The sequence below is a fragment of the Miniopterus natalensis genome, chromosome 17 (assembly GCF_054644295.1).
Source record: "Miniopterus natalensis isolate mMinNat1 chromosome 17, mMinNat1.hap1, whole genome shotgun sequence".
Classification (NCBI taxonomy): Eukaryota; Metazoa; Chordata; class Mammalia; order Chiroptera; family Miniopteridae; genus Miniopterus; species Miniopterus natalensis.
In genome coordinates, this window is record NC_142097.1 from 26840125 (window position 1) to 26980347 (window position 140223).

General features: G+C 46.3%; 6 protein-coding genes, 1 non-coding gene and 1 pseudogene across 10 annotated transcripts; 5 read left to right on the forward strand and 3 right to left on the reverse strand.

Annotated features, from left to right (window-relative positions):
• Positions 1-110: 110 nt before the first annotated feature.
• ATP5MC1 (ATP synthase membrane subunit c locus 1) lies at positions 111-2873 on the forward strand. 2 transcript variants are annotated; one of them, XM_016222056.2, is made up of 5 exons: positions 111-167; positions 745-793; positions 1677-1754; positions 2148-2326; positions 2662-2873. In XM_016222056.2, the coding sequence occupies exons 2-5, from the start codon at positions 755-757 to the stop codon at positions 2774-2776; spliced, it is 411 nt and encodes a 136-aa protein (XP_016077542.1). In that variant the 5' UTR covers positions 111-167; positions 745-754; the 3' UTR covers positions 2777-2873. The 2 variants fall into 2 exon arrangements, with proteins under 2 accessions (XP_016077542.1, XP_016077543.1); XM_016222057.2 differs by lacking the exon at positions 111-167 and adding an exon at positions 184-237.
• A 6635-nt stretch (positions 2874-9508) lies between these two features.
• UBE2Z (ubiquitin conjugating enzyme E2 Z) lies at positions 9509-24254 on the forward strand. Its single transcript, XM_016222061.2, has 7 exons — positions 9509-9840; positions 11718-11790; positions 13674-13861; positions 16171-16282; positions 19019-19131; positions 19759-19849; positions 22228-24254. Exons 1-7 carry the CDS (start codon positions 9524-9526, stop codon positions 22396-22398), a joined length of 1065 nt encoding a protein of 354 aa, XP_016077547.2. The 5' UTR covers positions 9509-9523; the 3' UTR covers positions 22399-24254.
• A 938-nt stretch (positions 24255-25192) lies between these two features.
• On the reverse strand, positions 25193-32290 carry SNF8 (SNF8 subunit of ESCRT-II). Its single transcript, XM_016222059.2, has 8 exons — positions 32228-32290; positions 31818-31868; positions 30355-30493; positions 29581-29685; positions 28779-28851; positions 27737-27878; positions 26763-26837; positions 25193-25742 (listed from the first exon to the last, which is right to left on the reverse strand). The coding sequence occupies exons 1-8, from the start codon at positions 32279-32281 to the stop codon at positions 25605-25607; spliced, it is 777 nt and encodes a 258-aa protein (XP_016077545.1). The 5' UTR covers positions 32282-32290; the 3' UTR covers positions 25193-25604.
• A 4821-nt stretch (positions 32291-37111) lies between these two features.
• On the reverse strand, positions 37112-42081 carry GIP (gastric inhibitory polypeptide). 2 transcript variants are annotated; one of them, XM_016222058.2, is made up of 6 exons: positions 42050-42081; positions 41169-41273; positions 39840-39986; positions 39225-39314; positions 38382-38491; positions 37112-37226 (listed from the first exon to the last, which is right to left on the reverse strand). In XM_016222058.2, the coding sequence occupies exons 2-6, from the start codon at positions 41249-41251 to the stop codon at positions 37207-37209; spliced, it is 450 nt and encodes a 149-aa protein (XP_016077544.1). In that variant the 5' UTR covers positions 41252-41273; positions 42050-42081; the 3' UTR covers positions 37112-37206. The 2 variants fall into 2 exon arrangements, with proteins under 2 accessions (XP_016077544.1, XP_087681753.1); XM_087825627.1 differs by lacking the exon at positions 42050-42081 and having other exon boundaries at positions 41169-41439.
• Positions 42082-47650: 5569 nt separating this feature from the next.
• Positions 47651-47980, reverse strand: LOC107539167 (10 kDa heat shock protein, mitochondrial pseudogene; annotated as a pseudogene).
• A 14851-nt stretch (positions 47981-62831) lies between these two features.
• IGF2BP1 (insulin like growth factor 2 mRNA binding protein 1) lies at positions 62832-105819 on the forward strand. 2 transcript variants are annotated; one of them, XM_087826174.1, is made up of 16 exons: positions 62832-62862; positions 63065-63585; positions 64728-64788; positions 86897-86945; positions 87469-87520; positions 90377-90440; positions 91707-91988; positions 92823-92957; positions 93824-93946; positions 94569-94704; positions 95363-95485; positions 95895-96014; positions 97050-97124; positions 97892-98023; positions 98280-98393; positions 99328-105819. In XM_087826174.1, the coding sequence occupies exons 2-16, from the start codon at positions 63411-63413 to the stop codon at positions 99418-99420; spliced, it is 1734 nt and encodes a 577-aa protein (XP_087682300.1). In that variant the 5' UTR covers positions 62832-62862; positions 63065-63410; the 3' UTR covers positions 99421-105819. The 2 variants fall into 2 exon arrangements, with proteins under 2 accessions (XP_087682300.1, XP_016071089.1); XM_016215603.2 differs by lacking the exon at positions 62832-62862 and having other exon boundaries at positions 63015-63585; positions 95898-96014.
• An 11303-nt stretch (positions 105820-117122) lies between these two features.
• Positions 117123-132562, forward strand: B4GALNT2 (beta-1,4-N-acetyl-galactosaminyltransferase 2 (SID blood group)). Its single transcript, XM_016215590.2, has 10 exons — positions 117123-117328; positions 117884-118015; positions 119788-119894; positions 120994-121031; positions 122455-122635; positions 123691-123777; positions 128453-128640; positions 129422-129562; positions 131556-131775; positions 132357-132562. The coding sequence occupies exons 1-10, from the start codon at positions 117183-117185 to the stop codon at positions 132560-132562; spliced, it is 1446 nt and encodes a 481-aa protein (XP_016071076.2). The 5' UTR covers positions 117123-117182.
• Positions 132563-138980: 6418 nt separating this feature from the next.
• Positions 138981-139052, forward strand: TRNAQ-UUG (transfer RNA glutamine (anticodon UUG)). The gene has a single exon. It is a non-coding gene; the product is annotated as a tRNA-Gln (tRNA).
• Positions 139053-140223: the final 1171 nt, after the last annotated feature.

The following is a 140223-nucleotide window of genomic DNA, read 5'->3' on the forward strand; positions in this document are numbered from 1 at the left end:
GCTCCTGTGGAGAGAGAGGAGGAAGCTGCGGAAAGCCAATAAGAAAGGAGGAATTGAGAACGCTAACCAATGGGGACGCGGGGGAATTGCGGCCAATGAGAGTGGGGGGACCCCGAGACACGTGGGTAGGGGAGCTGAGCTCTGAAACCTAGAGCTAAAGCTGGGAGGTGAGTCAGTCACCTTGAGCCGGGCGAGCGCCGTGGTCTGAGCAAGGGCAGCAGGGCTGTGGGAGTGCAGGTGACTTGGGGCCTGGAGCCAGCGACTGGCAGGGGTGTGGGCTGGACTGTGTGGAGGGGCATTTGCCCCCGGAGCCGGGAGAGACGATGGGCATCTATATAGCCTTAACAATTAATGTTAATTACCAACGGTAATGAGCGATTAACTGTCCAGACTGAGGCGGGCAGAGCATAGCTGTGTAAAATGAACGTGGAGGACCCTGCACGACACTTGTCCTGAGTCGGCCTCCAGTCTTCCCGGGAGACCATCCTCTTTCGCAACATCTCCCTTCTGGGGCTCGGGCTTCCTTCCTCTACTTCCGATCTCCGTGACCTTCCTTTGCAGACCCGCCACGCTGAAAGTAGTGGACCCGGGAGTTCGCGCTGTCCCTCTGACCTCTAATGCTGGGCACGGTGCTAGGAAGAGTGTGGTCCAGGGAGGACGGGCGAGAGCCAAGGGGACGACGGAAGGTCGCCACTATAAAGAAATAACCAGACTGTCAATGGAATTTTTTGTTTTCCTCTGCAGACTGAAAAAAATGCAGACCACCGGGGCACTACTCATTCCTCCAGCTCTGGTAAGCTGCGGCTCCGGGGTGCTCTCTAGTGCCAGGTGTGGGAGCCATGATGTTTAATGAATGAACTGAGAGGAGGTTGGCATCCTGATGATGTTGGCTCTTTGAGGAGGTTGTAGGATGCAATGCAGTTAACCTGTTTATTTGGACCTGTAAACCAAACTGTCTTGGCTTGGGAATGTGGTCAGAGATTCTGGATCTGACCTTTACCCCCAGCCTGGCCCACTGATAGGGTGATTCTCTACCTTGGCTGCACATTAGAATCAACTGGGGAAACTTAAAAAGTACTGATGCCCAGGCTGCACAGATTCTGGGAATGAGGATGGAACCCATGCATCTGTATTTGTCAGAACTCCCCAGGTGATTCCAATGTTCAGCCAAGTTTGAGAACCACTGCACAAAAAAATATTTCAAGAAAGCCATGTTACAAAGGGCTTAGCTTAGGTGGCTGTTTCAGGAGCCTCTCCAGGCTTACTGGTCCCTTCCATTCAGGGTATGTAACAGTGAATACCATTTTTGCAAAATAAGATTTCCCCTTTCTGATTCCTTTGGTGATCCGGGTACAGACTCTTCCTGTACCTGGTTTGATGATAGTGTGGGGTTTTGTTCATTCTGGGATACTGATTAGGGCTGTGCCCATAGAAGTGAACTTTGGTACCCAGTTTTAAATGGGAAGGTTGCCACTGCTGACAACACCAGGGTCTCAGGACAGTTGTGTCTGGTGCAGGCCTAGTTGGAAGAAATAGGAATACATTAATTGACCTTGAAATACATTGGACTTTTTCCGTTTCTAACATGTATAGCCCTTCTTGACAGAAGCTCGGCACTTAGGTGGTTGTTTTTTTCCTTGCCTGATTTGGGCAGATGTGTCTTTCTGATTTTACAGATCCGCTGTTGTACCAGGGGTCTAATCAGGCCTGTGTCTGCCTCCTTCCTGAGTAGGCCGGAGATCCCATCTGAACAGGTAAAGGAGTATGGGCCCGCTTATTTCTCCACACTGGTGTCCTTCAAGTTAGTTGAGTTGCCTTTAAGCCAAAGTGGGAGGAGAGTTAGAGAGTCTGTGGTGCTTTAATAGTTCTAAGTACCCCCAAGGTGAGCATTGGAGGTGAGAAGCTTGCAAAAGTGAGGTTTCCCTAACCCATGACATTTCCCTAGCCAGCTCTGAGAACACCCTAAGAGTAATTCCCAGCATGCTCTGCAGTCTGAGCATGTTGTACTTGCCAGGCAGTTTGCCAGCTATTTCAGCTCAGGTGGGTGGGGTGAAGGGGGTGGAGTCAGCCACCTGTCCTTGTGCCTCACTATCTCCTTTATCTCTTCCTTTCTCTTCTTCCCTACCTCTCTCTCTCCTTCCTTCTAGCCTTCCTACATCAGCTCCCCACTCCAGGTGGCCAGACGGGAGTTCCAAACCAGTGTTGTCTCCCGGGACATTGACACAGCCGCCAAGTTTATTGGTGCTGGGGCTGCCACAGTGGGTGTGGCTGGTTCAGGGGCCGGAATTGGAACAGTGTTTGGCAGTTTGATCATTGGCTATGCCAGGTGAGTTTGGAGGTGGTCTAGAGCATCCCATAAATTCTACCCTGTTTGAGGGAAGCCTCGGCAGGAGGATATCCCTCTAGGTTCCAGTTTATTCCGTCTACCTCCTGTTTTCTCCAGGAGGAAAGGAGAAACCTCTCTGATTTCTCTGAATCAGAATTTAAACGTGCTTCCAACTTGGCTCACTTAAACTTACCATGTTGGCACTCTGCTTATCTGATAAATCCCCAGGATATATGCAGGTTAGGCCCTCTCCCAGCTTCAGCACTCCCCATTCACCTACCTACCTACCTGAGTCCACCACCACCCATGCCCTCACCCTTTCCTTTCCCTGGCAGGAACCCATCCCTCAAGCAGCAACTCTTCTCTTATGCCATCCTGGGCTTTGCCCTGTCTGAAGCCATGGGGCTCTTCTGTTTGATGGTCGCCTTCCTGATCCTCTTCGCCATGTGAGGCTCCGTGGGGGTCACCTACCCATCCCTGCTGCTTCGACTCCAGGCCATGCCCAGTGCTGGAACGTGCTAAGCTTTACCATTAAACACAACATTTCTCTAAACCCATATGCCTGTGCCTCTGTCCTTTGCCCTTGGGGAGGATCTTGGTGGAAAGGTGGGATAAGGGAACTGGGATTTGGTCAGCTATTGGTGATTAAGAACTCCTCAGGGCTGAGAAAGACCACTGCCATGATTATAAGAACACATTCTCTTTAGAGCATGAACTCATCTAAGTAATAATTGGTGCTTTTTCCCTTCAAATTTAGTATAATATGATGTAACATTTTTGAGGGGGTAATTTGCACCAAACTCTGTACTAAGTGTTTTATGTTTTTATCTCAACAGCCCTATGAGTTATTATAAGTACAGTGATTAGAACTGTTTTGCAAATGGGGGAATGGAGGCTTAGGGAAGCAAAGTAACTTGTGTACCATCACAGAGCTGGCAAGTGGCAGAATTGGGGATTCTTCCTCAGGCCAACCTAAACCTTTAACTTTGTTGTCCCATGTATTTAACTCTTGGCCACACAACTGAAGTGTGGCAGATACGGAAATTTAGTCCCAAAGAAGTTGTATGGCACATTAGAGGTGGAGGTAGGCCTCCAACCACCTGCATTCAGCCCCACTTGTAAATTTCATTATCAGTTTGCCTTTTTGAGTGCCTGAGTGTTCTTGAATAAAGCAGATGAGGCACACAGTCTCTGTTCTTGGAGAACTTACAGTCTTAGTTTTGCTAGGGGTAAAAAGGGTGTTTTGGGTGAAGGGGGAGGAACAAACTGATGAATTGCTTGAGAGCTTCACGAAGCATCTTCTCAAAGTCTGTTCAGTAGGTTCTCCCACTTGGCTAAAGTGGGACTGATAACCCAGGTAAGAGAAAGCTAAGCTGATATATTCACACCTGCTGCTTCTCTACGCAAAGCATGGGCAGCATGACTGCAGAGGGGCTAGTAGGCATGGCTGTCTCAAATTGGATGATTTCAAAAGGAGTAAAAACTTGTAAGTGGAACCCACTTTGTGAAAACCTTATACCTCAACCTATTGCAAAATTTCTGTGAAATAGTAAAACCAAGAATATCCCTAATTAGTGTTAAGAACACCAAAAATGTGAGTCAATAAGAATGGATGCAATTTAAAGACAATCATGCAGGTAGTTAGTTACGTACTAAGCATCCTCCTGGGAGTCTTGGGGAAGGCAAAGAAGGCTAAGGTCCTTGCTCCGGAGTATGGGCCATCAGCAGAGTAGAAGTAATAGTGAACAATGCCATAGGTTATGGAGTGTGGGTGCAGAAGAAGAAAAGCAAAAAGGCCAGCAGTTGTAAGACTATCAGCTAACATTTGAAAGCGTGTGTGTCTGGCACATTGCTAAGCACTTTCCGTGAATAACTTCCAACTTCCCTACGAAGTCATTTTCTAGGTGAGGAAAGAGGGAGACCCAGAATGTTGCATCCTGTGAAGGCCACACGGCTGTTAGCAAAGCTGGGATTCAAACTCCAGAACCTGTGTTCTTAACCACTGCTGACTCATCTAAGGTTTGTACAAGTTTGGTGACATGCTCAAGATCATACAGCAGACCGATGTTTCTAATCCAAGTCCACCTAGCATTCATTCAACAATCATGGTCTTCTAGCACAAGATTTCTCAGCCTTGGCACATTTGGGGCCAGATAATTCATTGTTGTGGGGTTGTCCTATACATTGTATGATGTTTAACAGCATCCTTGGCCTCTTACCCGCTAGATGCCAGTAACAACCTCCTCTTCCCCAGTAGTGACAACCAATTGCCAAATAGATATCGGGGAGGCAGGCAAAAATCACTTCCAGTTGAGAGCTACTGGTCTACCCTAATCTGCTGCTTGTCCTCAGCTTCTTCACCTTAAGTTACTCGGTTCACAGCAAGCCAGCTACAGAACCTGAAGCAGAGCCCAGGAATCTCAGGGCTAAAGAGAAGGAATGGGACTGAGGTTGAACTGGCAGCTGAGGTATCACCAAGGGAGCAGTGGATTAACTGTTAATGCTGTTATGCAAACGGAATATAGTAACCCTTTGGGATGTCAGGCTGGTATCCTTGCCAGGTCTCTACCCTCTGGTAGTAATCAAGGAGCAGCCCCAAGGGAGGTGGTTGCCTTTTTATTCCTGTGAACTCCAGGAATGTTTTTACCAAGAGGCTAGTAAGAATTTCCCTTCAAGTGTGCAACAAACAGCCTTAAAATTGCTTGGAAATCCAAATTGGCAAGGTTAGAAACATGGTTGGTAGCCCATGGAGCCCTACAGGGTCAGGAGAATGCTCCCCTTCACCTAACCAGGCTAGTCAGTTCATTACCACTGAGGTTTTTATCTAGGGTTTATGGTCCATGGGTGGAATAATTTTGCTCAGTGGAAATTATTTGAGTGGATACAGATGTACATTGTTCTTGGGAGAGGGTCTGTTGTTTTCATTCTGTTCTCAGAGGGGTAATGACCAAAAAACAATTAGTAATCACTGCCTTAGGAGTTTGGCATGCTAGCAAAGACTGTGGACTTGGGAGTCAAAGGGGTGTGCAAATCCCAGCCCTGCCACTTCCTCACTGGGAATTATCTCCCCTGAGCCTTGATTTCCTCATCTCTAAAATGGGATGAGAACAAGTCATGGTGGTTGTGACAACAAAATGAGATAATACATGTAAATATATGCAAACAATGCATGTAATATATACATACAGTATTGAGATATATGTAATATACATTAAGATGTATTACTGAGATATGTAATGTGATAATATAGGTATTATTAAATTTTTTAATATAGTTATTACTTATAACCAGAAGCCTCAAAACACCCAAGTTCTAATTTTTCCTTTTAGTCCAGAATTTATGACCTGGATGGGAACTCTTCATCTATCCCTGGCATTGAGCCCAAGACAAAAGGCTAGGCCCTGGAGGGGAAGGACTGCTCCAGAGAGCAGTGGGACACAGGATTTGGGGGAAGAGAAGAAGGATCTTAACGATGTATCTTTTAAGAGAGTTGAGACAGCAGTGACCGGGACTCTAGGACACTTGCTGGCCCCTATCCTTAGGGGAGGGCACTTGCCTAGTTGCCAGGAGCAAGGCACTACCAAACTTTGTTGCATAAAAAGATAGCTCAGTGCAGGGCAGTTCACTGCTGGGGAGGGGAGAGGCTTGGCTCCAAGTTCCTGTAGGAAGACCTTTGGGTTGTGTCATGCATCCCCAGAGGGCATGAGAGTGGTTCCAGAAGGCATACTCTTGCCCTCTGGCCAAGCTGTCAGTGAAAAGCAGCCAGGTGTTGCCTTGAAAAAATCAGCGAGCACTAGATAAAGTAAGCAATGCCAATTTAAAATGTTCTTGGTGCCTCTCCCTGGTCCTTCCTCTTCCCCAGCTTAGAGGCCTCCTGGAGTTTCCTCAGGAGTTCTCTTTAAGCAGCTGCATCTCCTGCAGCCCCTGAGGCCTTGATTTGCAGATTCTTTGTGCCAAGCTCAGCTCCGCCCTTTGTAAAGAAAATAGGCATATCAGAGCGGGAAGAGGTGAAATCCTAAAGATCCCTGGCCAGGAGAAGGGCAACTAGCTACCATGTCCTTATTTCCAAGCTGTTCACCACTTCTGCAGTACTCACTGAATGTCAGGTCCTAGAGGTACAAGAAGGGTGCTCCATGCATTTTGTCCTAGACGCATGTCATTTGTAGTAGCTAGACAGATGAGTAACCAAACCACTAAAATAAAAAGTAGTATGTGCTATAATAAAGGTATGAATTACTCCAGAGGATGGGGTAATTAAAAATGACTAATAATATTAACAATATGCCTGGAGGTGTTAGGCTTGGCCAAGAAAGTAATATTCCAGCCAGCCTTGAAGGGGAATACTGTAAAAATAATAAGAGTTAATTATTGGACATTTACTCTGGCCAGGTATTATGCACATTCATTATCACATTATCACTTTTTAATAGCTACTATTATTTTCCCAATATTACTGATGAGGAAAAGAGGCTCAGGAAGTTTAAATAACTAGGATTTCCCCTGGTAGAGGAATATTCCAGGTAGAGAAAATAGGAGCAAAGGCCTGGAGGAAAGGTACATGGGCAAGTGAGGTGCCAATTATCTGGACAGTGCTTGCCACTTTACAAAACACTTCTGGAAATGTCACACTTAATCCTCAAGGAAACCCTAGAAGTAGGATATATCACCATTCTATGGAAGCAGAAATTGGCTGAAATTGGATATTTGCTGAATGTTGCAATTCAAAAGCTGGAACCTTTCTTCTGGATGTAAGGTAAGTGTTCTCTGTTCATTGTCCCACCACTAGCAGATCTTGTGCTTGAAAACAATGGTCCAGTAGTAAGGAGGAGACAAACTGAGGAATCCTCTCACCCCACAGGCCATCTTTGGGCCTCTGTAGTCTATAGCCTCTGAGTTTATGGAGTAGTGTTTCTCATTGTGTGAGGTTACCCAGTGAATTGACTTGACTATCTTACTAAATACCCAAGCAAAATTCAGAAATCCATTCAAAATAAAATACATAGTTTCAATAGTCAATAATGCATAGGTACAACATTTAAAAGATATAAAAAGACATACCCAACCCTTTGGCACACCTTGTCAGCAACAAAATTATCGAGGCAACCGCTGTTGCATTTCCTGCGTACCCTTTCAGAGATATTTCGACATCTTTATTATAGAATGGTAAAACACTATACCAACAAAACATGAAATCTGTATAAAATATAAATTTTGCTTTGTGTTAAGTACCTAAGCTATGCCAGGCCCTGTGTTGGATTCACAAATATATGGTCTGGAGCCGCAAGAGTGGGGGTGTGTGTGTGTGTGTGTGTGTGTGTGTGTGTGTGTGTGTGTGTTAGGGGATAGGGAGTGTGAGCAACAGTTACCAAAGGACAATTGGTACAAGGTAAAATGAAGTAAGTCTGGAGCCGCAAGAGTGGGTGGGTGGGTGGGTGTGTGTGTGTGTTAGGGGATAGGGAGCGTGAGCAACAGTTACCAAAGGACAATTGGTACAAGGTAAAATGAAGTAAGTGTGGAAGAGTTCATAGCTGTGACAGTATGACATAATAGTCAGGACTTTTTCTCTAGAGTCAGGTTTGGCTTAGAGCCCTAATTCTGCAGCTTGCTGTCAGTAAGTGACTGAACTTCTGTAAGCCTCTTTTTCCATCTGTCAGAACAGACTAATAATAGTACTTACTTCACAGGGTCATTGAAAGGAATAAATAAGACAAAGTATACAAGGAGCTTGGAACATATTAAGCACTCAGTAAATGTCAGCTAAAAAAACAAATTTTCAGCTATCAATAAATGTTGGCCATTTTCATTCAATTCCATAGTCCCTTCCTGAAAATCACAAAGCTGTGAAAACTGGACTTTTTTTTTTTTTTGTAATTTTTATCTATTGATTTGAGAGAGCAAGAGTGAGAGAGAGAGGGAGAGAAAAAACATCAATTTGTTGTTCCATTTCTTTATGCATTCATTGGTTGATGCTTGTATGTGTCCTTACAGGAGATTGAACCCACAACCTTGGAGCATCCCAATGATGCTCTAACAACTGAGCTGCTCGACCAGAGCCAAATCCGGACATTTTTAAAAAACAAATTTGGAGGCAAAATATAATACAAAGTGAGGCTATTAGGTGGACTTAGTATGAATATTCATGAGGGTACCCAAATTAGTATGATTATTCATACACTTCGCTGCAGAAGTATCAACGTTTGGTTACTGGGTACTGCCCCACGCCCTGCTGCTAAGTGTTACTCTAAATTCTCAAACACATCTGGCCCCAAGGCTTTCTGGAGATTATCAGCTTGTATTCTTGCTAGAGAGGACAGGGAAGGCTTTTTTTAGAAGGCTTTTGTTTTTCTTAGTACATAGTATTATTTTTCACCTTCCATATCTCAGGGAAATCCTGAGGAGTCCTTCCAGGATATAAACGCATGGCCCTTGCTTGATTCCTGCATATTCAAGGGCTCGTGGGAAAAGTTACCGAGATTGGAGTCAGGAGGCTTGCATTTTTCCCCTTCACCAAGCTTCTCTAGGTTTGTTTCATTATCCCTATGGCAACGCCTAGCAACAGTGCCTGGCATTTAGTAGGCTCTTCATAAATATATACTGAATAAACATTAAAACGAGGTACTTTTTCACTCGCAGGTTCTGATTCCTTCCTTCCTCTTGGTCCTGTTGCAGGCGGGGGCAATAGCAGCAGCGAGGGTGCAGGGAGGAAGGATAAGTCACAGAGCCTTTCCGACAGCGAGTTACCCCGTCTACTCAGCACCTCCCTACAAGGAGGCTGGATCCCCAATCCCACCCCATGGACACGTCTCAGGGTCGCTCTCCTTAAGAGCGGATATGGTCCTCCCCTCCTCCCCTTTCAACATTTGAGACAAATGTTGAAATTGGGCTGTCAACTACACCGAGGCGTCCCGGGACACGCCTCGAAACCTCGTCGCTCAAAGCGCCGTGTCAACAGAGGCCCAGAACCCGGCATCCTCCGGCGAGTTCCTCCCTCGCCCGCCCTGGAGGACCGTGGGTGGACGCTCTTGCAGAGTGCCTCTCGCTGGTAGTGGCGGGGTGGGCGGAGCCAGAGCCACCGGGCTGTGGCAGCCGAGGGTGGGGACACTCTGGCCCGGCTCTCGGTGGTGCGAGAGCTGGTGGGAGCAGCGGCCGCTCTGGTCGGCGGACGTGCTGCCGAACAGTCCCGGAAGCGAAGCAGCGATGGCGGAGAGTCCGACTGAAGAGGCGGCGACGGCGACGGCCGGCGCCGGGGCGACAGGCCCCGGGGCGAGCGGCGTCGCTGGTGTTGTTGGCGTTAGCGGCAGCGGTGGCGGGTTTGGGCCGCCTTTCCTGCCGGATGTGTGGGCGGCGGCGGCGGCAGCGGGCGGGGCCGGGGGACCCGGGAGCGGCCTGGCTCCGCTGCCCGGGCTCCCGCCCTCTGCCCACGGGGCCGCGCTGCTTAGCCACTGGGACCCCACACTCAGCTCCGACTGGGACGGCGAGCGAACCGCGCCGCAGTGTCTACTCCGGATCAAGCGGTGAGCCGGGGTTTTTCCTCCCCCAGCCCCGAGCTCTGGGGCTCGACCTTCCCCGCCCCCATCCCTTCCCACTACAGCACCCCCACCGCTTCCGTGCTTCCCTCGCAGCGGCCCAGCTGTAAGGCCCACTTCTCGCCAGTCCTGGGACTAGGGATCCGAGCCCCCTCTTCCCCCGCCCCTCACGCACCAAACCCCTCCTCGAGTGCCCAGGTCCGACCCCGCCCCTCAGCAACATCCCGTGAGCCCTCCGTCTCCATGCTGAACACCCTCCCCCATACCTCCCGCCCGAAACCCGACCCTTTGGTGCTTCAGTAACACCCCCTCCCGCCCACCGCTCCGCTCCTCTCCCCCCTTCCTACCTTAGCCACCTTAGCCACCTTAGCCTTGCTAGATGCTGTTTGGAGTCCCCACCCTTCAGGGTCTTCAGTCATCTCTTCCTGATCACCGTTTGTAACACACAGCTTGCTTTCTCGCCCTCAGATTTGAGACCAGCCTTTCTTTTTACTATCCGTTTCCTCAAACCCCTCCATATAGTTGCTTCCCAAGTCTAGATCACTTCCCTCACCTGCAATCTTCCCTTCAACCAGTTTTCCAGAACCCCAAAGCTGTCCACTGTCACACCTGTTCCAGAAACTCAGGCTTCCTTCCCCCCAATCTCACTCTGGCTTGTAATATCCTATTTTTTTTCTCTGGGCTATCTGGTTTACTTTTCTGAAGTAGATATACTCAATTCAAAAATAAGAAGTTCCCAAGTCCTTTCTGTGCTCCCTTCTTGGGTGGCTGATCTTGATCACATCATTTAGTAGGTAATATTTTGCAAAAATTCTTGACATAGTGCCTGTTGCATAGGAAAAGGGTAATGCTTTTTAGCTGCTATTAATCCTGAAACCTGGTTCCTGATGACCAGACTTTTTCCCTCCCCATGCTCCCATCACAGGCTCATTTAGGTGTTCTCATCCCCCACTTTCCAAGTCCCTTCAGATGAATTCCACCTACCTTTCAAGGTGTTAATGGAAATTAAAGAGCACATTGTGTGTAAAGTACCTAGCCCAGTGCTTGACACTGGGGACACAGTTTTCCAGTTCTGGCATACCTTTGAGTTCTGCCAATACTATTACCTCTGCTCTACTTATTTGCACTTTTTTATATCTCTGTGTACCCTAGTAAGTCCCTAGCCTTTGGCCAGCTAGAATGTTCTCCTTTAGACTGTTGCTCGCAACTGATCCATTCTGGTTTGTGAGATATGACCAAGAAATCCTCTCACTTTATTATGGTAGTCACTACACGTCATCTTTCAGATGTGAGATTCTCAGCAACTTCAGAAGGCCCCCACCCCAGCCTGAAGAGATTTCTGCCCTATTTGTCTCCTGAGCAAGAAATAATTGTTCCTTGCTAGTCCACTTGCTTCATATAATTCCCTTGCCAACAAAAATCCACAATGGTTTATGGTATTCATTTTTTAGTGGGGTTGATGGTGCCTTCCCAGTTACTAAAAAAATCGTTTAGCATTCTGCCCTAGTACCTGGGAATCTCGGGGGTGTGGAGTGAATGAATTGCCATGTGGGAGGAAGTGAGAGTAAATGGGATGTGGCTTTTCCAGGGTGACATCTGATGCCATTGGGATCTCTGATTCCCCCCCCCCTTATACTCCCCCTGAGGAAACAATGCCCCTTTGATAATAATTTGCTCTCTGCCTGCCTGACAAGTATTCAGCTGAGATTTCTCAGCCAACAAGACAGTGCAAACATTTGTGGTGCCAAGCACCACTTTCTCGAACCCTGGCTTCATTGAGGTGATAACAACTGTCCTGTTCAAGGGATTCCCCATTTTTCTCCTCTCCCTCACTCCCTCCCCCACCTCCTCTTGGTATTATACAGGGATATCATGTCCATTTATAAGGAGCCTCCTCCGGGAATGTTCGTTGTACCTGATACTGTTGACATGACTAAGGTATGTAACTTGCTGGGGATCGGGATTTATTGGGAAATTGGGCCCATAAAGTTGGAAGAACCTAAAAGAGATTATCCAGCTTACATCTCTGATTACATAAAGAAGGAATCAAGCCCCCAAGAAAGTAAATGGCTTGCCCAGGGTTACATAGTGAGGTGGAACAAAGTCTTAAACAGGTATCTTATTAGGGTGCTAATAGGTCCTGGTTGGCTTGGAAAATCCCAGTTTATATCTATTGTTCCAGCTTAACTATTAATAGGGCACTCTCAAAAGTGCTCCAGTTTGGTTAATAAATTATGGGGTCACTCTATCCATTGTACTACCCAACTCTTACCCCATCCTGCCACTCTTGACCATTAAATCAGGTGCAGAGAAGGTTGGGGATAGGGCAAGCTTGAGTGGATAGTGTTTGTAGTTAAAGGGCATTGTTTAGGCTCCTATCCTTACTGGTTGCTTTTGAGTATCTCTTCTACCCAAATACTGTTCTTCTCTTGTCCTCCACATGCAAACACAGAGAAAGCTTAGTATGTAATTTCAAATTTCCCTGGCATACATACGTAGACTTCTCTGTCATTGAGTATTCTGTCGTCAGAAGTGAATTTGCACTTAAACTGACGTTGGGAAGAAATCAGATTTCTTCAATCTAGTGTTTAAATGAAAACTTATAGTTTCAAATTTCTCAACAGTAGAAATTCAGATTTTGTATTGTTGGTATCTATTGTGAAGAGGTTTCTCTTTTGATTGATTTTTTTTTTTTTTCTTTTTTCTTTTTATGTGGTTGGAAATGTTTTTCCTGGGACATCTTGTCCTCAGTCAAGTATCAGTGTTAATATGTTAGTCCCTGGGTTCCCAGAATGATGCCGTGTTGATACTAGTTGAGCTTGCTATTCCAATGACTGAGGGCTAAAAGAAAATTTAGGGCATCACTAGGGCATGACAGGGACTGTACACTGAAGCATTGGATCGTAGGTCCTTTTTCCTCTTGCTATTCAAGTTTTGAGGAGACTTACATGCCTAGGAACCTTTGTAGAAAAAGAAATATAATGGAGTTCAGATTAGGGAAATTTTATTCAATAATCATGGCTGGAGGAAGGGAATTTAGCATTCTAAGTGCTGCTGCATTTTCCTTTTTCTTTTTTTTAAATATAATTTTAAATTAACCTACAGTGTTGGGGAAAGTTCTGGGGATGGTCTAATGGCTCCGAGTGGACCATGAGTTTTCCCCATTTTTCTTTGTATCTTTGACACAGCTGGATGCTGCCTGAGCCACATACTCCATAGTAGGTTTGATCCTCTCCAGAGGAAGTAGGCACCGTAGGCCTCCATCACAGCCCTTAGCTCTGCACTGTTATTGGCACTGGTGCTGTGGTTCCATTCCCTTTCCTCTTTTCCATTCCTCTTACCTCCCCTTTGTGCCACATAAATGGAGGGTAGAGTTGCATCATACACATGTTAAACCTAGGCAAATATTTCTTAAAATTAAACATGTTAGGGTAATACTTTACAGGTGCATGTTATATTTTGCACATTGGTGTTCTACTCATTTGTTACACATAACAGTGATCAGAGAAGTTCGAGCAAAACATGATTTTAAGGGAGTGTTAAGGAATCTCAAGGATGATTTTGACTAGATTTAATTTTCACCTTGGGCTCTACCTTTAGAGTGTAACCCCTGGGTAAGATGCCACACCACTATAATGGGATTTCTTAAAAATCCAAACATTAATATGAGTGAGTACAAGCTGTTCATTTTTGCATGGAGAGGATATGGACTGGGGATACCAGATGAAGGTCCTGCTTCTGCTGTGGGTAGCAAGTGCAAGCCAGGAGGGTTTGGGGTGGGACATCACCTCACAATTTTGAGATGGGGTTTTATTTTGCAGATTCATGCATTGATCACAGGCCCATTTGACACTCCTTATGAAGGGGGTTTCTTCCTGTTCGTGTTTCGGTGTCCGCCCGACTATCCCATCCACCCTCCTCGGGTCAAACTGATGACAACGGGCAATAACACAGTGAGGTTTAACCCCAACTTCTACCGCAATGGGAAAGTCTGCTTGAGTATTCTAGGGTAAGAGGAGACTTCTAAGTGGCCAAGTTGGTTGTTAGCAAATAATTACTCTAGGCCAGCCTTTATCAACCAGGGTTTTTCCTCTGAACTACAGAACACAGAAAATAATTGGAGTGACTTATTTTCTCAATTCTCCCCAGATGGTACATAACTAGTATCATTCCAGATGCAAAAAGAGAGAAGTTAATTGATTACATATATTGCATGCCTTAGTGAAGTGGTTCTCCCTGAATAGCAACAGCACCTGGGAGCTTGCAGCCATGCAGATTCTGGGGCCCCACCCTGGACTTACTATATCAAAAACTCTAGGACTGGGGCCCAACAGTCTATCTTTTAAGTCCTCCAGGTGATTCTGGTGCACACTCCAGTTTGAGAACCACTTGCTTAGGGCATTGGGGCTTAATTTTCTCCCAAACAGGTTGAGAAAGGCTGCAGATCTGTGCCATTCAAGGTTGTGGGTGTCTTATTTCTGAGTCTCTCAATGAGTGGCTTTGGAGGCGGTGGTGGTGATGATGATAATTATGGTATTTTAACAACTGAATGAAAAATGTCTGAGGTTGGAAATCACATCACATACAAAACACAGAAGTTTAAAAGTACATTTTATTTCTGGGTGCTACAGAGATTTTTGCATCATGTAGTTCTCATTCATTCCTTTTAACTGCCTTGGGGGGGTTAAAAATTCAGAATGAAAATGTCTTCTAGGATATTCTGGATTGGTCTTTCTAGTGTGGTCTGAATTTCCCTGGGGCAGAGAGCAAGTACAGGTTGCAGTTGAGAAAGTTGCCCAAAATGGTGATACTGTTTTCTTTCATCCTGTCCAACAATTTCTGTGTTTGTGTGGGGACGAGGCAGCTGCCACAAACTGGAGACATGATTCTTTTTTTTTTAATCTCTTAGACCTAGGGACGTGTTCTATTATTGTGGCAGTGAGGAAGTCCTGCAGAGGAGGTTGTCCTTAAAGAAGTCCTTCATCTCACTAGGGTATACCATTGTCTGTGCTGGTAGGATAGTGCTCTGTGTAAACCACAGTGGTAAGGAAGTGTTGTTGCTTCTGTATTAAGTTTGTTCATGAAAGTGTTTTGTATTGGGTTCTCCTTCATTAGGCCAATATAAAACTATTTTGGGCAAACACCAGCTCACAGTAGAAATAGGGGAAGCAAGATGGTGGTGAAGTAAAAGTGGCAGAAGTATGTTGGGTAGAAAAGAAGAAGCTATCCTGAAATTGAAAATTTGTCACGAAGAATCCGAGTAGAAAATTCCCATGCGTTCTTAGGTGACTATATTCCCTTTATTAGCCTTATTTCTTTCCTCCCTACCTAGAAAAAAATATTGGGCTGACTTGCTGACAAAAGAACTTTAATGAAAGTTGACCATGTTGACTTAAATCCCTGAGTATGTGACGCCTTAGAGAGCGCAGAGTTTACAGTTTTAGGGGGAGCAAAGCCGAGAAGAGAGCAGATTGAGAGGTACTGAAAAGCAAGCTCTGATATAGTTACTGTTTCGCATCATTTACTTGGGCTTTCCTCAAGTCCAGTGGGAAAAGGAAATTGGCCAGTTAACTTGAAGAAGCAGTCCTAGCTCAGGTGCCCTCTCATCAATTACTAAAAATAAATATCATTAATATCCAAGCTGCCCTCTTCCTCTGACTACTCAATCAGATTTATGAAAGAGGAGCAATTTTGGTGTTTCTCTTAAGTTTTTCATACATTTTCAGACCCTCCACAACCTAGAAGTGCCCCCTATTTCCTTCCTGTCCTTTGGCAGAGTTCTGTAGTCCTCAGAGAGTTTGACACTCCTTGGGGGCTTGCTTGAGAACTGGATCCCTGATCAGCAATCCCACCACATGGCCTCTAACCAGATGGCTTCAGTGCCCTCTGTGCCTCTGTGCCCAACTTTTCTCTCCTAAGTAAATAAGTAAGCTCTTTGAGATCCACAGAGGTTAACATTTTGACTCCCTTTGGAGCTGTTTTCTTACCTTATTTCTTTTACTCTGATGAATAGAACCTTCTCGGACTATAGTTTCTTTCCTAACCCAAAGAAAATCCCTTCAAAGTTACCTTGCTCAGCTTTACCCTCTTTTCTTTTGTCCCACTTGATAAGAGGATTAGGCAGTTGACTGATTTCTGGTGAATGAGGGTGAGACAGGCTGGGAAATTCCAGAGTATTAATAGTGAAAGAGAAACAGTGAGTCACTTAGATTGTGCTGCTAGGCCCCAGGATACTTGTGTACGGTCTTTCTGTGACAGACTTTCCCCATCTCTCTCTGTGCCTCATCCCTCTTCCATTCCCTCTGATGTGTTTTGCAGTACGTGGACTGGCCCTGCCTGGAGCCCAGCCCAGAGCATCTCTTCTGTGCTTATCTCCATCCAGTCCCTGATGACTGAGAACCCCTATCACAATGAGCCTGGCTTTGAGCAGGTAAGGCCAGTTGGGCCCAGCTCTGGGGTGTGGACTATTGGGTTTTAAGAGATCTGAAAGGTCTACTTAAGGGTTTGGGGATTGTTTTTAACCTGGCTTACCCCCATGTATTAAATTTGTCACTATAGAAGGAAAAATGGAGCTGGCATGTATGCTCTACATTAGTGAATTTTTTCCCTTGTAAGTTACAGTAACACTGTCAAGTTATTTTCATTTCACTTGGATTAATCTATCATGTGGAAGTCAGTGGAGCCATTTGGAAATTAATTTTGAGCCTGCTTTGGGGGCTGTTGTATCCAGTGGGTTCTTCTGCATGCCTCCATTCTCCAGTGTCCCCTTGAGGTGATCTCTAGTGACTACTGCCAAGCCAGACATTCTTTTGGAGTTATGAAATAACAGTTGATCCTTGAACAATATGTAGTCGAAGATTCATGTGTAACTTTTGACTCTATAGTGGGCCCTTTGCATCCACCAATTCAACGGTGGATTTAAAACAGTGTTTTTGATCCGTGGTTGGGAATTTGAAGATACTTGGGTGTTTTGGGGGTGGGAGGGAGGTATTTTTAATCCTCACCTGAGGATATTTTTTCCATTGCTTTTCAGAGAGAGTGGAAGGGAGAGAGAGAGAGAGAGAGAGAGAGAGAGAGAGAGAGAGAGAAAGATTGATGTGAGAGAGACACATCGATTGGTTGCCGGGAATCAAGCCTGCAACTGAGGTACGTGGCCTGGAATCGAACTCAGGATCCTTCAGTCTGTGGGCTGTTGCTCTAACCACTGAGCAAAACCTGCTAGGGCAAGTTACTGTTTTCAGCCTGATGTTAGTTGAATCCGCAGATACAAAACCTGCAGATGAGCAGGGCCAACTGTATTACTGAAAAAAATCCACATATAAGTGGACCCATGAAGTTCAACCCTGTTTTGTTCAAGGTCAATTGTACCATTACGTGCAGAACCAAAGGAGCTAGTCATTAGCTAGGGCAAGAATATTTAGTCAATGCTGCTGAAGAGAAAGGTAGAGGAAACTCACATTTTCCAAGGGTATGTTACATGCCAGACACTGCCAAGTTTTTATAAGTAATTTCTCAATTAATCGTCATACTGGCTCTGTGAGGTAAATGTGGTTATCATTTTCAGGTGAGGTGATGGTGGCTTAGAGAGGTTAACGAACTTTCACAGGGACACACTAGATCAGGGTAGGACTTGGGATTTGCCCTGGAGCCCAAAGTTCTTCCATTGTGCCAGAGTGCCTTCCAGGATTAATTATGAGCACAGAAAAGAGTTCCAGTGATAGTCCCAAAAGACTATCCTTTCCAAACAAATAGCGTAATTTCAGGAGTAGGTAGAAGCAAAAGCAGACCTCATTGGCTAACCAAGAAGCTGATTTTTAGGTCTTTCTAGTTTGGAAATTCTAGAGATGTGACCAAGTGTTCTTAGTTCATAGCACCCTCTTATCTTGGTAGTTTTTTGTTGGTTTGGGGTTTTTTTTCCAGTTCCCCAGGCAAAAAGAAATGCTGAAGTGTTACACTCGTTAAGTAGTTAGGTTCAAACAACTTACTTAAGTACTATAGTGATGCAGTGATACAATGTATACGCCCGTTGGGCATCACACAACTTTTAAAAGTCTTGTAACCAGAATGAACCCACCACCCTCATTCCCCACTGTTCTTATACCTGCTGTTTATCAAAGTAGTGACTGAAAATCCAGCCTCACAAAGATAACGTCATCAAAAGGAATACAGTACAGTGAAAACTGAACTATCTACCTCAACCTAGTAATTCGCATGGTATTTAAAAGGTGTTGAATGCCATGGTTTCCTCAAAAATTTAAAATATCCGCCCATCTGGTGTGACTCAGTGGTTGAGCCACAGGAGATCACAGTTCGATTCCCAGTCAGGGCACATGCCCCAGTTGCAGGATTGCTCCGGGGGGGGGGGGGGGGGGGGGGGGGGGCAGCCTATCAATGACTCTTTATCATTGATGTTTCTCTCTCTCTCCCTCTCCCTTCCTCTCTCTCTCTGAAATCAATAAATATATTTTAAAAATTTTTTAAATATCCCACAGTGCCCCTGTGATTTTGTTGTGATGCATTTTGGGAACCATAGTAGTAGGCTGAAATTGCTTTCCTGTTTATGTTTTAATCAGAGGCCAAGGCTCTAATTGGCCAGGGTTGGTGGTAGGAAGAGCATTAAGAGCAAAGGAAGAGTTAGAGGAGGGGAGACTGTACTCCCTTCTGATCACACCCACACATTCATATTAGCTTTCAAGACCAGAAGTTGGACTTTTTCTTTTGAAAATGTCAACTTCTACTTTGATAGATTCATAATAGTTGAGTCAATGACGAACCCTACAGATGTGTAAAGGAGTTAAACAGGAAGCATCCTGATATCTATAGGCATTCTAGTCTAAGACTCCTAATGTCATTTATACATAATTGGTTATTTCCCACTTAATCTTTCCTTGAGAGGCCTTTCATTTCAGGCTTTGGGAAATTTGATGGATCTAGTTTGCTGCTTATAGGTCAAATGACCCGTAACAGAGGATGGGTATTGGTATGCATTGGGGGGAGGTAAACGGTCTCAAAAATGAAGGCCTAGTTGCTCTTTAATGGGTCTGCCATACAGTGGGAAAGGGATCCTCTTGTTCATTTGCTTGGTCTACCTCTTACTAATCCTGAAGTCTCTTCCCATTGGCTTTTCTCTTTGTATTTGGATACTATGGTGTCTGTCACATTACAGGAGAGACATCCAGGAGACAGCAAAAATTATAATGAATGTATTCGGCATGAGACCATCAGAGTAGCAGTCTGTGACATGATGGAAGGAAAGTGTCCCTGCCCTGAACCCTTACGGTATGTGTCTAGAGAACCCACTTGGTACCTCTGTTCCTTTTGGAGATTTAGCTGGCTCATACCTTTGAGAACTTTTGGGGCAAAATCCAGTGTTGGGCACCAGAGGGAGACAGAGAAGAAGCAAGTGGTTTAAAAGCATGTGTTTCATAAGGGTCCCCCAAGAGGAAGTTCAGAGAGAGCATCTCTGTTCTTAGTGTCAGGCCTGATGGAAAATACAGTCCATGCCCTCAGGGAGCCCCAGTTTTTGAGAACCTAGACATATAAAAGACACAGCTGTTCTATAGCCAAATGAGGTATAGAGGACTTCATATAAACCCATTTTTTAATGTTTAAGTTTATTTCTACATGTTAAAGCTAGAAGAACAAAGTCAAGAGTTAATGAAACAAACTTCCTTGGAGAATTTTGAGTAAGGATTAGAATTAGGGATGGCCTATAGAAAACAAATGAGACTGAGCAAGATGTGAGTTGAAGTTGGGATTCGAATGATTGGTATTAACAGTCACTCTTATTTTATAATCTCTAAGGGTTAGGAACTCTAGCTGTTGAATTTGGCATTAAGCTTAGGTGGTGAAGGAGCGACTCCTTCTCCCCTTGTTCTAACTTAAGCTTCTCTGCTTGTTTTCCAGCGGAGTGATGGAGAAGTCCTTCCTGGAATATTATGACTTCTATGAGGTGGCTTGCAAAGATCGCCTGCACCTTCAAGGCCAGACTATGCAGGTAATGCAGCCCCTGCTGTTGAGTCCAGAGGCCTTCCAGCAGACCATGTAAAATCAATCCCCCCACAAGGGTGACATCCACACCTCTCCTAGAACTGAGAGGCAAAAGAGCCTCGTTCAGTTGAGTAGCTGAGGGCCAGAGAGGAGACTGACTTGCCTAATGACATGTGGAGTTGGTTCTAAGTTCCTGGTAGGTACTCATGAGTAGAATCTGAATCAACCTTTCTAGCCTGGAACTCCTTCCCTTCTTGGTCAGTAGTCTTTTCAAACCAAGAACATTGAGCTCTCTCAGAATCTTAAGGATTATAAGAGTAGAGTCATCTATTGGAATTCCATCCCTAACCCAGAGGAGTGCTAAGAGGGAGAAGGCTTAGAGAAGCATTGTGTATGTAGTGTTATGTGTTGAAAGGTTCTTATTATAAAATGGTAACCAGTTATTTATTTTCTGCCTCTCCTGGGGAAATATGCTACTGCTTCCAATAAGAGTACAGAATACAGAATTTAAGGCTTGTTTTAAAGAAGAGGTTCTTACTAAACCAAGTTGCAAATACTCTTCAATATAAACAATCTGGTTGATTGAGTGTGAAAACCCTTAGTCTTGAAGGACTAGTTCTTACGTCTTTTGGATCATTTACTGGTGGTCTGTCTTACTTAAGGTGAGTTGAGTAAGTGACTAAGACCTTTTAAGGTTCTCTCCAGCTCTTCTGGGCTCTTCTTCCACTGAGCACCACCAGCAGTAGGAGTAAATGTCTTGTTTCCTCAGGTGCTGCTTAGAAATGTTAGTTTCCGTATGGTTCCTTCAAAGACATCCCACCCACCTGCCACATTTAAACTCAAAGGGTAAGGCCAGCTCAAGAGTAGATTGAGCCCTGGCCAGTGTGGCTTAGTTGATTGAGCATCTTTGGGTACACTGAGAGGTCACCAGTTTGATTCCTGGTCAGAGCACATGCCCAGTAGGGGGCATACAGGAGACAGCCGATCGAAGTTTCTTTCTCATCAATGTTCCTCTCCCTCTCTTTCTCCCTCCCTCTCTCTAAAATCAATAAAAACATATTTTTTTTAAAAACTATGTCGAAGATGATGGATGCCGTGGTTTGTTTCCCATCAGGAATTCTCATTGCTGGTATCCAGCAGCATAGCAGCATTTCCAATATTCAGTCTGTTAAGGAAAAGTAACTCATGACGAGGGAAGGAAAGGGAGGAGCAACATCTGGGGAGGAGGACAGTGGGTGGAAATGGAGCCAATGATGAAAGAAGGAAGATTTGGAAAATCGATCACTCCAGAGTAAGTGTGGAGTTCAGCCTTTGGGGAATGTAACCCTCGTAAGTGAGAAATACACTCTGTAGTCACAGTCACTCTGACTTATATCCACTGGTCCCTGATCATGAGGGTAATATGTAGGCAGAAGTGTGGAAGTTTATGTGGGCAGAAGCAGATTATGAGAAGGAAAAGTCATATGCCTTTTTGTGAGTGCCAAGGAAAGAGGTCTCTGCTTATTTGAGTCCTGGCCATGCTACTTGGCTGCCATATTCCTGATGTAGCACTTTAAATTCCTTTTTTTATATCCTCTCCCCCAACCTTAGTTATTTTGGGAATTTAAGGACAGCTAACCCATTTCTGTGTCATGTTTGTAGATCTTTGATCTAGAATGACAAGGACTAGGATGAAGGCTAGCTGGCCCTGGCGTGATGCCCAGAAACCTGGACAGGATTGTGGCGATTGGTCCCTGGGAAAAAGTACAGGTGCTCATTTGGACATCAGAACTTCTGAGTTCTAGACCTATCTGTGACCTTAGAAAAGCACATTACCCTTTTTGAGTACAGTAAGTCCTCAATGTTAAGTTCTTAGAATGGCGGCAAAACAACATATAACGAAACCAAGTTTACCATAGGCTCATTGATATAAAGAAGAGTTCAAGGCATCTCACCAATGTTATAGCAAAGACACTGAACCAAGGTGCTGTTATTCAAGGACCTGCTGTATAGGGAGTGAAGGATAATTTCCCCCTTGTATGGTTTTTTAGGTTAATTGGAAACACAGGCACACTTAATTATTACAGTCCTGGTTGAGAATTTCTTTTATTTCTCTTCCCCATTTATCTTGCCTTTAGTGTCCCCCTTCTGTATACTGGCTTGCTTCTGAGGAATGCAAACACATTTGAATGTTGGCCCAAACCAGACCTGGGGCAATAAATGTGCTATAACATTCCTGAACAAAGATGATGATGTCTGCTGTTCAAAATTGTCTATGCTGTGCCCTCTTCTGTTCCTATGACTCAGAAGTTGAACATGCATTTCACATGGGCCCAAAGCTGCTCTGTCTAGGGTGAGCCACCTAGACTTGAATCTTCCATCCCCTTTGTCTCCTTTCCCCCACAGGATCCTTTTGGAGAGAAGCGGGGCCACTTTGACTACCAGTCCCTCTTGATGCGCCTGGGACTGATTCGTCAGAAAGTGCTGGAGAGGCTCCATAATGAGAACGCTGAAATGGACTCTGACAGCAGCTCATCTGGGACAGAGACAGACCTGCACGGGAGCTTGAGGGTTTAGACCCTGCTCCCCTCTCCCTTCCCCCCACTCGAGAGTCCCAGCAAGTTCCTTCCCCCACCCCAGGGATGGAGAGGCACTGTGTATCTCCCTCCAACGTGACGTCATCCTGCAAGATGGCAAGAACCAAGCAAGCTTGGATCCCAGGGTGTGGGAGTGGGGAGGTGGTTCACAATCTGACCTCCTTGGCTTTCGAGCATCTGGGGCTATATGTTCATCCCATATCAGGGGCCAAGGTACCTATGCAGGAGCACCTAGGGCGAGGGCCTCTGGCAAAAACAAACCAACCAACACACCTCTACAGGGCCAGCTCCTTAGGGAGAGTTAGGAGACAGAAACTGCAATTCTAAGAGGGAGTGTGCCCAAATGATTTATGGGGTATCTGGAAGGGAGCTTGGGGTGGGGAGCTGTCTGTGACACTTCAGCAGTCTGGGTGGTTGGTTGTCTGTCTATCTGTCTTCAGTCTTGAAGCAGGGCTTCCCAAGGCCCTTTTCCTCCTTGCCTCTCTTCCCCCATTATTTCCCATGGGACAGCATAATTTTGTTTTTCCTAATTTATAGTCACTGTTCTAGACAGACCAAAGAGAAGGAACAGTGGTGGAATCTAGGCTGCTGATCAGTGAGTTTTACCTAGCACCTGAGCACCTTTCTCTCCTGTCGCCCATTCCTTCACCTATTTCTAGATTTAAGACAGAAGGTAAATGTGATGGGACTAAACCAAGGTCTTGGTAAAGCCTACACATGTACCATAGAAAGCTGAAAATACTGTTTGTTCCCAAAATCATTGATTTGAAAAGTTCCCAACTCAGGCAGCTGCTGGGTGTATGATAGAGCCACTACATAGAATAGTCTCAGAGATTTTCATCAGTACTAGTCACAGTAAGGGTATTTCTCCTGTGTGGGCTAGGGGGGAAGGCTGATGCTAGTACTATTATATTTTGTTTGGCTGTCCTTGTGTACTTCCCCCCAGCCTATAGTTCCCCTTCCTAACTTCAAGGCCCAGGGACTAGTGGGGAGCAGGGGTAGCCATTGGCAGAGGGGATTGGGCAGACTCCTACCCTTCTTTCCCCTTGCCCCTCCCTTCCAGCTGCTCTTCGTCACTGGCTCTGATGGGTGTTTGCCTGGCTGTGTCGCTTATCTGTATTTAGCTGCAGTGATCCTTTAGCTGGTTGGCTCAGAAAAATGTGCTTTAGGTGCCCCGATTCTGGGCATCGAGGGAATCTATCCTTCCCATTTTTGATGTGTTATCCCTGTGCTTTCCAGATTCTTACGGCTCCCAGTGGGGTATTGACCCACGTGACACAGGGCCCCAATCAGTATCCAGCCACATGTAAGGGAGAGGATAACTTCTATCTGCTCTGACAGCTGCTATGGAGGCCTCTGCCTTGTGAATCATGGGACTTCCCCGGGGGGAGTTGGGAAGGGGGTTGGGCACAAAGGAGAATGTCCTACTTGGGAGGGCAGGAAGCAAAGAAACTGGACAGGAAGTGGGTCTGGGGAACGGAAGTTTATCTTGGATATCTAAAGGTTAGGTCTTTTTCACAAGACTTAAAAAGGCGCCCCGCTTCCAATTTCCCTTTTCCATTCCCAGAGCTAGTACAGGGCTTAGAAGAATGCCCTTGGTCTGTTGGTCCAGTGTTGTCTGTCATCCATTTAAGTGTTCCCACTTTCAAGTGACAATCTTCTCCTTGGCCCTGCCACGGGCAGAGCATGTCTGGCATACTGGCCTGACTTTTACGCCCTAATCTTGAGTTGAGGAAATATATGCACAGGAGTCAAAGAGATGTCTTTATATCTGACTGTACATAAATGAAGTTTTTTTTTTTTCTTTTTGGTGCAATAAAGTTTGTTTGGCAGAAGGAGGAAGCGCCTATGGGTGTGGGAGGGCTTGTGTAAAGGAAGATGGATATCAACCACCACACATCTCATCTAGGCCAGAGACTGCCAGAAAGTAAGTGCTCAGTGAATTGTCTGGAAGCTAAAAATGAGTTACATGATGTGGGTGGGAGCAGGACTACCGGTGATAAAAGAGGAATGCCATCATAGCCTCAGTTGCTTCCAAAGAAATACCTATTCAGAAACGAAAGTGAGCATGTCCTACATGGACAGACAGCTAAAGATGGGCTTAGGCTATATCCCCTGCTAAAGGAAGGATGTCTTAGTATTGGATAATCCATTGGGTCTTGTTTTCTGTACTAAACCAGCCCTTAGGAATTTAGCAGACTGAAAATGGCTTAACAAGCTTTTCTGCTCATCACCACCTCTCCTACTTGCTGTTGAAGGCCTTTGCTTTTCTGGTGCAGAGGACTTTTCATCTTCACTGATCGTATGTGTAGGAAGGAGATCCTGCCAGCCTGTGAGCCTGTGACATGCAAAGTGTGGGCTTAGGTTAATGGACCTAGGCTCTAGTTTTGGCTCTGCTGCTTAAGCTGATGGTCCCTGGCAAATCAGATTCCTTACCTGCAAAGTTAAGGATACCTATGTTTTTGTAAGGTGGTTGTAAGGATTAAGAGGTGTATATAGAAATGGTCACAGGGTAGGTGTGCAGTAAATTATTTCCTTTCCCACCACTAAGGCTAGAAGGATCTAGTGATCAGTACCGGAGGGAAAGATAAGCATTTGAGAAACAATGCTACATTCACTATTGGTTCCCCTTAAATCCCACTGGTTTCTTCCCTCTAACCACCATTTAACATTAACCTGTATTTCCTTCACATTCTTGGCCGAGTCGGTTATAACCTGGAACCTCTACAAGAGGAAGCTAGAAGAATAAAATTTACTAGTCCATTAGGATCTGCTCATTTGAGATAAAAAACATTTTATAAGGAATAGGTTTGAATTAACAGAGGCTGTAATTTATGTCTCAGGGCTACAAAGAGACTAGACTGTCTAGCCGAGAGACAGATGGCCTTCATTCTAGGCCCAGCTCTACCATGGACTTGAGGATGATCTGTGCAAGTCATTTTACGTGCTCGCTGTTGTTACTCAGGTTATCCTTACTGGATAAATGAGGTTTTTCTCCAATAATGATGCAATGTGAAGGCACTTTAAAAAATAAAAATGAGTGAAGAATACTGGGGGAAGAAAAAAACTTGGAACATTTTTTTCTGTTTTGTTTTTTTTTTAAACAAAGTTGTCCAGGTTTTATTCACTAACAGGTCCTCCCTCTTCTCCCTGCCTACTGCTGTGCCCCCTTCCGCACTCCCAGAGTCAGGGGAGGGCTTCTCTGGCCTCCTCAGCTGTAATCTCCTGGGAGTAGAGGTCAGTGAAGAGGGCGGGCAGCCAGTAGTGAGCCTCCCCTGGGGCCTGCAGGTCCAGCCAGGCCAGCCCTTCCTTCAGCAGGTGTTCCTGGAGGGAAAAGGAAGAGGCATTTGAGAAAGGAGAGTTCCCACAAAGAGAATCTCCAATCCTATTCTGGTTTCAGTGAAGTTTTCAAATTAAGTCTACATGAGTGCCTTCACACATTTATACAACCAAACTGGAGTGCTCTGTATGGCCTTGACCTTTGCCTGAGGTGTGAAAAGTGCCACCAAGTCACTTAACCTGTGCTGCTGAAAAGGTGTAAAGACAGAGTGGGATATAGAAGGGATGTAGGGCTGCAGAAGTACTTGCTATGTGGACTTGAGCTAATCACGGACTCCATTCTCTGAAGCAAAATGGAGACCACTATCTTCCAGTTAACTTACTGGGTTCAGTAACAGATGTGGGGATATTTGAAGAAGTTAATGGAAGGTCATTATTAGTAGTAGAATGGACTCAGTTCCTACAGCTGGAAATAGGCTTGAGATGAGTTGGTTCTGCCCAATATTAAACAGATGTGTATGTTTATCTTTACAGATGTCTGTGTTAACATTGTAGATGAAGTTGTGTCCACAGGTTAATTGTCTGGATAAGGAGGAAGGGATTAAAAGCCTACATTTCCATGCTACTCACTCCCTCTTCACAACATCAGTCTTTCATTAGTACCATGAAATTTGTATATATAAAACTATATATGCAATAGCATATAATTATATATATGCAGTAGTATATAATTTAGATATATAAGTTGTTCATTCCTTTCATTCTGAACTTTTACTTCCAGTACAAACTGTATTAACCATCTGACCAAGTTCTACAGGTCAGGAGAGAGCAGGTGTTGGTGATCCCACAGTAGTGGCAGCCTGGTTTTACACACTCAAGGTTAGAAGCCTGCCTCTGTGAGTTCTACCTCTCAGCGCCATCTTCAGAGAAACGCTGGGGTTGGTTCTAGTGTGGCAGCAGTAGCCTTCAAGGCAAGAAGCCGTCAGAACAAGGCTGAAACTCCTGACCACCCACCTCCTCCCATCTGGGGCCCATCTTTTCTGCGCCATTCCAAAAGTCACATACCAGCACTTGCCGCGCTCGCTCTGTCTCCCATTTAAGACTGGCTTTGATATCACTGACAGTCACGTAGCCGTTTTTCTGAAGGAAGGAGGAAGGGATTTTTAGAACCCACCATTTGCCCCAGGACAGCTGATTTTTCCAGATGGGAGGACAGATGGTCTGTGGGCACAGACAGCCTTAAGAGCAGAGACAGAATGTTTAGAGGTCGCAGCAGGGAGGAGCGGAGCGGAAAGGAGGGGTGACTTTCAGGTGGCAGGTAGGTTGAGTGGTTCAGTCTTAAAAAGTAGAGTTCCTGGCACTATAATACTAGTTTTAACTCTCGGAGAACTATAGTGTGATAAGGGAAGATTCAGAATGATTGATAGGGGAAAATGGTAATAATCACCAACTGTTCATAATCTAAAATATTTAAATATTTAGCTCTTGCCCTGTCTCACCCTACCTATTTTCCCCAATCAAGAAAAGCCCCTACCTTACTTAGTTTTGTTCTACATTGCAGAATTAAGAAGACCAAACATGTCTTCCCTAAATACATGATAAGGATTTGGGGGAGGATGGCATACACTTAAGGCATGCTGAGGAACAGGGGATGACAAAAAAGATTAAACATTTGTTTTAAAGAATCCGTAAAGTAGTTTTAAGAAGACATCCAAGAATCTGTCTACCCAAGGAAATACAGTTAGTTGTCTGCATGTCTGTCTACTTCACTAGACTGTAAGCTCCTTGAGAGCAGGAATTGTGTGGTACCCATCTTTATATGGCCCACAGCCTAGCCCAGTGCTTTGCACTGTAGCTGCTCAATAAATGACTGCTAAATAAGCACAGGTCTGAGTAGTGCATCCATTAGACAGTTTCAGCAAAAAGACAAGTGACTGAGAGATCAGAGGTGCTCCAGAATCCCCTCCCAGACTGTCCCTACTATGCGCTTGCACACGCAAGCGCACACACACACACACACTCAGAAGGCACACCAGTACCTCTGCCAGCTGCAGCACCACAGTGTGATCCATATTGAGCTCAGCTGGAACAGACTGAATGAGGTAAGTGCCGCCGACAGGGATGATGCCGAAGCCAGTGCCAAGTGCCTTTAGTTTCTTGATGGCCCTGATCAGGTCGTCTCTAACGTGAGGAAGAGCTGCTTAAAGACCCTTGGCAAAGTCGACCTAGCAACAGTGCAGTTTCAGCTCTGCCCTGGGAAGAATACCCTGACAGAAGACTCCAAAGGCTGCACAACATTTAACTATGTCAACAAAAAGAGGGTTAAAGGGCACCAAACGGTGCTTGGACATTTAAGGGAGATGGTCAGGTTCTCCACTAAACAAACCACTTCAATACTGGACAGAGGTAAAAATCATGCCTACAGGAGTCCGTCAGGAAATGTGAATGAATGAGCTGAACGTAAGAGACAACAGGGAGTAGTGTGAACTATGGCAAAATAGATAATGCTTATCCATTTTAATGGGGACAATCCAAAGTTGATTATTACCATTTGGAAATTCAGGTCCAGTACTGTCAGACTTTCTGATTTCTTAGTTGACAACTAACTCAAATTAGGGGAAAAGGAAACTTACAAAACAATGTGTAGACAACATACCCAGCCCACATACTGACAACCTTTTTTACCTTTTCTCAAATTGGAGTCACACCTAGGAGCTGGTGAACCAGGTTAATTTATACCCTATCTTCTGACCCCAACTCCCTTCCCTAGCCTCTCTCAGTGCCTGCTACTCTTCTTGATCTCAAATAATTTTTAAGAGTACACACAGACCCAAGAATGTTTTAAAAATGGATGCATAAAAAATATATACCAAAATGTTTTAACAGTTGTAATCTCTCAGTTGAGAAATAATGGGTGGTTTATCTCCTTTTTGAGTTTCTAAAATAATAACTTTTTTCTAAATGAGGAATAAAATGATTCTTAAACTATCCTAGACAAACAAGCAGTAAGGAGAAAAGCTATCCATCTGGTTTTTAAAGGCCTTTCTATACTCCAAGGAGTTGGAAGAAGTTAAGACCTACTGGCTGACATCCTGGGCGAATTTGCCCCTTCCTTTTAACACCTGTTGATGTAGTTCCTCCAGAGTTATCAGACCTATTGGAGAGGGGGGACAGAAAGCAGATGAAGGATTACCTTTATGGCTAAAAAAACAAAGGCAGCAGTATGTTTGAAAAACTAAATGCTCTTTTGACATCAATGCTGTATCTATAACCAATGAATTATAACTGGTTTTAGATTTTCTTTCTTAACTTCAACACAGACCATTTACTGTGCTTATTAAGATGACACTACTGGATGACCATATTTAAGGTCACACTTTATTTTAAAATGTTCTGATTGATTTTTTAGAGAGAAGAAGGGAGAGGGAGAGAGAAATACTGATGAGTGAGAAACATCAATTGGTTGCCTCCTGCCCCGAAACCAGGGCATGTGCCCTGACCAGGAATCAAACTGGTGACTTCTTAGTGTATGAGACAAAGCTCAACGGAGCCACACCAGCCAGGGCTAAGGACACATTTTAGAGAGCACAGACACTTAACTGGCATCACCATACCCTATTTCCTACCTCTCTACTACTTTCTGCAATGACTAGGAGCTAGATCTTCCTGGCCAAAGATCTTTGGAGAATAGAGACAATCATTCAGGTAATTCCATTTACCCTTGGCCGTGGAGACCTACCACAATTCAACTGCATGAAGCAGCTAAGGTGCTTTTCTAGATCTTATTTGCCTGCATATTGCAGGATAGGAAAGGATATCTTTCAAGGTTGTTTCCCTCTCAGAGAAGTCCAAAGCCCAGTCCACAGAACCTAGCCACCCTCACCTCCATTCCGGTGCTTCAAGGCCAGACACACTTCGATAATCTGGACGCCCAGCTCATAATAGAAGTCTCCCACGCCTAGCATCTCAGACCAAAATCCTTTTCCAGCTAAAAACAGAAAAGCAAAAGCTAGGTTATTCATTAGTTACATCTTCTCTTTCAAAGCTAGATTAAACATCTATCCTATGGGAAGTCTTCCCTGCCTGGCCTTAAGTCCTTCTCCATTTACTACTAAGGATCCTCAATGCAATCTGACTCTTGGTAATTCCTGCTAAAGAACATGCTCAGACAGTTCTAAAGGGTAGGAATCTACAAGGCATTTCTACTTGGCTGCAGATTCTGGCTCAGGATACTATAAAAAGTTTTCCTTTCCCAAAGCACATAGTGAAACATAATGGGACATATGGTCTACACAAGGCTAACAGATACACACAGACCTAGCATTTAAAAATCTATTGAAGACAATATTTTGAGTGAAAAATGCAGGTTACAGAGTTGTAATTATAGCATTAAATCCATATATGTTTAAAAAAATAGCCATAAAAAAATTCCACTGTACATCATTCAAGGGAAGATCACGAACACTGGCTCCTCAACCTGCATTCCAGCCTCTCCATCTCCCCCATTAAACTGGGCACTCAGTGTTCTGCTAGGAATTCCCTAATCTGTATCTTCCTGTAGGCCCTTCCAGAAGATGCCCCTGACAGCAGTGATAACTAGGTAGCTTCTGTCCCTTTGAAATCCCAGAACACTGGACCCCTACAGACAACTCCTTACAGGCCAGAGGATCCACCCCAATGGTGGCACACATATCCTGGAACTGCACCCGGAACTCAGGATTCTTCCGGATCTCTTGCTTGTGCTTGCTGGCAAATTCCTCCAGGTTGGTCTTGAACATGTCCAACTGCTTTGACATCTGTAAGATGGAAAAGGGGAGGTTAGGGGCAGCCCACCTAGGTGATAATCAGATGCCAAAAATAGGTCCCTGGCCCAGTGGCAGGGCAAAGGTTGAAATAACATATGTCCTCAGGCCTATCATTATGCTGTTTTCTGTTCCCTTTCTTTTGATCCCTGCCTCTCCTTCACAGTTCTGTTGTCAGCAGAAATGAGATGCTGTAATGTTTCCTCAATTCTAAATGCACTTTTCATTTCCTGTTCTAAAGTCAAGATGAATCTAACAATCAATGTGCACATCTAATGTGGTACTTTTTCCCAGGAAAACTATTATTAATTTGAAGACGAATCTAATAATCCATTTTGTCTTAAAAATGAGCTACTGCACCATTCATGAAGTAGGAAATCTTCGGCCACAAAAGGAAGTCTAGCATGAATTAGGTGTGCAGTGGTTATTTAATCTGAGTCATGGGCCTCCTTGGGGATCAATTCCAGATAAAGAATCCCTGAGGGAGGGCTGTGGGTCTACCAGATTACATTCCAAAGCTAAATACAAATACTTTGGGGATTTTCTAACTTCCTATTTGTATGATTCCTTCTCATAAAGCCTATCTTCTACCACACCAAGAGTAACCACTTCTGATCCAATTATCTCCTCACTTGCTACACATAAGAAACTAACACTGTCCAGTCACCATTTCCAGTTGTTTCCTTTATGTCATCTCCCCATGAGCGGGAGCTTTTGAAGAGCACAGCCTGTGTCTACTATCTTTCCTCAGTTCAAAGGCCCATTTCCCTGCTTAACTGATTTCTCCTCTTCTTCACCAGTTACAATAACTGAGTACACTCAAGGCAAGCACAGAAAAGGAAAGTTAGAAACTGTGCAGGAGCCCCCATCACTCACACACACTTCTGGTATGCAAGTAGCTGTGATGACCATGGTGGTGAGTGCCCCAGGTTAGGCAATATTTTCACATTATTCATAGGTATTTAAAGTAAAAACTCCAAAAGACCTAAGACAAAGAGCTCTACCACTTACCACCCATGTAACCTTGAGTAAATTAATACTTCAGGGTCCTCAATTTTAAACTAAGAAGAATAGTGTTCCTCCCTGATAGGATTTGCAGGAAGAGTGAACAAGATAGTCTAAGTAAAGAAAATGGGACACATGCCTGGGAGGCTATGAGGACGTAATCACTCAAAGATGTTAACTGAGGAGCCCAGAAATCAGGATTTGCCCAAAACCCTATTTTTAGTTCAACCCAAACAATCTAGTTTATATCAAAGGTGTCCTGTCCAGCCTTGTGGGGTCTCCCTTCCTGCCTGGAGCCTTGCAACCAACTCACCTGAGCCAGCTGGTCCTCAGCCAAGACAGTCCCTCGCTCCTTGTACTTGGCCTGTCGGACAAAGAGACCAGCATGAGTTGAGAGAGTGGGCGCTGGGGGCTCCCACCTGTACTGCCTCGGCTGAAAAGGGGAGGGTATCTCTTAAACGGCTTTTCTTAGAGAGAGGGATGACGATGTAGAATGAACGAACGTCTGTAGTCAAATTTGGGGAAGTGGGGAAAAGGGCTGGTGGGTTTGGGGATGCTGACATTCCAAGCTACCGGAAGCTGGAGAAACTCCGTTCCCGGGGACCCAAGAAGCCCGTGTGAGACTCTGCAGGGAGGCGGTTTGAGGGTACAGAGCTCTCTGCTCCAGAGACTCCGGTCTCCCGCGGGTCAGGGATGGCTGCGGGTCCGCCTTCTCTCCCTCACCTCCGCAAGCTTCTTCTTGGCAATGGCGCCGGCTCCCACCCCGCGGCGGTGCATCCCCGCCTTGGGCCCGCGGGCCACCCCGCTGCTCGGACCCCGGGTCTCCGCTTCCCGGGATCCGCCGCCGGCTCCCGAACGCGGAAGCGCGGTGATTACGTCATCCCCGCGCGCCGGAAGCTACGCGCCGACTTCCTGCCGCGGGCCTGCAGGTATCCCAGGGCTAGAAGCCTGGGCCCCGCCTTTCGTTGGTGGCCGAGCTCCTCGCGGCCGGGCGGCGGGGAAGGCGAGGTGTTCGGATGCGGAGCCCTACGCGTCCGGGTGCGGCCGCGAGTTCCACACTCGCGTGGACGCCTTGGACGCTCCTCTTCCCGTGACCGCCCCTCCACCACCACCCCAGTCACCAATGCTCATCGGTCGCCTACTCGGTTCTTGGGCACCGAGGGTGCCATATAGAGCATTAGCCAGAATCCTTTCTACGCGAGTGGAGCTTACCTGTGAGAGTCCCACGTATTCTGTCTGGCGGACCTTGCAGTTAAGATCTTGGGCTCTGGAATTAGGTTGCCCGACTCCATAGCTTACTTCCACTATATATAGTCCGGTAACTTCAAGCAAATTCCTTAATCTCTTGTATTGCAGTTTCCACAGTTGTGGAAAAGGAATACCTACTCGAAGTTGTTGTGAGGATTAATTCAGAAAGTATATAACAAAGCATTTAGTAAATATCAGCTATGATTGATAGTCATCAGGTCTGGAGTGGTTTTAGTAGCCTGTGTGTTCAGGAAACTCCATAGGTGATTTTTTTCCATAGATGATTTCAATAGCATTATGGAGCCTAACGAAGGAGTTAATGGAGGATTCTTAAGTCAGTGAGTAATAAAATCAAATTTTTGTTTTAAAAAAAGTAGTGGCAACCTATACTTAATTAAGCCAGTTTCTGCAATCTAAACTAGAAATGATGAGGGCCAGAACTAAGGGGCAGTAAGGATAGAGAGAACGGGACAAATTCAGGAAGTATTAAGAAGGTGAAATGATAAAACTGATAAGGTGAGGGCAGAGTGGGTGGGGAAAGTCTGCGGGATGCTCAATTTTCTGGCTTGAGCACCAAGTGTGATGCCATTGGGGGAGGGGGAGATCACAGCATGAAGTTGAGGAAATAATTGAGTAGTTTAGTAGTGGAAATTGAGGTCCATGGGCCATCACAGGAGAGATGGGCAATTGTCATTTGGATGTACTAGTATGAAGTTCTACAGAAAGGTGGGCTGGGATACGGATCAAGGTGCAACCAAAGTGAAAATTGTTGTCAGAGAGATTTCTAGTTAAAGGATAAGAGGATGAGTGCAGAGGTTGGTGGCAGGATGTTTAGTTGCCATTTGAGGCCTTAAGAGATGATGGAGCTGTAAGCCCTATGAGCCTGGGTCCCTGAGGATTTCATGGGACAGAGTTGTTACACCAGCCTTGGACTTCCTGCTTTTGGATTTTACAAGAAAGAGAAATAATGTTGTCTCTTGCTAAAGCCACTGTTATTTTGTGTTTTTCTGATATTTGAAGCAGAATATAATGTTAATGGATGCAAGGACTAAGGCTAAAACGATCATTCAGCCTTTCATAATTGCCCCTTAGATTCATTCTCACACACACCCTCAGACACTACACTCAGCATAAGCCCGCTTAGATACAAACTTTCTCAGACACACCAACAGGTACTAGCCTTTTCAAACCCCCCCATACACACTAACCTCCTCCAGCATACCTGTTCACCCCTTTCTGTGAAGAACACACCAGTCCATACTGACACACTGACCTCATACCCTCACTTTCCTACCGCATCACTCCCTAACAAAAACTGGGTCCTTTAGGCACCCACTCACACCATCTGGACACACCTGCTTCATTTGTCAGTCTTCGACTCACGCTTATATGACCCTTAAGGTGCACACACTGATCCTTCACTCACACTCATGACCTTAGATTTAACTATACCCTCAAATGCACAAATACATACTCCTTTAGGTAAACACATTGGCCCCTGACAAACCTCGTTGCCACTCTCAGCAGACATGCTCACTCATTCCCTTATTCAGACACATTTGTTCTCCTTTATAATTTTACAGAAATTATGCTGATCAGTAATGTGCTAGTAAATGTTTAACAACCACCTCTCCAGGTGGAAAGAGAGGAGCTCTGATTTATAACATTTGCAGGTTTCCATGGTATAAATACTCTAACCATGGCCAATTTTAAGCTATCAGTGGTTTTACAACCTGCTCTCAAAATTCCTGACAATTTAACAGTGTCTCTCAGAAGCACTCTGCTACAATACAGCCTGAATACTGATTGTGACAGATGCCCTCGCTTGCTTTAAGTGACTCACTGGCCTTGTGGCAAGGTGGCTAACAGCACAGGCTTTTAATTCTCTGCCTCATGGAGGCAGTGTAGTGCATGGTTAACAGCTATTATGGTATTGTCTTAAAGGGTTGTGTTGAGGCTTTAAATGAGATCATCATGACTTTTAAAAATGTTTATAAATTTGAACAACAAACAACAAAAAAAGAATAAAAAGCTTCGGCCCTGTTGGTTAGAGTGTCCCAATACGCCAAAGGTTGCTGGTTCAATCTCCTGTCAGGGCACATACAAGAAACAACCAACGAGCCCGGCCAGGCATGGCTCAGTGGTTGAGCATAGACCTAAGATCCAGGAGATCAAGGTTCGATTCCCGGTCAGGGCACATGCCCAGGTTGTGGGCTCGATCCCCAGTTGGGGGTGTGCAGGAGGCAGCTGATCAATGACTCTCTCATCATTGATGTTTCTATCTCTCTCTCCTTCACCCTTCCTCTCTCTGAAGTCAATAAAGATATGTTAAAAGAAAAGAAACAACCAATGAATGCATGAGTAAGTAGAACAACAAATCAATCTCTCTCTCTCTCTTCCTCCCTCCCTACTTCCCTTCCTCTCTCGCTCTAAAATCAATAAAGAATAAATAACTTCAAAAGTTGAAAAAATGTTTATAAAAGACTGAGCCCAATGCCTGCCCTATAGTGAGAACATTGTACAAAATATTTTAAAATAATCCTTTCTGATTTATTGACCCCCAGAGACACCCAAGACTTCAGAATTAGAGATCCAAACTTCTCCTCAAGACAATTCTATCATGGCCAATCACTAAAATACAACCTCTGAACAAAGGCATGCTCTAAATTGTGTAGTACACATTCTCAGAATTTGAAGAGTTTATTTATTTTATTTATTTTATTTTTAAAAATATATCTTTATTGACTTCAGGGAGAGGAAAAGAGAGGGAGAAAGAGAGATAGAAACATCAATGATGAGAGAGTCATTGATCGGCTGCAGCCCGCAACCGGGCATGTGCCTTGACAGGGAATCGAACCTTGATCGCCTGGATCCTAGGTCAATGCTCAACCGCTGAGCCACGCCCAACTGGGCAGGATTTGAAGAGTTTAGAGGAGAGGAAACCAAATATGTAAGAGCTGGAAGTGATGGCAAACTGGCAGCGCTCAGGCAAGTTCAGCTCTCTAAAGTTTTGTTTGGCATCAGAAAGCTTTTAGGCCAGCATGTCTCTTCCATTTTCACAGTCCCCATCCTGCCCATTGTCTTACACTCTCCCTGCTTTGCTCATTTATGTTGCTGGCCCAGACCTTTGGCCATCTAGCTTGCCGCTCTCTGATTTTAAACTAATATCCTTGTGTTTTTAAACTAAGGCCTAGGTGTGTGAATAACAATAACAAAAGTTAACTTTTATTGACCACTTACTTTGTGCCAGGCATTATCTTAATACTTACTTTAACTCTATGAGGTAGATACTTTTTAATCTTCTTTTTACAGACAGGAAACTGATTTAAGAGAGAGAAACTTACTTGCTAAGTCACAGAGCTAGTAAGTGCTTTCAATCTAGGTGTGTTTGCCTCTAGTCTACTAAAATATGACTAGATCAAGGGGAGAGGGGGAGGACATTCCAAGAGAAGATGACCCAGCTAGGGGGAGAAGGTATATCTGTGGATGCAGGGCATTGGAGAAGGCAGCAGACTGAGGTGTGGAAGACTCTGAACACAGGGAGATAAAGGTATTGACTTTTGGATAAATTGAGTTTTCCCACTTTGCTTCACCCCCCACTACCATCACCCTAGTGTAAACCTGGAACCCTGCAAGAGCCTCTTTACTGAGCTTCTTCTTCCCCTTTCATCCCTACTCATCTCAATATAATTCTTACTCTCATCAGTGTGATTGTTTGGAATGCAAATAAGTCCTCTCTGACCTGACCCTGCTTAAAATCCTTCAAGGACTCATCTTTGCACTGAGGAGAAAATCCGAAAGCGTTAACATGGTCTTTCAGGCCCTGCCCCTCCCACCTGGCTAGCCTCTGCCCGTCCTATTTCCCCATCGCCCATTTTGCTGTATTAATAACACTGGCTAATATTTATTAAGGCTCCTTTGGCCATTTTTATTCTCCAAACCTTATTCAACTTAAATGGCATTTTCTCCAAGAGACCCTCCTGACTCCACATAGATAAGGTTTCTCTGTCCTTTCTCATAGCCACCTCCTTTCTTCACAGAACTTAGCATGTTATGTGATTATTGTATGTTTGTGTGTTTAAAAGTTAAGGCCTGTTTTCATCACTAGACTGTAAACCCCTCACAGAGCCAAGAACTGTGTTCGTTTCCCACATTGCTGTACACCCAGTGTTGCACACAGCCCTGCTTATGCTAAGTTTCCAGTAAGTGTTTGTAGAATAAATAGGTGAATTAACAGATGGGTAAGAGCCATATCTTCTTTTCCTTGGGTGGTACACACACACAGACAAACATACATTAGTAGTGCTCAGTAGACATTTGAATACGTTTTGACAAAGGGCACAAAGATTTATTTCTGCTTAAACTTTATTGGTTTGGCTTCTCTAGGGTACCGAGGAGTGGGGCTGAGGCAGGAGCTGGGTAATGGAAGGGCAGAGTCCAGTCCTGAGCTGGGTTTAGCCAGAATCACTGAAACCTGTGGAGAGTAGAGAGGGGAGGGGAAGTGGTAGAGAGGAGGGTCATTATCAGCTTGGAGTCAGCAAAGTAAATTTATCCTGGCACCCAGCCATAGTTCAACTGCCCCTACCTCCAAACTGCTTTTTTCATTCTAAATAATCAAAATGATTCAAAAAGCACGGAGACTGTCACCCACCTTCCCATGGAGATCTTCTCATACTCTCTTCTCTGCTGGTTCTGGTCACATTCCTCTCTCCCCTGTTCTCCTCTTACGGGAAGTCTTCCCACATTTGTTCCCTCAGTCCTGCCCAAGCTTCCCATCATTGAAGTCTCAATGTGTTTTGGTTTCCGTGCCTCGGGGTCTGCATTCTCAGTGTCCCGACTCACCCTTTAGGTGGATGGGTCTCTCCATGATATCTAGCTATCCCTTTCTTCTAGGACATAATAGATTGAAGGACCTCCTAGCTGGTAAGGTGGATTCAAGGACCATTGAAACCAGCAGAGGCTACAGAGCAGGGCAACATGCCTCCAACTACAGGGGTTCCATCACTTGGAAGGCGTCAGGGCACAAGGGTAGAGAGGGAAAGCTGAGAATAGGATGGGCAGGTCAGCTGGGGTGGGCCGGGAGGTGGGAGCGGCATCTCCCTTCGAGGAAGTTGAGAAAGAAGTACAAGCAGTAATAATAGCTGCCAACATTACTGAACTCTTACTACTCTACAGAGTTTGCTCTCAGCTTTTTTCTTGCATTCTCTTATTTAAAACCCACAGCAGCCCGACCACTGTTGCTCAGTGGTTGAGGGGCAACCAATGAACCAGGAGGTCACGGTTTGATTCCCGGTCAGGGCACATGCTCGAGTTGCAGGCTCAGTCCCCAGTAGGGGGTGTGCAGCAGGCAGCTGATCAATGATTCTCATTGATGTTTCTATTTCTCTCTCCTCCCTTCCTCTCTCTGAAATCAATAAAAACATATATATATTTTTTTAAATTTATAAATAAAAATAAAACCCACAGCAGTCCTATGAAGTGGTTTAAATAGCCCCAATTTTCATGAAAACACCCAGGCTCAGAGAGTCTAAGAATTTGCCAGCATATGTTGGGGTGCAGATCTGAACCTGTGTCTGACCCCAATGCTCAAGGTTATAACCACTACGGAAGACACCCAGAGCCTCCCTACCTTGCCGCCTGAGCCTGCAGAGCTCCATCTGATCCACCATCCAGGCCAGCAGCTCTTGAATCAGTAAGTCATTTAGCGAATCTTCATCACTAGGGTTCTTGAGTTGGGAGCTGCAAAGGAGAAAGCCTCAGGCAGGCTGCCTTAGCCCAGGCCCCACCCAGGGAGAGTAAATACAGGGACTGGACTCCAAGGGGGGGTGGGGGTGGGGGTAGGGAGTCAACACAGCTGCCTCCTGGTTACCTCAGCTTTGAAAACTCCAGCCCCATCTGCCTGCCTGCCGGGGCAGTCTCCTCAGCACAGGCAAAGCCAAACAGAATTCTGGTGAGACACATCCCACCCGTCCACCTCTGCAAGTATCCCAGGGTGCCTTCTGAACCCCCAAGAGATCCTTTTGGGAACATTCGCTCTTCATAATGATCTGTGCCAGAGATTCCCTGGCTTCCTCAAAGAGGGGGTAACCGATTTCAGGTGACTGGCCGTGGGACAGGATGGTCCCTGTTCCACAAATGTCCTTCCTGATGTGTGATGTGTGGCAGGAAGAAGTGGGGAAGCCGGTTCCTGAGGTCTCCTTCGCTGCCCCTCTCCTGCACACTCCCTAAGTCATCAATCTTAGAAACCCTGGCCCCCAAACCCCTCCCAGGCACCCCGCCCCCGTTCCTCCCAGGCTTCTCCCTTAAGCTCAGGCTGACCTCCAAGAGTTCAGTGAAGACCCCTCTTTGAACTCTGAGTGGAAGGGGCTGCTTATCTGGGGCCTGGCCCTGCTCTGGAGCCCGGGAGAGGGAACAATGAGGTGGGGTGGGTCAGGGGGCCCCACACCCCTCCTTCCCCTGTGGGCTGACTCACCCCTGCTGCTCCCTGGCCTGCGTCTTCCTGTTAGATTGATGGGCCAGCTCCAGGGCCTGGGCCTCCCTCTGAGTGATGTTGTGTTTCCAGCTGGTAAGATAAGGTTAGGGAGTGGGTGGCGGGACACAGGGCACCTCTTTCTTCCCTCAACCTCCCCACCGCTCGTCTTCCGCTGCCAATGAGCAGCATTCCAGAACCCACCATGCCGACCAAACGGCCAGGGCAGGGAGAGGTTTGGCAAAGAGAAGGAAGTAGGATGAAGACAGTTTATTCCATTTCCCGTCTGAAGCGCCACCACCACCAAGTCGCTGGCGGCAGCTCAGCTCCCCGCCTTCACCCCCAGCCTCCTGGGCGTCCTCAGCGAGCCCCGCACCGTCTTCAGCGACCCTGCCCTTTAGGAGAAGAGCCTGGAACGTGGCCCTAGTCCTGCCCCCGGAGTGGCCCGCCGCCCGAATCAGGGCCGCCGTGCTGTCCAGCTCCCTATCGTCGCCTGAGTGAAAGGCGCCACCTGGACTTGTGCATCACAGGGCCCAGTGGCCAGGGATCGTGCTCGGTGGGAATGTAGGAGGGGACGGGGGGGGGGGGGGGGGGGGGACGACTGGCGCGGCCACTCACTCGCTCTTCTTCCCCTTCTGAGCCAGCAGCCAGTTCACGAAGTCCTGCTGGCGGATCTTGTCCATGGCGATACTGTAGTCACTGATGAAAGTCCCCTCGGCGTACCTGCGGCCTCGAGGCCCGGAGCCTCGGACCTTAGTGTGGACTCTGGGGGACAGGGAGGGGAGAGAGGGAGAGACCAGAGCGCCATGGAGGCACAGGGGGTGCGGGGAACCACCGGGCCGGCACAAATGACGGGGGGCCGGCATCTGGAAACCAGCCGGCCCATTCCTTGGGAGTCCGTTTTTATGGAGACACCTCTTGGCCATGCATTAAACCCCTTGGGCGTTATTTTCAGCTTAGAGGCCCACTTCCTGCATCCTCAGTGTGTGTGGCTCTGGCTCTGGCTTCTGTCCCACAGGACTGACTCCCAGGTCCCTCTTTACTCCTCTTGCACTGGCGACACCTGATTTCGGTCTTCCGTTCCCAGTCAATACCAACAATAGTAGCTCTTATACGGGAGTCAGGACCCCTAACAGCCCTTTAATACAGACACTCGTTTAATCCTCACAGGACCCCTAGGAGAGACACTGTTTATACCCCCTTCTGTGAATGAGGAAACTAGGGCGCAGAGAGAGTTAGCTCACAGCATGGGTGGCAGATGCAGGGTTTGCCCCCAGGCGGCCTGGGCGCAGGTCTATGTTCTTAACTTCCGCATGACAGTGGCTTTCTTTGCACACATCTCTGGCAGCCGTGCCTCAGACTTACATCACTGAATTTACACGAGTACATAGCTTGTCCTTGCACCCAAGAAAGCCCAACTCTACTCAGAGAGGTCTCTCTTGATCCCCAAAGCGCAGAGCCCCCTGGTACGCTCATTCCTAATACTCTGCTTTTCCTCACAGTACTCATGACAGTTTGCAACTCGCCGAGGGGGCTCTTTGTCTGTTTCCCCCTGGCCCATATACTCCAGGAGGGCAGGAGGCCTTTGTGGACCACTCTTCCCAGGTATCCCCTGCACCTGGCACGCAGGGGGTCCTCTATAAAATGTGACCAAAGGCATGCATACATGCAAGGTCAGTGGAGATGCTGTCATCCACTTCAGATACTTAGCCACTGAGCAGTCCTCCCAAAGATCTAACCACAGCCGCTCCCACCGCAACAGTAGCTCATGATACATAGTCTCTGGTCCTGTCCTCGCTCTGCACTCAGGCCGCTGGAGAGTCTCCCCTGCAGCTTCTTTCCTCTTGGCCCGGGATTCCTTCCTTTCTCACGCCTCCCTTGAAAACCAGAACCCGGCCATCCCCCAGCCCCCTCCCCCGCAGCTGGCCCCTTCTTCCTCCCCCCTACCTGGAATGACCCTCTTCCTTATTTCCCAGCACCACTGCCAGGAGCAGGGACACCAGCAGCAGAGGGATCTTCATGGCCACCATCTTCTAAGGGTTGTTTCCTGACCTAAGAGAGAGCAGGACCTGACTGAGGGGGAAGCACTGTGCTACGAAACAGCCAGTATTGCTGGCGCCTTGGAGGCCCACAGGGTTCTGAAAGCTGGGGGACATCGAGCCCTGGGGTCTGGAGCTTTTCTAAGAGGCCAGAACAGGATCTAGGGAGGCTGGGGAGTGCTGGGCAATACAGTTTTAAGTGGAGTCTGAGTGGGGCAGGAGGAGGGCAGTGGGGGAGATATCCAGGCTGCAGAACGCGGAGGAGACCTGTGTGCCTGGACAGCCCCCCTCCTGGCTGCAGTGGCTAGACATCACAGGCATGTGGTTTGGCAAGATTCTCCCCTCGAGCCCTCCACAGCTCATACCAGCCAGCCAGCCAGCTCTCAAGCTGCTTGTCACCTAAATCATCACGGCCCTCTTACCCCGGGTGAAAACCACACGTAGAACCATCCCCGTCTCCCCTTCTCAGACTTGACTCTCTCAACTCAGGGAAGTTCTTTCTGAAGTCTGACCCCTCTACCGAGGGCTTGCCCTACTTCGTCCAGGTCTTCAGTAGATGAAAAACAGTAAGCAACCTTCCTCCCAAGCCCTAAAAACCAAAGCTGGGCTAGAGATATGCGGGTTGCAAGACCTCGCCTTCCTGCCTTCGTCCCCTGGGTACTAAAGGAACCATCAGAGCCACCCTCCTACGTCTTACTAAGAGGGAAGAGTGAGCTGAAAGGGTGCCAGAGCGCCTTGGTGCCCAGGTCCACCTCTCTCCCGTATCCCCGGTCCCAGCTGCTCTCTTACCAGACGTCCTTTCCAGCTCTTCCAGAAGAAGGGCAGGGCAAGGTCTCCTCCTCCTAACTTTTGTTCCTGCCCAGCCTGCTTAGGGAAGGCTGCTTACCTCCTTTATATCCAGGCACCGCAGACCCTCTGATTAGCCTAAAAGCATCTTATCTCAAGAAATTAAGCCCACAGCTCCTGCCACATTAAGTCCATTTTACACGTAATAAAGTTTCCCTTTCCACCTGAACTGTGCTAATTGGTGATTAACATTTGGGCATATCCAGCTGCTGTCTGGGGCCTGCCCACGGGTAGGGTACCTTAAGTGCCCCTTTTTTTTACTTCCCTCTCCCCCCTTTTGGGCCTAAGGCCCAGTATTTTTCTATCCCCCACTTCTTTTACTGGTGCCCTCAGTTAGAAAGGATGCCCTTGGGGAGGGCAGACTCGGGGAAGGTGGCACTAGCTGGGGAAGGGAGACACTCCTGAAGGCAATAGGCTACTTCTGGGCGGGAGCAGGTGGGGTGCAGTCATTTGAACCCCAGCTCTGGCTAGTGGCCTACAGCTTTGGCAATGTGGCGATGTCTCCATTGCGATGTCTAGGAGGGTGTCCCAGCGGGGGAAAGATGGAGAATAACAGGGCAGTGGATTGAGGGCCCATGAAGGATGGAGGTTCCCTGGTGGCAGCTGGGTGAAGTGAGAACTGACACTCAAGCTGTCTTCCTTCTTAGGGCAGGAGGGAGTAGGGAAAAGAGGCCCATTTACACGGTGGGAACTCAGAGGGAGCCGCTACAGCTCTACTTATCTATAAAGATTTTTGAGATCCAATCCTGTCTCTTCAAATGCCCTACCCTCCTGTACGAGAGAAGTCTGTGGTCCTGTCCCTGCCATCAGACTGGGGGACCCTGAGGTCGTGCCGTGCCTGTCTGTCAGGCTGGGGCTCTCTGGGAGCAGGGGTGCAGACCAGGGGCCATATCTTCTCCAGCCCACAGAGGCTTCCTGAGGCTGAGGGCTGTGTCTGCCCCTCAGACTGAAGATTCCTTGGGGCGCTCCCTTTGCCTTCCTCCAAGTACTTGGCACACGGCTCTGTCCACAGGGGCTCTTGGTCTAGAGAGCACAGCACATAGGGCATTTTTTAAAAAAATATGTTTTTATTGATTTCAGAGAGAAGAAGGGTGAGGGAGAAAGAGATGGAAACATCCATGATGAGAGTCATTGATCGGCTGCCTCCTGCTCGCCCCTGACTGGGGATCGGGCCCGTAACCCAGGCATGTGCCCTGACCGGGAATCAAACCACGACCTCCTGGATCCTAGGTTGATGCTCAACCACTGAGCCACACAGGCAGGGCTAGACCACATTTTTGGTAGACCCCCAAGGCTTTCTTTCCAGGCTCTCCCTCCTCCACTTGCCATGGGTGCCGTGAGCCATGAACAACCACATTCACGCTCTGCCTATCAGTCCAGAGCCTAATAAAGGCCACTTTCCTTCCAGGTGATCTCCCCGGCCTGGGAGCAGCTTCAGCATGAAATTAAGTGCTTGTGTAGGATGAGAGGTAACTGGACCAGGAGGGCAACTCACCTCTGCTTCCTAGAAACCTTGCCCGCCCACCACCCATTTTTTACCGTCTAGAAAAACCTCTCTGGGCAAGCTCTCCAGTCTCCATCTCCCAGCTAGCAGCGGGCAGAGATTAGACATCCATTCCAATGTGGCCCCCAAAAGGGGTGTGGGGGCTGCTTGCGATCCTGCTTCCTGTTGAACAACACAAGGTTTGTGTCAAAACCCCAAAGGCAGAGGATATCCAAGAAGGGCAGACATCATTCCCTGGTGTGATGTCAAGGAAGGTTCTGTGATGGGTCCTGGCAGCCCTGAGCCGCCTGGTTCTCTGTGGATTTGTTTTGGGGGTTGGGCTGCTCAGGCCAGTTGTGCCTTTTTAAAAAAATCTTCACCCAAGGATATGTTTTTATTGATTTTTGAGAGAGAGGAAGGGAGAAGAAGAGAGAGAGAGAAACATCGATCATCTCCCATATGTGCCCTGATGGGGACCAAGCCTGAAATCTGGGTACGTGTCCCGACCAGGAATCGAACCTGAGACCCTTTGGTGCATGGAATGATGCTCCAACCAGCTGAGCCGCACTGGCCAGGGCCCAGTTGTGCTTTTAAGTCCCCACTCACCCCTCTTGGAGGAGACCTCCCTGCGGCCCCTCCCTGTTTCCCTTTGGTCTCTGGCTTTCACACCATGCAGTGCTATGGACAGACTAGAGAGAATGTGGCCTGGGCCCTGGGGGGGGGGAGGGGGAGGGATGTGGGGAGGACCAGCTGAGGAGATCAGAGAAAATGCCAAACGCCCAGGGGAGCTTACAGCCCACCTAACCTCCCCCAGGGCACATTGGGAGGCCAGGGAATGGCAAATAAGGCCTTGAGAAGTTTCTGGGGATCAAAAGCGCCTTCTGGACTTGATCAAAATCATTCGGTAAACCCCACTGGCAACTTGGCCAGCCCATTGATGCCACAAGGAGAGACTTACCCTGTGTGCAGAATTCAGTGCAATGTAGGGATGGGGTGGGGAGGGGAAGTTCAGGAGGTGGCAGAGCCCCAGCCTAGTGCAGAGAATTTCCGGGACATGAGGGGTCAGAGAGGACAGAGGGGATGGGGGGCAGGAGCATCCCTCCAACTAACCTAAAGCCCAGCTACAAAGGCTGATAGCCCAGACAGTTAGAGAGAGTTGGGGGTGGGGTGGGGATGTCTGAGGAGGCCTGGAAGTCAAGGAATGTGTGCAGGGAAGGGGTGATGGCAGGACTGTTGCAGGAGAACCCAGGGTCCTGCTTCCCATACCCTCCTGGCTTCTTCATGGAAACCCCAGGAATGAGAACTGGAGGAGCAGGAGAGCCTTTGGGGTTCGCCGACTCTCCCAGCTCAAGGTGGTGAGTCACCCCACCCCCACCTTTCACCCCCCACCCCCACCCTGGGGCCTGCAGGACCACCGCAGACATTCCAGGCCAGCTCTGCAGCCAGGCCCGGGTGACTCAGACGCTGGCTGCAGCCTCCCTGCGTGGACTCTGCTTTTGAAGTTCTGTGGGTCTCCAAGCTCACGGACTGACTCAGAGCAGACATCCTCCTCTGATCTCTCTCAAAACAGGTGGCAGATTTCTTCTCCTTCGGACGAGACAAGAAGTGACAGGAACCCTCACAAACCTTGTGGAGTCATCTGGTCTATCCTGATTCTTAGAAGGACTACCTGTCGCTTTCCTCCCTAGTTGCATCGTGAGCAAAGTCACGGTCCCAAACATTTCTGCCCACACAAGCCCCTGTACCACTCAGGCAAAGATAGATATTTTCCAGAAGGATCTTCAAGAAAGAATATACCCCCGACAGCCTCTCTTGGCCATCTGCCACAAGGGATCAGTTTGGAAGTCCCCTCTCAGTTCTAACTCCAATCCCTCTTGCTCTTTTCAAAGGCTATTTTGTTTGCTTTTGTTTATCAAGAAAAGAGCTCAGCTCTCAGTAGTTGCAGCCTAATCTGTGGGAGGAGAACCCCAGTGAAGAGTTAGAACTGGGAGGGGGGTGGGGCGGCCAAAAGGTTCTTACTTCCAGGGAGGGACAGAATTGGTGATGCATTTAGGATAAAAGACCAAAGGGCTGGGGCTCCCAGAGAGAGCAGCATTCCTAAGCCCCTCGCTGCCCCGGTGGGAGCACATCCCATAGAAAGGAAGAGAGTGGCGAGAGGGAGGGCTTCCCCTTCCTTTTCCTTGCACCGGGAAATAAAGGATGGAGCAGTTTCCAGGGTCCCCAATAAACACCCCGCTTCTGCGTGCGTGCCTGCGTGTGTGTGTGTGTGTGTGTGTGTGTGTACACACACACAGATTTCTGCAACTTCAGAAAACACACGCCTCATTGATTATATTAAGGGAGTAGCCTGGTTCGGGCAAAGCCCTTACTCCCTCTGAGCCTTAATTTGCCTAACTCTAAACTGGGCGTAAGAAAACAAAAGCTGCCTGCCTACCTCACAGGCAAGTGTGAAGTTAGTGTCTTGTTAACTTGAAGGCATCTTGGGAATATTGCCTGTTGGTTTTCTCTGGAGTGATCTCCTCCGCCTCACTCTAAGGGGAGAATTCAGTAAGATGCAATAATAAAGCCAGGCGGACTCAGCCCAGCCCCTGGCACATCGGAGGCTGTGAAGTTCCGAGGTAGGAGCACGGGCTTTGGAGCCAGAGCCGCCTGTGCTTGCTAGTAGGCTGATTAGAGCAACCACTCCTTCTGTGCTTCAGTTTGCCTTTCTGTAAAATGGGTAGCTCCTACCTCAAATCACTGATTCGATTTGGGGAACATGGATACTTAGAAGATACGTTGTGTTACACTATATTTCCATACATTCGTTACCTTTTGCTGCATAACAAATGACTCCAAACGTTAGCAGTTTAAAGCAAGGACCATTTATGATCTCACGGTTTCTGAGGCTCAGGAATCTGGGAGTGGCTTAGCTGGGAGGTTCTGGCTCGGGGTCTCTCCTGAAGTCGCAGGCAGCTATCAGCTGAGCTGCAATCTCAGAAGGCTCGGCCGGGGCTGTGAATTGCCTCCCGAGCTCTCTCCCGCGACTGGACTCCTCCCAGGGCTGCTCACCGTGGGGCTTCCTCCCACAGAACAAGGCGGGCGCATACGATGACAGCCTGAATGCCTTTTAAGACCTAAATCCAGATGTGGCATGCCATCCCGTTCCTTCAGCTAGGTCATCGGTCACACAGAGAGTTATGGGTCACACAGACCAACTCTGGTGCAATGTGGAAGGGACTAGACAGGAGGCAGAGATGCCTGGGGGACACCTGAGGGGCTGGCTACTGTATATCCAGGGGCGGGCGACAGGCGGTGTAGGGGAAACAGAGTTAGTGAAGCTGTGGTCATCATAGCCTGCATGTCTTTCTCCCGTATGAACAACTGTAAACCTACTTTTGCTCGCCCCTGTGTAATCAGCCCTAAAAAATGTTGACCATCACTGTCATTCTTATAGAAGATGCTAGATTCAATCAACATTTTTTTCTCTTTGTCATAAACTCTGGCCGTTTAAAATCTATTTATCTTGGCCTCTTTCTCTCTGCAAGAGTGGGAACTGAGATGATTTTAGATACTGGAGACAGATAAAGCCGGTAATTTCTCTGAAATTCCACAAATACCCGCAGAGTACAGATGTCAGTATGTTGCATTCCGAGAGGGTACCCGATGCTTAGGCAGCAAATGCTACACGGACATATTCATACTAAGAAAAAATTTTAAAATTGTTGTTTATCCAATGGGGGGCGGGGGGAATGACAGACAAAAAATAGACAAAAACAGATGAAATAGTTGTTTATCTTAAATTCAAATTCAATTAAACATCCTGTACTTTTATTTGCTGAACCTGGCAACACCTACATGGACAGCTTTTTATATATCTTTTGACCATTTATTTATATATTTTTATTTGGAAATGTTTATATCAGTACAGTGAAACTAAATTTTAAGACACTAGGTGTCATTAGTTTGTATTTCATTAGTTTAGTATAAAAGAGACACGGAAATTATTTCCACGATGAAGGAGTTCAGAACTTCAATGGAATGGGCAGCTTCGCATGATGCCATTTCAATAATGGTTTATTTCAGTCTACATACTTTCCAAGAATGTCACCATCTCTAAATAAGAAATAATCCTTGTCCTCTAGAATGACTTTGGCGCCTCCATATTCTGCAAGACGAACTTTATCTCCAACTTTCACGCTAACTGGTTGGCTCTCTCCACCCCTTCCTTTGGAGCCCGATCCAACAGCTACTACTATTGCCTGCAATACTTTTCCTGGAGATTTTTCTGGAAGCACAATGCCTCCTTTGGTTACAGTTTCCGCAGCACTCCTTTCAACTAATATTCGGTCAAAGAGGGGAAGAAAGTTTCTAAACACACGACTCTGGCTGCTGCAGTTCGTGCTCTCCATGGGAAACTTTTAATTTTTTAAAATGTTATTTATTGATTGGTTGATTTTAAGGAGAGAGCAAGGAAGGGAGAAAGAGAGAGAGAGAAACATCGATTTGTTGTTCCATTTATTTATGCATCATGGTTGATCCTTCCGTGTGCCCTGACCAGGGAAGGAACCTGCAACCTTGGCGTATGGAGACAATGCTCTAACCACCTGAGCTACCCGCCAGGGGTCCATGGAAAGCTTTAGTTATTTGTTTGTTTGTTTTAATCCTCAATCGAGGATATGTTTTTGTCGATTTGAGAGAGAAAGAGAGAGAGAAACATTGATCAATTGTCTCCCTTACACGCCCAGACTGGGCTCACACCCTCAACCCCTACGTGTATGGGACGACATCCCACCAACTGAGCCACACCAGCCCGGGTTAAAACCCCAATGCCTCAACGCCGTTCCCAGAGTCTTTAGCCTGGAGATTTTGAAAACCTTTCATCTTGAAATAGTTTAGCTCTGCCCGGGAAGCTGGTTAGGACGGATAGTGTCCTCCTCTGTGCGCCAAGACTGTGGGTTCCATCCCCCCTCAGGGCGCATACAGCAGTCAACCAATGAGTGCACAAATACGTGGGACAGCAAATCAGTGTCTCTCTTTCTCAAATCAATTAATAAATAAACGTTTAAATGTAACATCGATATAAAGCCTACAGTTCATCTTATAATTTTTTTCAATTGTCCCAATAACGTCCTTTCGGGTATCTCCCCTCCATTATTAGATACAGCCCAGGACTGTTTATTGCATTTAATTGCCATGTCTCTCTATCCCCCTTTACTCAGTTTCTCAGTCTTTCTTTGTCTTTCATGATACTGACAATTTTAAGACTGCAGACCAGTTTGTTATAGGATGTTTCTCAATTTGGACTTGTCTGATGTGTCTTCCAAATCAGGTTCAGGTTATGCATCTCAGCCAGTATACCAGAAAAATGAAGGTGTGTCCTTCACAAGGTATCCCACCTGGGGGAGCAAGATGCCTACCCGCGTGATTTATGATCACTTTGATCACCCAGAGCTCTGCTGAGTTTTCCCACTGTATGGTTACTGTTTTTCTCCCTGTAACTAAAAAGCCATGTACAAGGAGACACTTTCAGATGACGCAAATACCTTCTTCCTCAGCAGACTTTCCCAGCCCTCAGATTTATTTAACAACCATTGATGATTCTTGCCTGAACCCATCTTTACTATGATGATGGAAAATGGTTATTTCCCAGTTTACTGCTCCCTCCACAGTTTTTGGATTTTTTTAAAAAAAGCATTTTAAAGGTATAATTGACGTGTAACTAACTGCACACCTTTAAAATAAAGTGTACAATTTGATGGGGTTTTTTTGTTTTGTTTTTGTTTTTTATTTTCATTTGGGGATATTTTTTCCATTGCTTTTCAGAGAGAATGGAAGGGAAAGAGACAGACAGACAGACATCAGTGTGAGAGAGACATAGCGACTGGTTGCCTCCCACAAGCACGCACCCCAACCAGGGCCGGGGATTGAGCCCACAACCGAGGTGCGTGCCCTTGGCCAGAGTCAAACCGAGGACTCTTCAGTCCGAGGGTGGACGCTCTAACCACTGAGCAAAACTGGCCAGGGCTACAATTTGATGTTTTGACCTGTGTTCTCTCGTATGAAACCATCACTACAACTAAGGAAGTGAACATATCTACCATCCTCAAAAGTTTCCTTGAGCCCCTGTCTCCTACAACTCACTCCCTTTCCAACCACTGATCTGCTTTCGGTCATTGTAGATTAGTTTGCATTTTCTAGAATTTTATATAAATGAAATCCTATAGTATGTACTCTTTTTTTTTTTTGGTCTGCTTTTTTCATTCAGTATACTTATTTTGAGATCCAATTTTATTTGTAACATGATCAACAGTCCATTCATTTTTACTGTTGAGTAATATTCTTCCATCATCTGGATACATTACAGTTTGTGTATCCATTCGCCTGTTGATGGATTTAGGTAGTTTCCAGTTTGGGGCTATTACAAGGTAAAGCTGCTATGAACATTTGTGGACACGTCTTTGTATGGACATATGCTTTCCTTTTTCTTGGGTAAATACCTAGGATTGGAGTATGTTTAACTTTTTAAGAAACTGCCAAACTGTTTTCCAAAGTGATTGTAATATTTTACATTCCCACCAGCTGTATAAAAGTTCCAGTGCCTCCACAGTCTTGCCCAAACTGGGCAAAGTCAGTCTTTTTCAGTTTTCCCCATTCTAATAGGTATGTAGTGGTATCTCAATGTGATTTTAATTTGCATTTATCTGATGGCTAGTTATATAAAATATTGTTTCATGGGTTTATTTGCCATCTGTATATCCTTTTTGGTGAAATATCTGTTCAAATGTTTTGCCCCTTTTTGGGAGGGGAGGTATTTGTTTTCTTGCTACTGAGTTTTGAGATTTTGAATACAAGTCCTTCATCAGATACATGATTTACAAATATTTTCTCCCAGTCTGACTTGTCTTTTTATTCTCTAACAGTATCTTTTGAGGAACAGAAGTTTTTTAAATTTTGGTGTTCAATTTATGAATTCAGCTTTTAATGAGGTTTTTTTGGGGTTGGGGTGGAGATGTCATATCTAAGATATCTTTGTCTAACCCAAAGCCACGAAAGTCTTATCCTAGAAGTCGTACAGGTTTTAGTTTTGCAGTTATTATGACCTAAATAGTTACATATATGTGTACGATTGAGTTATTTTTTGTATATAGAAAGGCGTATGGAAGGAAATTGATTTTTTTGCATATGAATATTTAATTGTTTCAGCACCAGTTGTTGAAAAGATTATTCTTCCGTTGAGTTGCCTTTACACCTTTGTATAAATTGTGATAAATGTTTGGGTTGGGATTTTTTTAAAATATATCTTTATTGATTTCAGAGAGAGGAAAGGAACCCTGGTCTTGTGGCTTATCTAGGCATAGCTGACCTATAAAGGAGAAACAGTGATATTACTCACCTCAGGGTGTTTTCTACAATTTACAAAGTTTTCTCTCTGTCTCTTTTGCTCTCCTTCCAGGCAACGTGCTAGTACTGAGAAAGCTGGTCTTGACAATGTTTTTCTTTTCTTTTTTAGATTAAAAAAAATTTTTTTCCACCCTAGCCAGGTAGCTCAGTTGGTTAGAACGTCGTGTTGATACACCAAGATTGTGGGTTCGACTCCCCAGTCAGGGCACATACAAGAATCAACCAATAAATGCATAAATAAGTGGAACAATAACTTGATGTTTCCCTCTCTTCCCCCTTCCTCTCTCTAAAATCAATAAAAATATTTTTTTCAATTACAGTTTACATTAAATATTATGTTTTATTCATTTCAGGTATACAGCATAATGTTTAGACAATCATATACTTTACAAAGTGTTTGCCCTGATATTTCCAGTACCCACCGGCACACATAGTTATTACAACATTATTTATTTATTTATTATTTTTAATCCTTACCAGAGGATATTTTTTCCATTGCTTTTCAGAAAGAGTGGAAGGGAGAGAGAGAGAGAAACCAATTGTGTTGGTTGCCTCCCGCACAAACCCCAACCAGGGCTGGGGCTCGAGCCTGCAACCCAGGTATGTGCCCTGGGCTGGAATTGAACCTGGGACCCTTTAGTTCACGGGCCGACGCTCTAACCATTGAGCCAAACCAGCTAGGGCTACAATATTATTTAATTTTTTTTTTTTTTTAAATTTTAGAGGGCGAGGGGAATGGAGCTAGAGGGAGAGCCCGATTGCTGTGCCCCTACTTGTGCGCTCATTGGTTGGTTCCTGCTTGCTCCTGAGCGGCCTGGAGCCTGAAGCCTTGGTGCATCCGGACGACGCGCTAACCAGCTCGGCTCCCTGGCCAGGCGCAACACTGTTGACTGTGTTTCCTCTGCTGTGCTCGACACCCCCCTTGCCCGGGGGCCACCCCAACCTCCTCTGTATCAGTCCAGTTTTAGTATCTGTGCTAGGGAAGTGAGTGCTTGAGTGATGTTTTTCAAACCCTTAGAACCCCAGGGCCCTGAGAGGGAAGGAAGGAGGGGTAACGTGTGCCATGGTACCCATGAGCTATTTTCAGCAGTTATAGCATCTCACACAAATCAGACAGTTGCTCCAGGAAAGGCTGCTTGGGCAAAGTCCCCTCCCAGATCCCTTTCCTTTTGGTGGGAATAGCATAACCTCTTGTGACTTGTGCAGAGCAGGAGCTCTCTCAGCCGCTCAAGATGAGAACAATCTATTACTTGACAATGGAATTTTTTGATAGACAATATTTTTTCTAAACATTGGCTTCATGGAGGAATAATAAAGGAGATCTTAGGTGGTAAAATAATGGAAACCCCTCACAGGGCAGGATCCAGAAAGCAACATGGATCCTGCCCTGTGTTTTCCAATGTGTTGAAAGACATGATTCCACAGCAAGAGACTCCCAGACTGATGGGGAAGAAATGGGCTTCACCCTCAGAGGCTTCCAGCAAACACAAAAGAAAACGAAATGACTCAGGCACAGGAGTCAGAGGAGGAATGTGTCTGCAGGATCCGGGACCAACTGGGAAGGTGTGAATCTGAGGGAGCGCTTCCTGTTGTTCCCATGCTGGTCCTAAGTTTCAGCACACACCCTCTCAGTTTATTAGGAATACATGTATAATTAATCAGTCCTTTAGCTAAAGTCAAGCCACATCCGTGATTGATCAGGGTGCCTTGCAGTTAACCCTCAACCTTGGTTGCTAATGGAAGGAGAATTTCTGGCTGCATCAAATCTTGGAATAGGGGATGATCCAGAACCATTCCCTGTTTAGCTTGTGAAGGTATCCTGCGATGATTCATTTGCTATAAAAATATAATAGACAATCGAGAAATCTTGAAAAATATAGCAGAGTCAAGAGAGAGAACGAAATAGATAAAGAGAGAGAGAGAAATAGGGAAAGGGAGAGAGAAAAACAAAGAGAAATATACCTATATTCTTAAAGCCAAAGAGTTGCTGTTAGCAGTTTTTCCCAGGTTTTTTATTAATTCAATTAATCTTATTATGAAATATTTATACTAACAATTAAGTTGTAATGTAAAGTTTCAAGAATAATATAATACCTGTGTATCCATCACTCAGATTAAGAACTAGAACATCCATCTCCAATATCTTTAAACTGCCCTGTGAGTCCCTCTACAATCATCCCTGTGCTACTTCCCAGAATTAACCACATTCTGAAATTTTATTCCCCATTCTCTTTCTTTATGTTTTTTAAGATTTAAAAATTTATTTATTGGCTTTAGAGAGACAGAGAGGAAGAGAGGAAGAGAAACACTGAGTTGTTGTTCCACTTACTTATGCATTCATTGGTTGAATCTTGTTTGTGCCCTGACTGCGGATCAAACCCTCAACCTTGTGGTATGGGGACAATGTTCTCACTAACTGAGCTACCCAACCAGGGCTGTAGGTCTTGTTATTATAAACAGTGCTGCTGTGAATATTCTTGTACACCTTTCTGGGAATTCACGTTCAAGAGTTTCTGAAAGGTAATTTCTAGTCACTTACGCACATGTAGGTTTTTTTAAAAAGCTGGTTCCAATCATATGAACTAGCACATACACTCAATTGTGTGACATGTGCTTTTTGTAAACTTACCTCAAGTTTTTCTAAATCCTTTTTGAACACAATTTTCACGGCTACATAACATTTTACCACATTTTACCAAATACCTATGCTAAAAGTTACTGGAAGGTTCCCTTGGTTTTAAGCATTTATATGGTTAAGTTTTTTGCTTTTTTTCTTGACATTGATAATTAACATGAGTTCACTGCTTGCTTTTTTTTTAGGTTTTGAAAGTTATTTTTTAAACCTTTTAAAATCGTGGTAAAATATACATAACATAAAATTTACAATTTTAACAGGTTTTAAGTGTGAAATTGAGTGACAGTGAGTACATTTACACTGTTGTGAAGCCATCACTATCCAACTCAAGACCTTTCTCATCCTGCCAAGCTGAAACCCTGTTACCCATGAAACACTAACTCCCCACCAAATCTCCGCCTGCCACCCCCTGGTGTCCTCTATTCTACTCTCTGTCCTTATGAATTTGACTATTCTAGGTATCTCATGTAAGTGGAATCATATATTTGCCCTTATGTATTTGGGCTTATTTTACTTAGTATAATGTTTCCAAGATTCACTTATGTTATAGCAGGTATCAGTATTTCAATCCTTTTAAGGCTGAATAAGATGTCTGAAAGCCCTGGCGGGCAGCTCGGCGGGTTGGAGCCTTGTCCCCATACGCCAAAGTTGCAGGTTCGATCCCTCGTCAGAGCACATATAGGAAGCAACCAACGAATGCATGTTTCTCTCTCTCTCCCCCTCCCCTCTCTCTCTCAAATAAATAAATTTTTTAAAAAGTTAAACAACTTATATACTCAAAAGTGCGATTTCTAAGTCAAATAGTAATAATTTTTAAAAAAATATATATCTTTGAGTTCAGAGAGAGGAAGGGAGAGGGAGCGAGAGAGAGAAATATCAATGACGAGAGAGTCATTGATCGGCTGCCTCCTGCGCGCCCCCGACTGGGGATCGAGCCCGCAACCCGGGCATGTGCCCCGACCAGGAATCAAACCTGGATCTCCTGGATCCTAAGTTGATGCTCAACTGCTGAGCCATGCCTGGCAGGGCCAAATAGTAAGAATTTAAAAATATTTTTGTTGAGAGTAATTAAAAAATTACTCTCCCACACAGCCACATGGAATATTTTATTTCACTATATTCTAGCTAGTAAGCAGTATTGTAAATTAAAAAAAAAAAACAAACCACTTTGCTCCCTGGCCATGTGGCTCAGTTGGCTGGAGTGTCGTCCTGGACACCAAAAGGTTGTGAGTTCGATCCCCGGTCCAGGCATATTCGGGAGGCAACCGATCGATGTCTCTCTCTCACATCAATGTTTCTCTCTCTCTCCCCTCCTCTCTCTCTAAAATCAACAAAAACATATCCTTGGGTGAAGATTTAAAAAAACACACCCCGCTTTGCTATTTTTATGACCTGCTTGATTTTTGTTTTAATTTAACCTGCTATTAACATTGTTTTGCCTTTTCCTTGAGTGTTCATAGCTGTATCGAAACCTAGAATAATCAATAAACATCTGCTACGGGAGGGTGGCTTTACCAGACATCTTGGGAATTACTAAGAAGAAGGCTGTCTTGGGGTGACATTTCTACTTTGAATGACATACAAAATAACAAATTTTTACATGGTTATTGGGGTGCTAGCTACAGTCCCAGAAAAAAAGACCCTAACAGAGCTTTTGGCAGGACGTGCCTGTGGGTTGTTCCTTTGGCTTGTCACCCTGGCATCCAGGGACAGCAGGACAGCAAAGGGCTCTGCCAGCTGACCGATGGCTGCCGTGACTGCCCAGGACCCTCGGTAGAGAGGGATGCCAAGGCTGGAGGACCAGAGGGGAGGAGACACCGGGCACAGCATCGCTGTGGGCACAAGACTAGGAAAGGACAAGCCCAGAGATAAGCCTTGGTTGCTACTCATTTTTTTTAAAGTTAAAATATAGTAAACATACAATATAATATTAGCTTTGGGTGTACAAGAGTTATTCAACGTTTATATGCCTAACGCAGTGATCACGGTAAGTCCAGTAACCACTTGTCACCGTACGAATTTATGCCCACGTTTCGGACTATATTCCCTATGCTGCACTTATTTGACAACTGGGAATTTGCACCTCTTATCCCCCCTCATCTTTTTCGCCCTTCCCCCCACTTCCTTCTCCCTGACAACCATCCATTTGTTCTCTGCATCTACGAGTCTGGTTTTTGGGGGGTTCATTTTGTTTTTCAGCTTCTGCATGTAGATGCAGTCGCAGAGTACTTGCCTGACTCATTTCACCTACGGCGACGCCCCTAGGTCCCCGTGCTGTAAGTGGCGTGATTTCACTCTTTCCCGCCGGTGCCGCACTGTGTGCATGCTCCAGGTGGCCTTTATGCGGTCATCTGTTCATAGACACCGAGGCTACTTTAAAATCCTGGCGGCTGTGAATGATGCTGCCGTGAACACAGGGCTGCACCTAACTTCTCAAGTTGGTGTTTTTGTTTTCTTCAGGGGGACACCCACAAGTGGACTTGCTGGGTCACGTGGCAGCTCTATTTTTAACTTTTTGAGGAACCTCCATACTGTTTTCCATAGTGGCTGCACCAACCTGCAACCCCCCAATCAGTGCCCAAGGGTCCCCTTCTCTCCACACCCTCACCAGGACTTGTTTCCTGGATGCAGGTTAATCAGCCTTTTGAATGACTGAGTTTACCTGTGTTTCATCTGACGACCGTGGAGTATTATATTTCCAACAACCACCCCCCCCAAAACACACGCACACACAGAAAAAAGCAAGAAAACGAAAAAAGGAAAGAAGGAAGAATATAAAGAAAAAGCACTTCCTAGGCGAAACACAGCATTTTCTCTGATGGCGGTGGCCATGTCTTCTCAGATGGTACCAGAAGATATTTACTTAATAATATATATTTTTGGACAGCTGTAAGCATTGGGTTAGACTCCCCAAGGGATTTATAGTTTTGCCCTCAAGGATTCCATACATAAAATGCTAATAACAAAATCGGTTATAAGCAACATGGGATACAGAAAAATAACACAAAGAAAGAAAAGTGTCCGGTGAATGTTCAGACAATAAACACTGAGAGCGCAGGGCGGAGGAGCCCTGGGGTTTGAGTCACCCTGGGGCTGTCAAAAAATGCAACAAGTCTTCATTTGGGTGTATCAAAGGATTCAAGCACCCCTGAATCCCTCCCGCCTGCAGCAGCAAGTCTGGATGATAGCAAGGAGTGATAGTGGGAGAGGCAGGAGGAAAAGGAGAGGAGTGAGGAGAGGGACCCCTGGGATAGGTATATTGATTACAAAGGGGGGAGGCAGGGGCGGAGGCGCAGAGGAGCTCAGGAATAATAAAAAGGGGGAAGGGACGTGAGAAAGAAAAAAGAAAAATTGAAAAGAGGGTAAGGGTAAAGGGGGGGAGGGAAGGAATTGACAGTGTCGGGAGTAGGAAGAAAAATGGAGGAACAAAAGGAGAGGGGAGGGAGAGAGAGGGGAGGGGAGGGGAGGGGAGGGGAGGGGAGGGGAGGGGGAGGGGCGGGAGGAAGAGGAAGATAGGAGAGCATGAGCCTCATTGCAATGCAATTTAGAAACAACTCTAATATTTGTTTCCTACACAGTTTATAAACACCTTTGAAAAATGAAAACTATAAAAACTTATTCACTCATTTATCCTATGACAGCTGACCAAAGACTTTCAGGTTATGTTTAAAGCATAGAAGTTGTGCTAATAATTCTTAAAAATTTCAGGCTGTTTATGGGAGAGGCGTGTGGACCAAAACTCTTTCTCAATTATTAACCCATGAAAATCAGAAATCACTTTTAGAATTGTTATCTCAGTTTAGTCAAACAATCAGTTTTTAAAAAATAACATACTATTAGGCTGGGTCTCTTTATAAAACTGGTTTTACAAAGACAGACTAAACTGTTTCTAATGAACATTTTGGTGATGAAATATTAGTAAATGATATGTATTAATTTTTTTAAACTTAAAGAAACATAGCAGCATCCCCTATTAAGTACTTCGTAATATTTAAGACAGCTCCTGAAAAAAAAAATCCTAACTAGAAACAGGAGTAAAACCAATTAATCTTATAGTCAAGAGTAAAACTTTAAACATGCAAACAAAAATTCTTTTAGTCTTAAAAAACATAGGTATTATGTAGCAAAAATCAAATAATCTTCACACAGTTTATAATTATGACTATGCTGTAATTGATTCATTTTGAATTAAATTCATTTAAATATTTTGAAGATATGTAGATTTCAAAAACAAAATTGTATTATTTTCACTTAAATACTATTTAGGTATGGACTCTCTCTTTTGTTGCTTTTTGCAATTTTTACTTTGAAAAATAACATTTATTTCCTTCTGTTTTCTTGAATTGTACAATCCCTCTCCCAAATGAACCAGTGATCTATTTTGCATTTTGTGCAAAATTAGGTTAAAGTAAAGTTGTTCATTATCTTTTTATTTTATTTTTATGAACTTATTTGAGCCAAACTGAGAACATATGCTAGGAAGCAAGATCTCAAATGTTCCCAGTTGTTCATTATCTTTTAACTAAATAATTTTAGAGTGAAAAAAATGCAAAAGGCAGTAAAAGTGTAGTGTGAGGAATGTTATTGACCATTTATTTTACATGTGTCAATAGAGGCTAGTGTGGTACAGTTTAATTTACTAACAAATTGAATTTGGAAGTATCCATTTGTTTCTAAGTTAATAAAATAAACTACTCCCTTACTTATCTAAGAGTTTCTAAATTGCAAACCTAAGCTAAAACAAAAAAACTGAGCAGTTTTTTCACACACACTATGTGACCCATAGAAAAACAAATGATTGTTCTTAAAATTCTTTTTTCTCCTTGAGTCTTTTCTATTTCTGGAATAAACACATTTCTTTTTAAGATTTTAAACACTGAACACTTGAATGATACCTTGAAGGAGGGAATTTTCCTTTTCTGCTTACAATTTTCTTACATTTTATGAGTTATCTTAAGCACATAATTATCCTTATTTATTTGACAGGAGAAAATGCTGCATGTGCTTTTAACTGGGACTATTTTACAGTTTTTTAAAGTTTACAGTCATTTAAAAGAACCACACTAAAACTTCAAGTTGCAGGAAGAAACAAAATATCCCAAGGCAGTAACAATGAAAAAAACAAGCAAACAACAACAAAATAAAGAAAACCCAAGCAAACAAAAACCAAATTCCTCCAAAAACTTTGAAGTCAAAGCAGCCATGTCAGGAAATGTGAATTTTCCTTTTTCTATATTTTATAGAAACCATAATTTCATTTCAAAATTGTTTCATTAGAAAATAAAAAAAAAAATAGAAAAAATTCTATTTTAATGTATTTCCCCTCTAACTGCTTTCCAATTGTTTGTCCTTTCTTTTGTAAAACAGGCTAAACTTTAAAAATAGAAAGTCATTGATAAATATTAGATTTGAAATGTAATATATATTCTTTGGGATTTATCCAAAGGAGCTAATATAAAAGAGGAAAAAGTTATATGCTCCTCAAAATCTGTTCAGCACTAGTTACAAAAGTAAAAAAAATTGATGTAACTTTATATCTAAAAATAACAATTAATGATTAACTTCCATCTACTGTGCTAAATGCTATATGTTCTCTAAAAATGATAGTAATGAAAATTTTGAGGCAGCATGGGAAAAATGCTTATGGTACAATGGCAAGTGAAAAATTAAAATATAAAAATAAGGTAACAAAATACAAAATTATTACAAATGAACAAATGCTGGAAAGAAGAATTTTAGAAACAAAGTTAATTTTGTAAGACAATGGTGTAATTGTTGATTTTTTTTCACTTTATATAAATTTCCAATTTTTAAAGAGTTGTTTTATTCTCTTAATTTTTTTTTCTCTCTCTGCATGTATATTTAGGTTCACACTGAAGGAAAATGGATCAGAATCCCATCTTTAAAATGGAGTCAAGTTTCAGTGTTTCTGAATTCAGAGGAAAAGTGAATTCTGTAATTAGATCAAACACTTCTCCAGGAAAAATGAAAGTGAACAAGGAGTATAATAATAATAGTTTAAAAAACTGATAATAATGTTACTTAATTGTATAAATTATTAAAGAAAATAATTTATTCTGCAGCTAACTCTCACAAACTAAATTGAACTCTGAACTGAATATTAATCTTTCCCAAAGAAACTGTGTAGAAAAAAAAGAAAATGAATACAATGTTTATTAGTTGTCTTTAATATTAAACACAAACCAAAGAAAAGGAGTGTGACAAACGATGGAGTCTTAAGTCTGCCCATTTCCATCCCTAACCTAGGAATGTGAATTTGACAAGAAAAACCCTTCTATCAGGTTAATTTTAGTGCTGGGCTCACTCAGAGGGGAGAGATGAAGCACCAATCATCACTCAATCCCCCCAACCCCAGCCTAAAATAGCCAGGTCACTGAGGCAAAACTGATTTGGGGGCTAAAAAGGTCTGCATCTAACCCCAGCTGTCTCCTCTCTTGTGTTCCTGCAGCCTCTGACTACACACAGATCTTGGTGAAGGGGGTGGGGGTGGGAGAGGATTAGAATTCAGTGAAACAGCTGATTTTTAAAAGGTAAATTTTTATATTTTCTCCTCTACTGTCATTCTAAAAACTAATTTCGGCTAACACTTAGACTTCTAATATATTTTTTAGATGGGGGGAAAAAACCAATTCAATTATTATTTTAAATATTTTGTTTCCCTTTTAATCTAGGATGGGAAAAGGTGGGCTGCATTTTACAGGCGTTTTGAGGTCTGGAGGGAGATTTTTGTGGGGTGTAATTTGCTTTGGTTTTAGGAATAAAGTGGAGTAGTGGCTATGTCCCCCAGGGAGAAAACCTGAGAGGTGCGTCTATTAATTCCTTAAGATTTAAATTAAATGAAGGAAAATAGCACTTGCTGGGAAGTGGAATGCCCTGCCTAGTACCCTTTCTTGTTCCCCAATATAACAGAAAAGATTGAAGGAGTGGGGCTCCCATTTAGGAAAAGGCCAAGGAACACAACAGCCTTTCTGAGACTATCTTTTAGCCCTTTCAAAAATACACACCACCAAGAAAAGTCCCCAGGCAACAGACCCACACATTCTGGCCAAGATACTTTTTTTCTCTCCTGGACTCTTTATCCTTTGAATTCTCTTTGCTCTGCAGTTTGCATTAGCTCGTTTTTCATTAAAAATGTTTATTGAATGCCTACTATGTGGCAGACACCTATTTCAGCTCTTTGGTTTTAAAATTGTGTTTATGGTCAAGAGTTAATAGATAGAAACGGGGGGAGGGGAGGGTCGGAGGAGGGGTAGGGGGTGGGATATACATGTCGCCCACCTTCTAGGGTAGAAAAGTCTTTTTCCACTCGGCAACAAAATAACTTATAGTATTTTAATTTCTGTTGCCCCGTGGAAAGAAAAAAAAAATGGCAAAAACAAAAACGCGACAAACACGTGGCTAGCTAGAACAAAACGCGAATTTGGAGGGTGGGCTTTGGAGGTGGTGGAGACGGAGCCGCCGAGTTGGAAGCCCTCCCCGCCCCCACGCCAACCCCCGTTTTTTTCCAGCGCGCGAGGAAAACTGGGAGGGGGACAAAGGTGCGGCGTGTTCTTTAAGTCCCGACTTTTGAACGGCATGAAATCGCCTGGCAGAAGAGCGGCGCGCACAAGTCGGAGTCAGCTCACTGACTCTGCAAACAAAAAATAATAAGAAAAAACCCCAAGGCATTCATATCGGTGCAGCCAACACGTGTTGCGGAGTCGGCCTGGGCCGCAGGCGACTGAGACAATGGGGTCGGGGACCGGGAAAGGGAGAGTGACCCCCTTCCTCACCTGCCTTCCCAGCACGCGTGCCCCGACAGAGTGATTTGTCCCTCCCGCAAAAACCTAGCTTCCGCTCAGTTCAGGGAGCTTCTGGCATTACTGGGGGTTCACTCCCCGCTTTCCTGGCCAAAGGGGCTCCGGGGTCCCCCGGCCGCGCTCTCCGCCACCCCCTGGCGCCGTCCCAGCCCCCGCCGCTGGAAACTCGTCGGCCGGGCTGGCCCCCTGGCCGGGGATCCCTGTGACGCGTGGATCCCGCGTCCCGCTCTCCCCCGCGTATTCCAGACTCCGAAAAGCGCGGCGAGTTGCCCCCTCCCCCAACGCCCAGACGGGGTGCGACCGCCCACGTGTCGCCCCTTGCCCAGTCGGGTCGGTCCCTCGGGTTCTCCGGGCCAGAGGATCCGGAACGAGTTGGTCAAAAGCGACGAAAGGGACCAGGGCGGATCCGCTTCCCCTCCCCAGAAACGGGCGGGGGCCCGGCCGCCGCCCCCTCCTCTAAGCCCCCGCCCCCTGCTTCCCCATCGCCGAGCGGAAATTACGCCCTCCCCCCGCGGGTCTGACCTGGGGACGGGGGCGGGGCTTCGAGCTCGGCCCCTCTCCCGCCTTCCCGCCCGGATCCCAGTCGTGCACCCCAAACAAAGTTCCGAGACCCCAACCCAGCGCGGGGAAAGCGGCCGTCGTGGTCCTGGGTGGAGCGGGCGGAGGGGACTCCACCTGTCGGTCCCCGCGTCAGGGCGGGAGAAGGGGGACGGTTCGGATCTGCTCCCGGTCACTCCCTCCCTGAGACCTCCCCCTTCGGTTCGCCCGGGTCTGCTCACGCTACCACTCCCCGTCCTTCTCTTCACCCCTCCCTCTTCCCTGGGGTCATCTTGGGCCGGAGCCGCGCGTTCTCACAGGACCCCAAGACCTCGTTCAGCAGCCGAACCCCGGGAGCGAGCCACCCTTTCTCCCGTGGGAATCCTGGAGCCTGATTTCCTAGGGATCCCTCGTTCCCAGTCGCGAGCCCCCGCTCCCAGCCTCCCGGTCCCGCGCTCGCAGGGCCCCTCGGTCCTGGGTTCCCGGAGGCGAGGGAGTCTCCTACGGCTCGGGTAGGGAAGGCCGAGACCCCCCCACTTAAAAACCCAGGGAAAAGGCGCCTTTTTTCTTAAACCACCGGCTCGCGCGACCCCCTCCTGAAGACCCCAGAGTCCTCGGCTTCTCTTTGTCTCCGCCGTCCCCCGCCTGTCAGTCGGTAGCAGTTAACCGGGGTAGGGTGGGCAACCCCCCCTCCCGCCCCACCACACGAATAAAAAATAAACGTACATTTTACGTATAAAGAGGTGGGAGATTCTGGGCCGACCACCCTCCCCCAGCTCGGACCCGGGTAGGGGGATGGGTGGAGGCGGGGCGCCTCCCTAGGGGCCAGATTCTTGCAAAGGAGGAGGGGGCTAGTGGAGCTTCGGGAACGCAACCCCACCCGCCAGTTGACTCGGGGGTGAGTTGAGTGCCCCCCCTTGCCCCCATCCACCCTGGCGGGAGACTCGTGGGCTGGGCTGGGTTGGAGGGTCGAAGGGCCCCCGGGCGTCGGGGGTCTTCCCCTGCAAGGTGGGTGGGGGCTTTCACCACGTGGCTTCGCCTCTTTTTTTTTTTTTTTCCTCTCTCCCCGCTCCATTTTTTTTCAAGTCGATTTTATTTAGAGGCGGCGCCAGGGCGGCCGCGGAGAAACGTGACACACCAGCCCGCTCGGAGGGGTTTCGGACAGAAGGGAAGAAGTAGCGCCGCGTCGTCCGCCTCCCAGCGCGCCGCGGGCACTTCTCCCGGGCCTCCCCGAACTCCCCCGCGACCTCTGCGCGTCCTCTGGCCGCCCTCCGCGCCCCGGGCTCCGGACAACTTCAGGGGTGGGGTGCAAAGAAAGTTTGCGGCTGCCGCCGCCGGCCGCCCGCCTGCCCGCCTGCCCGCCTCTCGGCCTAGGAGGCTCTGCGCCCGCGCCCGCCTGCCAGCTCGGCCTTGCTAGGGACCGCGTCCCGCCCGGAGCCTGCCACCATGAACAAGCTTTACATCGGCAACCTCAACGAGAGCGTGACCCCCGCCGACTTGGAGAAAGTGTTTGCGGAGCACAAGATCTCCTACAGCGGCCAGTTCTTGGTCAAATCCGGCTATGCCTTCGTGGACTGCCCCGACGAGCACTGGGCGATGAAGGCCATCGAAACTTTCTCCGGTAAGAGTGCGCCCATCTCCCCGAGAAACCACGACAAGATCCCCGAACAACGGAGACCTGCGCCTCTTTTTCCTTGCCCGCCAACTCCGCTCTCCCCACGGCCTGCGCGCTTGGCCTCAGGACCCACCCTCCACCCACCTCCTTCGACGCCCCTCCATCCCAGCCCCCCCATGCCCACCCCCGTGCGGAAATACTCGGGGTTTCCTCATCCCCTCCAGCCCCTGTAGGGTTTGGTAAGGTGGTCCCCCATACCCCCCGCAGACGGGGCGGGAGCCTCCAGTGGCAGTAGTGGGGGGGCGCCACTGAGGCCACCCTGTCTGGGCGTTATTTCTACGCCGGCCCCTCCCTATCCTCCCCTGGCGCGCTCCCCCCACCCCAGCACCCCAGCTCCCCTTCCTCCGCCCTAGGCCTTTCCTGGCGGGGAAGGGGGCCCCTCGCTCCGTTTTCGATCGCCCGGGTTTCCTCGGGGACTGTAGCCTTCGAGCAGGACCTGAGAACAGGGATCCCGCCTCCCGCTCGGGGCCTGGGGCTTGAGCCATTTTGATTTGAATGTGAGCGGCAGCGCGGCGGCGGGTCGCCATGCTGCTTCCCGAGACGCGAGGCTGGTCGGGGAGACGGGCCCCGGCCGCCAGGGACCCTCCCTGCGGGCCCGCTCCGCTCCCCCAGGGCCTCTCCTCCCCACCGGCTCGACAGGTGACCGTTCCGCCGCTCGAAGCCCTCCTCCTTGGCTCCACGGAAAAATAAAGTTTCATTCTGCACCCCCCTCCCCAAAACACACTTTGGAAGAAGACGGGCGCCCTTTCTCGGCCCCGTCTCCCCACGTCTGGAAGCCTTGTAGGCAGCCCGCCCAGACTCCCTCGCACTCCCAAAGCGAGCGCCCAGAGCGCTGCTGGACTCGACTCGCCTCGGTGAGACGCCAGAACAAAACAAAAATTAAGAAAGCAATAATGAAATTTACAGACAACCGCATTCTCGGAGCAACCTTTCGCATCCGGCTGCGGAACCCACTGCCTGGATTCCTAGGAAGGTCTCACCTCCCAGTAACTCCTCAATTACCCTAATGCCTTTCTCCTTCCTTTTCCAGCCCCCCGCCCCTGTTCAAGCTCTCATATATGTATTTTTTATTTTTTTTTAATCTTTAGGGAAAGTAGAACTGCAAGGAAAGCGCCTAGAGATTGAACACTCGGTCCCAAAAAAACAAAGGTAGGAAAGAGCTCTTCTCTGGGGAGGGGGTGGGTCAGCCTGGGGGCGCTGAGAGGCTGTGTTCAGGGGTCCATGGTGTCTCCAGTGGAAGAAACCCATTACTGGCCTTTCCACCCCCAACTCCGGATGTTGGGGGCAGGGAGGGAAGATTGGCTAAGATCTTGTAATGGGTGGTTTACAGCTTGTAAAAAAAATAAGCTGGGGCTAGGGTGGGCTAAGAGATGTTTCTTGGAGAAGTAAAAAAATCAATAGGGGAGAAGCCTTGAGTTTGTTCAAGGTGTGTGAGGCCATTTTTGTGGGGAAGCTAAAAACCTTGAACAGTTTAGGCTCATGGACATTTCTGCAGCTTCCTAGCAGGCCTCACCCCCCCCACCTCACCATAATTCTTAATTGGCTTGGCGGTGGTGGGGGTCCCCTTCGATTCTCTAGGGGAAATGGAAGGAGTTCCTGCCCCCAAAAGAATTCTCTTTAGGCTTGTGCTATATTTATATTTTTGCAACAGGCAAGGACATTAGATTTTTTCACAGACCTCCTATCCCTATTCCCTTACATCACACGTCCTCCCCTCTCAACTGGGTTGTGCAAAGAATATGCTTTTGGCTGTACAATCCTTTCGGAGCACCCCCCACCCCCCCTTCAGCCCATTGTTACAAGGGGACCATCTGGGGTGAGAGCTTTGTGTTCAGGCTGTGAGCTGGGGCTCTTTGGAGGGTCTAGAACTCCCTGGATGAATGGGAAGGGTGTGTGTGTCCCTGTCGGTGTGTCTCTTCTATCCTCACTTCAGCAAAATGGGTTACCTGGTGTGTGTGTTACCCCCAAATATTTCAAATCTTCCATTGAACTCTGGCTGGGAAGTATAAGGGCAGAGTCTGCTTTCTGAAATCTGACTTTAAACATGTTGACAGTGCACTTTAGTCATGTTGCAGCCCCCAGTAAATCTTTGATTCTTTCACTACCCCCGTCTCCTCATTTCAACTGGAAACTTGCTGCATTTCAGAATAGTGCCTGGCCTTTTCTGGTTGGGAAGGTAGAGGTGGGTGACTGCTTTTTTGGAGGCAGTTAAGTGGATCTAAAAAGTTTAATACCAAGAACAATCTGTTCAGTGATTTAGCTTGAGATATTTAAATAACTTGGAACTATTGTATCTACAGAGGATCAATATGACTTGTAACTATGTTTACAGAGTTTGTGATTTAACCTCCAGTGCTTGAAATACTCTGTTATTGGAAAGGTAATTAGAGTTAGGATTAAAGAGATAATCAAATGGAATGGAAGACAAAAAAGTCTTAGTTACTATTTTGAAACATTTCTTGGAGATGGGAATAAAATTTATTGAGAAGATTGTGGACATTAGAACTGAAAGCTGAATGTTTGAAACATGATAAAAAATATCCAGAATGACTGGAATTCCAAAATATGTGGGAATTTTTTCTTTTGCTCTTCAGCATGGCTTAAATTTTAAAGGGAATGAATTGAAAAGCAAGAGAAATAGCAAAACGTGATGAAATGGGACCCAAAACATTTATATTTTAATTTTCATGGTGCTGTGTATTTATGGATCTTTTTCCCTAAGCCATCTGCTTGCTTTCAAGCCATTTTTAGGCTCCTTGTTCTCTCCCAAATGCATTACTGAGGGCCCTTTTGAGTTGGGAAGGGGTGGGGTTTGTGAAAAGAGTGGGTACAAAATCTGCCTTTCCACACCCATATTAAGTTTGATCTTTTGTGTGTTCTCCCTTTCCTGAAATAATTTGCGAGCACAAACATTGAGTCAGTTGTGTTTTATTTTATTTTTTGAGTAGTGGTGAAAAGGCACTTCATTTTTCTAGAATGAATCAATTTTTGAAGCTTTAGGATTTAAAAAAGGAAAGTTTGTTTTCATGAAGTCAGTATGCTCTATCATTTTGTGTCCTTTGGGGAAGCATGTGGTGGTATGGGCTTTTAGTCTGTCAGAAAAGTATTTTTTCAGTTGGTTTGTTACTGTTTTTTTCTCATGGATGTATAGAACAGGAACTACTTAATTAACTGACTAATATTTTAAGCAAAATGAACAACTGTGCATATACATCTGTGTATATATATATATATATATATATATATGTTCTAATGTTTTCACCGTTTAAAATAGAGGAGAATTTTTCTTGATGTTGTCGGTTCCAAATATGACTTTAAACATTTCTAAGATATTCATAAAAATCTAACAAGCTAAATGGTCCTGGTTTTTGTTGTTGTTTTTTTTTACACAAACAAGATGATATTGTTACAGCAGTTAACCTCTGAACAACCCTGATTTTGATGTATTAATATATTTTATTCTAATTTTATCTATTTGACATATATAATTTGTTTCTTTTTAAGAACCCCAGAGACTGAATACTATACATTTAAACTGAAAACATTAATTTGAATTTTTTAAACAGGTGACATTAAATTTCTCTGCGATCACCTTCTCAAACCCCCTCTTTGTCAGTGTTGGAATTTTGATAACGATTTCAGCTTTTTGTGAAGAATTTGTATATATTCACTCTCAAATAATTAGGATAAACAAGTAAAACCAAGAGCATTTTAAATACAGCTGTAGGAGAGGGTTTGTATATGTGTTTTATTTTGAGATATAAGAGTAGTTAAGGTAAAGGGGTATGGTGCTAGTGAGTCTTGTTTATTTTGGGAAATGGCTTGCTTTTTAAGGGAATTAAACTTTGTTTAGTTTGCCACTATGTCTGCCTTTTTCTAGAGGAATGTGACCTAAAGATAGCATACCTACTGTCAACTGGTGTCATCAAAATAAAAGATGTTGCTGTTAAAAAAACGAGAGATGTACTGCATTTTTCTCAGTGAAATGTGTTCTAGTTTAAAATTTGATTTCCTTAGGCAGGTTAATGGTTGTTCTTTAACTTGTCTTAAAATGAGGTGGGCTAAGACTTTCCTTAAATTTCCAACTATTTAAAAACAGACACACACAAGGATTGGTCTCAGCCTTGTAAGTGTGAGAACTCTCAGAAGAGAAAATGTCCAAACTTAATTCTAATTTTACAGTTTAATTTTCTCAAGTCAGCAGCTTTAAAAATCTCTGTGAAGGGATGTCTTGTAAGTGGCAAACATATTCTTTTTAATATTAAGTGATTTGTGGAGGCTCTGAAGAAATATTTAGGTCACTAAATGTTTTCAAAACAAGCTAACATTTTTTGCCTTCAGAAATGGATATGCCTTTAGAGAAAACTGTTCTTAGGGGCTGAAAATGAATTATGAAGGAGGTTAAGAAACAAGGGAATGTCTTTTCAAAAAAACAGAAAGGGGTAAAAAGTACTAGAGTGGGAGGATTTTCAGGCACTTTTGCTTTAGTGGTTGTGGTTGTCAGATGTATCTTTCAACAAGTATGTATTCAACAAGTATGTTTAAAGTAGAAACAGTTTATGACACTTGCAGTAAAGAGGTTTTCTTATGAATATTAGGTTAGTTTTTTTGGGCTTTAAAATAAGTTTTAAAATGTTTGATTCTTAAAAACTTCTGCATTATTTGGAGGAAAGGTGGCAATCAGTTTACTGTCCCCACTTTAATTTCCACCAAGAAAGTAAACTTAACAAATTCATAAATTTTCTTCACTACTAGAGAAATCCTTGTTATTTAAGTGCTCAGCATTTCAAAATTATTTTCCTAAGGAGGGTGGTATTTGACTATCCTTTGAAAGAGTTGTATGTTTCCAGAACCCTATTTTCTGACTCAAAGGAGAAAGATGAAATTTTACTCCAGTGGTTTCCCAGATGGAGAACTTTTGAGTGAAGAAGGGGAAGAATTGTAATTCTCATCACTTATTTATTCAAAGTACAGTTAACTCTTCCAAATGTAAAAAGTTTTAATGGCACAGCTTTTGGTGGAAAAAGAGCAAAACATTCTCATAATTATGTTTTAGAGATGAAGTACATGACATTAGCCATTGGAAGAATTTTGATTCAAAGGTTCTGAGCCTCTAATCTTTTAAATTACCTTAATATATGTCATTTGAGTCTATTTTATGTATTTGGGTACTTTTAAGGCTTATTTTTGAATTTATTTATTCCAGACTCGACTGTATAACATCCAGTTGACAAAGATAGGCTAGAGAGCATACAATTTTAAACGTTAAAAAAAAATAAATTTCAGATCTGTTTTATTGAGTGAAAAGGGGGACCAGCAAGTGTTATTTGTTGAAGTTTAGGGGTTTGTGTTGAAGAGATACATGTATTGGTTACACCTCCGTTGATTTTTGTGTGGGGGGTGGTAGTGGTGGTGATAACTGTCATTAGAATAAATGTATGAACCAGAGGCGTTTGAAACACAGACATTTTGCCAGCTTTTAGAATTTAAATTCAGTTTTGTTCTCTCGCCGTCCTCTTAAAAGATTCTTAAAATGTGGCTAATGTCTTCCAGAAAGTGCAGCTTAGGTTTGGGGATGGGAGCGTTAGAGAAAGGGGGAGGAAAAAAAGCAGCAGGGGAGACTGGAGAAATCAGACGAGTTAGTCCTGGGTTGGAAATTCCAGACGGGGAAAAAAAGAGGCGGTGGGGGTGGGGGTGGGGGTGGGTTTCCCGCTTCCCTTCTAAAGAGCAGCGGCTGGAGGCGCCCGGACCCACGGACGCCGGGTTTGGAGGACCCGCGGCACGTCCAGCCGAGGGCAAGGCTGGTTTTGCTCTGGGACTTGCCCGCCTTCCCTTCCCCTTCTCGCGAAGCGGAGAAAGTCGCTGCGGCTCTCCCTGGGGCGCCCCAGCCCTTCTCCGCCCCCCGCAGCCCAGCCTCGCCGCCGCCGCGCGCTCCGCCGGCCGCCGCCTTCCTCCTCCTCCTCCTCCTCCGAGCCGGCCCTGCCCGGGGACATCCGCAGGCCCGGGTCTCCCGGGAGGGCTGCCTTTCCCAGGGTCCCCGAGACCCCAGCCCGCCGCGCCCCCACCCCCATCCCCAGCCTCGCCCACGTGGAGGGGTCCCTGTCCCTGTCCACAGGGCGCAGACCTTTCCAGCGTCCAGCTGTCTTAGGACCTTTCCACTCCTAGGCAAAAAAAAAACAAACAAAAGCAAGACACCAGTGGGCAGATAGGAAATGAAGAGGCAGAGTAGAGAGGAAGAGAGTGGGTTAAGGGAAAAGGCGAGGTGGAGAGGTGGAGAGAAAATGGAGGGACCTTGGCCATGGGGTGTAGAACCTTGAAGAGTTAACAGTGTCAAGTAATCTGTATTTTTCAGTAGATGGACTGTCTTGTCTCCTTGTACCAGAGACTGAAACAATAACAAAGAGAGTAAGAGTAACCTGAGGCTCTATGAGGGGATTTTGTTCATGTTATAAAAGCTAAACAAACAGGTCTTCCAGTTGGCCACTGGCTGGGCTTGGAAGATCTTTCTCAGGGTCTCGGTCAGTGATTGGCTCCATGTTGATATAAAATTTGCACACCATTTCCACCTGTGCTGAGCACATTTCCTCTCCCTGCTCACACCTTTTAAAATACTTGTCAAAACAAAGTAAGAAAAGGTCTCCCCTCAAAAAGCATGGATTCAAGAAAGTATGCTTATTTGGTTATTGATAAAAGTTTGATTTGGCTAGAAAATGATCATACGGGAGTGCCTTTGATAACCCACATCATTGCAAGGAGTCATTACCAGTATGCTGATTCCATTTTAGCAGAAGAATTTGGTGGTTCCCTCCGATTTTGTTCAAAGGAGACTACTTTTTAGTGGGTGGAAGGGGTCATCCTAGGATTGAAAAGGCAGGGCCAGCCCCGTTTGTAAGACCTGCTGCTTACCTTTGCAGCACAGTGGTTTGCAGTGAGTAGCGAGGACTGAAGGAACAGGCTTTAAACAGGCATCACCCTGACACTGACTGCTGAAATAAAATGTGTGTGGATTATGGATAAATCACAGAAAAAAGTAGGTCAGGACTTCAACGTGTTTTTTTTTGTTTTTTTTTTTTTAAATATATCTTTATTGATTTCAGAGAGAGGAAGGGGGAGAGAGAGAGAGAAACATCAATGATGAGAGTCATTGATTGGCTGCCTCCTGCATACCCTCTACTGGGGATTGAGCCTGAAACTGGGGCTTGAGCCCTGACCGGGAATCGAACCTTGATCTCCTGGATCCTGGGTTGATGCTCAATCACTGAGCACACAAGCCAAGCTGGATCTCAACATTTTAATATAACTGGAGAAAACCTGATTGCAAAACACTGAAATGGAACTATATAGAACAAACACCATCAAGTAATGCAGTCCTATTGCAGAGTCCAGGCTTCCAGGATTTGATGTTCTGGTCGTGTGACAGAGAGTAGAGATGGCTAACCATCGGTGAACTGCTTTTGAATGAAACAGAGCAAATAGCTGGATTGTCCAGATGTTTTCAAGACCCCTCAGGACAAGTCTAATTATTAGATAAGTGGCATTTTGGTGGCTGAAGGCATATAAGAGATCTGTCAGGATGGGTGGGAATTTGGCTCATAATTTAAGGGACAATTGTGAAGAAAATCTCTTAGAAGGCAGGACAAGTGGAGGAGCTCTCTTCATTTTCTGTTTTCCTCTCTACCATGTTCTGTGGATTCTAGTCAATCCTCTCAACATTTCCTTAAGAAAAGAGGGTTAAGGAAAACTTCTATTTTTATTCATTTTGAGTTAGTTTCAGTTAAAAAAAAACAAAACATTAGTCCTTTATCCAGATGTTTTGACCACTTGACATGAAAAATGGTAAGTCTGAGCAAAATTTGATTGGATAGTTTAGTTGATTGGATATAGGCAGAATCTTTGAGAAATCAGATAATTCAGAAATTCAAAAAATGATGTGTAAAAGTTCGTGAGGTCTGCTGAGTTCTTTGGCAACAGGAGCAGGGAAGACTCATTCAGAATTCTTGAGGAATCATTCAGAATTCTTGAGGCTCAAGATGGGAGGAAGTTGTATTAGGTCAGAGTCTCATAACCTACCTAGGTCCCTCACTCAGTCCTCTACAGGAGGGTGGAAGAAACGTCTCCCAGGAGAATTCAGTGTTTAAAAACAAAAGCTTTGGAGTCAGGCAGTGACTGGGAAACTGGAAAAGTCACTTAACTTCCTTTAGCCTCAATTTCTGTTCTGTAAACTGTCACTACTACACATTAGCTATTATTTGTTTTAGATATGGACCTCTCTGCTTCCTGTTTTTGGACTATGTGTTGCAGCTTGGGGCAAATATCTAAGGAGTAGGTTAGGCTGTTGAAGTGTATGTATGTGCATTTCGCATGCATTTTGTATGGGACAGTGATGGATAGGCATAGTGAAGGGGGTTTGTGTGTAGGTTGCTTTGGTAACTAACTGTATAGTACATCTCTTACCCATCCTCAGAGCTGGGAGACATGCGGCAAGCATGGTGGGAATGCTACTGATTGTTCCTTAGGGAAATGGTCCGTATATTGTATTGTTGATGCCCTGAACCCGGGCCAGGTTCCTACCTGAAACTTTGCATTTTGGGGTTACTGTCAAAGGTGCATGTAAGATAGTGACATTAGTGAGAGGAGAACCATCCTAATTCTGCAGATGAGGTAGGGGTAAAAATTCAGGATGAAGGGGGTCTTGAGGGAAGAAGAAATGAGAGCATTTTCCCCACTTGGTGAGAGAGAGGCGTGTTTCTTAATGTTCTGCTCTTGGTAAGCTAACAGAATAGGCATTCAGGAGTTGGGGATCCCTGGGTGCCCAGGAAGTGACTGCATACATTGTTCCCTGTGCCCTTGTGGGGAGCTGGGGGTAAAGCCACACTATCCTCACGTTCTTCCCCTGGTCCCCTGGACTGGAAACAGCCCCCAAGGATGTGCTCAGGACTCACCTTCATGTCCACTTCCTCTCTTCAGCCCTCCCTGCTCAAAGGGTGCACGCACACATATGCACATAGCCACAACCCCTCTCTCAACATCTCAGTCCTGGAACGGAGGATTGGACCTTCTCTGGGTGGGGTGGGGAGGGGAAGGGCTCTAATCGGATGTGAGTTTTGGCCATTTAACAGGCTTGTGACTTTAATCAGTCACTATAAAGGGTTTTACAATTAGTTCATGCGGAATGATTCGTGTTTTTCTGGAGTGGCATTTGGGATTGCTTGGGGCTCGTCAACTTTCCATTAGGTACTCTGAGGAGGGGAAAATGAAGGGAGAGGGGAAAATGAAGGGAGACAGGAACTCAAGTGGGGGATGTTGGGTGGAGCAGACTTGTTGAGGATGTCTATTCAGAGTTAAATATTTATTCTACTTCCTCCTCCAGGTCTGTAAGTTGCTTGGGAGGAGAAGTCCAACTGTAATAGGGAGCGGTTGCTTTGGCGGGATTTGGAGACAGACCCTTAAATTAGAGGGCAGAGATGAGCCTCCACAGACATGCTCTTGGTGGCTGCGGCTAGTCAGTGTGTTCTCAGGAAGGACTAGACATAATAGGATGGTGGCTGTGGAGGCGGCAGGGTTCAGAATATTTTCTTCGCTCCTGTTGAAGTGTCCACCCCAGCAACTTTTTTTTCATGTAAAAGAAGGGAAAATTTAGCCTACTGACGTAATTTTATCTAGAGGGTTTTCCTCCCTATGTTTATAACTATTTGGTTCAAAGCCGCCGCTGCTGGCTTTTTATAGGATAGAATAGGGTAGAGTGATACCTGTCCAGAAGCAGCAGGGGGTAGGCAGGAAGGGCAAGAAAATGAGCTTCACACACCTCATGTATCTCTGGGATGATCTCTTTCATTTCCCGATTCTTGCTCCTCAATGACCATCTATTTTTTTTTATTTGTCTTTATTGTTGAGAGTATTACAGATGACCCCTTTTTTCCTCCACTCACCCCTTCTACCCCTACCCCCCACCATCTTGAATGAGTAGTTTCCTTTCAACTTCTAACTGGAAGAGGAATGATGCCTGTCTAGGCCCATGCTCCTTTACTTTCTTCAAAACACCTCATGGTCAACAACTTTAGCCTGTGTGTGTGTGTGTGTGTGTGTGTGTGGGGGGGGGGGTGATGGTGCCGTTTTTTACAAAATAATATATTTACAACTAAATCTCATGTCAGAAAATATTTAGCAAGATGGTGTGGGCTTCTGTGATAGCCTGCACATTGTTGCAAAGATTGGTACCTTTAATCGCGTTTTCTTTCATGCATGCATTCATCCACTTATTTTTTATATTCAGAGTCTACTATTGCATGATATGCCCCTCTGCCAGAAACTAGAAATACGAGGAACAAGGGAAAGACCTTGGTCTTAGGGTGGAGGTAAAAGGAAATATGATTTAGCAAATAATTTTTCTCCAGGGGCTTTAAAATTTTTCACTTTATCCTTAGTATTTAAAAAATAACAATGTGGTAAAAAAAATAAAACTTACTGTCATAATCATTTTAAGTGTTCAATTCAGTGGTAGTAAGAACATTCACATTGCTGTGCAACCATCACCTCCATTCATCTCCAGAACCCTTCATCTCTAAGACTGCAACTCTGTACTCATTAAACAATACCTCCCATCTGCCCCTCCCCCAGCTACATTTTAACCATTGCCAGTTTTGTTCTTTCCCACACAGTCATCACCTCTTCATCCTATATAAAATGGGAGTCTTTGCCTAATCCCTCTTCTCCTCTTCTGTATTAAATATTAATTACTTTCTTGCTTTTTATTTAGCATTATTGGGTCTTTTTCAGGGTGGAGAAGGGAGACTCAGGGTGAGAGGGAGCTGCAGAAAAGCGGTAAAAGATAAAATCCTTGCCCTCCAGCAAGCACTTTCACTTTAGATCCAGGAAAAGCTGTGGGACAGGAGAGGCCAAGAGACTAGAGTAAAATGAGAGACGCACACTGCCTCAGGAACTAAAATAGAGGAGGGAGGCTTTGAGCTAAGCTGTGTTTTGGAGGATAGGCAGAAAAAATAGAGGCTTGGATTAAGGAGAGAGTGTTGTGAGCTGACAGGGCGGTATTTGTAGTAAGACAGTTCACCCAGAAGAGAGGGCTGGCATGCCAGTGGGGAGAGGCACTCAGGTAAGGAGGGCAGCTGTTTCTGTTTATTTCCCTTATTGAGCATCTTCTTTGCTCCTGAGCACTGTGCCAGGTGATGTGTGGGTCAAAAGATGAGTTTCTTCGACAAGTGTAGGGAGCAAGCATTGAGTGTCTGCTCAGAGCTAGTCACTGTTAGTTCGGTGAATCTTCATAAGGCATTATTATCTTCATTCTCTAAGAGGAGGAACTGACTGAAGCTCTGAGTGGTTAAAGTAATACCTATTAAGTAGTAGTGTTAGGATTTAAACCCAGGCCTTTCTACCTCCGCGGCTGAGCTCACTCTCTTACAGGGTGGGAACAGCTCTAATACTCAGAGCCTTTATCTTGAGCTTCTTTCGTGGGGAGAGCTAACGTTAGCAAATAAAAACACACCCAACATTAATTTCTCCATGCTCTGAATCTTACTCCCCAGATGTTTCATACTTGCTTTGCACTGTATTTCCTTCCCCCCGTTGTGATTTTCAGGCAATCTTGAGCGATTGAAGAAATCTGGATAATTTTTCCTTTGTCTGGGTCTCTAAGATGGGCAGTGGGAATATTTTGCTCTTGGAAGGAAATAACCCATGGAGAAGGACTTGAGTGAAGTTAGAAATCAGGTATCAATCTCAGCCTTTCCTCTCTCCAGATGTGCAAACTGTGGAATCTTGGGTATCTTTTCCTGGGTCGCATTTCCTCATCTCAGTTCTCCAGAAACCCCATAAAATAAGCTGGCTAAGTATTTTGCGTTGTATGAGCCTCCATCCTTTGGCACTTCTGTTAGGAACCTGGGCTGAAGCCTTTGGCTGATTTCCCCTCCCCCCTTCTTCCTTTTGTTTGGGTTCAACCCTGGGGAAAATGGGAGGTTGGGGGGGAAGGGTAGGGACTGAGAAGCTTCCCCTCCTCCTAGCTGGAAGGGACAAAGAGTTGACCTTTGTTACATTCCTACAGAATCATAATTCATAGTTCATACATGTTTTTATTTATTTTAATAGTTCATACATGTTTTTGAGGAGCAAGAACCCATTTACCTCTTTTCTTGACAAGCAGGATTCGGCTTCATGGTGTAGTGACACTTGCTGGCTAGTGTCACTTTGGGCTAGTCACTTAACCCCTCCAAGCCTGTTATTTTAACTGCAGAATGGGAATAAAAATATTCTCAATATTCTGTAGTTGTTTAGAGCAGTGATTTTCAACCTTTTTTTTTTTTTTTAATCTCATGGCACACGTAAACCAATTACTAAAATTCTGCGGCACACCAAAAATATATCTTTTGCCCATCTGACCAAAAAATAGGTATAATTTTGATTCATTCACACTGGATGGCTATTGTTGTGTTGGACATTGTCATTGTTTTATTTGACAATCTAAGGGAAGAGAGGTCAGTGCCCCAGACTAGTCAGGTATTGCATGTTCTAAAAATTCTTGTGGCTCACCAGTGTGCCTCCAGGCACGTGGGTTGAAAATCGTTAGTTTAGAGGCTCAAATCAACCTCTTGTGGTTGTTCTAGGTTCATAGGAGAATGTGGTGTAAGGAAGTACTTTGTAAACTCTAAAGTACTTTGAAAATGGGAGTTATTAATAAGATTATCACTAATTGATGATACCCCAAAAGGGCAAAGAATGATTCCCACCCTCAGACAGATGCCCCACTCTTCGTGGGGGTGGTTTGCTGTAGAGGCTCCCAGAACGCTCTGGGAGAAGGGTCTTTTCTCTCTGGGCCCGGATGGCCCCTGGGTTCCTTGCCCCCAGCCCAGCCCACTCCCAGCCTCTGTTCCTGCCGTCTCAGTGGGAGGCCTCCCGGCCCTCCTGCCTCCTCCCGCAGCCCAGCCGAGGTCTCTAAGGAATGCCGCCTCCCGGGCCATTTTCTCCCCTCCAAGCTTCTGCGGCCCCACTTCCAGCCCCCTACCCCCAACCGGTTCCCACTTAAATGCTTGCAGGCCTGTTTGCAGCGGGAAGCCCCCTCCCCCACAGGACCACCTCAGTCACAGCCCTGACCACAGGGAGGTCGGGTCTGGATTTACTAAAGGACCCCGGAGGGGGAGCCTGCCCCTCGCTGGCTGCCTGGCTCGCTGATGGGGTCGGGTTTCCGCTGGTGGCTCTGGAGAGAGAGACAAAGGGCAAAGTCCTGGTCCCCACCCCCACCCTGCAGCCCCCGGCGCGTGTCCCCTCCCCCTCCAGGCCCTGTGCGGGTAGCCGAGGGCCCCCTGGGCCGGGCTGGACCTGCTCAGAGAGAGTCGGGGTACCGAGGGGATTCTGGTGGCAGAACATTCTAGACTGGTGGGGCCCCGCAGCAGAGGGGGTCCCGGGGCATCCTCAGTCCCCCTCCCTGAGCTCCGCCAACTGGGCCCACCCAGCGGCTGGGGTGGGAGGGTGAGCGCTCAGCTTTCCCGGGTTAGGTGAGAGAGGGGCTGGGGGAAGGGGCCGCCCACGTGGGCACAGGCCGGCCGACGCCAGCCCGGCCGCTCAGCTGCTCAGACCTTCTCAATTGCCCGTTCATCAGGGCTCCCCTCCTCCCCCCAGCTGCCGCCGCCCTCCCCCACCCCCAGCTGCTGCCGCCCTTCCCAGGCACCTCTCTTTCTCCTCAGTTGCCCTGCCTGCTCCCCCTTTCCACAGTGAAAGCTGTGCTCAAGGCTCTTGGTCCCATTGGCTGTTCGGGACCTTGCCTCCTGCTCCTGGCCAAGGATGCCCGAGAACCACCTTGGAAGACGCTGTTAGTGGTCCCGGACAAGATCCCCAGACGGGGGAGAGAAAGACCTCTACAGAGAGGGCATTAGGCTCCCGCCCCAAGCCAAGGCAGAGCTGGGCTGGGCATCCCTGTCCGGGAGAGTTGTTCTGATGAAGAACTACCTCACCCAGAAGAAACTAACACCAGCTTCCTGAAGCTTCTGACCACCAACAGGCCTTTGGCAGCTGAAGTGGAGATGATGACTCTCGAGGTTGTTAACCTCATGGTGGAGGGACATAACCAGAGCTCCTTTCCACTAATAGAATACATTATTATTTTTAAATGTAGAATGGATAGTCTCATCCTTTCCCAGGGAACACTGGATTCCAAGAACGGCTGTAAATCCCAGTCTTTTTCTCAGTGCAGAACTGCGAATTGCAGAAGACTGATTTCTCTTGAGGCTGGTCTAGGTGGTTTTTTCCTTGCTTCTGAGAGTTTCATCTCAATATGCTTGTCTCGAGCTGGGCTCTCCAAGCTTGCCATTGCCTCCTAGGAGACACTCGACCTTTCTCCATTTCCCAGGCGTGCCCCATGCTGCTTTCCATCGAATGCCAGCTCCATCCTTGGCCAGGTCTCTGGGCCTCAGAGCGTCAGACCTTTTGGTTCTTAAGCTTTCTGGAGAGATGCCGACATTTCCACAAAGCAGGGGTGAGAGCTAAACCAACAAGTCCTGTGAGGCTGGGGCAGGAAATGGTCTTTGTAGCCCCTCTTCACCTTTCCCTCAGCCAGAGCCTGTTAACCCCCCTGACCCCCAGGGAAGATCCCAGAAACACTGCCTGCCTGAGAAGGATGGTGAGCAGAGGCAACTGCTGGTAACCCAACAGTGAATCCCTTCCCCACACCATCGCTTGCCTCAACCAGGAAGGCTGCGCTGCTCACACTTGGTCATCTCTTTTGCATTTGTCCCCACTCCCCCCACTGCTCACACTCGGTCATCTCTTTTCCATTTGTCCCCACCCCCCACGTTCACTTTCCCCACGGTAGCACTCACAGGGCCGGCTCACGCTCAGGTGAGAGAGTAGGATTCTAGGCAGGGAGAGAACACTGGAGGGGAGGGAGTGACATTTGGCCCAGGCAGACTTGGAATTTGTCTGGAAAGAGCTCCACTGACTCAGAGCTTCTGTTTTGGCTTCCTCTGGCGCTGCCCAGATGGGCAAGAAAAAAATACGGGTTCTCGTCAAACCATGTATTTCCGAGATGAGAGAATTCAGCAAAGTCTCCGTCCTTGAGGTTTGCTTGCTCTCTTAGCACCAGGCAGCACCTTCCCACTGTGTGTCACACCGTTGCTTCCTTGCCTGGCCCAAAGCTAGACGAAATTTTGCGAGATCGAATTTTTACCCTTTTACCCTGCTAACAAATCTGACAGTCATCCAGCCGTATTATAGTGTAGTTAGATCTTGTGCAAGTTAAATCCTGTGCCCAAATTAGAGCCGCATGCAGTGAACGCCAGTTGGCACGCACTTAGCCATACAGAATATGGGCATTTTTCCTGCTGCTGACATCGGGGCTGTACAGACACTGCTGTGTTAACACTTCTTGTGAGAAAGCAGCAAGGTTTGGTGAGATGAGCATGGACCACTAGTCTGGGAGGTGAGTTGAGTTCTAGTCCTTCCTCAAAGTTGCCAAGCCTCTTCCCTTTTTTTGAGCCTGTTTCTCCATCTATAAAATGAGTGTTTAGGACCCTTTCAGGCTTGGGGCTTATAGCTCTCCTGCGTCATGGTATGAATCTGATTTCCTTCAACTGGAACCCAGTGCTGTGTGTGTGTCTGTGTCTTTGGTCATGTAGAAGCCCAGTGATATCTCCCCTTTCCTGACTCCAGGTAGACCAGGAGCATATTAAACATGGTACAAGATGCACTAGCCAGGTAGCTCCGTTGGTTAGAGTATTTTCCTGATAAGCCAAGGTTTCAGGTTTGATCTCAGGGCACAAACAAGAATCAACCAATGAATGCATAAATAAGTGGAACAACAAATCAGTGTTTTTCTCTCTCCCTCCCTCCTTCCCCTCTTTCTCTGTTAAAAAAAAAAAGAAAAAAGATAGAAGAGCCTTCCAAGCGAGAAGAAATAGGGTTCAGCCCAGAGTCGTCTTCCGTGGACTTGCTTTTCCTTCGTGCTGCTCCCCAACATTAGTGCAGGAGTTGGCGTGCACATGGGACAGTGCATGTGTGCCACATTTCAAAGAACATGTTCACGGGACCACAGATACATTCTATTAGTGTCTCTGTCTTCACATCCCCTCCTGGGCTCTGGCATTCGCCTTGGTGGTGGCATGTGCTCTGCCTGCTTCCTCACCTTCCAGTAGGTCAGTGTTTTCCTTTCCAGCCCTTACCCTGCCCATCAACCCACCCAGTGACCTGCCTGCCTGCCAGCCCGCCTGTCCTACTGCCTGCCTGCCTGTCTGGCTGCCCTGCCTCTGGATCAGCCTGGCACAGAGCCCTGGGCATCAGGCCAGCTCCTCCTCCCCTCCCCAGCCCCGCCTCCTTTCTCAGCTATTGCCATGCCTGGAGCGTGCCAGGTCCGCCCCCTTCAGAAGCTTTCCTGGACAATTATTTTTTTTCTCCACCTTGTTACACTATAGGGAGGAGGCAGGATGGGGAGGAAGGACTAGATCAGTGGTGATCTTACGGAAAAGGCAGAGGTTGGCACCTTTAGAACATCTTTTATGTGTGATTTCCAGCTGGGAGAAACAACTGGGAAGGGAGCCAGCTTTGGGAGGGTGCCTCTACTCGCGTCAGCCGCATGGGACTCTCTTGTTGAGGAGTCAGTGGGGATCACCCACTTCTGAAGGGATCCAATGGACTGCCCACCTCCACACCTCAGTTAACTTTTGTCCGTTCCCTTCTCCCATCCCAAACCAAAGTGGGGTCCCCTGCTGGACTGTAAACTCCGTGAGAGCAGGAGGCACGCCTGTCTTCATCACTCTAAGCTCTGCACTGATGCACAATGCCCAGCACCATCTAAGAGAAATGCAGTGGGGGACATGTGTAAGTGTAAATTTTCTAATAGCCACATTCAGAAAGAAAAAAGTGAAATTAATGTAAAAGATTAATTCATAGATTAATTTTAAAATTAAAAGATTTGTTCAACGTGGAATCAATATAAACAATGAGAGATTTTACTTTTGGGGGGAGCACCAAGTCTTAGGAATTCAGTGTGTATGTTTTTACACTGAAATGCCATCTCAATTCATATGCTAAGTTTTCAAAGGAAACATTTGATCTCTATTCAGATTTCATAAACTTTAAAGATGAAAAGCCTAACTTATATAAACAGTTAAAATTAAATAAAATTAAATAAATTAAAATTCATTTCCTTAGTTGCAGTAGCCATATTTCAAGTGCTCAGTAGCCACACATGACTAGTTGCTAACTAGTGTGGACAGCACAGGCCTCGTGCATAGTAGGTGCCAAGAAAATATGTGAATGAATGACTCCAGCCACTGGACTCCAGAATCCTTGAGAAAGGTCATGGTGTGGAGCTTTTTGACCGATGACTAGAATTAAGTGAGCATAGTATATGTCTCTGTAGGTTTGAAACATCTCACTCAGTTGCTCAACTCATTTCTAATATCCAAGCAATAACCTCCAACCCCATCCCCAGTCAAGTTTTGTTTTCTGATTGCCTTTGGCTAGTTTCTTCTCAACAGGCCTGCAGGTTTGAGCGAAGACTTGGACATCATTGGGGATGAAGCAAAATGTGTAGATCTGTGGGAGGGTGGTCTTAACTTCATTGCGATGGATTCCAAAGTCTTCATTAACCCCTGAGATTTGGAAATTGTGTGCAAAATGTTTGCATTTTTCTGATGGAGAGATCACGTTTTCTAATGGGAACCAAGTCTCAAAAGAAAGGTTAGAACCACTTACTTAGACGATCAGGGCACAGAACATCCCTCTAATTAAGAATGTGGGTGGACAGGGATCAGGGAGATGCAAGACCCTGTAAAACTGACTGTTCCTTATCCTTGTTTCCCAGATGTTAGAAACAGGTCCAGAGAGTTGAAGGCTTGACTTGCCCAAGGCCTCACAGCCTGCAAGGCAAAGAGAATCACAGCCTGGGGGAGGTGAGGAGGTGGAGGAGCTAATTTGGAGATCCCAGCTTAATCCTAGCTCTCGGTGGAGATGAAAGTCCAGGTTTGACTCACAATAGGGGCCTCTGGGGATTGGGGCCTCAAGCTAAATAAGATTCCCCAAACTTCCTACTTCTGCCTCCTTCCGGTCTACCTTCTACGGGCTTGCCCCACCCAGGCTTGAAGGAACTTCTCCCTCTAGGGAGGGGTGAGGCCATTTTCAGGATTGAAGTTGGCACCTTCTCATCTGGGATTGGGGGTGGAAAGGGGAAGGAGCAGGTTTGCGGAGGATCGGAAAAAGAACAGTCCCTGGGGCAGTTTTCAGCCCTCCCCACCTCCCAAGCCTGTCACTGTTCCAGTGTTCATTGTAGGGGAGGTCCCATCTGTGCTTCTGCTCCTCCTTCTACTGGACCCCAGGCCCATATTTCTTCCTGCCCCCAGCAAGCGCCTAACCAGGGCCTGGATTCTTGCTAATAAAACACCAATAAGAAAATCTTATTAGCTTAGACTCAGTAAGTTTGGAAACTTTAATGACTTCAAAACCAAGTGAGCTAGAATAACCTTTTTTAAAAAAAACCCTTTATTATGAAAAAAAGTGAAGAGGATAATGTAATAAATCCCATGTGCCCATCATCTAGCTTTAAAATTTTATGTCTAATCTGTTTTCATCTGTTCCATTCCCGATTATTTTGAAGCAAACCCTAGACATGCCATTTAATCTGCAACTATTTCAGTATTTATTTCTAAAATGTAAGAACTTTAAAAATCTCTGTGTGTGTTTTTTCTTTACCTTTTTAAAAAATTGATTTTTAGAGAGAGGAAGGTGGAGGGGGAGAGAGATGTGAGAGAAAAGCATCAATCATCTGCCTCGTGCGTGCACCCCAACCAAGGATTGAATCCAAAACTTGACCGGGTTCGAACCTGCTACCTTCTTGTGTATGGGATGATGCTCCAACCACCTGAGCCACACCAGCCAGGGCATCACTGTGATTTTAAAAAAATTAACAGTATTGTCAAATATCTAGTCAGTGTTCGATATGCCATAGATCTAACTGGAAATATGCTGGAGAATGGAGTTACTGGCTTAAGGAAGTACAGGTGGGATGTTCTGAGTAGTACTCATTTGGCAGGCTTACTGTTCACTATGTTGTGTGAGCTCTGAATATATTTTTTTAAACTTAACACTTTATTTTTTATTTACTTTCTTTTTTAATAGATCGTTATTGATTTCAGTGAGAGGAAGGGAGAGGGAGAGAGAGAGAAACATCAATAATGAGAGAGTCATTGATCCGCTGCCTCTTGCACGCCTCCGAATGGGGATCGAGCCCACAACCCCGGGCATGTGCCCTGACCGGGAATCGAACTGTGATCTCCTCTGTCCTAGGTCGATGCTCAACCACTTAGCCACGCCCAGCGGGGCAGCTCTGAATATTTAAAATTTCTCCTCAAGCCTAACACAACTATATTTTGTCAAAAGCCTTTTCTGTCCTTTGCCATCAGAAAGGCAGCAGAGGGAACAGCACAAAGAGCCTGGAAAGAGACAGGCTTTGGGTTCAAATCCTGACTCTGGCTCTGCGTGACTTGGCAAAGATACTCAGCCTCCCAGTCTCAGGACCCTGGTCTGTAAAATGGAGCCGTGAATATGGGTAATGACGGGCTTATACAAAAGGTGCTGAATCTCAGAGTCTAGCATCTGGTAAGCACTCCTCAAAGGTTAGGCTCTTCCAAACTGACAAGTTTTTCTTCCCGTTCATTCTGTCAGTGACATTTTTCTGAAAAGGTGAAAAAGACGAGAGCTTCCTGTCCATGAAGAACTGCCAACCATACTTCCGGGAGCCCAGCTCCTGCAGTTCCTGAATCTCTTCTTAACTCCTTAGGCTATGCGTGGATGTTCACCTCTGATCTCTTCGGGAATCTGCCCTGGGCTTGAGAAGAATGGTTCCCTTGGTCCCTTGTGGTTGCTCTGTATCTGGGGAGCAGCCCCAGGGCCTGGTAACTGCCCTGCAGGTCAGGGCAGGCAAAGAGGTCAGAAGAAGATACAGGGTGTGTTGGCACCCAGGGCAATAATTACGCTGGTGCATCTTGTTTGCTTTGCCTGGGGCTAGTGGCTTCATTCTTTCACTCAACAGGTTTATCAGCTCAGGGGTAGGTGGGAGGTGGCTTCCAAACTCTAGTTCTCTTGCCTTTTCTGAACAATGGATGCTGGGGTTCAGGCTGGGCTCAGTATAGGATAGCCCTACTTGATACCTGTAGAGCAGAGGCACTGCTCAACTCCAGTGGAAGCTGATTCACTGGGCTGCTGGAGCAGGTCCCTTTAGTTGTCACAGGGAGGTGGGGGATTGGCGGTGGGACTCTAGGCTGTGTTATTTCCCACTATTTCCCCACCAGTGCAGAAGACTTAACTATTTTACTATCACTCTGAACTGCTCATTGTCAGCCCTGCCTTCCTCTGGACACCCGCAGGCTCCTGAGGCCTGGGACAGGGACTGAGCCCATGGCATGGTAGGCATCCGGCTGTAAGTCCTCAAAAGGCCCTATCGGATCAGTTTTCCATAGGTGGAGACTAAGGCACTAAGCAAAGACCTAAGAGGTCAGGGCTCTCTTAGCTTCCACCTGGATCCCCCCAACCCTCAGCCTACTGCCCTTGCCCAGTCGCAGCTGTAAGTGTTTGCAAGTTGAATGAGTAACCCAGGGGCCAGGGGAAGAGTATAGTTCCCATACAGTTCCCTTCCTTGACCTATGTGGTTTGGGTCGAAAAGAAACCAAGTAGCATCATACTTCATAGAAGCCAGGCGGAGGACTTAAAAGACAAAGGTTCTTCCTGTCTTCTGTTGTTTTTTCAGGGTTGGGGGCTTTGCTGAACGGTTTAGAGGCCTGAAGGGGCCTGGAGTGGTCTCCCAGGACTGGGTGTGTGCCCTGAGGGGTGGCAGAGGGAGGGCTACAGGATGTCTTTTCTTTCATTGGTTAGATGGCCCTGCTCTCCTCCCCCTCCTGGAACATTCCACACATTCCAGACTGCCATTGCTTTCAGGATATGGATTAACATCCCAAGCAGATATTTGGTTTCACCACCCCCTCCCTTCCCCACCCTAAAAAGAAAGCCCCTAAAACTAGGAGTTCGAAGTAGGAGGCGGGTATTTTTGACCTTTGACCTGAGATACCACTAAGGGGACCTCTTGAAAGAGGGCTATTCAGCCTGAACTACTTTTGCACTGGGGTTGGTTTAGGCAGATGGCCCCCACCCCCCTGCGCTTCATCCAGAAGAGTTTCCTTGAGGGAGGTCCTGGGTTTGGGGGACGGAAGCTGGATCAGTGTTCTCAGCCTTCCAGTGGTGTAATGATTTATTCCTCAATTCTCCAGCGGTTTGACTGTCATTATAAGGGGTGCTGAGTTTTCTCTGTCCATTTGAGTGTTATAGGAAATCTCTGAGAAGGGCAGACGCCATGGCCTCCCTCTTGGCCAGTGAGTTATCGCAAGAAGGTGGCCTGGTGTGGGTCTGAGAACCTGGAACTGGACTTGCTTCCGATCATTATTCTTGTGTCCTGCTCTGGTCTGACCTCCTTAGATCAGATTCACAAACCGGCCAAAATAGAGAGCCATAGACATAGACTCTCTTCAACACTCACCCCCTTTTCTCCTGAGTGTTTTCATCCCCAGAAGAGATGTCCCTAAAATGTTTGACCGGTGACTTTCCACACGCAGAGCCTGCAGAACTAGAAGGGTCTTAAGAGACTTTTGTTTCCATTTTACTGCTGAAGACACTTGGAAGTCCCCTGGGGTGAAATAAGTGAGCTGGCCCAGGACAGAGCCAAGTTGGAAACATTTACAGTTAGAGCTCAGCATCCCTCCTCTTGGTCCTGTGTGTTTTGGCACTCCTCTCCTCCAGCTTGTCAGGAACTGACGGGATCCCCGTTGCTCAGGGACACTGAGGCCTGACGCTTAAGTGGCTTAGTCAGATGAACGCCCACCCAGTCTGGGGCAGTTTAAGGGCTAGAACGTTCTTGCTTCCTAGTCTAGTTTTTCCTAATAGCACTAGAATTTTATTGGACCGTGTCCCTGAACTAAGATTTTGTGATCAGGAATAGGCAAAGAACTGTAATGACAATTGACTGATACAGATAAGTCAGTTAAAATGTTTTAAGCCTGGGGATTAGGGCATCGATTTAGGTGGTAACCAATTTCCCTGAGAATCACCCTTGAACATGAAAGCCTTCCTCAGGGGAAATTACCTTTTTTAAGAGGTATTTGAAAGATGGGAAGGAGATAGTGTAGTTAACTGGGAGGAGGGAAGGAAGGTAGTGGTCAGAATGCTGGGTTAGGTGTGTGTTAATCACTTCCACCTTAGAATTCACAGGTACATCTGTTATTATACTTTATGTATTTACTCTAAGCCCTCTGCTAAGCTCTTTATAACATTGTCTAACATTACCTGCTATACCGCCCCTTGAATAGGTATCTGTTTTACGAAGGAGGAGACAAAGCCTCAAAGGAGTTAAATAATCTTTTCAAGGTCAGTGCTAGGAAATGGAGCCCAGGTTTAAATTCACACCTGCACAAAGCACTTAACTTTCGCATTATTATCTTGCTGTTGTTTGTTTGCATATATGTCTCCTCTAATAAACTGTGAACACCTTGAGGCCAGGCACTTCGCCTGTTTTGGTTTGGGATGTGTCCCCAGCATCTAGAACAAAAGTCCAGGAAGTAAGCACCAGTTAAATAGGTAATAGATTAAGAAATTTTTCCTCAAAATTCTCACCCGAGGATATTTTTTCCATTGATTTTCAGAGACAGTGGAGGGGGTGGGGGAGAAGAGAGAGAGAGAGAAAAAGAAACAGAAACAATGGTGTGAGGGAGACACATTGACTGGTTGCCTCCTGTACTTGCCTGGACTGGGGCTGAGGATTGATCCTGCCACTGAGATATGTGCCCTTGACCGGAATCGAACCCCGAACCCTTCAATCCGAGAGCCAGTGCTCTAACCACTGAGCCAAACCAGCTAGGGCAGATTAATAAGTAATGTCTCATGTGGTTTTGTGTTTCTTGTGCCTGGGTGGTAATAGATGGTTACTGAGTAAGTTTCTCTAGTGAGAAACCTGAGAGACAGATAAAGCAGATGCGATTTTTAGGGAATTATGTTACCCTGGTGGTTAGGGCATCTGATTTTGGTTTTCCTATCTGATGCACTGATAACAATTGTTATCTCTACACCATATCTGTTCCCAAAGTTTATCATTCTTAGACTCTGAGACTTTGATGTTGAGTAGGAGGTCAGGAGGATAGCCTGGCACAAGGATTAAGAACTGCTAGGTCACAGTCCCTAAAACATTCAGAGCTGTCACTAATCCTGTTTCCTTTAATTTCAGGAGTCGGAAAATTCAGATCCGAAATATCCCACCCCAGCTTCGATGGGAAGTAAGTGATTGGGGGAACTCTCAATGGTGTGGGGCAGTGGAGACTGGAATGTAAGTCTGGGTCAGCCTGAGCTGGCACAGAGGACTGAGAAGGTCCTCTGGTGGTGGTTCGGTTGGGGTTAGGCCAGGGTGCCGAGGGGAGGTTGGTTGGGTCTCATCCTTAACCTAAGACTACCAGTGTTAGTCCTTTGAACTTCTGTCCCTATAGTGAAGGAGGGGGGAAGGGTATTCCATGAGCCCCAAACTTAGTGATGGCAAAAGTTGATTTAGGGGCCCAGGCAGCCCATGTCTACTTCTAAAAAGGCCCTCAAATTCCTCATTGAGCTTAAGTACATTTCTGCAAAGAAAAGCCTCCAGCATTAGTACCCTGGAAAAGGCAAACTGAACAGGTAGTGATGCTCAATCCCCACCCAAAGCTCAGCCTGTGCCCCAGTGCTTTGGGGTGAGGGGTGTCCAGTGGCCCGCCTTGTGATATAGTTCCTGGGATGCACAGAACAGCCTTCCTCCGTTCTTCATGCTCCTAGGTCCTGGACAGCCTGCTTGCTCAGTATGGAACAGTAGAGAACTGTGAACAAGGTAAGAGTGGGCAGAGGTGGTGGGGTGGTGGTGGAGCGGTGGGTGGTGGAAGACTTTGGGGGATCTGCTCTCCCTCTTTTTCCATTAGCAAATCTACTTGGCATACCAAAAGAGGACAGACAGAATGTGGTATAGAGGGAGATACACTGGACTGAGGATCTGGATGTGTGGTCCCAGCTTTGGCTCTTCTGCTTCCCTTGTAACAGGTTTCTCCTCTGTTCAATGACAGACTTGAACAAAATCACTCATTCTCGCTCGACATAGAGTCCCCAGGCTCCTAGGGGTCAACCAAGGTAGAATTAAGATTTTAGAAATAGTTTAAGAGTGTAAATTGTGCATTTATCTTGGGTAAGTCTGCAGTTTTTACTTTAAAATCATCTTGATTCTTTGTTTTTGGCTGGAATAATCAACTGGTTGTCTCTCTTTTGTGTGTGAGAATCTCTGATTGTCAGCTACGTTTTTGGTTAATGAAAAGATAATTTTTAAAAAATGTCTTTATATTTATTTATTTATTATTTTTAATATATCTGTATTGATTTCAGAGAGAGGAAGGGAGAGGGAGAGAAAGAGATAGAAACATCAATGATGAGAGAGTCATTGATTCGCTGCTTCCTGCACGTTCCCTACTGGGGATCGAGCCCGCAACTCAGGCATGTGCCCTGACCGGGAATTGAACTGCGATCTCCTGGATCATAGGTCAGTGCTCAACCACTGAACCACACTGGCCGGGCGGCATTTTTTTAAATTTATTTTAAATATGTTTTTATTGATTTTAGAGAGAGAGGAAACAGCGATCGGCTGCCTCCCGCACGCCCCCTACTGGGGACCAAGCCCGAAGACCGGGAATCCAACCAGCCAACTTTTGGTGCTTGGGATCACGCTCAAACAACTGAGCCACATGGGCCAGGGTGGATTTATTACTTTAGTACACATCGGTGGGCAGGCAAAATCTTTCAGGGGTAACCCTACAGAAGGAAAAATAATTATTTTCATAGGAAATAAAATAAAATGGAGTGATTTAGGTTAGATATAAGGTAGAGAGCTTGGTCATTAGCTAGACAAGATACATTTTGATGTATCTTTGAGAAATCTAAATAATCACCTAGTTAAGACTTGAATATTATCTCCAAATTCTTTATGGAAAGGGCAAGCTATAAATCATAAACGACTGAAGTATTTGCCTGCCCAAAGGTAAAGTGCTGAATCAATCAAGCAGGTTCTCTCCTGCTCTAATCCTACAGCTTGCCTTTTATCATCATAAATGCCAGGACACAACTGGACGCACTAATAACCATTGCCCAGTACTGTTCACAGCTTAGACTGATGACTAAGTGACTGCTGAACAAACAGTAAGATTGGGCAGTGGCTTAGGAACATATGCTGAGCCTCAGTGGAAGGCCTAGCAGGATTCACCACTAGTTTAAGTCTATCCAGGGCTCACCAGAGAGCTATAACACCTGCTAGCTGGAGAGAACAGAATGGGAAACTTTTCAAGTTGTTGGACAAGAGAGAGCTTTCAAGTCTGTTCAAATGCCGCTTTTTAAGCAAAGTTCTTTAGAATATTTAAAAATTTTTTTTTATATTTGTAAACATTTATTCTCTTCAACTGAAAAAGGCTTGCATTAGCACACATTGTACAGCCTTTAAAATTATACAGAATTGAAAAAAGATTCCTTGTAATAAGTGCAATGAGTCTTTGATGTCCAGAGAATATTCTTTAGAATTGATTTATTTTTGTCTCCCCCTACTAGAACATAAGCTCCATGAAGTCAGTAGTTTCATTCACTACTGTATGTCCATTTAACTATTAGAAGATTATTCTTGTAGACTCTTCGTCCCCACCCAGGTGGGAGAGCTCTACTGATGAAGGCCAGAAGGGTTGAGAGTGGGCTTCTTGAGGCTTTGTGGCCAAGGGCCTTTCCTCAGTGTTTCGGGGGCAGACGCTTTATTTTTGTCCGTGTCCTCCACTCCAGGGTTGGGAAGGCCCAGGGGACCCAAAAATCACAGGACAGTGATGCATATGACAAAAGGTTAATTTTATTAATTTAAAATGAGAAGTATGCACCCAGACTGCCTGAAATTCTAATGTCCGACCCATTCCCCTCCTTGTAGGAAAGAATGTGTATGGTAATCAAATGAAAATCAAAGGGCTGCTTATGAAGAGTTTAGGATTCACGGCTGGTGCCATGAGTTTATGATGTGTACTGAATGTGTGCATTTCCATGGTCAAGATGTTTGGAATAGTTGGGAAATCCTTTCCCCTGGAAAAGATGCAGACATTCATTTCCCCCACCCTAGACTCCACAGCAGCCACTTCTGTCAACCCACTGGCTAGGTCATAAATACACATATGTTTGATTAATGTATTCTTAAGGATACTTAAGCCTCTAAAATGGTTTGGGTGTTTCCCACATCTCTTCAGCCATAATCCTTACAGACCATTTCTTGGGGTGTTTACTTGTATGAATTGCTAGTCTCAGTGTGTGTTGATTTTTAACTAGTTTAACTTTCCAAGGGTAAATGTATCTTTCAGGCTGTTGTGGGGGCGTCTGACCTGCTGCCTAACTGCTAATAAATATGTTGACTACATCCTTTTGTTTGGGGGCTGGGAAGGGAAATAAAAAAAAGACATAGAGAGGAAAATGCAAGAAGGTGAATTTAAAATTTCTAGGAGTTCTGGTAAAGGGCCTGAAGGGGAACTGTTTTGCCTTGTCATTCAAGTATCTCATAAGCTCCCAGTGGTCTGCTAGATGCCTTTACCTCACAGTATGTAAGGCTGAGCTTTTAACACGGGATTCATTGGTGGCACCTCCAGATTTCACCACCCTAACCCTGGCCTCTGTTTTGCTCCCCCAGTGAACACGGAGAGTGAGACTGCTGTGGTGAACGTCACCTATTCCAACCGTGAACAGACCAGGCAGTGAGTGGGCCGCAAAGTGGGGCTGGAAGGGTCCTTGTGGGATGTTGGTGGGTTGTTTACCTTTGAATACCAAAGGCCGGGGAACTCTTCAGGATGGATAGCAAATAGTTAGAAAGGGAGGGACCCAAAGAACTCGCAGGGAAGGTGGGAAGCAGGGAAGGTGGGAAATCGGAGTGATCCTTAGTTGCCTGAAAACCTCAGGGCTTTGCTGTGTCGATGGCGCCATCTACTGATAGTGAGGAGTAACTGCTATTTTATTTTTATTTTTTGAGATTGTTAACTTCAGGATGTGGTGGGGCAGACATTTTATTGCAGTGATCTCCAGGAGCCCAGTTTATGCTTGCTAGGGTCCTTTCAGTCCTCTTACACCTACACTCCCAGCTCCTAATCCCTCTGGTTGAGCACAGAACACTTCTCACCCACTGGTGCCGACACGCTACGTGTTACCCCTTACCTGTTTATATCTGCGTGGACCCCGTACAGGCCTTTTGCTGTTGGTGGCTTGCTTGCTGCTTTGTCATGCAGCCTGTCTCCTTTCTGTTCCCGCTCATTTAGCCTACACGGTAAAATCCCTCTGCTTCCTCAACTCTCATTTTATTCTAGAGGTCTCCTGGGCTCGGGGTTTTCTGGAGGCTCCTACTGCCCCTTGTGGCCAATCTTTGGTTTTTTAGCCTGGCTTGAGAGATGATGCCAGCGCTTGCTCAGTCCCCACTACCTGTTGTTGCCTTGTTTACGTTTCTAACCGGTGACAGGTTTGGGAATGGATGGGGCTTGACCCCTCCCTTCAGTGTAATTCAGCCGTTTTGCAGACATCCCAGATATACCTAAACTGCTCCCGCGTGGTAAGCAAGCCATTCTGTCTCCAGCTCTTAACTTTTACCCTACATGGTTTCCTTAAACATAGAAGGTGCCAGACTCAAAAGGTGTACAAGCAAATTTTGTGAATTATCATCTTTACTTATTGTATTTATTCATTTATCATGAATCACATGTGATTCTCATATGACTGATATAGTAGGTACTTTTGCCTGAAATTCACAAGCTGATCCCAAAATTAAGTGGGAAATTAATTTACGTTGCTCTTTGTCTTATGCCATTTAGACAGGACGGGTCTCTAAGGTGGAGGTGGGAGTGGTGGCCAAGTGGTCATATCCCTCTCTTAAGCGTGTCCCATGCTGTAGCTCAGCAGAGTGCTTTACCTATGGAGGACATTTGGTATGATTGGCATAGGTTGGAGTGACTAATAGATTCTCTATCTGTTTCCAGAGCCATCATGAAGCTGAATGGCCATCAGCTGGAGAACCATGCCTTGAAGGTCTCCTATATTCCTGATGAGCAGATAGCACAGGGTCCTGAGAATGGACGCCGAGGAGGCTTTGGCTCTCGGGGTCAGCCTCGACAGGGCTCACCTGTGGCAGCAGGGGCCCCAGCCAAGCAGCAGCAAGTGGACATCCCCCTGCGGCTCCTGGTGCCCACCCAGTATGTGGGCGCCATCATTGGCAAGGAGGGCGCCACCATCCGCAATATCACAAAACAGACCCAGTCCAAGTGAGTCTTGGCTGCTGGTGGAACAGAGATGGGTGCCAGGAAATAGTGGTTCGTACCTGGGGAGGTGGGTGCCTCCTGGAAGCACACTGAGTGGTGTTAATAGGAAATGTCACCTGGAACATGTTCTTTCTCTTACGTTCAGGGGTCACTGGTTCCAACCCCAGCCTCCTAGGTAGGCCGGGACAGGTGGGGAGGTAGAATGGGCACAGGGTGCACCATGTGGTGGCACTTGCTGGGCCTTGTACTTTTATTAGAAAGAAGGGTTCTAAAATTTCTCCTAGAAAGTCTCAGCAAGCAAACGAAGTCTTGGTGAGTCAGTTATTCTTTAGTGCTCTGCGGTTTTGGCACCACTTACTGTGTCAGTGTCAGTAGGCTGCTCAGCCTGGCCAAAGTCTGGGCCCTCATTCCTAGGTCATATGTTTGTCCCATCACCCATCCCACCACAACCACCCTTTTCTAATCTTTAAAGCTGATCGGTGTACTCTGGGAAAGAACAGGTCACATTATGTCCTTATAATACATCCCTTTATTATTTACTTTTAATTTGGGACGGCGTGCCTTCCCTTTATTGTCGTTTCAAGGGGGAAATCTAGAATTCACAAATTAGAGTTGTGGGCTGTTGTTCCCCACGTTGTTGAGCCTGGTTAAGACAGGATCCGGAGCAACAGGCTGGTCATGTGCCCCTGGCCCTTTCCCCTGCTCTCCCCAATTCTGCCTTTGATCAGTCTTATTCCAAGAAGAGGAGCTCCTATGCCTTCGTTGAGGAGAGGTTTGGGGAGCCCGAAAAAAACTCACTTTCCCCGGGAACGACTAACTTGTCCTTGTGGTCCTCAGGATAGACGTGCACAGGAAGGAGAACGCAGGTGCTGCAGAGAAGGCCATCAGTGTTCACTCAACCCCTGAGGGCTGCTCTTCTGCCTGTAAGATGATCTTGGAGATCATGCATAAGGAGGCAAAGGACACCAAAACGTAAGTCTTCGGCTTTTCTAAGAATGTGGGGACTGCCACCTTTCTGATTCCAACACACACTTTTTATTAGCAAGGGTACAGAATTGTACAAAGGGTTATAAATTGAGAAATGAAATCCTCTTTCCCAAGGTAACACCTTGCGTACTTAGAAGTTCTGCGCACTTGGAAGTGTGTATATGCATGTGCACACGTGTGAGTGCTTGTGTGCTTTAGCATAAATAGGGTCATAATAAAGGTACTATTTTATAGTTTGTTCTTTTTATTTTCATGCACCAGTCCATACTGACCCATACATAGTAACCCAACTTGTTTTTGTTTTTTTAGCTGCAGAGATTGCCACAGTGTGGCTTTTTTTGTTTATTTTTTATTTTTACTTTTATTTTTTTCAGAGAGGGAGGAAGTGGGGGGGGAGAAACATTGATTTGAGAAACTCTCAGATACATCAGTCAGTTGCTTCCTGTGAGAGTCCTGACCGGGAATCGAATCTGTAATATTCCGGAGTATGGGATGACACTCCAACCAACTGAGCCACAGTGACCAGGGCTCTACATTGTGGCTATTTTAAAGTGTACAACTGGAAGATTTTTAATATGCGTGTACCTGTAAAACCATCACCACAATGAAGATAATGAACGTACCCATCACCCGCTTTGTTTTTGTGCCCCTTGGCAGCCCCCCCTACTGCCCCATTTCTCTACCCCTAATCAACCACTAATCTGCTGATTTTAGTACCCTTCTAACATGTAATTTTGTCCTGTGGTTTGTCCTGAAAACCACCTCACTTGGGGTGGCGTGATGGCCGAGTCTCCACATGACCCACCGTTTAAGGAGCTCTTCCCCCTCATTTCTTCTCCTGTCTCCTTAAGGGCTGACGAGGTTCCCCTGAAGATCCTGGCCCATAATAACTTCGTGGGGAGACTCATTGGCAAGGAGGGGCGCAACTTGAAGAAGGTGGAGCAGGACACAGAGACAAAAATCACCATCTCCTCGTAAGGCTCTTGTATTTCCTTCTTTATGAGTGGGATGGGGGGGTCGGCCGTATTTCACTACTGAGCCGTAGTACTTGCCCCCTAAGTTGGATGCAGTTCCTGCTTATTGAAGAAGAACCAGAAGTGGTAAAGAGCATTTGTATCTACAAGGGCTGGAGCTCACCCATCACCACTGCTGTGCTGCTGTGTGGGCTGGGGGCTGGTTAGGGTGCTGCCTCCTCAGGCCTCTGCTGTCTCCGTCAGACCTCAGGTGCTCTGCACCTCGAGGCGAGAGGCTGCAGCTTGGAGCCAGGGCTTTGAGGTTTCAAGCGTGTCCGTCAGGTAGTGAGAACTGGACAGATCTAGGTCCTTTTCTGAGGACGGAGCATATATGGTGGCCTGTCTCTCTGTGAAGAACAAAAGTTAAGGGGGTAGATTAGCTCCTATGAGCACCGTGTGTCTTCATTTCATTAGAGACTTGCTGGTTGGCGAGTTCTGCTCTGTTCCAAGAAGGCACAGGAAATGGATGGCCTTGAACCACCGGGGAAAGGAGCATCCTTAAATGGAGCTGAGACTCATTCCGGGCCGGGGCCTGGGCCTGTCTTGTGAGTGGAAGGGTGATGCTGCTCTGCTGTCCCCGCAGGCTGCAGGACCTCACACTCTATAACCCTGAGAGGACCATCACCGTGAAGGGGGCCATCGAGAACTGCTGCAGGGCTGAGCAGGAGATCATGAAGAAAGTTCGGGAGGCCTATGAGAATGATGTGGCTGCCATGAGTGTGAGTGCCCAGCACCTGTCTGCCCTTCTCCGAGCCTGAGCTACAGCAGAGCGGGTCTCCTGGGGCGGGCATGCCAAGTGCTGTGTGACCTTGGAGGCCTTTAAATTTAATAGGGGTTCTTCATTTGATTCCTGGGGTAGGGGCTTCAAGGCCTCTGATCCTCCTATAATTATGTGTAAAATTTGTGTTTGTGTATACTTTAGTGGGTAGAGAGAGGGTCCATCATTTTCATCTGATTTTCAAAGGGTGGTGAGGATGTCGGGTAGGTGACTAAAAAAGTGAGTTCTAAAGTCAAACGGAGATCTGACCCTGCCACTCCTCACGTGGGCGCGTTACAGTACAGGGCTATGAGTTTGTCACCTGTCTCAGTGAAGTGAACCAGAGAGGAAGGATTTCTGATAGAATAAAACTGGTTGGAGTTGCTAGTTCTTAGTCCACTGAGAATACCGTATCACTCACAACTCTATATCCTAAGTGTACACATGAGAGCGTGAACACCAGAAGGCAGGCAGGTGTTTGTGTAAAAGCATGTAATTCTTCTGTTTCTGGCCTGCTCTCTCTGGGGGTACTCGACCTCTTGGTTCAGCCAGGGCCACACACAAGGGACCCCCAGGCCCTGTCAGAATGAGCTGACCTCCTCCTCACCTTCCTTCCCCAGCTGCAGTCTCATCTCATCCCTGGCCTGAACTTGGCTGCTGTCGGTCTTTTCCCAGCCTCATCCAGTGCAGTCCCGCCACCTCCCAGCAGTGTCACCGGAGCTGCTCCCTATAGCTCCTTTATGGTAGGTGCAAAGTCTTCTTACAGGGGACCCCTGGGCCCGTATATGGCCTGCCTTAAAGGGTCTAACTCCTTGTGGGCACCTGATGCTTGGGGATTTGTAGGGATGTGGAAGGGAGGCCTGAGGCTGCTTCTTCTACATTGTTCCCAGCCCCTGGCGACACTTCAGAACCTTGACTCTGGAGGGCAATCTCAGATGCTGCCAGAGATGCTGACAGCACTCTGCCTCTTCCCTCCTCTCCTTTTTCCTGCGCTGCTTCTTCCCTTGGTCCCTGCCGGGCATAGGGAGAGCCAAAGAGTGGGTAGCCCGGGTTGGCCGTGGGTGCCTGCACCCCGTTCTCCTTGAGGATGCGTGGAGGGGCTTCTAGGCTGTGGCTCTTGGCCTCTGGTGATGACACCCCCTGTCTTGGCAGCAGGCTCCGGAGCAGGAGATGGTGCAGGTGTTCATTCCTGCCCAGGCGGTGGGCGCCATCATCGGCAAGAAAGGGCAGCACATCAAACAGCTCTCCCGTTTCGCCAGCGCCTCCATCAAGGTGATCTGCTTTGTCTCCTTCCAGGTCCCTGATGGGAGTGCTCTGCTTCCATCACCCTCTGCCTTTGTGTCCAGATGCCCTGTCCGGCTGGTGTTTCGGGACCTTTTCCTTGGGGAATCACAGTCCCTTAGCCCTTGACCCTGCTGGGTTCTCTGCAGAAATCCTTTCAGTTTTCAGGCTAGGGAGGAGGTGGTGTTGCAGCCTAGAGAAAGAGGTTAGGTTCTGCCACAGACTGGCATGGGTTCAAACCCCCATTCCTAGGCTCTGTGACCTGAGCCTTAGTTTCCTCATCAGTATATCCTTCTGATCATAGCGCTAGGAAATAATGCAGCTGAAGCCCCTGGCTCAGTCAGTGCCTGGTGGGCAGTGGTTGCTCAGTAAATGTCAGCTGTCTTTACCTGCCCTGACCAGGATCCCTTGGAGAAGAGGGAGACTGTCACAGTGCAACAAAGGCTGCTGTTAAATTTCATAAGTCTAAATTCCATTTGTTTCAGTAATTTTAAAGCTTTGGTGAAAACCAGTGATGGTTCTCAGGGGAAGTGCGGTCACTGCCCTCCCCTCATAGGTCATCTCATCCATACCCCTCCCCTTGGCAAGACTCCGCTGGAACCTCCCCGGGAGGTTGGGTGGGGGAGGGGCGCGGGGCCCTGCCTGGATGATGTTACTGAGCAGACCCATCCTTACCTTCAAAACAGTTTTGGTGCAGGGGCAACAACCTTGAGTTCCCGGGTCTTTTTTCTTCCCTTCCCATGTCCTCAGAATTGGGTAGTGGGAGTAGGGGGCTGTAGGAGGGCTGGCGTGGCGGACATAGAGGGAGCCTCTTTTTTTTCTTTTAATAAAAATGTTTTAATTGAGTTTTAGAGAGGGAGAGAGAGAAACATCGATTTGTTGTTCCACTCATTTATGCATTCGCTGGGTGCTTGTATGTGCCCTGACTGGGGATCGAGCCTACAGCCTTAGCATATCAGGATGATGCTCTTAACCAACTGAGCCTGCCGGCCAGGGCGCCTCTTTGACCAGCTGTTTGCTTTGCAGATTGCTCCTCCCGAAACTCCTGACTCCAAAGTTCGTATGGTCATCATCACTGGACCCCCAGAGGCCCAATTCAAGGTTCTGGTCTTTATTGTTTTTCTAAGCTAGACATACTGGATTTGACCAGGGCGGGGGGTACAAATCTGTGTCACATTTTTAAGCTTCCCTGTGGGATATAGAGCTGCCAGGCTGTTTTCAAACTGGCATGAATTTCATTTCTGTTGACTTCTGCTTCCCTCATTACTTCTTGAAGGTCAATAGGCATTTGGGAAAGAAGGAAGTCTGAGGGCTCCTTCCTTGCACTCTGCCTTAGTCACTACGAAAGGCCTTTGATGCCAGATTCCTTTCTCTCCTTTATGTCTGTACTACATCCCTGGGTTCTTGAGCTTCTGGTCAGACAGCCAAAGCACTGGTTATTAACTTCCCTGACAGGTGGAGAACGGGGACAGCTCTCCAGGCTGCGTGGAGTATCTGATAGCCTCTCCTCTGAGTGACTCTATCAGCTGCCACTCAGACCTGAATTGCTAGCCACTGCCTTGTTCAAATAAGTGCCATCATCCCAGACCCCCGCAGGTCTGGTTTGTAAGCTCTTTTTCCAAACTGAACACGTTCCTCTAGGAAGTATGTGTTCGGCTACTCTAGCCAGGCTTTCCAATACAGATACGTAGAAGGGACACTGACGGGTCAGTGCTGTTGACCTTTCACATTACTTGGCTTAGAAGGTTGATCCACCTCTAGGTGGGGTGGGCCTGTAGGCCAGAAGAGGGTCAGGTGAACCTTGGGGGCTGCACTTTATGCTTTGTCCTGTATGTACGGCCTGATAATTAACAATGACCTCTCCTCAGGCTCAGGGAAGAATTTATGGAAAACTCAAGGAGGAGAATTTCTTTGGTCCCAAGGAGGAAGTAAAGCTGGAAACCCATATCCGGGTGCCAGCATCGGCAGCCGGCCGGGTGATTGGCAAAGGTGGCAAAACGGTGAGCTGTGAGGGCCACTTTGAAAGTTCTGGACCTTAGTCCCCAAACCCAGCAGCTCTGCCCTGGCCTCCTTTCTGCTCCCTGCTCTGCTCAATCTCAAGACTCCCAGTTTGCCTGTTTCCTTGGTTCTGCTCCCCAAGCTCAGCTTCTGACTCAGTTTCCACCTGCTAGTCACCAGCTTCTTGACCCTCCCTCCAAGCCCACCCATCCTTTCTTCGTGGCAACTGGAACTCCTCTCTGCCCACCCTACCCCCAGGTGAACGAGTTGCAGAATTTGACAGCAGCTGAGGTGGTGGTGCCAAGAGACCAGACCCCTGATGAGAATGACCAGGTCATCGTTAAGATCATCGGGCATTTCTATGCCAGCCAGGTACATATGACACTCCATCACAGGAGGGTGGCAGGAGCCCAGGGGTCAGAGAAGTAAGACTCCATAGGTTGCCCAGCATGACCTGACAAGTCCCGTGGACTCTGCCTGCGGCCGGGTTGGCTGGTTTTCCTGCTGCCCGACTATGATGTGTACGTGCTCGATTCCCTCTAAGGTTCCTTGGGGAAAGCGATTTGACAACTCTCATGTTTCCTATAACTACGTGTTATATGACTTTACATATTACACATTATATATTAACAATCTTTCCTGTTATTTAACCTTAGTCCTTCCCTAACCATTTTTTTGCACTCGACAGGAAAAGAAATTGGTCTTTTATCACCCAGTCTTCTTGTTCATGGAAAGGAGACAGTCTGGGACATTTCTGCCAAGTGAATTGCATTCTGCGGTTGATTTTCCTTGTAAAATGTTGTTCTTAGGAAAGAAACATTTAAAAAGTAAAGAGTAAAAATACTGATCCTTTGGTATTTTGCCCATTTTCACGGTGTTTTGTTAACCCATCTCTGGATGTTTCATCGCCTTTCCTGGGAATATTTACATATGTAGTGGAGCTGTGATTTGTGACAAGGTCTCCTAGTTGATGACCCTTTGACCAACACCTACTCAGGAAACTCTAGGAGTTCCGTTTTGGGTTCAGTAATGTGACAACTTCAAGCTTAAAATTCTGAATGAGTTTATACTATCCCCCCCCCTTCCCTGCTGCATTGTCCAGTAGGTGCTCAGGGTCCACTTGGAGACGGAGAAACTTAGGCCGCTCTAATCCTCAGTCCTTCTCATCTTCCTTCTAAGTGCTGTGTCTTGTTGTTTGTTGCTAGTTCCTGGGTCCCCGTGACCTCTCTGCCTGTGTAAGACTGTCTCCTTCCTTGTCCTGGGAGGTTCTTCCTCACTCTGTCCTTCTCCCCTATTTTTTCTGCAGATGGCTCAGAGGAAGATCCGAGACATCTTGGCCCAAGTTAAACAGCTGCACCAAAAGGGACAGAGTAACCAGGCCCAGGCACGGAGGAAGTGACCAGCCCCTTCCCATCATATCAACTCGAGGACGACGGGCTGAAATTGAGAGCGCGTTCTCCCCAGCAGGCCTGAGAATGAGTGGGAATCAGGGACACTTGGGCCGGGATGTAGATCAGGTTTGCCCACTTGTTTGAGAAAGATGTTCCAGTGAGGAACCCTGATCTCTCTGCCCCAAACACCCAACCAATTGGCCCAACACTGCCCATCCCTCAGGGTGTCACCATGGAAATTCTAGCTCAGGGTGCTTTTAAACGTGGATTGTTTAAGTAAGTTCTTCAGGTCCCACCAAGAGGGTGGGCCAGATCCCAGTGGGAAGAGAAATAAAATTTCCTTCAGGTTTTTAAAACATGCAGAGGGGTGTTTTAATCAGCCTCAAAGGATGGTTTGCTTCTTGACCCTAAAATCCTTCCAGCCGTCTCCTGCTTGGTTTATTGATTAAAATACCTCCATTCTCATGCCCTGACATAGCCTCTTCCTACATTCACACTAATTGTTTTATCTTGACTGCTACCAGAAAAAATGGGAACTAGTACATCGCTTAGCTTATGTTATTGACTCAAAGGGAGAAGACACATCAGCATCTGAAGTTTAATTCCAATCCCTCCCTAACCAACAGCAACGGCAAGGAATAAAGAATGGGGGAGAAATGGGGAGAAAGATGATTAAAATATAGTAATCCACGTTTAAAAGGAGTGCCCTTGTGGCTGATCTATTCCAGATCACCATGTTGGAAAATTGGCACAAGTAAAAGTTCCCCCACTCTGCTGGGGCTTCCCCACCAAGATTCTCTGCCCCATTCACGTCCCTCTAACCATATAGACCCTGCATCGTGTCCAGGTGCACATGAGTGGTACTGAACGCCCAATGGGATAGGGGCTGACCACTGTACCGTCCCTGATTCCCATCATTCTCAGGCAGATTTTATATTTTTTTAAAGTCTATTTTAATGATTGGATATGAGCACTGGGAAGGGGACACTGCTCCCCTTGATAAAGTCTCAGTTCCATGGAGGACTTGAGTGGCTGGCCCCAAAGGCCGCCACTGTGCCCTCACCCCAGCCCATGTGCTCCCATGAGGGCTGGTTCCCAGAGGCAGGGGTTGCGGGGCACTCTCCCCCCCCCCGCCACGGCACTGTTCTTTTGGTGGTGGTGGGATGTGGAACCCAACCCTGAGCTCCCAATAAAGCTAAAGTTCATCATCTGGCATATTTTATGAATATTCAGCAAATCGGAGAGTATTTGCTTCTGTTTTTATCCTAGAGGCGTATTTAACTGATGGCTTCTGCCTCCATGAATCATTGGCATGGTGACAGGTGTGCCGAAAAAAAAACAATTCAAAATACCAGCAACATATTATGCACAAAGGGGTACATAAACTTAATTTATTAATTTGCCAGCCTCAATAAGGTCCCGTGTGAAGTTCAGCCCTGTGGAAGACGGCAGCCATCAGTTAACTGAGGTTAGGCCTCCCCTCCTGATGTACTTACTGTCGATGCACATGAGCCAGGTGGTGTCCTTTAACTACCTTGGACAATGCTGCCGTGTGCTGGGAAGGGAGGATGGCGTGGAGTCCCCTCCTCCCGACATTGCAACAACAGTAACAACTAGACAACCGTGACGTGGGCGGAGTCGGTCAGGTAATGCTGTGCGCAAGTAAACTACCTCAAGGTATGAAGTTACCTCAGCAATTACTTTCCTTTTTGTTCCCCCACCTCTTTTTTTTTAAAATCTTTTTTTTCTTTGCGGCTTGCTGATATTTTATATAAAAGAAGAAGAGCAAAGCAAAAGAGAAGCTGATAGCCTTGAAATATTTTATTTTTTTAATGAAAAGAAAAAAATGAGAAAGTTATGTTTCATAATTTCTTAATTTCTTACAACATGAGCCAGTGCAACCCTTTAGGAACTCTCGGGAACAGGCCCCGTGGGAAAGGCCGTGGGACGCTCCTAGAGGGGAGGCCGGGCTGCCAGGGACCGTCCGGCCGGGTCCACCCGGCGCGGCTCGGACCTGTCTCCTGGGAACCCTGCCTGGTGTGCGTAGGAGACCCGCCGGGCTGTGGGCCCCCAGTGGCAAAACAAACCTCCCTGGCATCCCCCCTCTCCCCCTTTGGTTAGAGGGCATCCCACTTGGCCTTTCCCACCAGTGGTGCTGTTGAGATATTTTAAAGTATTGCCTCCGTTTTATCGAGGAGAGAAATAAAACTAAAAAAAAAATGTACCCTATAAAGTTTATATTTCTCTGTCTAAAATATGGGAGCCAAGATTCTGTTGGTGGAAGAGACAAAGCTACCCCTCTAACCCTCCGAGAGGGCCATCTGGTCTGCCATTGCAATGCTTTTCATTTTTGTTGTTTCATTTCGATCTCATCTTGTTACTCTTCTTGGTCTATGTCAATAGACCAGGAGGCAAGCAGAGTCTTGGATAACTGCTCCTCTCTGCTCCCCCTGTCTTTCGATTGATCTGACCGTGGACCCAAACTTAGGGAATTCTTGATTTAGGGTGGTGGGTGGCAGGGAGGAGCAAGGGATGTGGGAACGTGTTTGGGGACAGGTCCCTCCTCATTTATCATGTCTTACCACTTTCTTGCTGTGACGTTCCTTTTTAGCTTCCAGAACTGTCTACTCTAAAGAGAGGAGGAAGCAGGAAAGCATTTAGGGATAATATCAGGCCAGTAATGATTAAGCTTCCCACCTCTCCCAACCACAATGAAGGGTCTCCCAACTTCCATCTCTGGCTCTATATGCTTTATCCCAAAATGAAGCAGACAATGTTCAGACATTGGCCATTAAGTGATTTAAGATGAATTTCCAGCAGCAAGCATGCTTTGATACCTGGTTCAAACTACCATCAGGAAAAAAAATCCCGCAGTACCTGAAACGTGATTGTTGCAGTGTTCAGTTTCCTTGGGATCCTGCTCCCTTCACACCTTAAGTCCAGGTCCTTTTCCTTTGGCTGATTCAGCTCCCGGGAGAGGCCAGGAAGTGTGGCAAGGGACTGACAAACTTGACTAGGATTAGGCACAGCTCCACTCATGATATTTGCCCAGCAGGAAAATCGTGAAAGTTACACTACCAGAAAGCAAAAGGAATGTGGTTTGGTGGTTAAGGTTTAGCGGGATAAAGGGCTTGTCTTGGTGGGTCTGCCTTCAGACCCATAGGCTAGGTCTTGGGCAATTCCTTGCCCTCCTGCACGTCACCTCCATTTCCCATCCTTGCTGAGATGACAAGCAATCTAACGTGAAAAGCACTTGGGAGATTTGTATGATCTGAGAAAAGCGACTTCTGTGCTCTAATATATATGTGTGTGTGTGTGCTACATATATATTTTTAAGAAAGGACCATCTCTTTAGGATATATTTTTTAATTCTGTGGAACACGTGAAAAACCAAAATGGTTTGATTCACTGACTTTGAAACTGCATCTGACAGTTATACCCCAGTGGCTTTAATCCCCTCAAGGGTCTGGTTGCCTTTTGCAGTTTGGGTTGTGGACTCGGCTCCTGTGAGGGGTCTGGGTGGTAGAGAGCCATGCTTAGGGACAGGGAGTTTTATCACCTTCTACCCTTTTCTCCCCTCCTCCCAGTCCTTCTCAATCTTCTTTCCTTTCCCCGGAGCTCTCCACCTTTGGAGGCAGTTGGGAACTATTCCCTTAGTTATGCCTCACTATTGGCAGAAAGACCCCATGTAGAACCCAGAGAACACTGGATGGGACACTCCAGTTGGTTCTTTGTGTCCGTTTTCCTCTGTGCCAAAGACAGACAGACAGAGGCTGAGGATGCCATTTCTGAATGAAAGCAATAGCCATTTTTCACACAGACCTGGGCTGTCTGAGAAGGAGAGGGCTCCTGGGACTGTGAGCTAAAGACAGGACCCTTCCTTTCTGAGGCTCCTGGGGGATGTGGGGGCCATACGTGCCAAGGGGTAGGGAGCTGAGAAAGAATTCCGATGGCTCCTGGTTGCACTTTGGGGATGGAGGGGAAGTTTGTGGCTCCTCCGCGTGGGACTTCTCTTTGTCCCCTGCCCCCACTGCAAAGATAGCACCTGAGTTCCCTTCAGGCCGGCAGACTGGCGGAGAGGAGGGGCCTCAGTTAACTCTCAAGGGTGCCTTCCCCTCCTCCCGCTCCAGACATATCCTCTGCCAAACTGGGAACCAGCAGTGCTATGTAACTACCTCACAGAGCCCCAGAGGGACTGCCTAGTCACCCCCTTCCTCCTGCCTCTCCTCCAGGGGTGGGAGAATCTCCTTTCTTCCCCCCACCCCACCCCTGAAGTGTTTATGGGGAGATCCTAGTGGCTTTGACATTCATACCATGCAGCTGTTTTGCCTGTTTGTTGAAAACTGGTAGAAGAATAGTACAGCCTGACAGCAGGAAGATGGAAGAAAAATTCTCAATGCCAGGGGACATAAAGCCCTTTCCCTTCCAAACACTTGATTTAGATGCAGAACATTTCTCTTGTATTCAGACTTAGAGCAGCACCAGCCGAGAACTTCATTTTCTTTCCTTTGGATGCATAAGGCTTCTCTATGGGGTGCAGGACAGGGAGGAGGCCTCATGACCGAAGGTGGATTTGGAGGGTGAGGGCCAGAGCCCTGACCCTCAGCCCTCCTTGGGGGCACAGTCTGATGGCACCATTACTGGTGCCTTCATATGGTTGAATCCGGACTGACAAGACGAAAGAATTTTTTTCTTAAATGAAATAGCAGGAAGCTCCTTGGGAGCATGTGTTTTGAGTAACCACAGGTGATGGATGCTACGAGTATAAATGGATTAACTACCTCAGTCCTTACAGTAAGATTGGAACCAAGGGCAGGGACTCGTGCATAGGGCAGGAATCCCAGCCAGGAGGAGTGAGTTGAGGCTTGTGCCACAAACGGTTTGTCCTTGAGGAGCGGGGGCAGGTCTGCCAGAATGCCCCCACTTATAATTGGGTTGGGAGGGCTGGCCATTAGCCCCCCCATTTCTGCCTTCTTTGCCCTGGGGTCCCATGTTTCACCCCTTTCCCTCCAACTTGTCCCTCTTACTTGCTATTTCTTTGTTGGAACAGAAGGTGAGGAGAGGAATCGCCTCCTTCCAGAGGGGGCTGGCTGGAGGTGAAATCTGGGGCTTGGCCCAGAACTCCCCACTCAGCCCCAAAGCCAGGAAGCCTGGGGAAGCCAGAGCTAAGACCTCTTCAGCAGGGTTTCTCTGAGATGCGCCACCTCCGCTCAGTCTTCACGGAGCCCGTTGGCTCTAGAAGGAAAAGAGGTGGAGCAGGATCCTTTGTCCTGACAGTCTGAGGGCCAGGTCCTCTGGTCACTCAGGTGTCTTTGTAGTCTGGGGAGTCCACTGGGCCATCCCAGCCCCTCCCCACCCTCTAATGAATGGACCTCCTCCTAGAAGCCCCATTTCACTTTTGTTTTATCTACCTCTTAGCAAGACAATAGAGATAAGTTAGGTAGTGGCAACTCCACTTGCTTAGGTTAGGGGGGCGGGAAAAGATTTCTTTTTCCAAAGGAAAAAAAATATTACCTTAAAAATACTTTCCAAAAAATACTAAAAACCAAAAAAAAATTAAAAATTAAAAAAAAAGGAGACATTTTCCAGTAACTGCTGGATTATTTTAATTCCCCAAACTTTTCTCTTTCTTTTCCCCCGTAAATAAGTTTCACTCTTTGGCGATTTTCTCCACTCATTTAAGATGATGTGCTATTCTTAACAGGTGCAGCTTTCACAGTGGGCCCCCTGGCCTGCCCCTGCCCCCATACCCCATTCCTGCCCGCGAGTCCTCCCTGTGCTTCTCACCTGCTACCCCTCCCCACCCCCAGCAAGAACCATGGCTTTGTGTGAGTTGGGGTGCTTTTAGGTCTTGATTCACCAGTGGCGGTTGGGGGCCCACTTGTAACACTTTTGTGTAAATTTTATGTAACCCACTGCAATGGAAAGATAAGATGAATTTCAGCAGATGAGTTAGCAGCATGAATAAATACCTTCCACCATTTGGATTCTCCCCTGTCTCCAACATCTTGATCTTGGTCCCAGAAATCAGTTAGTCGAAAGAGCCCCCCTCCCCTGAGGCAAAGTGAATGGGTACGTAAGAGATGTCTCCCACTCAGGACAGTGAGAAATGTGTTGTGATGGGGCTGGAGGGGGACTGGAGTTTGTGACATTGCTACCCTATTCTGTAAATGTGGCCACTTTGAAAATTGTACTTCGCTGGGAACTTGCCAGCCATCACTGCCCGGATTTGATTGTACCCTTTCTCCCACCCCTTAATCTGGTCTTGACTTTGTCCCGGGGGAGGTGGGGCAGCTGGCTCAGACTTTTGGAGTTTGTTCTTTTGCTGGGTGAGCACTCCAGTGTCAGCCACAAACCACTTCATTCCACTATTTCAATTTCAAAATAAAAGGAAACTTATATTGAAAGCTGAGTGTGTCTGTGTCTCAGAGGAGGGATTTCTGGGTTGGGGAGCTGAGCTGCGACCTCAGGGTGAGAGCCCTGGTTTCCAGGGACAAGAATCACTCAAGTGTACCGTAGGCATTTTGCTCACATTTGCAGTGCAAACGAGTGGCTTTTAAATGGTGCCTTGCTATTAATTCCCTTTGCTTATTGGAATAAGGCTTCCATTAAAGATGTTGAAATCTGTACAGAGGGTCACAGTTGCTCTGAGGATGATAAGGGTTTATTGCTGTGTCAGGAAATACTAAGGGTGTGTTGCTCTCTTCCTGACACCTGCCCTAAGAAAAACTACAAACAACGTCTGTTTTTTTGGGAGATTTTTTTGTTTGGAAAGGGAACTAGGTCACCTTTTGTTGTGACCCTGCCCTCGCCTGTATTTTAACTTTTTGAAGCCTGGGTTGGTGGAGGGCCAGCCTCGTGTGACATGACCTGGATTCCAACTTGGCTCTCCTGATTCTTGGTCCAGCCCTTTCTGCGATATCTGTCTTAGAAAGATGACAGGATGGGACTGGCCAATGTCATGCTTCAAGGAATGTTCCAGGCTACCTATTGAGTGACTCGATGTTCCTGGGACGTTCTGGCTTTCCGAAGGCTGGTGCACGAGGAACACACTAAGAATTGCCCCTCCTTCCCTCCCACTTAGGTTTTATGGTTGCCTGGCAACTGAGCCGAGCAGTGAAATCTTCTCTTCCACGGGACAGTGGGAGTGTTTGCTAAGTGTTGTTACACGAGTATCTTGCCTTTCTTTCCTCCCCGCCCTCTCCCTCTGCACCCCCCCCCTTAACCCAATCTTGTTTGAAAAAGCTTAAAAATGAGTCAGGATGGGTTAAGGCCATTAGGCTGGATTTGGTGTTGCTGTTAAATCGCAGTACCAAACAGCTGGATAAAAGTTGGGACATGATTTTTAAGTCCTGCTGAAAGCTTCGTATAGGAGGTGAATACTTACTGATGCCCTGCCTTGTTTCAGAAATAATTAAGTGGTTTAAACATGGGAATGAACCCCTGTGAAAACCTTGCTAATAATGGCCAGTATTTGTTGAGATAAATATTGTGCTCCTGGCACACCTACAATGCATTAAAGGCTTTACATGATGGGTCATTTCACCCTCAGGACAATCTTAAAATGAATATGACTCCCATTGTATAGATGAAGACATTGAAGATGAGGCTATGTTACTAAAGTCACAGACTTTTGATTCTAGAACCTGTGCCTTTAACAGTATAGCTAACCAACATCTCTGCAAGAGAAATCTTCAATGGTGCATGTGAGACAAGATGGAAACTCATTTCAGCTGTAAGTTTACTAAAACATAGTCTTTTTACTGTCGGTGTAAGTAAGAAACTAAATCTAAAAGTGGCTCTTGCCCTGGCCAGCATGGCTCAGTTGGTTCAGCATCATTCCTTGCACTGAGAGGTCCCCGGGGTCTTCAGTTCGATTCCCAGTCAAGGGCAGGTTCTCTGGGTTGCAGGTTCGATCCCCGGCCCCAGTGGGGCATGTGGGGGAGGCAACCAAGCAATGTGTCTCTCACACCGATGTCCCTCTCTTCCCTCCCTCCCTTCCACTCTCTCTAAAAATCAATGTGGGGAAAAAAAGTCTTGGTTTGCTTTCTGTAAAAAAGTCCTTAATAGAGTTTGGGCAAGAAACTTGCAGTGAAGAAAAGGGGGAAAAAAGATAAAGTAACTGCAAATGAAGAGTCCAGCCCATTCACTGTAAAAGGTGTAATTGGTATTGAAATGCATCACATGTTTGAATTGTAAATGTGCGTGAAGTATTAGAAAATTCCTCTGGTGTCCAAAATTTTGACTCTATAATGATGTCTTGTTCACAAGTTAAAAGTCTCATTCTTACTGGCCTTGGCTGCCTGCCAGCGGGGTGACCACAACCCGAAAGCCTCAATAAGACTCAGCTTGCCAAGTAAAGTGCCTCGAAACAATGGATTTCTCTGACAGTCAAGGAAAAACTGCTGTTTTTTATTTTTATTTTTATTTTTTTACAAATTAAGAAACACTATGTTCCTCATTCAAAATTTCTTAATTCTTGGCAAAGTTGGCCTATTCATCTTGCTGTAAAAAATTAGTTTCCTAGGGCTGCTATAACAAATTACCCCAATGCTGGTGACTTAAAACAACAGTTCTGGAGGCCAAAAGTCTGAAATCAAGGTGTCAGCAGGTCAGTTACTCTTGGAGGCTCTCAGGGGTATCCTTGCCATGCTTCTCTCTTAGCTTCTGGAGGCTGAAGGCAACCCATGGTTTTCTCTGTGGCTCTGTCTCTGTTTTTTTCCTTCAAGATGATCTCATCTTGAGATCCTTACACATCTGCAAAGACCCTTATTCCAATTAAAGTGACATTCTAAGGTCTGGGTGGGCATATCTTTTGTGGGGACACCATTCAACCTGATACAGAGACCATACTACATGGGGCTTTGGCCCACCTGCCCCTTGCAGTTTGACTACTTTGGAACTACAGGGGTTGGCTCCTTGGCTGTATTCAGTATATCTCCTTCCTGAGGCTTGGTATGTGGACGGCTTGGCTGGGGCTTAAGCAGCTTTCTTGTAAGTCTCTGACTACCAGAAGGAGCTTAGGGTCCTAAGGACGTGTAAATAAGCTAAGACCAGGTACATATAACCCTGAATAATGGGACAGCTGATCCCTGGTTTGCTAATATATCAGAAACTCCCAGAGCTTTTCCTATGCTGCAATCCAAAGACCACGGCAAAGCTCCACTCCAGCTCATTGCCTCTGTGTGGTCCTTCTGCTACTCCCAGGCCTGGGACTCACCACACTGCCAACAGGTACCCAGCCAAACTGTGTCGTATCAGGTACCCTAAGGCTTACGCAGTGCCACCTGGTTGAATAAAGCACCTTTGTCAAGTGCTCACAATGAACTTCAAACAAGCTCTCCACACCGATCACCAGGCTATCTGGGTCTCCATGGAGCCTCTGAATTAACTACAGGACCAACGCAAATGGGTGGTATTCCCAGAGGAGTCAGATGATAGGCAAACAATGCCATTAGGTGTCCTTTGAGGTGTGAAGTCATTCTGCTCCTGGCACAGAAGCTCTAGGGAAGTAGGGAGCCAGGGTGGGGAGTGCACTGGGTAATGCATGAATGGTTCCAAGCACAAACAAAGCCTCTGCAGCTCTGGTGGTAATTGTGACTTGTTCACCTAGTACCATGTTCCCTGTATGTGCTCCAGAAAGAGAATGCCAGGTCCAGGTGATAAAAGCTAAAGGAGTTTATCATCACCAAATGAGTATTACAAGAAATGTGAAAGGGTCTTCTTTAAGAAGAAGAAAAGCCCGGCCGGGCGTGGCTCAGCGGTTGAGCATCGACCTAGGATCCAGGAGATAGCAGTTTGACTCCCAGTCAGGGCACATGCCCGGGTTGTGGGCTCCATCCCCAGTAAGGGCCGTGCTGGAGGCAGCTGATCAATGACTCTGTCATCATTGATGTTTCTCTCTCTCCCTCTCCAGTCCCCTCTCTGGAATCAATAAGGACATATTTTAAAATAAGAAGAAAAGATAAAAATATGAATAACAAAATGTTAATAAATACATACCTATCAACAGTTCCTTTAAATGCAAATGGACTAAATGCTCCATTCGAAGGACATATGGTAGCTGAATAGATAACAGAACAAGGCCCTTGCTTTCTACAAGAGACTCACTTCAGATCAAAAGATGCACACAGACTGAAGGTGAAAGGATGGAGGAAAATGTTTCATGAAAATGGAAACAACAACAAAAAGCTGAGGTAGCGATACTTATACTGGACAAAATAGACTTTTTAATTTAATTTATTTTTAATCCTCACTTGAGGATATTTTTTCCATTGCTTTGCTTTTCTTTTTAAAAATATATCTTTATTTATTTCATAGAGAGGAAGGGGGAGAGAGAGAGCTGAAACATCAATGATGAGAGAGTCATTGATCGGCTGCTTCCTGCATGTCCCCAACTGGGTGTTGGGCCCATAACCCGGGCATGTGCCCTGACCAGGTATCGAACAGCGATCTCCTGGATCCTAGGTTGATGCTCAACTATTGAGCCACCCCTGGCCAGGTTCCATTGCTTTTCAGAGAGGGTGGAAGGGGGAGAGAGAGAGAGAGAGAGAGAGAGAGATGCATTGGTTGGTTGCCTCCCATGAGCCTGCAACCAAAGCATGCGCCCTTTGGCCTGAATCGATCCTGGGACCCTTCCGTCTGAGGGCAGATGCTCTAACCACCGAGCACACCTGCTGGAGCAAAATAGACTTTAAAACAAAGCCTGTAACAAGAATCAGAAAAGGACCCAGCAATTCCACTTCTGGGAATTTATCTGAAGAAACCCAAAACACTAAATTGAAAAGACAAAAAAAGAGAAAAGACTTATGCATCCATGTGTTCACTGCAGCATTATTTACAATAGTCAGGTTTTGTGGTTCATATATACAATGGGATATGACTCAGCCATAAAAAAGAATGAAACATTGCCATCTATAACATGGATGGACCCAGAAGGTATTGTGCTGAGTGAAATAAGTCAGACAGGGAAAGACAAGTGTCATATAATTTCACTTATATGTGGAATCTAAAAAAATGAACAAGCAAAACAGAAACAGACTCAATGTTTTAATGGTTGCCAGATGGGAGGGGGTCGGGGGGATGGGTGAAAAAGCTAAAGGGATTAAGAAGTACAAGTTAATTGTTACAGAACAGCCACGAGAATGTAAAGTACAGCACAGGAAATACAGTCAATAATATTGTCATAATTATGTATGGTGTCAGATGGGTGCTAGATTTATTGGGGTGATCACTTCATGTTACATATGTTATATAAATGTCACATAACTACATTGTACACCTGAAACTAATATAATATTGTATGTCAACTGTACCAGGAAAATAAAAAATTATTTAAAAAATAAGTTCTGTGATTATCTTATGGCATAATTACATTGCTGGACATTGTCATCTGTGATAGAACACTAAGACAAAGTTAACTCAAAAAAGAAAAGAAAAAAGAATGAATGAATAAAAAAACCTTGCCACCTACCAATCTGGAGTAGTCTGCCTCTTTCTTTGTTTTTTCCTTACGCTCCACGTACAGGGCCAGTTTGCAAACCAACACCAGAGTTGTTTCTCCCTACTTCAGTCCTTTGAGCACTTGACCCGCATCTTTTTTCTTTCAACATATATTTATTTATTGAACATCAGCAAGGATTGGATTTGGGGAGGAGGAAGGTCTAGTGACTGTGTGGGTGAGAAAACAATCTCACCACTCAATGCAGTCATTCACTCAGTCTCTGATTAGTCCCTGCTCTGAGCAGTCCTGTGCGGAGCTCTGGGAATGGAAAAGCGAATAGGACATGGTCGAATTCCTTTGGAGCCCAGAAGTGGCTTTCGGGCACCAATACTTTGGTAGTGTCAGAAGTCATTTGACTTCTTTCCTGAGTGCCACTCCACTTGGCTGAGAGCACTGTTTTAATTGGACCAGGATGCAAAGCTGGCTTAATATGTCTTTCAAGACCACCTTTCAGAAGCCTCAGATATGGGACCAGGATCTTCTCAGATGTGCAGCTGAATTCCCTGTGGGCCACTCGAAGCTGCGGCCGCCGGGCAAGGTGCGCGCCAGGCTGAGAGCGCGGGGCGCAGACGCTCCCGGGCCCGCAGCCCGGGGGAGGGAGAGGGGAGCGAGGGTGTCCCCGCGCTCCCGGTCCGAGAGGGGGCACGGGACCGCGCTCCTGTCCAGCCTCTCCCTGTCCCAGACCACTCGGAGGTTTGGGTAAACGGCTGAATCCACGCGGTCCTCCGCACAGAGGCCCCCTTCTATTAACTCGGACCTCCGACGCGGGGGAGCCTGGCGGGTCCGGGGATTCCCCACTCTGGGGGGCGGGAAAATATTCCCCTAGTATTTTCCCGGGGGCTTCCAGGTCACCCAGACGCGGTTGGAATCCCAGCTCCACTTACTATTTCATCACCCCCACTTTGCCTCAGTTTCCCCGTCCTCAGAGTGGGGCTAATAACAGTACTGACCTCTTCGGGATGTTGGGACAAGTGCCCACCTTTACGCACAGCATAAATAAAGCCGTTAATGCGGATCCCGGCCCCACAGTACCATAAACGGGCTGCGGTCATTGCCGTCCCCCTTGCCAGCTCTCCAGGACGTGGGCCGGTTGCTGGTCTGTTTGCGGTGAGCTCTGGCAGTCCCCAAACGACCACACGGATGTTTGGACAGGCTGGCGCCGAGCTGGACTCACCCAAAGACCCAGCAGGTGGGCGGGGGTTGGTGGTGACGTGGGACTCGGGGACCGTCCCAAGCTCTCCTGGCCTCCACATGCCCTGAGCCCAGAGACCTTGCGGGCATTGATGCCAGGGCAGGGCAACCGGCGGGGTGGCCGCCCGGCTCCGTTCGACCTGTTCAGTCCGTCTGCGGCGGCTTGATTCAGGATGACCTTGTGTGGGTGAGTGTCCCTGCAGCGCCCGTGGGAAGCCAGACTCGGCCAGCCCCGCGCGCCCCCCGACGGCGGACAGGTGCGGGGGCTGAGAAGGCCGGGGCGCGGGGAGGCCAGGGCTGGTCTCTAAATTCAGTCCAACCCGCGCCCCTCTCTCCACCGAGGTGGGCGCAGCGGGAAGGGGACCACGCCTGGGGACGCTGTGGCTGTGCCCCCAGGGAACACTGGTTTTCCAGTTGAAAAATTCGACATGGAGGTTGCCGCTTGAGACCAGGAATGTGGAGCGGGACCTTCGGAGCGCGGGGGTCGGGTCTCCCGTTGGAACCCGGGCTGCGCCTCTTTCCCGAACCCGGGACGGATTCCCTCGGGGACCTGGGTCCCCGCGCGAGGGCCGCGGGCTCCGGGCGGTCAGGGAGCCGAGGCTGGTCCCTTCCGCGGCTTCAGAAAACACCCTGGAAGGCAGGATTCTGGAAAGTGGATTTTCAGGTCCACGCGCACAGCCTCCCCACGGGGAAGAGCTGCATGTGTCCCGGAGGCTAAAGCGCCTCTGAGGAGCCGCCTAATCATTAACAGGAGGTTTGGAGATCCACCTGAATGTTCACAAACTACGTAGAAGGGTCAGAAAGAGTTTGTGCCTTTTTTACCCCCAAAGCTTCTTTTCTTTGTATTTTTCACAAGGAGAACATCCTTTAGCACCGACAAGGAGGCCGTCTGGGGAAGGCATGTTGGTGAGGGGATGTTCTCTGAGCGTTAAAACGAAGCGCACTTTGTACAGAGGGTGAGGCTGAGGGGCGGCGAGCAGCCCTCGGGCCCATCAGTGCCCCGGGCTCGGGCTTTCCTTCCAGAGGTTTCCTTCCTCAACAGTCCCCCGTCCCATGTTCTCCCCGAGTGACCCAGGAATCCTGGCACCACGACAGAAACGAGTGCCAATTAACTTACAGCAGGTTCATGCCCGGCGCACTTGACTTTGCCTGCACAGCCGAACAGCCAGGACCCTACGCAAAGGGCTGGGGTGTGCTTTGCTAACTTTGTACCTCTGCTAAGGCTGGTGACCTGGGGGAACCAAGTTTCTCCATTTCAAGAAACTTCTTTTAAACTTTCCTTTGCTTCTAAGTTTTCTTTTTCATTAAAAAACGTCGGATTTTGAAATGGGTACTTCTAATTTTGTCCTAAGATAGGGTAGCATAATTAATGGTGGAAAGTTTCTTTTCTTTGTTTTTTAAAATTTTTTTAATTTTTATTTTGGAAAAGTTTTATTTCTCTGTACGCATATAAAGTACATATTTTAATATTTTATAAATATGTTTCATTGTTCTAAAATGCAAACAAATACATTAAAATTTCCCAGGCAGCTGTCTAAGGAATGTTTAAACAGCAAAGTTAATTATCTTACAACTTAAAGTAATTGATATTTGATCAGAACAGCTATGTTGGCATTGAGTTCAAATGTTTGCTTACAAGAAATGCATTCCTTTTCATTGTCTGTCACCTCACTAAACCCAAGGCATTTCTAAATAAAATAGGTTTATATCCTCCATATATATTTAAAAATTAAAATTAGATTCGATTAGAAACATAATACGGACAAAGTGGCTCCTGAGGTCATTTAGTCCATTTCTGCTTCTGGCAATCTTGACCTAAATCATTTCAAACATATGGCTAACTACCTGGGCCACCTTTGTTAAGCAATCCTAGTTCTTGGCCCCCTGCATTAATGGTGTGTCTGCATACAAACTGGTTTAACAGTTCTGTCTAATTGAGCTGGTCAAGAGTGTCAGGTAATCCATCTACTCAGATCAGTCAAACTGCATATGTGTTCATCTGACTTAGCTCGTTTTTGGATTTACTTCATTGGTAAAGACAATGAAAACATTCAAACAAGTGTGGATGTGAAGAGAAGATCTATAAATCAGGTTCAAGTGATGTCCCCAACCAATGTTCCTGACATTGGTGATCTGTGCCTACTCTGTTTTTCTCTTGATCCCTCCAATGAGTTTATTAACCTTATTAGTTTTTAAATATTTATTTATATATATATTAATTGATTATTATTATTATTATTACAAGAGTAGTTTATTGCTTTTTAGAGAGAGGAAGGGAGAGAGAGAGAAACATCGATGTGAGAGCCGAACATTGATCGGCTGTCTCCTGCATGCCCCCCACCGGGGATTGAGCTCAAAACCAGGCATGTGCCCTTGACCAGGAAAGGAGCTGGCAACCTCCCGGTGCACCGGATGACACCCAACCAACTGAACGACATGGGCCAGAGCAGCATCACTACCTTCTAAAAATATTTACTAAAGGATCTATTCTTTATGTTCTGCAGGAGACAAAGGAAATAATAATTTATTACAAATATTAATAGTCTCTCACATTCTTTTCCTGGCCCTTCCTGTTAAGTTACACTCCAGATGCAAACATTCAATTAACTGTAAAGCTTTTTTTGTCTGAATACACTAAAGACGTGTCTTCTATACGATGTAGATTTTCAAAATAGAGGTTTTCTATAACAGCACAAAATGAGATTTCTAGAAAGACAAATAATCACTGTCAGGCTTGGTTAAAATCCAACAAAATTAATGATTGCATCAACCTGATTATACTGGTACAAATATGGGCGATTTAACATAAAACTAGCAGACCAATAACCATACTGGCTCTTCTTTCAATGTCTGAAATGATTGAAGGGAGAAACCACAGAAGATCTAGAGTGTTCGTAGTTCCTGGAATTTTAATTCTATACGATACTAAAAATATACAAGTATTGGGGTAGGTATTTTGGTACTTAATCTCTCTAAATTTCTTGTATGTTGATAAGATTCGGGCATGGGAATAGGTTTAAAGAAGACATAACTTAAGACTTCATGATTTCAGGAAAGACCAATGGTAAAAATGGAAGCACATTTTAAATGCTGAATAGCAAGAATCTTTTGCTAAGTGTCCAAGTAGGACCAGGAGACCAGGCTCACGGGGGCCACCATAATTAACAGTCTGCCTGCTACATAGGTCCCACATGCTTCTTCTTAAGTTTCTTCTACCTGGGTACTTTATCTTTTTGTGTTGTTAATGTGAATTAGGCCTCTAAAACTGTGTGGTAGTGTGGTTTTGAATCCTGCATCCATCGTTTATCAACTGAGCAATTTACTTTTCCTCTCTAAGTCTCAGCTAACTTATCTGCTAGGTGGTGGAAGAGAACCTCTCTCATTATGTTGTGAGAATTAAGTGAGATGATGTACACAAAGCTCTTGGCAGAGGATTAGAACATAATAAGCGAAAGGTTAAGGTGGGTGGTGCACGGGCAGGCTAAAGAGCCATCTCAGAAGATGCATAAAGAAAAAATGAATTTATTTAAGGAAAAGGGCATGGAGTGTGGGGATATCCAAAGGGAAGGGCTACATAGCACTGGGCTAAAGGGTATTGAGTCCATGATTGCAGCAAAAATATACTTAGGACAGTGAAACAAAGAAAGTGCATGCAAGAAGCAACAGGAGAGCCGAGGCTGGACTGCTTTGGCTCACTGAGAAGGCAATGTACCTGGTCCTTAGGCAGCTACAAAGCTACTTGTTTGGTTTTGCTGCTTTGCTGAGCCTGCAGCTGAAATATGCAACTGAGGCCCAGATCTTAAGGGAGGAAACGCTGAGGGGGGCGGGGGGGGGGGTTCTAAACCACATGACCAGCGATATGTTGGGGAGGAGAGTTACCCTGGGGACAAGGTTCTTGTTTTCCCAGTTTTGTCCCTTGCTAGGCATCAGGGCTTTCTGCCCTGGTGAGTCTCTGTACCTGGCCCATTGTCCTTACTCTGTTCATGCCTGTCTAATAGTGGTCATTAGATGACAAAATTACTAATAATTTTTTTTTAATGTTTATTTCATAATTAGTTACTCTACAAAAATTTTACTATCCCTTACCCTATGAGACAGCAAGGTGGGACCTGAAGAATATTATGCTAAGCAAAATAAGCTGGTCAGAAAAAGATGAGTGTCACATGATCTTACTCATATGTGGAATCTAATGAACAAAATAAATAAACCGATGAACAAAATAGATCCAGAGACACAGAAGCATGGAACAGCCTGATGAATCTCAGAGGGAAGGCAGGGGTGGGTGGGTGGGGAGAGATGAACCTAAAAACTTATATGCATACATGCATAACCCAGGGACACAGACAATAGTGTGGTGAAGGCCTGGGGGAGGGTTGCAGAGGGGAGGAAATCAATGGGGTGAAAAGGGAGACATCTGTAATGCTTTCAACAATAAAGATAAATTTAAAAAAAAAATCTTACTGTTTCTAATAGTTTCTCATTTAATACATTTTAGTTTCCCAGTATGCAACTTATTTCATTTTTTAAAATCACGCTTCTTCCATTATTGTCAGGAACTGCTATCACTTAACAGTCATGAAAGCACTAATCAATGCAGAAAAATCAGCTTATGGGATAAAAAAAGATATAGAGCAAAAAGAGGAATAAGTGGGGACTTCTGTCTACATAGGTCAGCTCCCCTCTGGCTCTGGGAGCACGTTTTCCCTTTCCACCAAACACTGCAGACTGTTTCCCAGGCTGGAGCTGCAGCTGAAATACCAAGGGTGCCTTGCAGGAGCACGGAGCGGGCCAGACCGGCGCAGGCCGGAGCGCACGGGCCTGGCCCCGGGGCCACCTAACGCGCAGGGCCGTTTTCGCAGCCCTGCCATGTCACCACGGAGCTACGTGCACTGAATCAAGTTCCCTTCTTCACCACAACCCAAAATAGGAATGCCCGTTGGTGTTGATTACATAACAATCAAATCATTTAATACCTAATCAAGAAAAACTATTTTAAGGGCATTTGCTTTTTTGTGCCCCAACAGCTCTAGATTTCTGTGGCACCTCAGGATATCCACCTTCGCCTTAGGATCTGGCATGTTTTTATTTGCGTTCAGAAGTGTGTACCTTCATGACGAGTTCAGCGTCCAGCCAGAGCTCCCTCGTCCTGCTCGGGCCGGCCGGATGCCGAAGCTTCTACCCGAGGCACACCTCAGGACCCTCTTTTCCTACAATGGAATCTGGTGAGACACCACGTGTTCTCTCTCCCACCTTGGTCTCACATCTCCCTTGCTCCTCCTGTGCTTTGCTCTGCTCTGTTGTGCCCATTTTACAGATGATTCCCTACCTTCTTGAACCTGTGTCGGTTGCTAAAGTGATTCCCAACTGTGGGACCAGGAAAGAGCGTGGTCTTCAGGGCACTGTCTCTGTCCTCTGTAACACTCAGCAAAGTCCCTTAAAACCTTGGAGGGACCATTTGTACCCCCTTTTACCCCCTCCAGCCTTCTCTTCTGGTGGGGCTGAGATGCCACTGGCATTCCTGTGACTCTCAAGTTTAAAGAAGTTTGGTGCAAGGGATAATTCAAGGGGAGGGGGGCCTTCTTCCTGTCCCCCTTCTCTTCCCTCCCTGTGCCTCTCTCAGGGGCCACTGCTGAGATTCCAGAGTCTCAGCCCAACCAGGACAAAGGGTCTGGGAAAGGAAATTCTAGGAATGACACACGAATGAGGCCTGGCCTCAAGATCCCTCACCCACCAACCCATCCACCCAATAATGTTCACAGTCCTCTTGCTTGTTTTAGGCTTTTCCCAAAAAATCAGTGCGAATGCAAAACCGAATATCACGGCTACAACTTAGAGGATGCCTATGGCCGGACAGACCTCCCTGCAGTGAAAGCGAGAAGACAGGCTGAATTTGAACACTTTCAGAGGAGGTAACATAGACCCGGAGGGCTCCTGGATCCCAAGGAAGGGCAAAAGCTCACTTTGTCCTGAGGGCGTGGGTTCAAAGAGAGAAGGAAGGAGCTCCCTCTCTTGCAGGGTCCCTGGGAGGAACTATTAGGAATAAATAAAGAAAGGGAACAGAGGAAATAGCCCTCAAATGAAGTTATAAACTTTGCATGCATAAAACATTTCATAATAAAAAAGGAGCAAAGGAATGAAGATAAGTTTGCAATGTTAGTGCTGTGTGGCATGGCCTCCTGCCCCCAGACTATCATAGCAGGTGACTGCAGTCTCACCAAGTCGCCCTGTCCCACTCATTTATATTGAGAATATACTGTCCCCTGTTATGTTCAAGGCCCAGAGTTAAGACACTCAGGGTGTCTTGACCAAGATTATTGTTTGAAAAGAGTGGAAAATGATTCTGGCTGGCTTATGTCAAAAGGATGAATTCGTGGGAAGGATGTTGGGACCTCACCAAATCCATAGGTGGTAGGATGACCAGGATGAGAAATTAAGATACAATGGAGCTCACAAGGCTGGGCAAGCCATTCCTTGTTTCTCTTTTTTTTTTAAGCAATCATTTATGAGCTATCCTAGAAGCTGTGCTACAATAAAGAATAATAGCACCATGAGTAAGGACTGGAACTTTGGAACAAGTTGGATGGCAAGTTTCTTAACCTATAATACTTCAGTATCTCACATGAAAAATTGTAATAGAGGCAACTTCAAAGGCTTATTGTAAGGTGAAGTGTATTAACATACAAAGAACTAGTAACTCAAAAAGGGCCTGATGTATGGAAGCACACAAGGCTGGCAAGCCATTCCTTGTTTCAAATATCAATTTGAAATATCCTGCACAAATATCAATTGGTTAATTCTTGTATGTGTCCTGACTGAGGACTGAACCCACAACCTTGGTGTATCGGGGTGACCTTACACACCCCTTACCTTTAAACTTTACTGAAAAGGTAGTTGTTTTTTAAAGTTGTATTTCCTTGACTGATATCGAAGCTGAGCATGTTTCATATATTTATTACCCATTTGCATTTCCTCTTATGTTAATTGCCTATTTGTGTCCTTTCCCATTTTTAAATTTTGTCTCTTTCATAGTCCCATAAATACTCACCACAGAAGTCGAGTCTCTCTTCCAGATAATCTAAGTGGTAACTTTGGTAAACTGGATCCCTGAAGGCTACATTAGAGCCACGTTACCTTAGCCCCTCAAAGGACCAGCCTCACTGGATTGTATTATGCACTTGCCTCTGACTGAAGGTTGTCACAACAACAAAACCATTTGAAAATCGTTGCTGTGTTTGCTCTAAAAATATGGAGAAGACATGCAAAGTTTCCTGTGATATACTTTATTTTTTAGTGCAGTGCGGGGAAAAGTTTTACTTCCCTTCAGCGGCTGGTCTCCTTGGCCCCTCTGAGAAGACCAGAGTACTGACAATCATTTTAGACCCCGGCCACCAGGCGGTTCACAGGTGACTGGCGTTCAGCTGCTGCAGCTGTGTCGGCCCATGCATTATTTTGTTTCTTTTTTGCTGGCCGTGATTTTTATTTTTTACCTGCTTTGTTGTAAACGGCCTCCATTTGTGGCACTCGAGGCTGGGCATAAGGGAGGAGGGGAGAAGGGAGTGGAGACGGGGACAATCTGCTTGCCATTTCTCCCCACTGGCAGCACGAGGCTCTCGGCACAGGCATGGCTTTAAGAACTGACCTGGGGGGTCAGGCGGCTGCTGACGGGTCCCTCTTCCTGCAGAGAGGGGCTGCCCCGCCCCCCGGCCCTGCTGGCTCCGCCCAACCTGCCCTTCGGGTACCCGGTGCACGGGGTGGAGGTGATGCCCCTGCAGACAGTTCCCATCCCAGGTAGGTACGCCCCGCCCTGAAAGGACGTGGGCAACTTTCCTATTCCTTCTTTTCTTTTAAATGTTTTTTATTGAGCTCAGAAAGAGGAAGGGAGAGGGAGAGAGAGAAACATCAATGATGAAAGAGTCATCGATCGGCTGCCTCCTGCACGCCCCCGACTGGGGATCGAACCCGCAACCCGGGCATGTGCCCTGACCGGGAATCGAACCCCGATCGCCTGGATCCTAGGTTGACGCTCAACCGCTGGGCCACCCTGGCTGGGCCATCTATTTGATTTTTAAACAATTAAAAAACCTGTCCTGAGCAGACCCTTGCTCCGAAAAACCAAAACCAAAACCAAACAAACCTCCTTTCCAGGAGGGATTTTTACACACTCCTCTAGTTCAGCAGCACAGCCCTGGGAGGTAAACATTATTTTGCCAATTTCGCAGATGAGCTTAGTAAGTTACCTATGGCCACATGGGGAGGATGTGTTTGAATTAGAACTTGAATTAGTCATAAGAACAGATGCTAAAGGAAATATTGGGGTTGTTAGTGTTTTCAAACAGTCATTTAAAAATGATATGACGCTTCGGATGATTCATTTTTTATTGTGGTAAAGTATACACAGCAAACTTTACTATTTTAACCATTTTAAGTATATGTGTTGCTGAAGCGAGCACCTCGTCTAACCGCCTTTAAGTGTACAGTTCAGTGGCATTAAGGAGACTTACCTTGTTCTGCAGCCATCACCGCCCTGCATCTCTAGAACCCTTTCCTCTCCCCGGCTGGAGCTCTGTACCTATTTAACACGAATTCTCCTCTCCCCCGGCCCCTGGCAGCCACCGTCCCACCCTCTGACTTGAGGAATGTGACTACTTTGGTGCCTCATAGAAGGACGACTCATTATTTACCCGTTGCTTCCTTCCCTTCAGTAACAGAAATACCTAGAAGGGTGAGGGTGGGCGTCAGAGGTTTTAGAACCGCTGGAAGGACCATGGAAGGGGACGCTTGAAGGGACTCTGGAAGGATATGGAGTCAGCCAGGAAAGTGTGAGCCTCAGAGAGCCCCTGGGACCCTCTAAGATGGTGTTACTTTGTCATTTTCCTGTGTCTTCCAGGTCTCCAGTTTGATGGACCCAACGCCCCCATCTACAAGGCAAGAGCCCCCTTCCCAGGCCCTCTGCGCTCTTGGCGTCCTGTCCTTGGCGCAGTGCCCATGCCCCCTCCCCTCAGGGGTGGCTGGTCTCAGGTTTTGACAGGGTCCCCATCCAGATTAAATACCAGCCGCGAGTCTAAGGTGGGGGAGGGGAAGGATGCCTATGGAAGGCAGTTTTCCCAGCTGGAGGAGGGGCTGCCGCTCCAGGCAGGAATTCCAGGACCGCACCCAAGCCCTGACTGGGGGGACATAAATCACATCAAGAACCCTAACTAAAAAGGAGCCTGGGACATGTAGCTTTAGTTTCCTCACCTCTGTATGTTGAACAGAGGTTGGGGTGGGTGATGGATGAGTGAGCAGCTACTCTGTGCTCCAGAGGCCTCCTCTGCCCCCCCCAGCTAAGCCCCCCTCCACTTCTGTCACCTTCTCAGTACTCCGTTATCTTCATAGCAGTTATCTGTACCTGAATTAACTTAGACGTGTTATTATATGTTTATTGCCTCTCTTCCCTAGTAGACTATAAGCCTCTTGAAGGCAAGGAATCTCTTATTCAAAACTCTTTCCCCCTGCCTGTAATTTGGATTTCAGAAAATACCCATTGACTGACTAAAGTGTTTTCAGCAAGAGTGACGTAATCTAGTCCAATTTTCATAAAGATAACTGGCCATTTGGGCAGAAGTCAAAAGGCCAGAGAAGAGAGTAGCGTGAGGGAGCAGCAATGGGGATGAAGACGGGCGGGCCAATTCCAGCTACATTTGGAAGGTGGAACGGACAGGACTTGTCAGTAGATTGGCTGTAGGGGTAGAACAGCAATGGCTCCCATTTGGGGACCTGAGCAGTAGAGCGGATAAAGGTGCCATTCACCAGGTAGGGAGAACCAGGGAGAGGGTGCAAATCAGGTTTATAGAGAAACGTCAACAGTTCAGTTTTGAAGATCTCAGTTTGATTTGCTTGTGACACTTCCTAGCTGGGCAACCAACCAGGCAGTTGGATCTCAGAAAGAGAGGACCTGCAGATATACATTTTGAAACCATCAGCATATGGATGGTATTTAAAGCCAAGGGAATGGATGAAATCTAGAAAAAAGGTGTTAGAATAAAAAGGCAAAGGGTGCAGAGTCAGGCTCTGAAAAAGTTCATTGGGAGGTCTGATAGAGGAGGGGGAGTTGGCAAACTGCAGTCAAAAGAAGAATGGTATCCTGCCGAGCAAGAGATAAAAGAAAAGAAACTGTGCTTGAATGCTCCAGGCGCCAGGGCTTAATTCTCCTTTGCTGTGACTAGAGCAGTGGTGCCATGCAGAGCCAGACCCTAGCTTCTGGGCACCCAAGACGCTTCTCGCACCCTAATATTCTCTGCTCCCTGCTGGCCGTGTTGGGTATGTGCCTTTCCTTGCATTTAGTCTCTTTGTACTTCACCCACCATAGGTCACCCTGACAGCTTCTCTGGGGACACTCAACACCCTCGTTGACATCCCGGATAGTGTGGTGCAGGGCAGAGGCCAGAAGCAGCTGAACGTTTCCACCAGTGACCGGAAGCTTTTGAATTTCATTCTCCAGCACGTGACCTACACCAGCTCGGTGTACCAGCACCACGGGGTGGATGTGGGTGAGAGCCTGCCCTCGGATGGCAGGATGCTTAGGGAGCAGGGAAACACTACTGAGCCTTCTCAAAGTCTTCCCCCTCCAGGAAGTCTGCCTGCATTTAAGATGCTTCCCTTGCTCCTGTTTCTAATCCTAGACACCTAACTTCCAAATTACTGCACCCAATACTATCCCCACATTGCCACTGACCCCATAGAAGTGACTCGAGGAAAGGACAGGTGAGACACCTGCCCCCCGCCCCTGTGAGGGCAGATCGTTCATGCTGTGCGCCTGGCAACCATCCAGTTCTGTTCCCTATTCTCTACAGCTTTCAAAGCTGAAGACTTCAGCTGCAGCAGTGGAGGGAGCCAGCCTATGCGCCCATTTATTGTCCTGGGTATGAACAAGGAAAGAGAGATGCAGGAGAACTCCCAGTCCAAAGGGCAGTGGCTTTGACTTCTCCTTCCCACTCAACCCCCAGCTCCACCCTGGGAATTCCCTGGAGAGCAATTCCTGCCATCCCAAAGGCAGCTCAGTTTCTTCCTGGATGGATCAAAGTCACCCCTTTCTCTTTTGACTAGCTACACAGGATGCATGCCCAGGACACCGACCGAAATAAATGAAACATGGGACAGATTACCCATGGCCACACACTGAAGAGCCAGTTCTCTCCCCCTTCAGGTGTCCAACGCTTCCTTTCACAGAATCCCCCTGGGAGGTAAAGCAGGGCAGGTACTATTATCCTGGTTTTGTGGCTGCAGGAGATTGAGTGATTTATCCAAGGCATTTCAGGTAATAAAGACAAAGTCAAATATTACCCAGACCCTGTGACCAGCAGATTCTCACAAGGGCAAGAAATGTGAGCTTCGGAGGCACTCAGCAGGTTGCCCCAGGGACACACAGCAGCCAGAATGGCTGTCAGGAGCCAGAATGCCACAGACTCCATTAGGTCCTCAGTGTCACTCCAGCCAGGACACTGTCTACCAAACTTTCACTCCGCATTGCGTGGGATTCCCTGGGGCAGTGTGGTGAGTGACCCAGACACGGTGCTGCCCACCCTGACCTTATTTCTCCCTCCAGTGAGTCTGAAATCCAAGTCCTCAATAGTCAAGTTTCCAGTGACCATCCGCCATCCTGTCATGCCCAAGTTATATGACCCTGGACCAGGTAAGGCCCTTGCCCCTGGGGCTGCATGGTGACATCCCATAGAGCTATTGGTGAAATTCAGATCCCCTCTGAGATGGAGGATGAGAATTGATCAAAATAACAGCTCTCATATGATTCCTGACAATAAGATTTGTTTGGAGGAAAACAATCCTAGGACACACTGCCCTAATATCGTTTAATTATAGTTAACTTACTATATGGTTGTGCTTATTTTCAAAAAGAAACAATGAACATTTTAATAAGTAATGGTAATAAAAACAGAATGATACTGGAGCATGAATAGATATATCAATGGGATCAATTTGGGATTCCAGAAATAGACAGGTTGGAATTTTACCATGTGATAAAGGTAACTTTTCAAATTAAAGGGGGGAAAAGACAGATTTTTCAAGAAATCATGTGGGGTAACTGTGTAGCTATGTGGAACATGAGAAGCTGAATCCATTTCACAGCTCATGCCAAGATAAACTCCAAATAGATCAAATGTCTAATTTTTTTAAGTACTAGAAAAAAATGGAGTTTAAAAATAATATTAGAGTATAAGGCCTTGCTAAATATAACACAAAACCCAGAAGCCATAAAGAAAAGACTAAAAATGTAAAAAACATAAAAAAAATTAAATGTTTTAATGGCAGAAACTTACCATAAGCAAAGTTAAATGAAAAAGAACAAGCTGGGAAAAAATATTTTCAACCACATTAAAGTCAAAGGTCTAATTTTACTTAGAGCACCTGTGAATCATTAAGTAAGGAACACCTAATAAGCCGGTGGGTAATGCACAAATCACAAAAAATTAAATTCAACAAGACTTTTAGCCATTAAAATATACGCTCAGGATCACACTAAGAAAAGTGTAAATGAAAATTACATTTTTACTTTTGAAAAATATTGGACAAGGAGTGGGAAAGCAGACATTCTTAGAAACTGGTGGTGAGACTATAAATGGGTACATTTCTGGAGGCAATTGATAATATCTATGAACATTTTTTATTTTATTTTTTATTTTTACTTTTTTAAACATATCTTTATTGATTTCAGAGAGAGGATGGGAGAGGGAGAGATAGAAACATCAATGATGAGACAGCCATTGATTGACTGCCTTCTGCAAGCCCCGCACTGGGGATCCAGCCCGCAACCCGGGCATGTGCCCTGACCAGGAGCATGATCTCCTGGTTCTTGGGTCAACCACTGAGCCAGTCCTGCCGGGTGAGAAGAATATTCTAATGTTGCACCACTAATGGTTGCTGTGTAGGAGTGTAGTAGATATATCAAGATAAGAAAATTTCCTTCTTTCCTTCTATTTCTGTTGCTAAGCATTTTTCTGTTTCTACTTTCGGTTTTCTATGTCATTGTTAAGAGTTTTTTTTATTATGAATGAGTACTGAATTTTATCAGGTAATTTGTCTGCATATTGAAATAATTTTCCCCCTTCAGTTGGGTTCATGTAGTGATTTATGTCGATTGATTTTTCTGCTTCTGAAATATCCTTGCATTGCTGGAATAAAACCACTTTGATTGCAATGCATTATTTGATTAAATGCTTAATTAAATTTACTACTATTTTATTTAGGATTCTTGCATCTGTATTCAAAACTGTAATGTCCTTGCTCAGTAAGTTATCAATATTGTACAAGTCTCATAAAATTAGTTAGGTAGCTTCCCCCTTTTTTTTTTTTACTATTTCTAAAATGAATTGTAATATAGTAGGGATTATGTATCTCTTGAACTTTTGTTAAAACTTACCTGGTCTTTGTGTCTTTTGTGGGAGGTGGTCCGAGTTGCAAAGTAGGCGGTTAGGGATTAAGAGTGGGAATGTAAACGAGAAGGAGGGAAAGAAAGGGGAGAAATCTTAAAAATATAATTCTGTGTCTTTAATCTGCATGTACATTGAGTCAATTTTTTGAATGTTTCTATAAAAGTGTCCACTTGACATAAAATTGCCAGCTTTTTGTCATAAAGCTGTTCTTAGCATCCTCTTATGCTTTTTATAACATTTAAATACACCTGAAGTCATGTCCCCCTATTGGTTCTTAACATTGATCTTCAATAATTTTAAGCGGTTTTCATAGTCAAATGTTCTCATTTTACTTATACCTGTTTTTGTTTCATATTTCCTTTTCTCTCTGTGTGATTCTGTTATTTATTGCTTTAAAGATTTTAAACATTTTCATTTTATATCCCTTTCAAATATCTCTATTATTTTCAGTCTATCTGGAGTGGGTCCATCTGCACAAGGTAAATTTCTTGGCTGTTGTTCTTCATGCTAATTTTGAGTGTTTTGGAATTTTGGTTGGTGAGCTCATCTTGAGTAGGAGACTTTTGCTTGCTTGTTTGTTTTCTTCTCTCTTTCTCTCCTGACTCCTTCTCATCTCCCAGCTTTACAGTTGCTTCTGCTCCCAGTATTCCCAGGATCCTAGTTCATTCCCTTCTACTGGTGTCTTGGGGTTCCCTTCTCATGGTGATACTGGAGTTACTGGGGAGATAGTTGCTGGGCCAGAGGGTGGCTTGGCATAGGTCCTGCCCTGAGGTGTGTGTAGGGGTAATAGCTGTTTGGGGTTCCTTGTCCAGCAGGTAGTATGAGGTGGGGGAAGGAGGAAGTGCAACCTAGTGCCAGTGCCTGGCTCTGGATCCCACACATCGCATGAGACACTTTTATTTCGTTACCTTTCCAAATTGGCCTTCCACCTCCTCTGTTGCAGTGACCCCAGAATCCAGCTCTGGTTGCTGCTTTTTATTTCTATTGTTTGGAAGAAATGTCTCATATTTTTGAGCATGGCTATATCTTTGTATTTTCCTTTATCATTGCTGTGTGTTTGGGGTTGGGGTGGGTGGTGGTGTCTCAGAGCAGAAAGCTGCACCACCAGCTTGGCCAGGAGTGCCTTACCTTGACCACAACCTGTGATAGTTACACTCCTGGTTCTCTTTAACAAAGGAACTGAATGTCATGTGGCCCGAGAAAAGAAAAGGGAGCAGAGGGCTCATTTGATGTGCTCTTGAGTGTGATCTACTTGACTCTTTCCACTGATACCTTTCCCCCTCGCTCCCTCAGCCCCAGGAGGAGCTGGGGTAATCGAGCAACCTGGGGGGTCCAGGAATGATTTCTGTCATTCTGAGAAAGCAGCTCTGCAGTGGGGTTATGGAGCACGTCCTCACAAACACTAGGCAGGACTGTGATTTCAGCACCCATGGACTCCGGCTGAGCCCGCTCGCCCAGACCCCTCTGTGCTCAGTCAGCTGGCGTGGCTCTACCCTCAGTGGCTAAATTCCATACACACACCAGCAGCTCCAGTTGTTTTGTCATGGGGTATTTTCCATAGAAAAGTTGTTCCTTCTCCAGACTTTTATATAAATCACGTGCCTGAAGATGGGCCATTTGGTCCAGACCTTCCAGTCTCCAAGTAGACCTATTTCTACTCATGTCTTTCTGAGCATAAAGTCCAAGTAAGTTTCTCTCTAGTACTTTCAGCTGATGACAGGGACAAGTGTCAAGTCCTTTAGACCTTCTTTCTTCTTCCTGGACACCGTGACCATCCATTTTGAAGGGCAAAGCTCTGTGCATCTCAGCTCCTAGTATTAAAGGGAAACAGAATTCAAGCAAAGTGCTGACAGGAAAGCACACAAAGAGCATTCAAATAGACAGCAGAAAATGGCATAGTGGAGCCAACAGAACCCAGGGAAAAAATCCTCTAGAATACAAGACAGAGCCCTGGCCAGTGTGGCTCAGTTCAGCACAGCCCCATGCCCTGAAAAGTTGCTGGTTTGATTCCCAGTCAGGGCATGTACCCAGGTTGCAGGTTCAATCCCCGATCGGGGTTCATATAGGAGGCAACCAATCTATGTTTCTCTCTCACACGTCAATGTTTCTCTCTCTCTCCCTCTCTCCCTCTCCATTCCTCTCTCTTTAAAATCAATAAAAATATATTTTGCCTGACCGGTGTGGCTCAGTGGTTGAGCATGGACCCAGGATCCAGGAGATCAAGGTTCAATTCCCGGGCAGGGCACATGCTCGGGTTGCGGGCTTGGTCCCCAGTGCAGGGAGTAAAGGAGGCAGCCGATCAATGACTCTCTCTCATCATTGATGTTTCTATCTCTCGCCTTCTCCCTTCTGCTCTCTGAATTTAATAAAAAAATATTTTTAAAAAATTGTTTTAAAAAATTACACTTACATTATTCTTTTTATAAAAAAGTAAATATTTTTTAAAAGACTACAAGACAAAAAATTTCAACAAACTGCATATGTTCTAAATTTCTAATTTTATTAAATGTATTGGCGTGCCACTAGTTAATAAGATTATATAGGTTTTAAGTGTACACCTCTATAATACATCACCTGGCCCTAGCCAGTGTGGCTCAGTGGTTAGAGCGTCAGCCTGTGGACTGAAGGGTCCCGGGTTTGATTTCGGCCAATGGCACATACCTTGGTTGCAGGCTCGATCCTCAGTCTCTGTTGAGGGTCGGGGTGAGTTGCGGGAGGCAACCAATTGACGGGTCTCTCTCACATCGATGTTTCTCTCTCTCTCCCTTCCAATCTCTCTGAAAAAGCAATGGAAGAACACCCCTCTCTCTGAAATCAATAAAGATATATTTATTTTAAAAACCCCACCAGAACAATGTGAGTTGAGACAGTGAGGCTTCCCAAAAGATAGTGCTCTGACATCCACCCTTTCTTGACCAGAGAGGAAACTCAGAGACCTGGTAACCATTGCCACCAAAACTTTTCTCCGTCCCCACAAGCTCCTGACCATGCTTCGGAGTGTTCGTGAGTATTATCCAGACTTGACTGTGATCGTGGCTGATGACAGCAAGGAACCTTTGAAAATTAATGACAGGCATGTGGAGTACTACTTCATGCCCTTTGGGAAGGTATGTTCCTCCCAGATGGGGAGACACCTGGGTCCTAGAACAAGAGGTCCCCAGAGTCAGGTCTTATCCTGGATGGGGCTGCTTCAGGGGCCTTCCCAAGGAAGCAGGGTCCTGGAGTGGGGAGGGGTAAGGCTCTCCTCTGAGTGCCCTTGCTGACTCCAAATTCACAGAGAAATCAGGCCACTCTCACTTTTCTGTATTAACGGGGTGGTTAATCCGCCTTTCCTCACACTTGATGTGGAAGCTGATTGAGGTCCTTCTAGGTGATTTGAGGTGTCTGATATGCCAAGGATTCCTGCCGTGTGGATCCAACTGCAGAGAAACTTCTCTTCTCTATGATTCCACCCCAGCTAGAGCGGCTGTTTCTCTGTCTGTATTCCCCACACACCTTCCTCCAAGGACACACAGAAGGAAATAGATACTATACGTAACAGGGTGTCCCACCTTCCAGCATCTTCCAGGCAACACAAGGGAAATGGAAGGAGGGCCACAGAGACCGTAGAGGGAAAGGACTTCAGTCCATCATATTGGCCACAGGGCTAAGGAAGGACTTTCTACCCTTTCCATCTTTGATCCAGGAATTCACTGTCCTTCTTCCCTTGTCTCGGAGACATAGATTCCCTTTAACCCAGTGGTTCTCAACATCAGCTGTATGTTGGATTCGCCCCCACAAATTCTGACTTCATTCATCTGGGGTGCAGCCTGGCTATTGGGAGGTGAGAAAGCTCCCCAGGTGATTATTCTAAAGGCAGCCACTGATTTGGCCTCGTTCCACCTGCAGGGTTGGTTTGCTGGCAGGAACCTGGCCGTATCTCAGGTCACCACCAAATATGTCCTCTGGGTGGACGATGACTTTCTCTTCAACAACGAGACCAAGATTGAGACGCTGGTGGATGTTCTGGAGAAAACGGAACTGGATGTGGTAAGGGGAGAGTCGCCTCCTTTCCCCCAGCTGTGACCTGTAGAAACACCCAAGAGGAGGGAGAGGAGAGCAGAGAGGCAGGTTGTGAGGGGGAGGAAAGAAGAGAGGAGTGGGGGAGGGAGGAAGGGGGGAGAGGGGCTGATGCGGATGAGCAGCTAGCGCAGCTCTGGTGGAGTCACGCCAGGGCTCAGAGGTGAGTGAGTTCCGTTTCTGCCTCCACACTTACTTTGCTTTGAGAAAATTACAGTCCCACCCCAACCCACCATTGTTTCATCTTTAAAATGGTGTGTTTGTGCATCCCTTCTAAGTCCCCCTGGGATGGTGTGAGGAAAGAGAGCAGTGCTCTGGGTCTGTCACACACCATTTGAAAAAAGTGTACGTGGTACAAAGCTTTAAAAGCACACACATCCCTAATGAGATTTTAAAGAGAAGAAAATAATAAAACCACCAGGAGTCAATTCACATATAAAAAAGAAGAGCCTGGCCAGGCGTGGCTCAGCGGTTGAGCATCAACCTAGGATCCAGGAGATCGGGGTTCGATTCCCGGTCAGGGCACAGGCCCGGGTTGCGGGCTGCAGCCGATCAAGGACTCTCTCATCATTGATGTTTCTGTCTCTCTCTCTCCCCCTCCTTTCCTCTCTCTGAAATCAATAAAGATATGTTTTAAAATAAATAAAAAATAAATAAAAATGAAAAAGAAGAAACAAGTGCTGATAGGTAACAACACTGCATTGTATTCTTGAAATTTGGGAAGAGAATGGTTATTAAATCTTCTCACCACACACAAGGGTACTTTTGTTAAGGCGGCTGGTATGTTAATGAGCTTGATTGTGGCGATCTTTTCATAATGTATACATATATTGAAGCATCAAACTGTATACCTTAAATATATACGATTTTACTATGTCAAAGATATCGCAGCAAAGCTGTTAAAAAAAAGAAAGAAAATACATAAGTGGCATTGTGACCACACTTAACTCTTACTCCAGATGGACAGTCCCCAAAGCATGCAGGTAACTAAGAGCTCTCTTGGCTACTCTTCTAGAGGCCAAATCACAAGAGCATAAAGGAGACAGAAGGTGTACTTCCCACCCATGTCAGAATCCAGCTGGTACTTCATTCTGTTTCCGAGGTCATCCTGGACTTGCGCGGTCACCCTCGTGGTCCTCAGCTGCAGGGCCAGAGGAGAAGGGGAGCGAGGAAGTGGAGGACCATTTTCTTTTAAGGATGTGATGGAGAAGGTGCATCTGTCCAAATCGGAGCCCTTCAGCCAGGACTTAGCTACGTGGTCAGACCTTGCAAGGGAAAAGGGAAATTCTTCTTTAGCTAGATAATGAACTGTATCTTAATTTAATCCACTTAAAACTCAGAGGGTTCATTTACTAAAAGGAAGAAGGAAAGACCAGGTGAGGGGGGACATTAGCAGGATTTACCATGTCATCCTGGGCGATTGTGATGGTTCAGGATCAGATGCTGTCTCTTGTCCTGTTTGGCTTGGGCTCAGACATATAAATGCACACGTCTCCCATGAGTGCCTGGACAGCTGCTCAGAGAGGTGAGCGGGAAGCAGAGGATGGGAGGAGGACACCTTGAGACAAACCGCGACAGGGGAGACTCCACATACAGACCCCTGTGACCCAGGCCGCCTCTTGCCTGCACCCAAATACTGCTCCTCCTAGCGGAAGGGCGCGAGCTGGCTTCTCCCGGAGAATGAGCTCGCTGTAGGGTGAGCAGGGCAGAGAACTTTCCACTTGGTGTAATGCTTCCTAATCCCACCAAGGAGATTTTCTGGGGTGAGTACAAACAAAGGATCAGGGGACCCAGCAGTGTGTACTGAAGGCTGTGGTCACAATAGCAAGAAGAGAGTAACCGAGGGACAGCCTGAAGGGTAGACAGAGAAAGGATGTGATTCTTGTAACTGAGGTTCAGGCCAATGAGGCTTCCTGGCGCTTTGAGTCACTTCTCTAACGTGATTTCTCTGCCCATGGGCTAGGTAGGCGGCAATGTGCTTGGAAACACGTTCCAGTTTAAGCTGCTGCTGGAGCAGAGTGAGAATGGGAACTGTCTTCACCGGAGGCCAGGATCTTTCCAGCCCCTGGATGGCTTCCCCAACTGTGTGGTGACCAGTGGCGTTGCCAACTTCTTCCTGGCCCACACAGAACGACTCCTAAGGGTTGGCTTCGACCCTCGCCTGCAAAGAGTGGCTCATTCAGGTGGGGGGGCTGCAGGAGTGAGGCTGGGAGCTGGGTTATGAACTGACCTTAGGAGTTTGCTCTTTCAAGGGCCTTCTCCACTGATCACAGTCGCTTGCCAGGCAACAGAGGGTTTCCCTTCCCTTTCCCCCCAAACTAAGGAGCTCATGGTCTCTCTTGCCTCCCTCTTCACCCTCTCTTTGACTTGTCTCCTGCTTATCTGAGACACTCTTCCCTTTCCTTTCCCCACAGTTCTGCCCCCTTCCTCTGCTTCCCATTCTCATTTTTCCAGAAATCCTTTCCTATTTAACGGCAACTGGGATAACTGTCCTCTCTCTTTTCTGTCTTGCTCCCTTAGTCCAGGTGTCGAGCTAGAAAGCTAATCTGTGTTTCTCTGCCTCCCTACCCATATCTCTGCCTGAGAAATGAGCTTATTTATTTCCTTCCAAATCAGCTTGGGCAGGTGGCTTTGCATGGGCCCGAACCTCCGCAGCGGTATAAACTGTGTCTCCTCTCCCCGACTGTCCTCCTAGACTGGAATATGGCCCTGGGTCTCTGGCTGACTCTCACGTTTCCTTCTCGTGCCCTTCTTGTCTTGGCAGAGTTCTTTATTGATGGGCTCGGGAGCTTGTTCGTGGGCTCATGCCCAGACGTGATAGTGGGTCACCAGGCCCGTTCTCCAGAGGTGGACCCAGAGCTGGCTGCCCTGCAGAAGACCTATAGCAAGTACCGGGCCAACACCAATGCCCAGATCCAGTTCAAGCTGGCTCTCCACTACTTCAAGAACTACCTCCAATGCTTCATGTAAAGGTGCCCGGGCACAGAAAAGCACTGGGTCGACTGGTCGTGGGTATCTGGAACAGTGGAGCCGGCGGTCAGGGTACCAAAAATGGACTCCTAAAAGGATGAATATTACAATGAACCATATAGTGTGTAGGGCAGATGGGATGGGTTCAGTTTCTGGAAAGACCAATCAAAGACCAGAGGTCATTAGAAATGGACCAATCATTGATCAGGCCAATGATTATTTATTTGTATAATGCCTTACTGTTTCCAAAGCATTTGCACACACAGTATCTCACATTGTTTCCTTAGATCTCACAGGAAAGAGGGTTGGTATCCTTAGTCAAAAGAATGGCTGGCTGCTGGTCCTCAAAGGTTATTTGGTGGTAATTATATCACAGTCAGAAACATCATCTCCAGTATCACTGGCATCCACAAATTTTTATTTGGTTCTACCTTGTGGACTCATATAGTATGAATAACCTAGAGTCCTTGCCTTGAGGAGGTTTCAGCCTGGTTTAGTTCAGTCCACTAGCATCATTGGGCAGCCAGGGTTCGGCCCAACAGGAGGATCAGAGGAGGGAGCAGTCACCATGGCCCAGGCAGCTGAGGAAGGCTCCATGGAGTGAGCTTATCTGGAGCCTGCAAGATGGATGGGACTCAGGCAGCTGGGGGGAGAGAGGCGAGCACTAGGTAGTCCACTGTCTACTAGAACAAAGGTTTTCCTGGCATCAAACTTGCTACCACAAAGACACATCCCAGAATGCCAGGGATTGAACTTGGACCCCATGCTACGGTATCATGATAAACAGTATAAGTGTGGTGGCAAGCCATTGAATTCCAGGGGCTTGAGACCAGCTGCTGTCTACTAAAGACCCATGTCACCTACAGAACGGAGCCATCACACATTGTTGAGGAAAGCTCTCTGTTATTTTTGGAGTCAGTAGACTCTACAACAACTGACCTAGCCCTGCCCTTATGGTTTCCACTCTTACCTACCGAAGATCGCTGTGGGTAATTTAGGGTCTTTGAAGGTGTGTCTGTGAGATATTAATAAAACTTAGTGAAAACTATTTTAATGGTCAAATAATTTTCCAAAAGAAAAAAAAAAATTGCAATTCACATTAGCACAGTAAATGCTCTGAGAAGTTCTGTAGTAAAGTAATTGGTTTAACTTTAATTCAGCATTTCTTAGATATGGATATAGACTGGCAATCATTTTTTATTCTCCCAAATTGGAACTGAACACACATACCTCATTCCATTGTTGTCATAAAGATTCTATTGCAAAAGCTTTTCCAGCTTTAACTAACATGTACAATCACTTTGTGTAATAGTACATGTATTTTATGTATAATAATATTAGATAGGACAAAGGTCTCAAGGTCTGGGCAGTTCTTACTAAATGCTAAATGTTAAAATGTAGTACAGTATTTTGCAGATGCAGCTTTAACCAGATGAGCTTGACCCAAACCCAACCAGGTAGGTTTAGCCAACAGCAAAGAAGAAATCAACATTAATGTTAACCAAATAGTGTATATAAGCAATGGTTAAGCCTCCTTTCTGGGAGACAGAGCTTTAGATGTAAATCCATCTCCAAAATGACCTAGGGGCAATCACATCTCTTTCTTGAGCAGAATACCCCAAGCAGCGAACCCCTTGAGTTGGGCAACATTCACAAGCCTGGGGATGGCCATAGAAGTTAAAACTCACTAGCTCTTATCAGATTTTTGAAGAAACTGAATTGCCAATGAGACCTCAAAAACATACAGGTTTTCTGTTATTTCCAGTCAATTCCAGACATCTCGTCTAGACACAGCCTTGGAGACCGGGAAATCCGTTCTGGTAACCACGGGCCTCCACGCCTTGTTTATTCTCGGGCTCTGGCACTTGGTTGAACAGCCTCTGCCTTGCAGCTATTTAAAATTGGCGTCTGAGGCACAGAGAGATATCTATAATCTGTTCTTTGCCCCCACATTTTTCTCCATCGTGGGCAGAAAATGTTTAAAGCTTTGCAATGTAGTAGGCTGGTCTTTTTGCACACACTGATATCTAGCTAAGTCTCCTGTCTCTGCTAGTGCTTTCTCTTGGGGTAGAGAATTTAGCTTTTGGAGCCCTGCAAGGCTCCAAATTATAGGACTTCTAGTAAATTTGGACTGAAAATCATTCTCAGCAAGATCATAGTCTACCTGCTTTTAAAGCAGGGCGCCTCGGCCCAAAACTTGTCTCTCTTATAGGACCATCCTGAAGACTGCATGAAGTCACTAACACACACCAGCATCCTCATTTGTTCCTACAGTTTCCCATTCTTGATATTCTACAGTTTTGGTTTTTTAAAAAATATATCTTTATTGATTTCAGAGAGAGGGAGAGGGAGAGAGAGAGAAACATCAATGATGAGAGTCATTGACCAGCTGCCTCCTGCACGCCCCCTGCTGGGGATCGAGCCAGCAACCCGGGCATGTGCCCTGACCAGGAATCGAACCGTGATCTCCTGGGCCCTAGGTCGATGCTCAGCTGCTGAGCCACGCCCGGCCGAACAATATTGTATAGTTTTGAGAGGCACATAGTCTGTGTTCCAGACACCAGCAACAGTTTCAGGATCACCAGCTTCCCAGAAGGTCACTGCTCTCTATCCCGTCTCTTCCACACAACCCTAAATCTAATGACCTTCACAAAGGATCCATATCTCTATACAGCTCTTTTTCTTAATCCTTTGCTTGGATGCTCCAGTCACCTTTATACCCTTCAATCTTCCTGTTCCAGCTTCAAACAAGCCTCCTATATAAAATCTACACCTCTCATCCCCCTTTAAATTTTACCAGGAGATTATCAAGGTTTTCATTACATAATTGAGTAATCTGTGTAGCTGCACATGTCCATCTCCTACCTCATGCACTTGGAAAAATATCCCAGCTCTCTGCATGCAAGGACCCAGAAGGCATTACTCACAAAAGGAAAAGAAAAGCATGCATTTGACTTGACCAAAATGAAAACCTTCTGCTAATCAAAAGACACTATTACGAAAGTGAAAAGACAAGCCACAGACTAGAAGAAAATATCTATAATTCAAATATTTGGCAAAGGATTCTTATCAGAGATATGTAAAGAATTCCTGTAAGTCAATAAGATGACAGTTTATTTTTATTTTATTACTTTTATTTTTATCTTTTTTGAGAGGTAAGCAAAAGCGAAAGTTTATTGAATGAGAGGAGAGACAAAAGCTCCCGCTGCAGGGAGAGGGGTCCCGAACAGGCAGCCTGACAATTTTTTTTAAGTGTGCGAAACACTTGAAGAAACATTTAGAAAAGAAGCTATCCAGGCCCTGCCGGGTGTGCTGCAGGGACAGAGAGACGGCCCGCGCATCAAAGGGTCGCTGGTTCGATTCCCGGCCAGCAGCACGGCCTTGGGTTCCTGGCCCCAGTCGGGGAGTGTGTGGAAGGCAACCAATCAATGTCTCCCCCCCTTTTACTCGTTCTAAAAATCAATGGAAAAAATGTCCTCTGGTGAGAACTAACAAAAAATAAAATACATTTAAAAAAAAGAAGATATCCAAATGGCTGATGAGCATATTTTTTAAAAAAGTTCAACTTCATTAACCATCAGGGAACTGCAGATTAAAGCCACAAGGAGAGATCATTATACACCCACTGAAATGACTAAATTTAAAAGTCTAACAGTATCACCTGTTAGCTAAGATGTGAAGCAATGGAAACTCATACACAGCCAGTGGGAGTGTAAAATTGTTTGGCAAGCCGTTTGGCAGTTCCTAATAAACTTAAATGTACATTCAGCCGATGACCCAGCAATTCCATTCCTAAGAATATGCCCCAAACCAAAAATGTTTGCACAAGCATGGTCATAGCAGCTTTATTTATATTAGCTCCAAGGTGAAGACCATCCAAATGTCCATCAGCTGGAGAATGGACCAAGAAATTGTGGTTTAGTCATACAACAGGAGACCACGCAGCAATAAAAAGCATGCTGTTGCTATATAAAATGACGTGGATGAATCTCGAAAACACTGTTACGGCAAAACAGTGTTATTTGTCTCCCTTAAACTTTAAAAACGACAAAACTACTTTTTTGGTGATAGAAACCAGAGTAGTGATTTCAGGGGAGCAGGGTAGGTAGTGACTAAGAAGGGGCACTAGGGAATTTTCTGCAGGGATGAAAATGCTCTATATGTTTTTAGATTTAAAAAAAATTTTATTTTCAATTACAGTTTACATTTAATATTATCTTGTATTAGTTTCAGGTGTACAGCATCGTGGTCAGACAATTATGTACTTTACAAAGTGTTCCCCCTGGCACCGGTGGTACACAGTTATTACAAGAAAATGTTCTATATCTTAACCTAGGTGATGGTCATGCAGATGTAGACATTTGCAAAATTGTAATTTCAGCTCATATTTGTGCATTTTACTTTATGTAAATAATATCTCAAATGCCATTTAAAAAGAAGGAGATATAGTTTACATGCACTGTTATGGAATAACACTCAAGATATGATGCAGAACATTGTTTTGATTTTTTAAAGAAAAGGAATATGCATATACATGTATATTTTTATAAGAGTAAAATCTCTAGAAGGAGAGTATTAGAAGTTGCCTCTAAGTAAGAACAAAAAATTATAGTTAGGAAGTTTTATTTATCCATGCATTTCCTTTTATACCTTTTGAATTTTGTATCATGCTCATGTATTACCCACTTAAATATTTTAGAATTTTTACAGAAAGAAAAAGCAAGGTTTTTAAGTAACATGTTATTATGTTAAGTGCCAAAGCCAAACATAAAATTATATATACAGTGAGACTACGTAAAAATGCATTAAAAAAAAAAAAAGGAAATGAAACACATTAAATGTTAAAAGTGCTTGTTCGGACGTGGTTATTTTAAAATCTTCTTTCTACTTTACTGCATTTTCTACATTTTCCATCATAAATGTTTTACCATTATAACCTGAAAAGATAAAATAATTATTTAAAAAAGAGAAAGTGAAAACAGAAACGGGCTCTGCATACTTTAAGCAGAAAGGGACTTACTGGAAGGTGGTCAGATAGCTCGTAGCACTGCAGGCCAAGTCAGGAAAAGGGGCAAGAATGCAGGGGAACTAGGCAACCAGAAAGCAGCCAAGGTCAGGGTCCTAGGTACTTTGGTTAGGATGCCACTTCTGCTGCCACTGGGCACGGTACGGCTGCCATCACCGCTCCTGTGATCCTGGGTATCACAGCCACCACCAGCAGCAGAACAAGTTCTAAAACATCCCTGCTTCTGTCTGGATCCTAAGTCCAACTGGCCAAGCTAAGGACACGCACTTTCGCTCGGGCTACCAGAAGCACACAACGTTGGATCCCTCAAGAAAGGGAGGCAGTCGGATGTCACAGAGCAAATAAATGGCAAGTGTTTATTACATAGGTACACGGCTTTTCTGTTTGTATACCTGAGATTTTATTATACATACTAATAGGTAAGTAGATTTTGTTTTGTTTTGTTTTGCTTAGGCTTGTATCTCTTTTCATGTTAATACAATAACTTACCCCTTAAATTCCTGCACAGTGTTTATTGTATAGGTAGTCAATATTTATTTAATTTTCACTTAACGGACTTTAGTTCCTATTCTTTACTGTTATAAATAACACAGCTGAGACCATCCTGAACACTTGGCACTTGTCCCAGTAGTTCCTTGGATAAAGTTGCAAAAATGAAGTTGCTGAATCAGATGGCATATAAAATTTTATCTGTCACCCACCCGATTGACCTGAAGGAACGTCATCCGTTTAGACTCAGTAAAACTTATTTTAAAAGCCCCTAAGGGACTGTCTCTCTCAGTGCTCTGCTCCTGTTAAAAGGAGCCACCCACCAAGCACCTTCCAGGCTGGGCCCGGAACTCCGCTCGCTCCAGCCCCGCGACGCTCCAGGTAGCAGTTGGGGCGCGCTCCCCGGCCGGAGGCTCGCGCGCGGGGGGGCGCTCGGGCCTTGAACCGCGGTCCCCGCGCGCGCGAGCCCGCGTCGCTCCCCGCTAGGCCAAAAGTTCCCCCTGCGCACGCTCGTAGGTCGATAAAGGAAGAAACAAGTACGAAGCCGGGATGCAGGCGCCGAGCCGCCCCCTGGAGGGCTGGGAGCCCGGGCGGCGCTCTCGGCCTCCAGCCCCGCGCAGCATCGGGGGCCGCGCCCTCCAGGGACCCCCCGCCGGCTCGCCGCCCTCCCGGCTTCCCCGAGCGCGGGCCGGGACCCCGGCAGGACGGCGGGAAGAGGACACCCCGGGACCGGGAACGTCGGGGACGCTGCAGCCCTCGCTGCTCCGCTTCTGCCTGTTAGTGCGACCTCGGGCCCAGCGCCCAGGCCAGGTGAACCCGGCGCGGGCCGCCGCTCTGGGAAGACCAGGCAACCCTCGGGTCCTACGGTTTGAGAAGACTCGCGGCCGCCTAGAGCAGCCAGCGGGTCCCATGGTGTAATGGTTAGCACTCTGGACTTTGAATCCAGCGATCCGAGTTCAAATCTCGGTGGGACCTCTCTAAACCTTTTGGTTCTCCAATTCCCGTTTTGGGGACCCCTGGCAGCTTTGGCCACCTTGGGCTGTGCCGTTGCCCCCGTGACCTCCCGGGCCGCAGTTTAGGGTCCCTCCCCTTCTCTCAACGCGCTTTCAATTCAGGGCCTGCGTAAGGGTCGCAGTGCGCATGCGTAGAAGTCGGGACAGCACAGTCTATGCGTCTGTCCCTGGGAGACTCGCAGTGACTTTACCCCGCTGGGGACAGAGGGAGGAACCTGAAAGATCCCAGGGATCCTGCTTCGGGCGGGCAACAGCGGCTGTCCTCGGGACTGGGCGACACCCCTCCCCCGCCCGCCGTCCCCCCGGAAAGCTGCGGGGAATCCTTCTTCCTATTGGCCAGCGCGCCGGGCGCGATCCGCTCCCGCCGTGTGAGCCGGCGGAGCTGCTCCCGCCGAGCCGGGGCGAGCCGGAGGGACAGGCGGGGAGCAGGGTGTAGTTTGGGGCCAGTCCGGCTGTGAGTGGGTCTGATACTGAAGTGTGTGTACCTGTTTTGCTTCTCCGGTATGCAGGCCGTAGGCAGTGAGGTTTTCTGTGTCTTTTTCTTTCAGATTCTTTAAATTTTTTTTTTCAATTACAGTTTACATTCAGTTTTATTCTGTATTAGTTTCAGGTGTACAGCATAGTGGTTAGACAATCATATACTTTACCAAGTGTCCCCCCGATATTTCCCGTAACCAACTGGCACCATGCACAGTTATTACAATATTACTGACTATATTTCCTATGCCTTACATTCGGTGTCTTTCAATCAGAAAAAAAAAATAATAATAATAATAAAAAAATCCTTAGTTAAGCTATCCGTTCTTCAGTTTGTCTCAGCGGGTTAGAACATCTCTGCTGTGAGTTTCTCATCATATCGATACAGATTTCTCCCCAGAGGTGGGTAGGGACCTCTCTACAGGGCTTACCAACAGAGCTGAGCAAATCTCTCTGTTGGTGAGTCTGCCCTGGACCCACGTTCTGGGTGCTAACCAGGCCCAGGTGATTTGCAGGAAAGGGTGCACCTCTGGGATAGCAGGGGAAAGACGTGCACAGAGTGCTGTCTTCTTTGGGTTGGTATCTGGGTTTTGAGAGCTGTCTGTCCCTCTGGGATAAGTGAGGAGGGAGCCCGCTGACGCATTTGTGATCCCTCT

Coding starts and splice junctions, on each gene's coding strand:
- ATP5MC1 (XM_016222056.2), top strand. CDS start 755: ATGCAGACCACCGGGGCACTACTCATTCCTCCAGCTCTG. Junction 794..1,676: donor TACTCATTCCTCCAGCTCTG/GTAAGCTGCGGC, acceptor CTGATTTTACAG/ATCCGCTGTTGTACCAGGGG. Junction 1,755..2,147: donor CGGAGATCCCATCTGAACAG/GTAAAGGAGTAT, acceptor CCTTCCTTCTAG/CCTTCCTACATCAGCTCCCC.
- UBE2Z (XM_016222061.2), top strand. CDS start 9,524: ATGGCGGAGAGTCCGACTGAAGAGGCGGCGACGGCGACGGCCGGCGCC. Junction 9,841..11,717: donor TGTCTACTCCGGATCAAGCG/GTGAGCCGGGGT, acceptor GGTATTATACAG/GGATATCATGTCCATTTATA. Junction 11,791..13,673: donor ATACTGTTGACATGACTAAG/GTATGTAACTTG, acceptor TTTATTTTGCAG/ATTCATGCATTGATCACAGG.
- SNF8 (XM_016222059.2), bottom strand. CDS start 32,281: ATGCACCGCCGCGGGGTGGGAGCCGGCGCCATTGCCAAGAAGAAGCTT. Junction 31,869..32,227: donor CCAAGAAGAAGCTTGCGGAG/GTGAGGGAGAGA, acceptor TTTGTCCGACAG/GCCAAGTACAAGGAGCGAGG. Junction 29,686..30,354: donor TGGGGTGGATCCTCTGGCCT/GTAAGGAGTTGT, acceptor TTCTGTTTTTAG/CTGGAAAAGGATTTTGGTCT.
- GIP (XM_016222058.2), bottom strand. CDS start 41,251: ATGGTGGCCATGAAGATCCCTCTGCTGCTGGTGTCCCTGCTCCTGGCA. Junction 38,492..39,224: donor CAGGCCAGGGAGCAGCAGGG/GTGAGTCAGCCC, acceptor TCTCCTTTGCAG/CTCCCAACTCAAGAACCCTA. Junction 37,227..38,381: donor CTGCAGGCTCAGGCGGCAAG/GTAGGGAGGCTC, acceptor TACTCTCCACAG/GTTTCAGTGATTCTGGCTAA.
- IGF2BP1 (XM_087826174.1), top strand. CDS start 63,411: ATGAACAAGCTTTACATCGGCAACCTCAACGAGAGCGTGACCCCCGCC. Junction 97,125..97,891: donor CCCCAGAGGCCCAATTCAAG/GTTCTGGTCTTT, acceptor ACCTCTCCTCAG/GCTCAGGGAAGAATTTATGG. Junction 98,024..98,279: donor TTGGCAAAGGTGGCAAAACG/GTGAGCTGTGAG, acceptor CCCTACCCCCAG/GTGAACGAGTTGCAGAATTT.
- B4GALNT2 (XM_016215590.2), top strand. CDS start 117,183: ATGTTTTTATTTGCGTTCAGAAGTGTGTACCTTCATGACGAGTTCAGC. Junction 129,563..131,555: donor AGAAAACGGAACTGGATGTG/GTAAGGGGAGAG, acceptor CCCATGGGCTAG/GTAGGCGGCAATGTGCTTGG. Junction 131,776..132,356: donor GCAAAGAGTGGCTCATTCAG/GTGGGGGGGCTG, acceptor TTGTCTTGGCAG/AGTTCTTTATTGATGGGCTC.